Source organism: Lotus japonicus, chromosome 5 (assembly GCF_012489685.1).
Source record: "Lotus japonicus ecotype B-129 chromosome 5, LjGifu_v1.2".
NCBI classification, from domain to species: domain Eukaryota; kingdom Viridiplantae; phylum Streptophyta; class Magnoliopsida; order Fabales; family Fabaceae; genus Lotus; species Lotus japonicus.
In genome coordinates this window covers 18,366,054-18,510,232 of record NC_080045.1, presented here as the reverse complement: position 1 = coordinate 18,510,232, position 144,179 = coordinate 18,366,054, and the positions used below count along the sequence as shown (strand labels likewise).

Here is a 144,179-nt window from a genome sequence, read left to right as displayed (position 1 = left end):
CCTCCTTCAACTACTATTGATTATTATTTATTGAAAGTTTGAAACATAATTCACTTAGCATTAGCCAACTTAGCGATAAATTATTTAATATTGTGTTTAACTCTCATACATGAATGGTTGAACGTAAAAAGAATTAGGATTCTAAATTGATTGGAAAAAGAGTTAACAACATTTAATGATATCTCTTGATGTTATGTCCTTGAATGCAAATGTTTTGTATGTACAAATGATGATGCATGGCACGGGTATAAAATAATAACTCATATACACATGTATCATATGAACAAAAAGCGTGAGGTAGTTCTTGGTTGATCTGAACTTAAATATGCGAAAGATAAACTTTTGATGCATGCCAAAAAGGAAAACAAACTAAAGTTTCTTTTTAAGCCAAAGCATGTTGTCTACAAGACCATTACAAATGTTACATATCTACTTGTTTTATCCTTTGAGAACAAAGAGTTTTGATAGTAATTATTATACTTTGGTGATTGGTGATTGCTGATGATTGCTCTAATTTACATGGACTTTTTTTTAGTAAATAAGAGTGATTCCTTCAAAGCGTTTAAGAAATATGCTAAACTTGTTAAAAATGAAATGTATTTAAAAATTGCATCTATAAGGAGTGACCATTGTAGGGAATTCTAGAATAGTGATTTTGAAAACTCATTATTCAAATTTTCTGCTCTTACAAAATCACTATAAGAATTGGCTAGGATTATGCTTAATGAAACTAACATGCTTAAGTATTTTTGGTCGGATGCTATAAGTACTACTTGTGATGTGATTGTGTTCTAATAAGACATATTCTTAAGAATACCCCATATGGGTTGTATATAGAGGGATAAAATCTAATATTTCTCACTTGCATGTCTTTGATCGTCAATGCTTTGAGAGAGAAATAAGGATTCTGGTACCTAAGGTATGTCTCCTAAACGTGTATATATACATTATAGTGTAACAAACCTCGAAGGAATCATGCGAAGATATAATATAAAGATGTTAAAATATAACAAATACTGATTCGATCATAGTATATATCACCTCAGTTAAGAATCACTATTTTCACATGCATACGACACTTTAAGTATTGAGCCAAAGTATTTGGGTCACCACAATTTTTTTTAAACTTATTAAATTAAAAAGATTATGTGTATGTTGAATGTAAATCTAAAATGGGAACAAGAAAATAACACAAGGATATAAGATAATAGATATATATCATAAAAGTGAAGTTTCAAAATGAGTAGTATTGTAAATAAACAACTAACAAAACTATTTTCTGGGGCATATTAACACATTTAAGAGTATTCAAATAGACACATAATTTTTAAAATCACGTTTACCATAAAAACAAATCTTAAATAATAGGATGAAACTTAGGGTAAAACTTACATGGTGTACAATAAAAACTGATTTTGCAATTTGCAAATTATAATAAAACATGTGAACGATTGATTACACGTCATTATTATGACCATATAATTTTACTAAACTTCACATCGTCACTCTGTTGTTATTCTTTGAAACTTCATAGATGCAATGATGAGTTCAATGGTTATCTCTAAATATTACTTTAGGAAAATCAATTTTAATGTCGCCCCTATAGATATTGATGCAACCCAATTTACCGCACTCAGTATTTTAAGACTCGGCTCGGTCATCGACTCGGTGGGGTACTGAGTTAATGGGTCACTGGTCGGACCAGTGCGTCATTGGTTTGAATGCTTGACTCGGTCTATATTAAAAAATCATAAAAAAAATTAAATGCAGTATGAAATTAAACATATAAGCAATAAAAGTCGTGTATAATCACAAAGCAATTGGTGGTGCAGTGGTAAAACCTTCTCTTTCCTTGCCTCAGGTCCTGTGTTTGACTCTCCACTGCACCATTTTTTTAAAAAAGTTCACCATTTTATTTGAATTATCTCAAAAGGCTCCAGTCCATTCTGAAAGACAGACCCATTATATTTAATAATTGCTGGGCCCTTTCAATAATTGCATAACTGGTCCATTCTCAATGAAATAAAAAAAATTGAAATGGGTGACTCGCCGGTTCAACCAAAATCCGGCCGAGTCAACCGTTGAACCGGTTGAGTTAAAACGGTTCCGACCGAGCTGCATGCAAAACCGATCCGAAGTGAGGCTTGGGCCGGTCAGGTAACCGAGTCCCGGTCGGACCTGTAGGACTTGCCGGTCCGAGCCGAGTTTTAAAACACTGACCGCACTTATATATGCAAGAATTCAATTACACACATCACACTTATAAGTACAAAATGCAAATTATACATTTTACACTTTGCAAGTTTGAAAGGGGATGACATGTATACTTATAAGAATGACATTAAAATAAATTCTATTCTGAAGAATGAACCAAAAAGTTATATAATCTCTCATTTTACAAGGATACCGAGCAACGCCCTGATAAAAACAACAAATATATAAAGTTTGGTAGTTGTCATTCCCACCCCCCTCACATCTAGTTCCATCCCCTTAAAATGACGAAAAGACAAAAATGTCATTAATGAAATAGCGAAACTACTAAATGTCATTAATGGAAAAAAACCTATCAACTCTCCACCCCTTCCTCACATCCTCTCTCCTCTTTCTTCCCTTACCAACACCACACATCTTCATCCCATCTTCATCCTATCTTCACACCCATCTTCATCCTCAATCTCTAAATTCAATCTCCATCTTTTCTTCTCTCATTTTTCTATCGTCGCCCATACCCATTTGTCCATTGTCGCCACCACCGTCGCTGTTACAGTCGTCGTTTACAGATTTATTTATTTTGTGCAACTAAGCGCATTTTAAGATGCGTCACCTACACACTTTAAAGTGCATTTAGTTGCAAATTTTAATATAATTGATATCAGATGATTTTAAAAAATTATTTAACCACCACAATAAATCAAGATAGAATATTTGGAGATTTATGGTGGAATAATTTTTTTTTGAACTTCAAAATCAAATAGCAGATGAAGAAATTTGGGCCCGGGACACAGCTCATGTGGCGAAGTGACAACCGTGCAATTGCTTTATTTTTCTCTTTAACTTTGTAGTTCACTCCTTCTTAATCCGAGAATGAAAAAAATCAATTTTTTGGACCGAAACGCTAAAATTAGCAATTTTCGCACTTTAAAGTGTGAGCGAAAAAAATTTCAAAGACGTTTTCAGATTTCACATTTATAAGAAAGGTGAAACTAGATGTGAGCTTGGTGAAAATAACAATTACCATAAAGTAAGTTTTGACCTTAACAAGGAAAGAGCTTTGGCGCTGCATTCCATTCCATTCCATTCCAGCAGTAAAAAAAAAATAGAATGACCGAGTGGATATAAATAACGCTCACACAAGCATATGGTTTCCTTTGTCAGAAAGACAACGGTGTGTGATGTGCAGGTTCTCCACGTATACAGATAAAGAACCCTTGGTTCCACATCATCATTTCTTCTTTTTTTTCTTTCTTTCCTTTTCTGTTTCGAAAGAACACGCTACAACTACTACTACCTCTTCTCTTCAACTCTTTCACCGTTCTCTCTCTCAGTTTTTCAGTTGAGTTTCTCAGTTTTCTTCATACATGGCAGTGAAATTGCACAGCAACAACAACTTTCTACCGTTAAGGACAAGGTGATCATCGATTTCTCTTTGCTTATCATGTTCCGTTTCCTTTTCGCTCACCAAGTAATGGCGCTCTGCTAGGTTTTCCAGTTTGATAAATCATTGAAATCAATTTTTGTTTGTTATGTAGCATTCAGTTTCATTCATGGAGCAATTTCACAACTGAATTTGTAATTGTAATTCAACGAGTGTTTTGTTTGTGGATTTTTCTCAAACACTTGTGCTGCGTGGAAATGTTTGTTTTCAAATCAGTGGAAACGGTGTTCTCTTACTTTACTGGTGAAGAAAGATAGAAAATTGTTATGACTCACGGTTTTATTGCAAGATAGATAGTAATTGATATGAATATGTGGTGTTTTCGAGTTTGAGTGGCTACAATTGAATACTGGCATTTTTTATGATAAAATGATATATTTTGCAACTAGTTGGCTTGTTAAACTCATGAACTATTGCATTTCTTATAGCTTAGTTCTTGCATTTAATTCTCTGTTCATGTGTGTGCTGCGGCGGTTTCTAACTGAATTTCATTTGGCAGCTCTTCGAATTGTCGGATTGTTAAGGGTTCCCATAGTGCGGGGAGAAAGGTTCCGGACTTTCGTTGCGTGCTATTAAGTAAATGGGGTAGTTCGAGAAAGGGATGTCTCATACGGCGTGGTTTGTTGTCGAGCAGTGATCGTGGTTTGGTAGGCTGTAGAAAATTCTATCTAATATTTTCTAAGCCTAGAAGTAGGGTACACCTGTTTCCGTTTGCCTCCGGTGACGACGGTATGGCTGTCAATGGGAGCCCGGAAGCTGGCACGAGTACTGACCTTGAGAAACTGAGGTTGAAATTGAATAGGTCACTGGAAGATGAAGACTTCTGTGATGGACTAGTCCAAGCATTGTATGATGCAGCCAGGGTTTTTGAGCTTGCAGTTAAAGAGCATAAATCGCACTCACGAGGATCTTGGTTTTCAATGGCCTGGCTTGGAGTTGATCAAAATGCATGGGTGAAGGCACTGTCATGTCAGGTATCATGACTTCTGTTAGATAGTAATGTTTGGGTCAGTATCATATGTACTACAAGTATAACAAGATTTGTGAGTATGTAACTTAGACAGGGCAGCCTTTGCGATAGCATGTTTTTCTATTGTTTAACTCGTGTGAGCATAGATAAATTTGAAAAGGAAAAAGTGTGATTATAGTTTTATTTTGATGGCTTTGTTGGTCTTCTGACATAAAGTTTCACCCATGTTTGGAAATATTCAAGCATAGTTATTGTTAAGTAAAGAATTTTTCCATCACTTAAGCATGTACCTGGGACATAGAGATCAGTCTTAATAGAACTTATTGTCCTGAATTTCTTGTTTCCAGTCATAATTATTGAACTCCATCTGGTGTCACCGCGTGTCCTTAATTTCCAATTCCAACCATAACTATTGAGCTACATTTGGTGTCACTGTGTGTGAGTGTGCATGTTTGTCTGTCCACTTTCCATTCATAATACCCAGTCATTTTTGACAAGTTAAATTTTCCGTTTCACTCATCAGTAGAACAAACATACCTGGCATCAATATGACAAGAAACTAGTTACCTTTCTTTTCTGCCAACTAATAATAAAGATTAGTGTGATACAATTACAACTGTGTTTGTCATTGAAAGGCAGTGTCACAAAACTGCAGTTGTCTCCTCCTCCTATGCCATTTCAGTAATGATTGAATGGTATGACATGACTCTGTAAAGTGGTCACGTTATTCATAACTGTGGAAGTTATTATTATCAAGATATGGATTGTTTTTAGTAGTTCATTGACTTTTTTCCTTTCTCCTTTTGTATAAGTTCATAAGTAGTGGTTTTATGTTTCAATATTTTGAGGTAATGCTTTATCTTTTTTATCCTACAAATTTCCCTCATTGCTTCCTTTGTCAAATTTTGAGGGTTAAATTTAATTATGCGCAGTAATTTTTTTTTTGATATGGCTCCTTAAAGACCCTTTATTCTGACAAGCAATAAGTTAAATCTCCAGCTTTGGTTAAACTTGAAAGGTCTCAATAACAGTAATTTTATTTACTGATAACTTACAATGTAGAAACTCTGATATTTATGGTCTGTTGTACGTAATCCTACTTAATGAAAATCAGAAGAAATGGAAATACAAATCTGTCCTAATAATTACATGGTATCTCGGTGATTTTTACAGGAGAAAAAAAAGAATGAATGAAATATTATATCCTGCAACAGTGTCATTGATCCTGAAATAGTGTCATTTCCGTTACACATTGTGTATGATTAGACCTTTTCTTATTTTGGTTCTAGATTTACTTACTGAACATATCTAAGAGATGGCGCCACGGTGCATGCTTTTTGTGAATGATGTAGTCTTAGTTGGAGAGTTAAGAGAAGAAAATAAATGGTAAGTTAGAGATGTAGAGACAATCCTTAATAGCACATGGTTTCCACTTAAGCAAAAGCTAAACAAAGTATATGAGATGCAAGTTTAGCATGAGACACATCCTAACTTAGAGCAGAAAATCAGAGAACATATTATACAAGTCTGACGGTTTAAGTACCTTGGGTCAATCATACGAAACTATAGGAAGATGGATGGTGATGTAAACCATAGGATCGAAGTAGGGTGGATCAAATGGGGAAATGGTTATGCTGTTATCTGTGATGGAAAAGTATCACTCAAGCTTAAAGAAAAATTTCATCGTGCAACTGTAAGACCTAAAGTCTTATATGGGGATGAGTGCAATGTCGGTAGTAAAGAGCCAACAAGAAAATAAGGTCAATTTTGCAAAGATGAAAATTTTACAATGGATGGGTGGTTACACATGACATGATTGGATTAAAAATGAAACCAATAGAGAGAAAGTTGGGGTAAACCAGATTGAGAAGGCTTATAGAAACACTAGTAAGAAGGATATACCGGATTGAAGATAATCAAATAGTTAGAGGTTGAGGGATATCGAGCAAAACTATAGGTCAAACCATTTTGAGAGATTTAGATATAACCTGGTTGTCATTGGACTTAATTTGCATCTTTTGATTCATGAAGCTGAGCTCATCCACTGGGAACTGGGAAGAAGCTTTGATTCTTGTTGTTATCATGTTTTTAGACCAAGGAGCAGGATCATTTCCTTTACAACATTATTCGGCTTACTAAAAATATCATCGTGTGTGGTACGGATGTCATTTGTTTTGATGGAAGCAAATTATATGTTGCAGAAGCTTTAATGCTTCATCATAAATGACTCTGGATAATGTTTTATCTGTTACCTTTGCCCCAAGAACTATTACTATGCTGTTGATCATATTTCACTTTAACTAATTGTTTCCTAATTTTTAAAGTTCACAAAAACTGAGAAACAGTTTGCATCTCAGGCTGCTGTGTACTCCTTATTGCACGCTGCAAATGAAATTTCGGCCGAAAGCGATGGTAGGGACAGAAATGTCAATGTATTTGTTCAAAGGAGGTAGTGTGCTGCTTTATATTTTTGAGCTCATTTTTGTCCGTTTCTTTTGGATTAAACTTAGCAAACAAAAACATAATAACTCTTTTATCAGAAGGAAATAGAAATTCTCTGTTGAACTTGAGTGAAGAAGTGTTGTAATAGATGTACCAGAACTTTTCCATCACATAATTAGTTCAGTAACTTTACTTTTTATGTTTTCTACAGCTAGGGTACATGTTGATGTGAAACTTTGATGTTAATAGTCTTGTGAGAGGGTCTTTTTATGTGAGTGAGATGATTTTATGTCTAGCTTAAAATGTCACATGATTTTATGTTTTAGTTGTAACTATTTGTGGATAGATGTAAAGGTCAAAATTTTCTCCTCTCGCTGTCACATAAAAATAGCCGACCTCACTTAGTGGGAAAAGACTTTTGTTGTTTTTAGGCCCTCTGACTTAATATATATCATCCTTAGAAGTCTGAAATTTATTGAATCTTATGTGGACCACCTAAAAGTTTGAATTTATGTAATAGATGTATATGAAAATTTTGACCAGATAATTAGTTCAGTAAATTTATTTTTTATATAAGTAAAGGCTGTTTTTTACACCTATGTATCTTGTGAGAGGGTCCTTTTATGTGAGTGAGATGATTTTATGCATATTGAAAAAAGTCACATGAAATCTTAACCATTCTTAGATAGATGTAAGGTCAAGATTTTCTCCTGTCACTTTGACATAAAATCTCTGACTTAATATATTTCATCCCAATGAAATCTGAAATGTATTGAATCTTATGTGAACCTGCTTTGGGGCTAAAACTTGCGCACATGTTGCATTGGTCCAGTTTGCTGAGGCTATCTGCTCCCCTGGAGAGCTTAATTAGAGAAAAACTATCAGCCAAACAGCCTGAAGCGTATGAGTGGTTTTGGTCTGAGCAAGTTCCCGCTGTAGTGACATCCTTTGTTAATAAGTTTGAAGGGGATGGACGCTTTACTGCTGCTATCACCTTGTATGTTCTCTCTTAACATTTCTATATGTTGAGATATGAATTTTTACTGCTTGTTCTTGTTCCTTCATGTTACTGTATTTTTAGACAATGCACAATGACATTTGTGACTGCATTCGCAGGTCTGGAAAAAATAAGGGTTTAAGCAGTGCAAGTGACGTCTCACTTCTCCTGCTTGCACTTACATGCATTGCTGCAATTTCTAAACTTGGCCCAGCAAAAGTTTCTTGTTCACAATTCTTTTCCATGATCACGGAGATAACGGGTAGTTTAATGGACATGCTGGCTGGCTTAATTCCTGTAAGTCAAGCTTATAATTCTATAAAGGAAGTTGGTCTACACAGAGAATTTCTTGTACATTTTGGTCCTCGAGCTGCAGCTTGTAGAACAAAAGCTGAGTGGGGCTCAGAAGAGGTTTCTTTCTGGGTAAATCTTACCCAGAGTCAGCTGCAGCAAGCAATTGATAAGGAGAAAATATGGTCGAGACTGACAACATCCGAAAGTATTGAGGTCAGTTATGTTCAATTTTGAAGACGGCTTCTAGATAGATGATGTTGGATTCAATATCTAGGAATACATATTCAGTTGAAATGACTACACAGTTAAATTACCATGGTGCAACCTATACTTTTGTTGAAATGTTTTATATTAAATTTCTTATTGTATGGACTAAGGTGGTTATGGTCTTTTGTTTGTGATGTTATTTTAATTATATTGACATATGCAGTTCATGACTTTTCAAGTTCCTGCAATTTGTTTTGTTTCTGTGGGCTTTCAAACATAAGTATTTCATAATTTGTAGAAATATTTTCTTTCAATGTGATAGAAGTGTACCTAAAAATTGAGCTATGTTTACTTTCTACTTGAAATTTTCATTAGAACGAACTTGATGTAAATAAAAAATAAAGAATGAAGAGATGAATGGAATTGAGTATGGTAGAGTTAAATCCTTTCCAATCATTTATGCGCTTTGTTGTAACAAAATGCTTCAATTGAAAGTTAGCATAGTGCAGGTTTTGGAGAAGGATTTGGCTGTATTTGGGTTCTTTATTGCTTTAGGCAGAAGTACGCGGTCATTTCTTTTGGCAAGTGGTTTTGAAACTGTAGATGATCCAGTTGAAGATTTCATCCGGTAAGACTTCTGTTATAATTTATACGCTATTCCTTGTTAGAATATTAGGTTTTTAATTGCCTTAGGAGTCTTGTTATGAGTAGTTTTTGGATTGAGCTTGTGCTATGACCCAGTAATTAGCATAAAAGTTGTGGGTATCTCTTCTCTCCTTCCCCATCAAATTCATGTAACTCCACCATCTTTCTCTTTCTCTATTTTTTTTTTGCTTTCTCTGAACTGTTGTGCATCTGTTTATTTACATAACTATTGATTACAGGTATCTTATTGGGGGCAGTGTTTTATACTACCCACAGCTCTCATCCATTAGTTCATATCAGTTGTATGTGGAGGTTAGTATTTATGGTCATCAATTTGACTGATATGCCCATTGTTAACTATTTTAACTGGTAAAAGACCTTTAACTGCACAGGTTGTTTGTGAAGAATTGGACTGGCTTCCTTTTTATCCAGGAATCACCAGCGTTACAAAACAGATGCATATGCATAAAAGTAAACCAGAAGGTCCTCCAAATGCTGAAGCTATGGCCCAAGCATTTGATGTTTGCTCTCATTGGATGCAGAGCTTTATTAAATACAGTACATGGCTGGAGAGCCCCTCAAATGTAAAAGCAGCTGAGTTTCTGTCAACAGGGTAATTGGAACAAAATTTGCTTATGGTTAAATAGAATACCAGCTTCTCATTTAATAAATTCTTCTATGTGTATTCTGTTATGTTAGGTGTAACAAGTTGATGGAGTCCATGGAAGAGCTTGGGATGTTAAAGTAAGCTGTGAGGCAAAGTCTTCATTGACATTAGTTTTTGCATTCTAATAGTTGCATGTGCATATTCATTAACATCAACATTCAGGCATCAAAACTTTACACTTTCGGGGTAATTGTTGGGAAGTCCCACATTGACTAGAGATATGACCAAGATAACCCTTGCCTATTTGAAGGGAATCCTCACCTCTTGAGCTAGCTTCTGGGGTAGTGTTAGGTCTCCCAAATTCTTATATGGTATCAAAGCTTATCCTCGATCTGTTAAGTGGAGACTACCCATATATAGGGCACCCGCAGATGTTCATTCCTGCATATTCCATGCTCCAAATGTCCAGCCCTGGGCGTGAGAAGGTGTGTTGAGAAATCCCACATTGACTAGAGATATGGCGGGCCAAGATAGCCCTTATCTATTTGAAGGAAATCCTCACCGCTTGAGCTAGGTTTTGGGGTAGAGTTAAGTCTCCCAAATTCTAATAGTAATTATTTCAGAATAGTCATGTCAAAATTACTCGCAGAAAAAAGTTAAAATGGTTGTCGAATCTGCTTGGTTGTCTGTGTAACATGCTTTAACTCTTTAAGGAGAACAAATGTAGACATTTCCTCAACTTTGCTATAGCTTTCATAGTAGATATGTCATTTCTTCAACATGACTTTTGATATCCTACTGAGTTTGTCCTACAGCTGTTATTTTGATTGATAATATACCTTCATTGAGTAATCACAATCACATACAAGATAGTGAGGCATGTGCCTGATCTTTAAACAGGTGAATAATTGCACGTAGATTGTAGAGGAAAAACAAAATGGAAGACCAAGAGTTGAATAGTGGCTAGAATAACAGCCTTGAAGACAGGCACACTGATTATTAAATTTGTATATTTCTCATATCCCCTGGGACAATTAAATTATTTCTCTTACCCATATGTTCAATGCATTATGATATTCTGCATCTGTGCCTCTGGGGAAAAAAATCTTTTTAATGTATCTTGTCAAATTCTGAGACACCCTGTAGAAAATGAACGAAGAGGCTGGTCAGGAATCAGGATAGTGTTCCTTTATTTCTCCAATATGATGGCTCGATGTACATAGGGTTGTCAATTGTGGCGCTATAGCCCCATAGCGGTAGCCGCTCCTAGTTGTTGCATAGCGGTGCAGTTCAGTGTAGCGGCTGCTGCGGTCGCTAAAGCGTAGGAAATAGAAGCCGTAGCGTCGCTATTTGGCCGCTAGTTGGTGGAATTGATAAAAAACCAAAAACAATCCACAAAAAGTTCATGTTAGGGCTGTTTCCGACACATGCTGAAAAGTTCTAGTTTTAGGAAGATGAGGAGGAAGTCGTATCTAACTTTCATGTTTTTAGGCAATATTAGTTTGGGAACTAGAGACTTAAACTTCTTGGTTACCTTGGCTTTTATTGGTAATAGTATGTTTTGTTTATGACACCAATGACTTTTTAATGTAAATTATGGCTGCCATGAATTTTGAGTATTTTTTATCATTTATATGTATATAGTTATTGTAAACTATACTGAATTTAGCATAGCAGCCATCCCGCTATGCGTTATACCGCTATAGCATTTTTGGGGTCGGTCGCTATGCTCCGCTATCCGGGATTGACAACACTGCTTCATATATCACTGTCCTGTCATCAAGATTTGGTTGGTGAATATCTATTCAATTAGAGAAAGAAAAAGAAATAATGAAGAAAGAAAATCCTATATAATGGATGTGTTCAGTGGTCATCCTAGGTACAAGAACTTTCTTTTATAGCTGAGAACTTGGTTTGCATTTGAACCCTCACACAAACAGTACCTGTATCCCATGTGTAGTTTGCTGATTAAGATCTTTCAAACTATTTATAGATACATTACGTTTTTAGTATTTAGTGGAACACCAGAAGCTGTGAAGATGATTTTATTGCAGACTTTCTTATTCCGGAAGTTGTCACTTATTATCTTTATAAAATATAATGCAGGGATAAGAAATTGGAGAGTGATGCCAAGAAAACAGTTGACAGATATAGATCCACAGATCAGCCAATGATGAAAAAGTCAGATTCTTTTGATGAGGTATGATTCCCACATTCAAAATTGTAATTTGATCCAAGTTCTGCCTCCATGTTAAATTAGTAATATGCTAGGATTAGCGTCTAGCCCAATGTTGTTAATGGCGGATGGCGGAGAGCCAAAAACCCGGCATATTTGACTAGTAATGATATCAACCATGGCAGAGAGCATGAGATTCCGCCATGGTGGATATTTGGTTACACTGGTTTGGCCTGCAAATACTTTGCATAAGTGGGTTAGAAACTTATTTGAATTGATATCATTAAAAATTGCTCGATTCCAATTCAACAATATTTTTTGTTTTCCTGATAACAGTTTTCTCACATGGTTGTTTTTACTGGATATTTGGAGAGATATGGGAGTTCCTTTCTGTTGATGTTGTTTTCCTTTTGTATTTTTTTCCCTGTTTTGTCATACTTGGGTTGGAGGATATGCTATCCTGTTTTTTTACTTTTTTCTCAATCAAGAAACGAATTTTTACATTAGTTGCTGCCTTCAATGGTGTGAAATTAGGGAAAAGATGGATTTAGATTTTTTATTTGATCCATATAAAGGGACCTGAAGGAATCTGGAAATGTCCAACATAAAATAATAATACAGTAGTCAAAATGTGTAAAAAACATTACTGATTAAACAACAAACCCTGAGAGTTATTGAATGTTGCGGTGCTTAACTGTTCCCCGTGTGTAGCATACAGGGTGGGAAATGGGAATCCACTTGCTAAGGGAGTAAGTTTTGTTAAACTTATGCTGAAGTTAACCTTACACTGTTAACTAATTGTTTTAGAATATAAATAAAACAAATCTAACCATTGAATAATTTGATATTATCTTAATAATCATTAACACCAAATTTTAGAGAAATTAGACATTTAAATGGATGTAATCTTATAGTTGATATTATATTTAAAAAATCATATGGTACATTAAAATGAAGTTATCTGATGAACTATTAACTATTAAATTGCATGAAACGTGTACACTTGATGATAATTTTTAACTAATTGGTTGAATTAATAAATTTCCACATCAAACTCACTGCATCTGTTAGTACTAGTCCACATGTGCAACATCAACTGCTTTCAATTAGTTCCTGCCATTATCTATTAGGAAATTAAGAGCGTAAATCCGGTAGCCCAAAACCATGAACTAGAATAGAAGAGCTGGCCTTCATCATTAATGATTCGCTTGCCCCGAAATGACATGGTAGTCTGGTACAACGATTAGCAATCCGACGCTTTAGTCACTTAGCCATGTCTCCTCTAGTAAAATCAGGCCTCCTGCGAAGACATTTGTAAACTTCTCTACTGTAATTCTTAGCGCACTGTCAGTCTTCTCTAATATGCATGTATGTGGTATGCTTAGTCATGTTATACTAACAAGTTGTATGGTACTGGTAGCTTTCATCCTTCATGCTTCAGTGTTGTATAAATACAGTCTTGATAGCTTAATATATCAATATTCTTACTTCATACTCCCTCCGTTCCTGATCTTTTGTTGTTTAAGGTTATGCACATTGTTTAAGAGTGCAATCATTGATATATTTGTTGACATAAGCACCCCTATTTAATGTTCTCTTATAGTGAAGAGAGAGAATTATAGTTATTGGTTAAGAAATTTGTTATGATTTTGATTGGTGAAAATAAGAGGTGGTAGGTGAGAGGTATAGTATTAAATGAGGGTATATATGGAATAAATTGAGAAAAAATGCATTGGATTTGTAAAACAACAAAAGTTTTGGAATTTAGGCCAAAAGTTAAAACAACAAAAGATTAGGAACGGAGGGAGTACTTTAGATGGACCCCAAACCCTTTATTTTGATATACCATATTATTTTTTATGCCTTCTTTTTAACATTTAATTTCAGGCACTGAAAAGTGTTGAAGATGCTGTGGTCAGACTGGAAAAGTTGCTTCAGGAATTGCACGTATCAAGCTCTACCTCTGGAAAAGAGCATTTAAAAGCAGCCTGCTCTGACCTGGAAAAAATACGAAAACTTAAGAAAGAAGCTGAATTCCTGGAGGCATCTTTCAGAGCTAAAGCTGATTCTCTGCAAGAGGTACATCTGCATCTCCCCACTGACCGGTCTCCTTTGTCTATCCTTCTGCATCTGTCCCTAAGCATTGATCCTGCCTTCTGGAGCCTCTGTTTCCGTCTGTGTCTCCAAAATTGGATGCAATCATGCAACTTTAGTAGTATGCATGTATAATAATTCTGTTTACTTCTTGCCACGCATTTAAGGTGCCTTGGCAATACTCATTTCTGAAATAATGGAGTTCTATGGGCTGTACTCAATTTTATCGTTTCTTTGCACTGTACAGAAGTAAAGTATTATTTGCTTTTTGAGATTCAGTATTTCTGTTATTCTCATTCAGGGAGTTAATAGTGGTCGTACCTATGTACAAGATGACGGGTATGCAAAAGGGAAAAGCAGAAAGAATGACAATGTAAAGGTGGACAGGAGCAAAAGGTATGGATTTTTTATAATGCATATTGGCTTGCTTATTTTCAAATTCAGTGACGGGTTTCTGGAAAAAAAAAATACAATTACCAGCTGCTGCTTTCTTTTTGTTTTTGGTAAATGTTTTTTATCTTTAGAACGTCATAGTTATGCAGAAGGTATATGTGTCTTATTCAGGAATGTTGGAAAATCTAGTGGGTTCTGGAGCATCTTTATACGTCCTGTCACCAGAAAGCCTGACCTGGAATCTGATCTGGTAATTTGATGATGATGATTTATCTTTCGTATTTTTAATGAAATCACAACTGTCTATTTGGTTTTGCTTTTATTGCATTAAATAATGTATGAGCATAGGATATTTGTCGTAATCCTTTTTCACCATTCTTATATGCTCTTCCAATATTGTCTTGTGAATATAAGACTGTTGCATTTAGGTTTGAGAAGCAAATGCATCCATTGAGACAGGATTAATTTATCTGGTTAGTTATAAATTCGGCTCATGTGCTGCCGAATTGAAATTGACCTCAAAGAAGCCTATCTCAAGAATATATAAACCTCATTTTTAATTTGCTTTTGCTTATAACTTGCTCTTTTACTCCCTCCCCTTCTCACTCTCACACAACGACCAGAAAATTTGCTTTCTAACTTCCGTCAACATGATAAGAACCTTGGGAGAACCACACCATAAAAGCTAGCTGTTGTAGTTGGAGAGCCCAAGGCCTTATAAACCCCACATTAGAATCCCATACTTCCAATGTGGGACTCAAGTCCCATACCTTGCAATGGGGTCCTAACATCCCACCACGCTCCGCAGCCCCGGCGCCCACGCGGGCTGGCTGTGCACTAGCCCCACGACTAGTCCCGGGCGAACACTGCAATGCCGGCATCACCACCCGCGCCTTCCACCATGTCTCTGAGCTGCAAACGAGCGGCGCGGGTGGTGACGCCGGCATTGCAGTGTTCGCTCGGGACTAGTCGTGGGGCTAGTGCACAGCCAGCCCGCGTGGGCGCCGGGGCTGCGGAGCGTGGTGGGATGTTAGGACCCCATTGCAAGGTATGGGACTTGAGTCCCACGTTGGAAGTATGGGATTCTAATGTGGTTTATAAGGCCTTGGGCTCTTTAACTACAACAGCTAGATTTTGTGGTGTGGTTCTCCCAAGGTACTTATCACAACAGTTGTTGATTTCAAAATCAAATTTGCAATGTCAAAAGGTTATAGGAGCTTACAACATCATTTATTTTCTTGAAGTTGTATTACCTATGATCACTATTAACCTGGCACTATATTTCATTTGGTTTAGTTGTATATATAGTATGATCTAATTGGTTGGTGGATACTTCATTGAACTTTAAGTAATATGAACTTGCTATCTATTTTACAGGAAAACTATAATGAGCAGTCTACACCAAATGTAGGGGCTGTGGAGCAAGAATCCAATGAAATCTACCGCTTTGAGATTCTGAGAAATGAGCTACTAGAACTTGAGAAACGGGTTCAAAGAAGCGCCAATCAATCACAAAGTAATGAGGTACATCTGAAACATTTAACTTTGATGACTTCCCTATTACTATTACTGTACACCAAATGTCAATGCTGAGCCCCTATTTCTGTATCCTAGTACAGTGCGTACAGTACATATCCAAGATATGGTACCCCAGTGCGTACAGTACATATAAAGAATTGACAGTAAATCAATGAAAAGTTTGACTCATGGAACATATGGTTCTGCCCATGGTTGTCAAACTCGCGAGTCTAGGAGGAATCGTTTTGGGTCCGTAGACTACTAAGAGTCTACCAAAAAAAACGTAAGGAAACCTATCATGATGCAGAAAGGAAACATTATATCAACAATGGACCATCAAAGATACATTAACCAAATAAATTCAACATTCAAGCTTCATAATAAAGTCAAGTTCAACAAACCACAAACAAAACATATAATAGGACTAGACAAATAAAAAGGTGAAGAATAAAAACAAGTGAAAATTGAACAATTTGTGGGCCTAAGATAATAGCCGAAATACCCCATTAGTGGTTCTCTTAAAAAAAAAGAAACACCAGAGAATACAGAAACATCGTGGGTTTCATTTTCACGATTTACCATTGCGAGGAGAGCTTCTTGCCAAGAACTGCAACAGTTGCAGAGGAGCAGCACCAACAGACTTGGAGATAGCGATGGCAGATGGGTGCTTGAGGTAAGGCAACGGTGGGCAGGTTCGACACAAGTGAAGAGAAAGAGAGACGGGTTCTCTTTGACAATGACACAGGGAAAGAAAAGGGATGAGAAAAATACCCCACTAAACAAAAACTGTCGTTTTTTCTTAGAGTATGTTTGGTTAAATTTTGAAAGTGGGTTAAAAAGTGGTTAACACGCTTCCCCATGTATGTTTTTCCAAAGCACCATTTTGTCCCATCAACAAAAGGGACTTTCAGGTTTTTCTTAAAGCTTATACAAACATGCTCTTAGGGGTTGGAGTTTTTCTTCAGACTCTCCAATTCAGTGTTGACTCCCGAGTCCAAGCAGAATCGAGTTTGTGACCGAGTTGAATCGCTTTCCCTATGTAGAAACGCAGAGTTTGACAATACAGGTTCCGCCTTAGTAGAAGTAAAACATAGTATATGAAATGCAAGCTTTGCAGGTAAACACACAAGCACTATCTTGGATGTGAAAATTGGACAACTAACAATACCACAGATTTTATGCTTCTAAGCATCTCTGGTCAATTAACAATGATGGAAATATAAACCATAGGGTCCAAGCATGGTGGATGAAATGGGGCAATGCATTGTTGTAATTTGTAAAAATATGTATCATTCAAACTTAAAAGGAAATTTTACCGCATAGCTGTAAACCTACTGTTTAGTATGAGAATGAATGTTTGATGGTAAAAGCCAAAAAGATAGCGAGCTTAGTGTAGCAAATATCAGGGGTTGTTTGGTTTGAGAAAACATTTTCTATTTCATTTCTTGTTTTCATTTCTGAAAATAGTTTCATTTTTAAATTTTTAAGTTTTAGAAAACATGTTTGTGTTGATTTCTTATTTTCTGTTAAAAGGGTTTGGTTTAATCATTTTCAATAAAAAGTTCATAAAACTATTTTCAATAATAAGTTTTGATAAATAAAAATATATCTTAAAGTTACAACGTAATGAGCAATTTATGGGAATTTTCAGTCAATCATTATGTCAAACAAGTAATGTGTAACACTGTTAGAATTAAGTTACATCCACACATCACCACAAAACCCTACGCTTAAGGCAATGGATGTGTGTGTTCTTTGACTTATATACACATGTACACTTGCTAATGTTGACAATGTGGGACTTCTTTGATGCTGAACCGTTAGAAATTAATTGAACACTTTAAAGTCTGACAGAACAATAAACCACAACTAAACTGTTAAATGCCAATTAACGTTCCTAGAGGTATACTAATTGAGTTTAGAATGCATGAGCCTTCTTTTGGGGCAGGGGAGGAGTGAACGAAGTGCTATAATTTGTTGTTACCCCAGCAAAGCCTTATTCTTATTTTTTACCATGGTAAATCGCCTCACAATAAGAAATTTTGGGTGAGAAAGCAGCTTCACGCTCCCCAACCTTACGCTCACATTTGATGTAACTCCGCATTTCTCTGTCCTCCATGATCCAATCCTGTATGCCAACATTTAATATATGCTGCTCTGTGTGATGGTTATATTTTTTGTTTAATGTTACAAAACTGGAACTATCAGCTTAGGCCACACAAATCATTACGCTAGGACACTGACTAAGTGATGAACAGAACAAGGAATGAGTCGATGAAGCGGTGAACCGTTAGAAAAAAAAGATTGAATCTAATATGGTGGTTCAGTAATATTACAATAGTGCCACCACATTTTCAGTTTTTCTAATTACAATTGTTTTCAACTTTCATGAAAATGGAGAGATCAATGTTTTTTAATTTCCTGATTTGGAAATGTTTTCTTAAATCTAAGCAATTATATTTTCGTTACTATTTTCGATGTATGAGTGGTTACACAAGACATAGGATAAGAAATACAATCAATAGGGAGAAAGTTGGGGTAGCTCCGATAGTAGAAAAGATGATAGTCTCATCTTTAGGTGATTTGGGGATATTGAGAAAACCTATAGAAGTACCCATAAAAAGGTTTGAATATATGGACGAAATTCCATTAGTGAGGGGTAGAGGGGAGACCTGGAAAACCTAAAGCCGAATCAATAAGAGGGATTTGGAGGCAAATAATTTATCCATTGTTAATTTCCCTGCCTGAACTTCTGCCTCATCCAATGTCTGTTTCTATTCTAATATATTGCTTATTGACTTATGAGGCTGTGGCTTAAATTTTTTCTAGAAGGTTGAATGAGGCAGAAAACTTATTTACAACAGTAAATATAGATTTTTGAAACTCTGTTGCTTTGTCTGAGGATACATGTATTATTGTCTTCATCAACCTTTCTTTTTTATTTTATTTCATCTTTCTTGTGTTCTCCACTTTTCTCTTGATAGTCTTTGTTTAAACTCATGGTACAAAGACCATCCACCAACAATGCACAGTTACTCAGGGATATTGTACTTGAGATATTTTTATGCAGATGTTATTGGGGTTTCAAATTTTAATATGATGTCTTAGCTCTGTACCGACTGTTAATATGTATGGACTCTGGACTTCATTGGTATCACAAGTTCACAACTACTTTTTCATCTACATATCCTTCTCATTAAGTCTATTTTTCCTTTTCTGTTCTTTTAGATTGAGCATATATATTGCTTTTACAGGATTTGATGGTTAGCGATGATAGTGGCCGTTACAACAATGATGCTAGAGGTGTTCAGATTGTCAGGGTTCAGAAGAAAGAAAGTATGCTACAGAAATCTCTAGACAAACTAAAAGAAACGGGAACGGTATGATTTAGTTTGATTCTTTTCTTCCTTGGATTCTTTTCTTCCTTGGAATGATTATCTTGGTTTGTTTTGGTTTATGAACCCATCTGCACCAACTGCATTCATGAGATGAAACTGACTACTATTTATTCACCCTATGTCTTTCAAAGCTGAAAACGCAAATTGGCTGGCATAATAGATGATTTTGACGTTGACCCTGTTTCAAATAATAATAGAAACTTGAAGTTACGTCCTGCGTTATTTCTTGTCTAAATCTGAACTCTACTACTTGTTGATAAACAGGATGTCTGGCAAGGAACTCAACTTCTTGCTATTGATGTTGGTGCTGCCACAGGTTTTGTTAGAAGGGCCCTAATAGGGGATGAATTGACGGAGAAGGAGAAAAAAACGCTAAAAAGAACCTTGACGGACATGGCTTCAGTTGTTCCTATTGGTGTTTTAATGCTTCTTCCGGTGAGTTGAACACCTTTATTATATTGCTCTCATATGTGCCTAACATGTCCCGTTCAGTCTAGCGAAGCATGCTGTTTGTTCATAATAAAAATGACCCCATTAAGAGTAGGTTAGGGTTCTAAATCAGTTCTTGGTTAAATATGGAGATGGATCAGTTTCACCAGACCCATTTAAAACAAAATCATACCTTGGTTCTAAACCCACACTCCCAATTTAGCAATCAAAATAGAAAAAGAAAAATTTAAAACAAATCATCATCTTAAACCTGTAAGTTTATCATGTCATATTTGGTATTTTTTTAATTACCTTTTCTAGTTCTTAAGACTTTTCTTTAATCTATCCATTCATTCATGAGGCCGTTTAACCTACCAAAGATAAAGGGGGTGGGTGGCTTTGGCTACATGTCATCCTGTCCTGGCTCACTAAGAACCAATCTGGGTTCAGCTAGCGATGCTGGGTTGATTGAATATCCCATGCAACGATATAGAGTTATAGATTTTAGAAACACGGTCGCAGTCTTAGTGCATGTCTGCATGAGCTTCTCACCATTGTGGGGTCTAGAGAAGCGTCAGATTTTTTATGTGGTGGCATTGTTATTGAAATGATTAGAACCCATGACCACCAGATCATAAGGTCAGCAACCTTTTCCACTGTGCCAGCAGCATTTGGAACTTGGAAGAACACATGGACTCATCATTCCTATCAAGGATTAGTTGAATCCCAAATTTTAAACTATAGTTGAACACTTATGAAGATCTTTGTTGCATATCTAACATGTACTTTATGCAAGTACTCCTTGTTTGAAGCGTGGATGATGCACTAATCCCTTATTACCATGCGCTGAATGTCACCTTTGAATTAGCATGAGGGCGGCAAGAATCACTGTTGGCTACTTGGTTACCTTATCTATGACCAACGTACCTGAAAGCTTAAGCAATAAATGGAAGGTTTATGAATAGCTTTATTATATCGCCAACTTTTATTGATTTTTAATATTCAAAGTAAAGGGTTCTGCAAGTATTTAATTCTTGAGCACTCAGTCAAGGAGGCTGTAACACCATTTCAAGGACCAACTCTGCTGAATGCTTACGTTCTTAGTCAAAGACTCATGAACGGCTTTACCACATTCATAACATGCCCCTTGATGCAAGATTTAATGTGACAATGCCCAAACCCATTTTTAGATCAATGTCGGCACCACTTAATCATAAAGAATCTAATGCTATGTCAAGGACAGCCTGTTATTAGATGAAGGCTTATGAATGACTTAATTATTATATCTCCAACATTTTCTAACTTTTTTGATGATTTAATGGTCAATTTATTCAATTATTGATTCTGCATAACTGAGAGATTGTTGCTTTCTTCATTTTTCTCCTTTGTGAATCTGACTGCCTAACATGGCATGATCTAACTCTTTTATTCCCCTTTAACTCTTCTGTTTCTTTTTTTTTTTGCAAGCAAAACTTGAAGTTCATTTCATACTCCGCAATAGAACTTTGAAATTACAAAGTTGGTTGAACCCTTGGACGGCTCTAATAGCACGGGAAAACCCGAAGGATTCTCTAATACATCGCACTGATATAACATTAACATACTCTCTCAATAACAAAATAAATATAAACTCGCCACTACTAACTCAGGAACTGGCTTTGCAGTTTCTGAGATCTCACAAAACTAGTACTATAAATCTTGAAGCGGAAAGATAAGATAAGGAACTTTCTGCTTATAGAAAATGTAGACAAGAAAAGATGAATGAAATGAACTTAAATGATATTTCCAATACTTCTTATTTCTTAATGTGTTGTAAATTATCATATTCATTCCAATATTAGATGTAACCTACTAAGGACAATGCTTATGTTGCACAGGTTACTGCTGTTGGTCATGCAGCTATGTTGGCTGCTATTCAGAGATATGTACCAGCTCTGGTATGCACACCATGATTGGCTGCTGCTTCTCTCTTCTTTCCTTCCTGTTTTTTCCCTGATCTTCTGTTCAGATTTTAATCCTCCACTCACCATGTCATAAGAATCTAATATGCATTCTATCTTTGCAGATTCCGTCCACGTATGCACCAGAGAGGTTAGATCTGTTGAGGCAGCTTGAGAAAATGAAGCAAATGACAGCCAGTGATATGAACGCTGAAGAGGAAGGGGATGAAGTTAAATGATCAGGAGCATTGAAGATTTATGTATAGCTATCAAAACTTAACATTCTTTCTGGCCTGATCAAAATTGGATTGGCTTTGTTCTCCACTTTCTGGAAATTTGTCATCAGTGCCGAATTTCTTAGATAGAAGTTGGGCATATAGAAGTTCATTCCACGTGTCCGGAACGCCGGGCAAACACCAGTGGCTACAATCCTGAGGAGCATCAGGTGGAGTGCCCGGTTCCCGATATTTTGAAGGGTGACCATCTTTCCTCAATTCTGAAAGATATGTGATGTTCAAAAAGTGGACTTTCCAGCTCCCATATTGCATTTGTTCGACAACATCAGATATAAATGTGTTATAATATGGTTCAGTTGCAAGTTTTGTATGGTCCTTTTCTGGTTCCTTTTCCATGTCGCACTCTCCTCCTTCATTCCATGTGCCATTCCTGCAAATTCACTGTAAATACTCTTATGAGGGAGTTCAGTGCCTATCTCATCACAACCCCTCCCCTCATTACATTAACACAAAAGAAAATCCTGTCATAATGAAAAATGCATATTTCTGATTTATAGAAATTGTCATAAGCAGTGTTTCATCATCTAAATCATTTTTTCCTGTTTCTGCAATGCTCCCATTGTATTCTACAAAGCGACTAGGCATGCAAGAATGTGGAGATTTTTTTTTTTTTTTGGTCAATTAAGAATGTGGAGATTATTATTCCATACGGGCATTGGGCTTATTTTTCAGAAAAAATAATCTTACTTGTAATATGATCTATTTATTATTTGGAAATTGATCTTAAGTTTTAATTTTGGGATTTAATTAGAAAAGTTTTTTTTATAACTTTTTTGGGTTTCTATCAATCTTTTGCTTGAACCTAGTTAAAACTTAAATTAATTCTTTTTTGTGACACTGAAAAAATGTCAATTTTCTTGCCTGTAATGAACAGAGGAGTAGCCCCGGAAGAAGACGGAACTCTTTCTAGGATCTAGATTATGCAATGTCCATGACTTCCATGTCTCCAAGGATTTCCTGAATGCTTCTATCACGTTCATGGACATGTTTAACTTCCCTCCTTCCTGGAAGTAGATGCCCCTGCAAAAAGATAAAATAAAAGCTCCTTCAGATGCTTTATTATGGATTAAAAGATGCTTTTAGAAAGAAATGAAGCAATTTTTAAGGTTGAGGATGGTCCTCTACGTTTTCATTGTTTTGTCTCGGTTCCACCAGTGGCCCGAATTTAAAACTAGAACATCAGCACCAACCCACTTATTGGAATACCAGTGCAACTCGTCAAGCCTGATAGTCATTTTGACTTCATTAGATGAATTGAGTGGTGGGCGACCTATAATACACAAGAAGGGTGCTCTGTAGTATTCTACTGTCATGTTGTATTCTTGGAATCTCATGACCAGGTAGCCTTTGTGTTTGCTTATGGGATTTCCATTCACTTCATATATTTTAGACACGTTTGACACTCCTTTTGTCAGCATGCAGAGGAATGATTCCCATTGGTTTCTTCCCACTGAATCTCCTGCAAACACAATGCGTCCATTGCGACTCCTCTCTAGGAGATCACTGGCGTTGAACCTGAGAGTAATCATAAATGAATCAAGTGAAGTCTTCAACAGCTAAGTGAGCATGTTTGTTTTGGCGCTAGAGCCAACACAAACGTAATTTCACGTATCTCAAGACACAACGTCGAGTTCAACAAAAATACAAATACACATGCTTGTTTAGTTTTCAGTTGAAAATCACATTCAATGCATTCAAATTCGAGAACTCACGTTGCGAGACACCAAATGTGAAAGTAACTCAAGACCTCAGTTGGCTTTCAGTTGAACTCAGTTGGGTTCAACTGAAAACCAAACATAGAAGGAGAAAAGTGTAAAGGGTATTCAGTTACTTTCATTTAAGTTTGAATATTACACGCATGTCCAACCATTGCATCGAATAATACTTGCTTCTAGGATCTTTCAATTTAGGAAGGAGCTCTGTGTGACTTAGAAGCTAGCAATAATTTGATGCCTTTGACACAACACAGCCCCAACAGCTATATCACTTACATCATATATAATTTCAAAAGGTAGAGTCCAATCATGTGCAACAATAACAGGGATAGTTATAAGACTCTTTTAACACATTAAAAGCATTCAATTAAGCATCATCAAACACAAAAACAAAAGTAACTTCTTTTTCAAGCAAGTTTGTCAAACTTAGCAATTTTAAAAAAATCTTTAATAAATCGTTTATAAACACTTGCATGACCAAGAAAGCTTCTTACTCCTTTCACATTCACAAGAGGAGGTAACTTAGCAATCACTTCAATTTCAGCTTTATCCACTTTTGATGATTGTCTGTTTAATCTCACTCTTGTACTGAAAAGGTGTCAAGATACTAACCTTGTTCTAAATTGGGAGAAATCTCATTTTATGGTTAGAATGGAATTATTCTTGGTTACTGTGTGTCTGAATTGGGAATAGAGGTGGATAAAGCAACAATCAAAGTGACTGCTAAGTTACCTGCTCATGTGAATGTGAAAGGAGTATAAGAAGCTTTCTTGGTCATGCAGGTTCTTAGTGGTGACTTATTAAAGATTTTTTTAAAATTGCTAAGCCTATGACAAACTTGCTTGAAAAAGAAGCTCATTTTGTATTTGATGATGCTTGCTTGAATGCTTTTACTCTGTTAAAAGAGAGTCTTGTAACTGCCCATTATTGCTGCACCTGATTGGACTCTACCTTTTGTAATTATGTGTGATGCAAGTGATATAGCTATTGGTGTTGTGTTGTGTAATCAATGGAAATTCATACACACATGCATGTTTGGTTTTCAGTTGAAAATCATATTCAATGCATTGAAATTCAAGAATTCATGTTGCGGTACACCAAATGTGAAAGTAATTCAAGACCTCAGTTGACTTTCAGTTAAACTCATTTGGGTTCAACTAGAGACCAAACTTAAAAGGAAAAAAGTGTGAAGAGTAGCCAATTACTTTGATTTAAGTTTGAATATTACATGCATGTTCAACCATTGCATCGAATAATACTTGCATGAATATGATGTTTATTATACACAAGTAACACGACTAATTAAAGTTGAATATAATATTAAAATAACTTTATTATGTTATGGTGTCTTTTCTACCATTATTGTTAAATTCAACTCAATGTATTTTGAACTTTTGTTTGATTGTATCCACAAAGATTTGTGCTCACGCAAAATTACTCATAGTATTTCATTTGTATATCACTAATGACTTTAGAGTAATACTCCTGAATTGAATCTAGCAATAGGAGAGTCAAAAACACAAAAATTGATGAGACTCAATTCTCCCTACACTCCATCTTTTCTGATACATGGATGAATACTACTAATATAAATAGATTATAATCTGTTTCATTTAGTGGTATTTGGATTCACTAATTTGGATCATATGTAGCAGTTAGAAATTCTCTACAGCTTTCTCTTGCACAGTTATAAACAATTAAAATTTGCACAATAATAAACCATTAAATTTGTAAGTGATTTATTGGTGGCACATGATGCAGATGCTGCAGAGAATCTATACTCTTCTATTCATGTTGGACACTCACTTGAAGATTCTTAATTTATAAAGTTGAGTTATCTATATTTTTTTCTATTCATATAGGACACTAACTTGAAGCTTCTTAATTTATAAACATGAACTCAACTCTAACATATTGAGATAAAGAGTGAATTGATGTCTCAATATACACAAAGATCCCTGCACTTCTAAAGGTCCACAAGTGTTCCTATAAACTGGGCCTCACTCGTCCGTTTCGCTGCCTTTGATGACTTTTTCATACCAAATACCTTTTGATCTCAAAATACGGAAAAATAAGAGAGACCAAAAGGAACCAAAAACCATTGAAACCCACTTTGAAGCCATGGGTGCTGGAATTACAAATACCCTTTGTCAACGGTTGCTTTTACATTTGGCACCTTTTAACGTGAGTTCTCAAATTTCAATGAAGAATATGATTCAAACATCCACTAAAACATATCAAGAATACATAACAGGCACATACACATAGCCATGCATGCACACGAAGGGTCCATCACTTCATGAAATCAAACGTATAAGATAAACGTGCAATACGTACCGGGGAAGGTCACAGCCGTCCGGTTGCCATCTCCATTTGCGATAATCAACGTCTTTCCGACCATTTTGCCGGCATCGGAAGCCGGGATCTAGAAAGGGGCAGGTTTCATCGTACAATTGATTAGGGTAGGTTTCGTCCCACACCCACTGGCCTCTAGAATAATCACATGCTTCTTTTAGTGGTGGTTTTTGTGAATTGGTGGGGGTGATGTATGAAAAGAAATCAAAGCGAGAAAGAGAGTATCGATCAAAAGGGTTCACGAGATTGAAAAAGAACAAGGAAATTAGTATGAGAAGAAGAAAAGAGAGCGCGTAGGTTGATTCTCTATTCATTGTTTTTTGTTAGGAATTATGTGAGGCATGGATAGCAGGTGCATTTGTGTAGGGCTGCTAGGTGGTTCGGTTGATTCAAGGGTTGAAGAAGATCCATAACAAACATTGATTTATTCCTTTTTTTTTAAATATGTGAAGAAAATTAAATTTCATTGAATTTATATTTTTAATTTTGAATGGATAGAGATCATAATAACGAACCAAATATTTAGTCTATAATTAAATTTTTAATTATATTTTTTTTACATCGGAAAGATAAATTGCATGCGTCAGGAATTGATTCCTAAACCTCGCTCAACCAACTCATGTCCCTAACTCTTACCACTTTGAGAAGGCAGCACCCCCGCCACACCTCTCCTCTCATCCGCATATCTGACAGCATTGAAGTCTCCCAACAGACACCAAGAGAGTTCCTGACATTGTTGTCGACACTCAAGCAAACTAGACCACAAGATTCTCTTGTCCTCCAAACTGTTGGGAAATAATATGTGTTGGGGAAGATGCTGCAACTCTTGGATTGATGAAGTTGATGACGGAAGCACTTGAAGATTCAAAGCGTGCATAAGCACTAACCTTTAGGTTCAATTCGCCCCCACTAATTAATGTATATTGGATGCAATTGAGAAAAACGGCGAATTCCCTTCAGGATACTATGAATCCCTTGATGTGGTTTGCACTAACACACTGTTTACAGAAGTATGATTCTCACACTTCACTCATGCATTAGTGAAGTTAAGGATGATTTAGGATAAAGTAAATGAAAGAGAAATTGGCCAAAATGAAGTCCAATTTCGTGCATATGTTCTGTCTCAGTTTTCTGCCCAAATATCTCTTTATATAGAGATACTTACATCCCTTGGTGAAGAGATATATTTCTTTGAGAAACAACTTTCAGAAAACCGTTATATATTATTAATGTTCGAATTAATCCCAATAGACATGTTGGTTCATCTGGCAAACCGCAGCCAACACAAGATTCGAACCCACTACATGCAAGTAGTAGACTAGTCACACATCCACTAGACCACCATCAACATATTAATATAACTTGAACATTAATTATGATAACTATTAATAGAATGCATATTTCCAACTTCATATATTTTGAAAATATTACTCACACAAACCACAAGAAGAATAACTGTTAACTATTACACACTTGTGTTGATTCGCTGCTCAAACGCCAATCAAGCCAAGGAACCCACCTCCCTGCACAACCTCCTCCACAGAAAAAGCCAAATACAAAGCAAACCACCTACACTGCCCACAGTTGGAATTGCCCTCCAGTAGAGACTTTGGAACAAAGGAATGAGATGTCCATTCACTTATCTGAGATGTAAAGGTGTTGAAGAGACCATGGATCATGTTTTTCGCGATTGTTGGTGGATCAAAAGAGCTTGGTTTGTTTTTTTAAGTTCAAACATTTACAACCATTCAATCCCTTATTTTGATGATAACGAACGTAGAGTTATAAAAGTTGAAGCAAAACATATACTAAGAATATGATGTATTAAAATTTCAATATATAAAGTACAAACCCTTGTTGAATACCAAATTGAATTGCATTGACTACTACTCAATCAGAAGGCATTGTCTACCACATCTCTATTTGCATTGAGCACTTATCGTCTACAAAGAGCTAAGGCATCTATCTTCTGCAAGATACAAAGGCTCATATCGTCTATGATAAAACTAGTGCTTTTTTACCCGCGCGTTGCACGGGGAATATGTCTATTGTATTTGATACATCGATTCATATTTTAAATTATAAATATTTAAGATGCTAAGAATGTAAGAATAATCATAATAAAGATGTAGATATTTAAAGAGCACAAATTTTGAAAAACACAGAAGTTAATAAACCAAAAGCTTTAATTTTTGCATATGTGAGGTATAACTGAATTTTGTTTGTGAAGATGTATACTCGTGTTGCATAAAGGGTAATGCTTTTGTGTTTTAGATATATAACAATACATAAATATATAATTATTTTTTAAATTATTAAAAACACACTTAAGTTATAGAAAATGAATTTTTTTTTTTAACTCGTACAAATTTTCATTTTCATGTAAAATGTTTCTCCCCGTGAGATCTCGTAACTCTAATTTGTTAGCACTAATAAATTCATGTCATAATTTTATAGTACATATGTATTAATATTTTGTATTCCTCTTACTTTTCTTATTATCAAATTATTATAGTTATATACTTATATAAATATACACTCTTAAAATTTTTAAAATAATACTAAAGTTAATTATATTAAATTTATTCTATTAAAATAATATCAATTAATTAGTTTAGAATATAATGATTGTATAAAAAAAGTATAATGATACTTTTTATATAAAACAAAATCTCACGTAGATAGCATTATAGTACTTTAAAATTAAAACATGCAATTGAAAATTATACGCAAATACAAACAACAACCACTTTTAGGTTTCAGAGCAGACTTAAATGCAAATCATCTTACTCAATGGATTCTCATTTATCAGAGAAACAAAATCTTATAAATTTCATAAATCAATATAGAAGGGGAAATTCTAGTGTTTTTTTACCCGCGCGTTGCACAGGGAATATGTCTATCGTATTTGATACATCAATCAATTATTTGATTATTTAAAATATATTAAACAACATATGAAATAGAAGGGTCTCAAATGCTAAGCAAAGTGGACCAAAAGACTTGTCATCTAAGCCTGATTGAGATCAAGATGAAATCGTTTCACATTCTTCATGAACATGAAAATAATGACACAAATAATAGATATAAGGAATCACCAATAAAGCAAACGATAAACACATACTATGGAAAAAAAAGGATGTGATAGTAACGCTAATCAGGATTATAAAAGATAAATCATAAAGTATGACATCATTTTGTGTTTATACCAAGTCATCCAAGTTTGAGTCAATATTGCAAGGTACCTACAAAATTTATGAAATATATCGGAATTTTTTTTTTGGTTTGTTTGCTCTGTCATGTTTTCTTTCCGGCACTTTCTAGGTTTTCCTATCTTTCTGTCTTTGGGTTTCTTCTGTTTGGTTTTTGTCTGGCTCGATCTTTGGGTGTACTTTCGGGTTTTTTCCGCCGGTGTTGGTTGGTTTGTATTTCCTGCTTAAGAGTTTGCTCTCAAGCCTTTTGATATTATTTTTATATATATATATATATATATATATATATTTATCTTTAAAAAAAAAGTTTGACTTTTTTATTAGTAGTTTGTCAACACTACTTTAGTTGCATATAATAATAAAATGTGTAAGAAATATATATTGATTCATCTACTTGAAATTTGTCTTCTAAAGGAGAAGAGCCGAAATATATAGGGAGTTTATGATCTTTTATAGTATATCAAGTAACAATTTTGTGTCTAAGGGTGACGACTGTCCTATTACCACAACGTGATTCCACCCTTAGTACATTCATTAAAAAATTATTCTTTTTTTGAAAATGGAAGAAATAGCACGTGATTCTTTTTCAAAAAATTCAACGTGTCAATACATTAGATAACAACTGTGATTCTATTACATATTTAATTTAAAAAAAAAGTGATTATTAAACAATAGATGAAATAGAAGAGTCTGAAATGTTAAGGAAAGTGGACAAAAAAGAATCACCAATAAAGTAGATGATAAATACATATTAATCATGGAAAAAAAAAAGAACGTGATAGTAGCACAAATCTGAATTGTGAAAGATAAATCATAAAGTATGACCTCATTTTTTTATTTCAAGTCATCCATGTTTGAGCCAATATTGCAGGGTGCCTACAAAATTTAAGATATATATCAGACTTTGTACATACTTGTTTTAATCAATAAAAAATTATTTCATTGTAAGGGAAAATAGAACGAACCTTAAACCGACAATAATATTTTTGCATCAGATGTTCATCAACTTATAAGATGTCATAGACATCATGTTAACAATGAAATAAAGTTAGGTCACTTAGAAGTCAGTTTGTATTAAAAAAACTATTAAGATAAAAAATTAAACTAACCACTCATATGTTCTCAAAAACTTCTTGGTAGACAACATTGCGCTTGGAGTTTGAAACTACCCCTTGTTTATCCCCTAGTGTTTTTTACCCGTGCGTTGCACGACAAATTGATTGTTGGAGTTGACATTAATAAAAAATATAACAAAATGTGATGAGTATAGAGAAATACGTGTGGTATAGAGTAAATTATATAAGTTGTTTGTATGAGAGCTGTGATAGTAGAGAAAGAATGACGTAGATTCTCTCCCATCGTTGGGTTAAATAGAGAATAAGAGAGGGAATTAGTTTGCCATGAATCGACATTTAAATAAAAATAAAAATATCAAAATATAAAAACAACGATAGGCTTAATAAATTAATAAGATTACTCCCTCCCAATAACCAAAAAAATTAATAAGATTACAATTGGAAAGCTAAAAAAATTGATCAAACTTTGTTCTATGTCTACTCAAAATGAGAAGATTGAAAAAATACATTGGACCCACAAAATCTGCCCCTTTATCTCTCATCCCTTGCCAATCAAACACACTAACTCTTATCTCTCTCTCCTCTATTTCTCTCTTCTCTTTCACTACCATATCAAACAAAGCATTAGAGAACCTAGTTGAATAGTTTAGCAAGGCTATAACAAAATGGCATAGGAGTTCTTGGAAAATAATTTTAAAATTTCTTTAAATTATTTTTCAAATCTTATCCAATATAGCTTTTGTTTGAAAGTAACATATCCACTTCATTAGCATTCTTTGTGTGCAATCACCCTCCTCTCTCTTTCTGTCTCTCTATTCTCCTGCCTACAACTCATTTCCTTCTTCTAGCTTCTCATACCTTATTTCAAGTAGTGCCTTGATTTCTTTAAGGCATTTGATTCAAATTAGCCTAATTGAACCAACCAAAACACATAAAGAATAAATTAAAAACAGACACATAAGTAGCTTCAAACCAATACATTAATCTTATGAATCAAATGCTAGACATAAAGAACTTTTAACTAAAAGGATTCATTCTCCTACCTCATAAATTAAAAGCATTAAGCCACATGCTTTTCCTTCCCAAACTCTATCTCGAGCCTTTAATGTACTTCAACAATTCTTCTCTAATTTTTTTTTGAAATCCCCTGCATTCTTCATTCCTTAGCATAGTCTGAGAAAACAAATCATAATATGTCTTAGATCAAGAAAATCATTTCAACCTACAATATTATATCAAGAAACTGATTTTGGAGCAACACGCGTAGGTAGATTGGCGGAACCATCACCTATAACTCGAGTCAAAATAAGATTAGACATAAACAAAACTATGCAAAGAAGGAATTTGAAGAGGAAAAGGGAGAATGCTCACCACTTTTTCCGGCCAGCTCTCCAATTTAGTCATGGAACGTGACAAAGAGGGGAGTCGAAGCCATCATTATAAATTTAGTAAGGAGTAGTAGTAAATCTTCTTTCAAAATATAATTTATTTAAATCTTAGATAATTAGGGAAAATCTTTTAAAATTCAGGTTTCAAGATAAAATAGCACAACATAAGAGAGGCTATCTAACAAATTGACAATAAAAACAAAACAAAATCTTTAAAAAATATTTAATAAAAATACGATAAAAATTCGGATTTTTTTTAGAGTATTAATTAATTTAAGATAAAAATAAACAACCTAAACCCTAATTGATTTATACTCTAAAAATAACTCTAAAATAGAATAAAATATTTCATGTAGAATCACATACAAAGGAGAATAAAAAAACATAAAAAACAAATCAAAATATTGCAAAATTTCATATAGAATATAAAATGGACTCACCATCCATGGCTTCCAAAGAATCTCTTTTGGTGGAATATCTATAAAAAAAAACCTGAAGAAAAGAATTTGAAATTAGCATGGCAAGTGATGAACGAAATTGACCTTGAAGTCAAACATGAGTGAATGAAAGTTAAAGGTAAAGTAAAATAAAATTGAAAAAAACCATAACATATTATGCAAGCAAATGAAGAAAAAATTTGAAACCTCCATCTGCAACCTTCCCAATCAGTGCAAGGCAGCAAATCGGAGGGATGCGATTGCAAGTTGATGGCAAAGTGGTTCCGTTGAGAGATGAGACGATTTTGTGGGGGTGGTTCCGTTCAGTTGAGAGATGAGATGAAAATTGCATGGAGGAGATGAATTCCATGGAGGAGATAGTGGAGGTAGGCAGGGTTTTAAGAGGGTTTTTGCTGATGGGATGTATTATTGATTTAAATCACTTATCACAGATTTTATATTAAGATAAAATCATGAAATAAACAACATAAATCCTAATCAAATCTAAAATTAAAAAATGTACCAAATAAATATAGATAAAAACTATCAAAATCTAGCAAATCACAATAAAAACTCATAAAATCAGGAATTAATTAAAAATCCAAAAATTCAATAAAAATACCATAAAAAGTAAATAATAATATAAATTAAGATAAAATACAGAAATAAACAACATAAATCCTAATCAAATCTAAAATTTAAAAATGTACTAAATAAAAATAGATAAAAACTATCAAAATCTAGCAAATCACAATAAAAACTCATAAAATCCGAAATTAATTAAAAATCCGAAAATTCAATTTTTACCATAAAAATTAATTAATACTCTAAAAATAAATCAAAAATAAATTAAGATAAAATCAAGAAATAAAAAACCTAAATCCTAATCAAATCGTAAATTTAAAAATGTATTTTTTTATAAAGGAGAAATAAGGTAAGGAAAAATCAGGGCACATGTGGCAAGTGGGGCCAAGGAGAAAGAGCTTACATGTAAAATATTAACCCAAAATGAAAGTTAAACCCTAAAATTACCCTACTACTTCTTTTTCTCTCACCTTCATGTCTCGCCCCCATGCTCTGTGTCTGATATTTGATGTCTCTTCCCATCTCTAATTCTCTATACCCCCTGGTCCCTCCTTCATTCATATGCGAGACTACCACTCATCCCCTCAATGCATCAAGTCTCCTCCCACTGATCATTCCATGAAATCTCGCTGGATCTCCAATTTTTATCTCAAAGAGTCGTGAGTCATGAGCAGAAGGAGTATGCAGAATGAAATTTTCAAATAGAAAAAACGCAGACAGTGCTATTTTCATTGAACCGGTTCAAACCGGAAAACCACCAGTTTTGCCCGGTTTCACCGGTTTTGCCCAGTTTCTCCGGTTCACAACCGGTTCTCTGCATCACCGGTTATGCCCATGATTCGGACCGGTCAACACTCCGGTTCTCGGTCGAACCGGTTCAACCGGCCGGTCCGGTCCGGTTTTCAGAACATTGAAAAATACCATAAAAATTAATTAATACTCTAAAAATAAATCAAAAATAAATTAAGATAAAATCAAGAAATAAAAAACCTAAATCCTAATCAAATCTAAAATTTAAAAATGTATTTTTTTATTAAGGAGAAATAAGGTAACGAAAAATCAGGGCACATGTGGCAAGTGGGGCCAAGGAGAAATAGCTTACATGTAAAATATTAGGTGAGAATTAATCTGGGAGCGACACGTCATTAACTTGGCATGTGAGAGCGACACGTCATGCTAGAAGTTGTTCTTTTCTAATATATATAAAATTTAAAAATGTTCTAAATAAATATAGATAAAAACTATCAAAATCTAGCAAATCACAAAAAAAACTCATAAAATCCGAAATTAATTAAAAATCTGAAAATTCAATAAAAATACCATAAAAAATAATTAATACTCTAAAAATAAATAATAATATAAATTAAGATAAAATACAAAAATAAACAACATAAACCCTAATCAAATCTAAAATTTAAAAATGTACTAAATAAAAATAGATAAAAACTATCAAAATCTAGCAAATCACAATAAAAACTCATGAAATCCGGAATTAATTAAAAATCCAAAAATTCAATAAAAATACCATAAAAATTAATTAATACTCTAAAAATAAATTAAGATAAAATCAAGAAATAAAAAACCTAAATCCTAATCAAATCTAAAATTTAAAAATGTATTTTTTTATTAAGGAGAAATAAGGTAAGTAAAAATCAGGGCACATGTGGCAAGTGGGGCCAAGGAGAAAGAGCTTACATGTAAAATATTAGGTGAGAATTAATCTGGGAGCGACACGTCACTAACTTGGCATGTGAGAGCGACACGTCATGCTAGAAGTTTTCTTTTCTAATATATATAAAATTTAAAAATGTTCTAAATAAATATAGATAAAAACTATCAAAATCTAGCAAATCACAATAAAAACTCATAAAATCCGAAATTAATTAAAAATCCAAAAATTCAATAAAAATACCATAAAAAATAATTAATACTCTAAAAATAAATAATAATATAAATTAAGATAAAATACAAAAATAAACAACATAAACCCTAATCAAATCTAAAATTTAAAAATGTACTAAATAAAAATAGATAAAAACTATCAAAATCTAGCAAATCACAATAAAAACTCATAAAATCCGGAATTAATTAAAAATCCGAAAATTCAATAAAAATACCATAAAAATTAATTAATACTCTAAAAATAAATCAAAAATAAATTAAGATAAAATCAAGAAATAAAAAACCTAAATCCTAATCAAATCTAAAATTTAAAAATGTATTTTTTTATTAAGGAGAAATAAGGTAAGTAAAAATCAGGGCACATGTGGCAAGTGGGGCCAAGGAGAAAGAGCTTACATGTAAAATATTATGTGAGAATTAATCTGGGAGCGACACGTCACTAACTTGGCCTGTGAGAGCGACACGTCATGCTAGAAGTTGTTCTTTTCTAATATATATAGATACGAGCTCTTTATCATCCAATGATTCACACCAGGGCCGGCCCAACAATACATGAGGCCTAAAGCAATTTTTTTAAGTGAGGCCTTTTCAAATTAGTATTAACTATTAATGTTTGTTTTTTTGGGGCCTTTTTACTTAGTAATAAAAAAATTTGAGGCCTATTTTATTTAGTAAAAAATAAATTTTTTTTGGAGGCCTAAAGCCCTTACTTGGGTGGCTTCACCCTTAGGCCGGCCCTGATTCACACACTTATCAAGATCAAGTACTACATGGTCTTAGTTCAAAAAAAAAAGTATTACGTTGTCAAGGAAAGATACCCATCAAGGCGGAAGTCTAAAAAGCTATCGGGGGACAAAGAAGCTACATATATTACTCAAAAGTCAACATTAAACTTGCACCAAAATAGAAAATTGTTTTTACCATTAGCTAGCTACTTTGTGTAATCACCAATTTAGACAAACCTTGGAACAACTGTCATTAAATGCACAGCAACCAGCGTTGCAATCCTTTAAAGATACCAAAGTTGCCCAAGTCTCCTGCAATAATCAACTTTAGGGGCGTATTTATGGAGGGGCTGCTAGGGGCAATTGCCTCACAAAATTTTGAAATTTTCACTGACTATAGGTATTTTTATATAGATTTTTTTGTAGTCATAGTCACACCAAAAAAAAATTATTGTTGTTGTATAATTTTAGTCAAGTCTCTCAGTTATCACAAAACATTATTATTTAAAACAAAATCAATTCAAAATCTGAAATAATTAATGATTGATTAAATTTATCTTTTATTTTAAATTTTAAGAACTGACAAACAAATCTTATATTAATCTGATAAAAAGTCAATCAAATATATTTTTATATGACAAAAATATTCTTGAGATTTATCTCTAACTTAGAACGTAGACTTGTATTTAAATAATTTTTTATTATTTAAATTTTATATAATATTCAATGAAGAATTTTTTAGTTTTATATTTCGACCCTAACAAGAAAATTCTGGATACGTCCCTCATCAACCTTCAATCTTTCATGAGAATGAGTTCGGACAGTTAATTTTCCTTCTTGTATTCTTGCAAATAATGTTTCTAATATTCTGCTTAATTTATTTGATATAAGTTCCACTTGACTTTAAAAAATTCAATTGAAATATAATTCAAGATAATTACAAATAATGGATCAAATAACTTACGGAAATCATGCTCGGACATAGACATTTCAAGACCATGTACCAGACTACCCTTTACAGTTTTATGGCAGTTTCTAACCACTTTTAACATTTATCGTAGTTAAAAATCCTCACTAAAGTATATGTCTGTTGGATGTGGAGTGATAATATTAATTATTAAATGTCTATATCATTACTCAATAACTTTTCACCTGATAATCCAATTTGTTGATGACAAGTTCAATATTTGCAGTGCTCTTCCTTATCTTTTCCAAGTCGTTCTCCATGATCCTGAAAAAAAACACAAAACTAAGTGGATGAAATACAGATATGATAATAACAAGTCTATGCACTATGCAAATGAAATAAGGTCAAATAATCTGTTTGTTTCTTTGGTTGGCCGTTATGTGAATGCCAACGATAAGCACTAAGCACTGCACACCTGGGGAGTGGGGGGACCTTCCGTCTTTCCCAAGTAGTGGTTGATGGGCTTCATGTATAATTGTATAAATCTTTATTGCCCAGCAAATCTTTTTTTGTCTAATTTCATCACTCATAAAAGTGATGGGTGTTCGACCAAAAAGAGAGTGATGGGTGGTGAAGACAAAAACAAATATACACATTGACCAAAAAAAAAAAAAACAAATATACACATGTAGAGACACCATTATGGTAATTAGTAAATGCAACTGTTTTTTTACATTATTTTCAAAAATATTATTAAAAAAGGAAGGCTTAATAGCTCTTTTAGTCCTTCATTTATCACGATTTTGCACTTTTGATCCCCAATAAAAAAATTAGCACTTTTAGTCCTCCACATTGTTTAATTCTTTGCAAAAGTGATCCCTATTTGGGACTAAAACGACAAAAGTGTGTAATGTGAGGGACTAACTGATGCATTATTTAGTGATATATGTCTTAAGTAAAAATCAAACTATGTAAAGTATTTTGACAAATACATGTGCACCTAGTTATACTCTCATCTCCTTGTTTTACATTACTTGGGAGAACCCGAATAACATGCGGTTCCGCCACCAACCTGTTGTATCACTAGATTCTCTGCTGTGATGTGTTGTTGCTCTACGTTTCTTCTTTGGTGGCTGCTACTCCACTAGTCCGACATGCTTCTAGGAAGCTTCCTTTGGAATGAGCGCTACCTCCTCCAGTTGTGATGAAGGTTAATTTTGATGCTTATGTTACCTCGTACCGCTTAGCTTATTTTTGTCTGTCTTATAGCTTGGGATGCTTGTGGTGAGGTCCTTGCGATAGGGACTTCAATTTCCATTCCAGTTTTACTTCTTGCGCTTGTTTAGGCTTTGTGTTCTCGTTGGGCTCTTTCACTGTCCTCTGATCTTTGTTTTCATTGGGTCTATTTTAGGTCGGATTGCTTTCTCTTGTTTGAGACTTGTAAGAGACTTTCCAAGGACCCGCTTTATCTGCTATTATTCGCGACATGATTAGTTTCATCATATGATATTGTTGATTTATCTCTTGTTCGTAGAACCGGTAATTCTGTGGTGGGTGGTTTAATTAACCAATTTGGTGATTTTGTTTGGATTTAAAAAACTCCCCTAGAGCTTTATTTCCTTAATTCAGGATGATGTATTTATCTCTACGTCTAACATATCTTGTTAATGCATATATTTTTATCAGTTTAAACATGATAAATTTAATTATTTACAAAAAATTACTAAATATTGTAATTATAGAGCATTTACTAAATATTGGTCGTAACTCGTAAAAATATGAATTTTAAGTGTCCCAATTTTTGACATGGCCCCTATAAAATTATCCTAAAAATTACTTATTCCTAGCTAGAACGAGTTCATCCCCATTTCTCTCTTCCTCTCTAATCACCTGAGCCTGAGCTTTATCACTCTTCAATAAATACGGTGATCAAAAGTCAGATCAAGTGTGTTGCTTTTCTCATTTTCTTCTGATGGGAGTGACGGATGAGAATCTGTAGTGATTGGAGTTGGTAATTGTTCCGGTATAGAACCACAGACTAAGGCTAACCAATTTAGAGAGCAAAGGAAAGTAAACAAAGTGAGTAAAAATGCGTGAAATGATAGGTCCCTGCCGCTTGGGCGGTCCTCTTTTATTTATAGTTTGGGTTTTGATCCGGTTGGATCATGGGTTACCCGGCCCATTTAATACATGATTCGGTCAGCCCAATTGCTATACATATTGGTCAGTCCATACCAGACCAGTAATTGAGTGCGATTAATCATTAATCAAAATCACTTCATTGAAGAGTCACATCCTTATTCCCGCCCCTATAGTTGTCGTGTACAAAAATTAAAACTTGTTAGTCACTGAAAGTGTTGCTCTTCAAATGACAAATATTAACATCAATGTTATCTAATAGGTACCGTGTGTATGTTGTTGACTTAAAAAGAGGTTCAAAGGAGGAAACTTCAATCAATCAAGTTTTTGCATTATCACATGTATCATGTCAAAATTGCTCACTCAAGTGGTCCAAAACCCCTTTCACCCACTCAGCTAATCAGCCAAAAGCAAAACTGTGGTTACCGCAAATGCTTCATTGAATCAATAGATAACATCAAGTCAATTTTCAACGTATAGCATTAATGAATTACCTTGATTGACATGCTGTTTTGCTTGCTTTTGCTCCAAGCATATATCTTTATCTCTCCTTTTAGTTTTAGCCTTATTTTTTTCACTTTTTCCCGTTTACGTTTAAACATTTCACCCTGTTAGTGCTGTGGTTAACGTTTGGTCCTCTCTTCTTCCCTGATTTTAATTTCTTGCGTGTTGTTTATAGTATTGCAGAAGCTTACAACTTGGCCAAAACAAAAGATACCATATATGTAAAAGAAAACAGATATGGCAACAATAGTGGGGTAGGGGGCACCACCGCTAGTATTAAATTTCGTCTTTTGAGCATTTCCATCTACACTTGACTTCATCCACATGTACTTTGAAGTTTGAATGCTCATGACAAATTAAGATAGGCAAATAATCAACATCCTTATAATTTAGTTATGACTATCACCATCACCATCATCAACAACAGCAACAACAATAGTAACAAACAAACGTTTCCGTGGGTGTTTTGAATCTCAACACTTACTAACGCATTACTTTTTCATTTATACTTTAAAATATGGAAATCACGTTTATGTTATGCAAATGAAAAATAAAAATAAACACCTAATTCCACAAGTGAGATCAACTATATAGTTAATACTTTTAGGTGTTGAAATTTTGGGAGGGTAATAATAGGAGGATTAAAAAAAAAAAGATTACCTTATCCTAACACTTCTATTATTTATCATATCCTTGTCTATCGTCATTACGGCCTTGTTTATCTTATTAACGAGACTTCTTTCGATTATCTCTGTCGTTTACCAAGGGTGAGAGCTAGGTTCGAGAATCATTGTTCGTCTTCTTCATTACTGCAAATGAAGGTGCAACTTGGTTTTGCTAGGGTTTCTTCTTCCCTAGCAGGCTCGAGGTCGGATGCTGCCAATCATTAAAAACCATGCGCAGCTGAGCAATCTAAGCAAAGTGGAGGTGAGATTGATGGTGGGCAGCCAGAGAATGGAGGCGATGGGGATTTTCGTAGAGACAATGGCAAGCCTCAACCGCACACCACGCTTTTTATTGATGGGATTGCTGAATCAATGAGTTACATACAGAACAAAGAGCTTTTCACGTAGAAGGGGAAGATTGTTAATGTGTTTGTGCAGCGGATAAAAAATCTAGGGAGGAAGTTTTGTTTTGGATTCCTTCGGTTCTCGTCTAAGACTTAAGTTATTTCGACGATGAAGATCTCGATGGGGTTAAGGTGGGAGGTGTTTTCCTGCATGTTGTAGTGGTAAGGTTTCCTTTTAAAGATGGATTGAGTTCGGTTACACAGGTTGTTTCTCCTTTTGAAGGATCGCCCAAGAAGGCAGAGTTTGGTACGTTGCAGAATTTGGTGAATGAAATGGTCAGGGTTTGCTCTTCTACAAAGTCTTAGCATGACGTAGTATGGGGGAAGCCAAAGGTATGTTACGTGGTGTCATTTTTGTCACCAGATGAGATAAGTTATTGATTTCAGAATCTCTTAAGGTTTGCGAGTGGGGTTCACGATTGTCGATTGCTTTGTTGTTTCTAGAAATTTTTCATGGGCGTGGTAGACAAAAAGGAGAGGCTTTTTTGTTAGTGATTTGGATTAGGTACACGGAAAGAAGATGGAGGTATGTCATGTTTCTTTAAGCTTGGGTAGGAAAGGGTTCTTATGTCAAGATGTTCTTGAGGATGTAAAGTTTACTTCCTCCTTATCAGCTAGTTTTTAGGAAAGCTAAGGCAGTTATGGTAGCTTGTTTAGATGTCTATTATGATAATTTGTATTTTTCTTCTGTCTCTGCGTATGGCAATTGATATAGCCTAATGTGTGTCGATCTCTATACTATGATGTTTCTCTTGGGTTTGTTTTTCACCGGATGTTGCTATCCACGAGTTTTGGTAAGGGTAATTCCAGTTCAGTCTCTTCTGATTCTGTTGTTTCTGCTCCATTTATCGTTCTTGTTGTTGCGCCTAAGCATGATGATGTTGATTTTGTGGTGTCTGGTGCCGTGTTCATTGATTTCAAAGTCAATATGGTCTTTTGGGGTCTAGCAGTGATGATGGTTTGGAGAAGGTGTTTGAGGCTACTTCCTAGTGGGAAGAGGATGATGATCCACACTCCTTCCCTCAACGTCGTGAAGTAGCAGCTCCACTGCCTAGGGGAAGACACAAGAAAGTTGTGAAGATTGGCAGAAAGAAGAAAGGTGAAGGTGGGGTTTCCAGTGATTTTTTATTGGAGGATGCATTTGTAGAGGTGGCAAATGAACAAATTTAGGTGATGCTTTTGCTGACGGATTTCTAGGAACCACAGAATCTTATGAATAGGGCAAGGAGATCCCTTTTGATGGGGAAATATTTGGGAGTGGTGTATAGTTGTTCAGATGATATTGCTCTAAGTCAAATTGTGGCCCAAATTAAATTAATGCGCGCAGGTCTTTTTAGGGAAGGTGAAAAGAAGAGATCGAGTAGGGGGTTGAATAACTAGTTTGTTTTTAGCTATCTTGAGAGTTGCTCAGGGGGGGGGGGTTGTTGATCTCTTAGTATCGTAGGTATTTTGGGGGTTTGGTTTCTTTAGTCCTTTGTTTTTGTAAGGCTTGGTGTTTTTTTTTCTTTTAGGTTTTCCTTCCTGTTTGTAGGATTTCGCTATCCCTTTGAGAATGACCACGTATATTGTCTCCTCTCATCTATATACCTTTTCCTTTTTATTAAAAAATCACTACAACAACCATTCAAACTGAATTTGTTTTTTTTTTTAATTTCAATTAAAAGAAAAGACTATGTTAAATTTGTACATAGTCAAAATTTGAAGATTTGTTTTGAAGAAAAGTAACGTAGCAAACTGTTGTTTTTGTGGATGTCTTGCATTTTATCAAAAACAACCTGATGTCGAAGCAGTTGTTGTGAGATGTAAATAAATAACACAAGAAAGGGTGGTTTGAATTGTGTTCTAGAAAATTTCTTTTTAAAACTTTGGTTTGTGAAAAGAATATTAGTTCTTAAGAAAACGTTTAGTGTAAATTTTCGTAAACCGTTTAGTGCAGCGGAAATATAAGCAAGTAAGGCAGAACGATCAGCACGCAGAGATTTATACTGGTTCACCCTAAACGATTGGGCTACGTCCAGTAATTGGCCACAACCAATGTTTTCACTAGCAAGTATCAAGAACTTCTCCAATACAAGTATTCTCAAGGACTTCTCCTACAAGTATTATCACGGACTTCTCCAAGTATTCTACAGGACTCCTCCTACAAGTATTGTTCAGGACTTCTCCCACAATCTTAAAAGGATTATATCGCTCTACAAGGTTTCTCTTCGTTCAAGAGTAATGGTAGAGAATTTATGGCACTGGAACTCTAAGTGTTTGGGTTCAGATTTGACTTTGGTTCACTTAAGAGTTCTGAATCTAAGAGAGAAATGAATAAAAAGATTTGACTCTTTTAAGGTACGAGGTTCTCTCTTTCACTTGCAGAAATAAAAGCTTTGGTTTGACTCTTAGGAAATTTCTGCTTGAGCTTTGAATGCTTTGAAGAAGATTGGAATGAATACTTGAGTTCTTGTCTTTCAGAAGTTAATTCTCTTAGTCTTCAATCTTCAAGTGTGCCTTATATACTCGCTTGCTAGTGTTGTAGCCATTGTGAGACATAATCCAACCGTTGCTCTAGCCGATATGTAATAAGATCAAGCCGCTGATTCAAATGGCTTCGGTTGGTAGCTTCATTAAATGCAAGCTCAGAGGCAAGTCTATCATTTATCCGGAAATGTGATGTTTGTCAGCTAGTAGGTGGCAATAGACTTGGGCTACTTTTCAGACATGAGACAATTGAGAAATATGATGTTGACAGTTCGTCCTTTTCCCTTGTTGGTCAGCGTGCCTCTAGCTAAAGTAAATTGGTCTTCACATGATCAGATTTGAATGTAAGTCAATTGGTTGCCTTCTGATTTGAATGTAGGGCAATTGGTTGCAATCTGACTTTAACTTTAGCGCTCAAATTTTGTCTTCAATATTTCTGACTGATAACGTGGCATAGGACGGTCAGAGATTTGAGTCTTGACTTGAATGAGTTTGCTTGCCAAACAGTCTTGTGATTTCTGAAGTTTCTCTTTTTGTGATGATTGAACGTTGACGCATATAACATGAATTGAGTTTCTCCTGAAATTCAAGTGTTATAATCAGTTTAATTTTTAATAGGAATATTTCTATAAAAATTGTTATGATCAAAATAAGATTTTAAAAACGTTATGATAAGTTTGAACTTAACATGTTGTGCCATCTGCCCATGTGTAGCACAAGACATTAGTCCCCTACTTTGAGTGCTTATGTGTGCTGGAAAATCTTGAGAAGTTTGTTTTGTGGTTACTTGCAATTCAAGTAGCTGTACTGTGGTTGTATTTAATGTGGGCTGGTTTATTTGTTAAGACAATCTCTGATTGAAAATTTGTCTCTATTGTTTAATGGTAGATTGATTTGTAACACAATTAAATCTGTGTAGGATTGTGTTTGGATTTGTTGTTGTTGGACTATTTTCTTCAGCCTCTGCAAACCCTAGTGCCGTTGCTGAAGTATATATATATATATATATATATAACCTGGAGAACGACATAAGCTTTGAGAGGAAAGATCAAGTGTTTTAGGATTGTTATTTGTCTTAGTCAGTGTTTTGTTGTGAACAAACCTTGCTCACTAGTTCTATAAAACAAGGTTGTGTTCTGTGTTATTGAGTGTTAAAACTCTGATCGTTGTTTGTCTTTACCAATCATTGTGGCAGTGATTGAGAGAAAGTGAGAGAAGTTTTTCATACTAAGTAAAAATACACTAGGTAGATTAGGAAAAGAACTATGAGCTGAGGTGTCCATGAGTGTCTGTAGTTCCTATATCTTGAGATAGTGGATTTATTTTCTTTGGGTGAAAACCCTCCAGACGTAAGTGAAGTTTCACCGAACTGGGTTAACAACTCTTGTGTTGTGTTTCTTATATTTTTAAGTTTTGTTGTTTTTGTTGTTGATCGATTATTGGGTTCGTTGGTCTAGCATCACGTAGAACATCTGTCTTGAGGGAACACGAATTTAACAAACACAGAGAAAGCTTAAACCATCAAAAAAGAAAAGTAACGTAGCTACAAGAATGGGGGAGGAAATCAAGGGGAATAGTAATTAATTCCTTTAACTAGTCTTGAGGATAAAGGGCGATAAATCTGGACTACATTTCATGCTTGGTTGTCTTTATTTTGAGCTTGGTTACTTGATTCTTGGGTCGCTCATCCGGCTTGGAGGCACGCCCGGTGCAATCCAAATCCATGACGATCCACTAACATAACTTAGGAAGGTAAACACTTTTGTTGTTGTTACTGAAACAAAATCTTGCTTACTATCTATGCAAACAAAATTTACACAGACATTCAATTGAATCGGAAAAAATATTTTTATTTTAATTAAAATTAAAACAAATATAATAGTTCATCCCACATGATAAAGTGTATTTAAATGTCAATGTAAAACTGTTTTATACTTAAAAATCATTTGTTTTACTAAAAATACAAATTTAACACATTATTAATAATTCTAACTACATCACTCTATAAAAAACAACTTTTGGCTACTCCTTAATCAGTAATATAAGAGTAGCAAATGTTCTCATTCTCCTTAGAGCAACTCCAACGCTGGGCTCTTAGCACAGCACCAGCTGGAGTTGCTAAGAGTTGGCCCTTATTTTATGCACCCATTGGAGAGTGATGAGTTGGTAGGTTTGAGCCCTTAACAACAGTGCAAAGGTCCTTCTACAAGGAACTCTACTTTATGGTTCCTTAGTATAAAATATATTATTTTCTCTCACATCTTCATCAACTACTTTTGGAGGGAAGAAACAGAAGAAGAAGGAAGAACAACAGAATTGCATAAAGTAACACTAGAACAGAACCAAAATCAAAATTTTATTAAAAAAACTTCAAACTTTACATAAAATATCAAACTTTCTTATAGAAATTCAAGTTTTTACACTGCATATTGCTATTTACATGAAAATATAAAAAATTACATCTTCAAAGCCTTGCATGTCCGATCTGATTGAAAGGGAGATGATCCAGAAGGTAGATGATAGCAATTCCGTAAGTGTACGGATTGCCCGAAGTAATACAAAGATATCGAACAACAGAGAGAGTTGCTTATCAAATTGTTCAAGAATTTTAATGTTTAGAATTGTAAAAGGAAAAAGCAATATATGTTTGAAGTTTGGTTGTGTGCAAAAACACTTGTAATCAAAAGCTAGAATTATAATTCAGAAAAAGAAGTACCTTGGGAAAAGCTCCACTTAGTCCAATTATGTATCTCAAAATCAAGTCTTATATGAAGTTTAGAATCCTTATCCATAATGTTATAGCCTCTACCACTACTTGTTAATATCTTAATCAAGTAAATCATTCAATTTCATTTGCCAAACCTAATGTCTTAGTGCCTAGTCAATTCAATTGAAGAATGAAGTTTACAAATTCAGGCCAACACAATAGGTTTCTACCCTTATACCTAAGTGATAACAAACAAATCAATCTAATCTCAGGTCTCTTAATCCTCACCAACTACCGTTGTGCAAGAAGAAAGCAAAACACTTGTGTGCACTCAAGAAAATATTGATTCAGGGAAAAGATACATGGAAAAGAAACTTTATTTATATAAGAAACATAGAAGTTCAAACCATAATCAGAACTAAGGTTCACTTCACCCAAACTACAAAGAGAAACTAGCCAAGCATGGCTAGGGAATTCTTAATGCAATTCAAAAGAACAAAAACCTGAATTAAGAGTGCCAAGAAGCCTCCCACCAGCTCCAAGAAACTAAAACTCTAAGTTTTGTTCAAAAAGTTATAAGATCGTTAAAAGAAATAACAAAATCCTGATTTATAGACTTTTCAGCGGCCCGCCACGCATGTGCGTGGCCTCCGCCACGTACATGCGTGGATCATCATTTCAAAATCAGCCTTCAATTCAGCTTACCACGCATGTGCGTGGCCAAAGTGGTGCACATGCGTGGCCTTGGACGAGTCTCCCTTTTCTTTCACAGAACAGCCACGCATGTGCGTGACATAGCTGGTGTACATGCGTGGCTCAGCAGTTTCTTCATCAACTTTGTAACTCCCTCTTCAACAATCATCATTGTTTATTACTTGGCCTTCAACCATCATCATTAGCCATCAAAAACCCATCAAACCTGAAAAGAATCTTAAGAACCTATTAAAACAACAATGTAATTCTTGGAAACATCTCATTAATCATGATAATTCAACAATCCTTCATTCAATTCAGCAAATGAAACCCCCAAAAGACCATCAACAACCATATTCTCACAAGATTTCAGCTCAAAGCTGACCACAAGAATTAACCTCGAACTAAAACTAAAGAAAACAAATAAAAAGACCAAATAAATAAATTAAAAATACCTAAACTAATACAGATGAAATTATGAACTAAAAATGGACTTAACTTGACTTAAAACTCAATAAAGGACTCAAAAAGGAAAAGAAAGAAATAAAACAGAACTCGACAAATATAGAATAAACCTCGGGTTATCAGTAGAGGGGATTCAGTGAGTGCAAAAATGAAACGAAGAAAATGAAGTAAAAATATATTTTACATACCTCAGAGCCTTGCATGTCCGATCCAGGTGCTTCTTTACTCCAATTAGGTGAAAATAAATGTGTGCTTGGGGTGTTGGGGGAGGGTTGGGTCCAGATTGTAGCTTTTGGAGGGGTTGGTGGCGGTAGAGTTAGAAAGTAGTGGCGTTTGGGTAGGAGATGGTGGTGGTTGGGCCGGAGATGGTGGCAGCTGGGGGTTTTATGGTTGAGATGGAGAATACGACGAAATGGAAGGGAGAAGAAAGGGAGAGGAACAGAGGAAGAGAGAAGAAAGGAAGAAAAGGAAGAGGAAGGGAGGATGAGAGGGAGAAGACAGCGAAGTGGAAGGGAGAATATGAGAGGAAGAGAGAAGAAGAAAAGGAGAGGAACAGAGGAAGAGAGAAGAAGAAAGGGGGTGCGACAATGGTTCAATTGAGAGGAAAGGTTTGACTTATATATGGGGTGACCTTCTGAGCAGGTCATCGAGCCGTTGTGGACCGGTTTTGACCTCCTAGAGCCGATTGTTTACGTGTTTGGGCTGGGGTTGACCGGTTTTCAGACTGTTTCTCTCCCTTTTCCAGCTTGTATACATTATATATAGCGCACTGCATCATTTTACACACCATTTTTACTCCAACAATTTCTCTATTGTCCAAAGATTCAAACAAATTCAAAATGGATCCTTATCAACAATAATATGAAATGTTGGACAATCAAACACCTCCTATAAGTGAAAGTTCGCAACCTTCGTCCGTGTTACAACCTACGACGATGTATCAACCACATTCACCAATGTTTTGACCTACGCTGCCATTTCATCCTCAAAACCAACCTCCTCACAGCAGTGGCAATTTTCAAAATCCTTCATATCCAATGTTTCCACAATCATTTCATCCTCAAAACTAACCTCCTCATACCGGTGGAAATTTTTTAATTTCTCGGTATAAAGTGTTTCTATATCGATCACAAAGTACCCTTTCAAACCCAACCACTTCGCCCCGGTGAAAATTTTAGAAATCCTCAATATTCCATGTATCCACCAGAATATCAATTTCAAAACCAACCACTCCTACCGGTAGTAGCAGTTCAAAAGTCTCTTATACACAATGTGAGGCTACGCCTAATGAGCCTTAGTTTTCTACTCAACAAGGTCTAGAAGATATTGAGCTTGAAGAGGGAAATCCATCTTCCGGAAAGAAACGCACTGCGTGGCGTGATAAAGACAATATACTTCTTCTTCAATCATGGCTCAACGTTTCTAAGGATGTGATCATGGGAAATGATCAAAATGCAGCATTTTTTTAGGATAAGATCCGCAACAAATATGAGGGGTTTGCGACGTTGACACTCCTTCGAGGACACCTAAGATGTTGAAATCTCGTTTTTCTAAATTGAATTTAGATATTCAAGAATTTATCGGTTGCTAAAATAAAGTTACCAATCCTTGGAAAAGTGGATACTTAGAGAATGACATCATGGCTGAGACGCATTCCATGTTTCGCCTAGATAAGAAAAAAGATTTCAAGCATGAGAATGCATTGCGGATGGTGAAAGATGAACCAAAGTAGAAGGGACAATCAATGACAACCCATTCAATGAGACAAAATAAGTCAGGAGATGAAGCGTACGCAACATTGTCTGACCTGAGTGCATCAATTGATTGCGATGAAGATGAGGTAACACAACCAACAACCCGCCCAAAGGGAAAAAAGAATGTCAAAAGAAAGGCCAAATTAGAAGGGACTGTTTCAAGTACTCCATCTTATTTTCCTAACCTTGAATTGTTAGCCACGACGAATGCTAAATTGGAATTGATGTCGAGTTTTAAGGAGCTTAGGGCTAGGGAGCTAGATTTAAAATAGGATGAATTCAAAGTTAAGAAGGCAGAGAACTTTAAGGCATATAAAGATCTCCTTACGCAGAACACTTCTGAAATGAACGAGGCGCAATTAGCAACGCATAAGGTCCTACGTTATTTCTACTTGCGTGAACTAGGAATGTCTTAATTCTTGTTATGTTTCTTAATGTGTATCAATGTTGAAATTTTATAATTCTAACTTCTTAATGTGTACTGCATCAATGTTGTAATTTCATTATTATTGTAATTTCTTAATAAGTACTTCATTAATGTTGTAATTTCATTATTTTGATTTCTTAATAAGTACTCCATCAATGTTGTAGAATAAAGTCGTTGTGGAATATAGCCTTTGGGGAATATAAGCGTTGGGAAATATAAGCATTGGGGAATATAGTTGTTGTTGTTTCTCTTATTTATACATGTCATATTTCATTCATCTCGATATTCAAGCATTCTTTCGTTCTCTCATCGTGTCTTCCTCCTATCAAATTACACTGATATTTTCTCATTGTGTCATATAATGGATTCAAACAATTTACCCGACCGGGACACCCTTTTACAACGAATGTGTTGAGCATTTTATCAATGACACCACTCTAGAAGATATGATGCGGGAGGACATGGCGTGGCAACTATAACATGCCAACATTGTTAGGCCCAGGCGAAGAAGAAGAGTGATAAAGAGAGATGGTGAAGATGGGAACAATCGGTTGTTCAATGACTACTTCTCTGAAAATCCTGTATACACAAAAGAGCTTTTCCGACGAAGGTTTCAAATGCGAAATGATGTGTTCCTCAGAATTGTAGAGGCTCGTGGGCCTCATGACCTGTACTTTTTAATGATTGTTGATGCAGTTGAAAGAAAAAGTCTATCACCATTACAAAAGTGCATCGTCGTTATTCGTATGTTGGCGTATGGATCACCTACTGACAGTGTTAACGAGTACGTTCGAATTAGTGAAAGTATTGCAATTGAGTGCTTAAATAATTTTGTAGAAGATGTGTGTGTAGTATTTGGTGAAAGATACTTGAGACATCCGAACCAGGAAGCCACTACTCGCCTACTTCAATGCGGGGGAGTCTCATGGGATTCCATGTATGTTAGGTTTCATTGATTGTATGCATTGGGAATGGAAGAATTGTCCAGTTGTGTGGAAAGGTCAATACACCCGAGGTGATCATGGAAGGCCCACAATCATGCTTGAAACAGTGGCATCACAAGACTTGTGGATTTGACATGCATTTTTTGGCATTGCAGGTTCTAACAATTACATTAATGTGTTAAACCAATATCTTGTGTTTAATGAGGTTTTGAGTGGAGCTGCTCCCATGGTGAAATTTAGAGTTAATGGAACAATGTATCACATGGGATACTATCTAGCAGACGGTATCTATTTTGAGTGAGCTACACTAGTGAAGACCATCCCAATGACACAAGGAGAAAAAAAGCAAAAGTTTGCCAAAAGACAAGAAGCGGCAAGAAAGGACGTTAAACGTGCATTTGGAGTGCACCAAGCTCAGTTTGAGATTGTTTGTGGTCCATCACGCCTTTTGCATGCGAATGACATTAAGTATGCATTATATTGCATAACATAATCGTTGAAGATGAGCGCGACACGTACCAAGGTAATTTTGATTATGAACAGGTTAATAATGACATATTAGCTGCTGAAGTATTAAGTGGTCTCAATTCCCGCTTTTAGAACTATGTTGAAAAGAAGAGCACATCAAGTTGAAAGGTCAGTCTATCACTAACTTCAAGCAGATTTGGTGGAACATATCTAGGAGCTTCCCGAAAATGAGAATAATGAAAATTAATCTTCAGAGGTTATTATGTATTTCATTTAAAATTTATTGTTGTTTATTTTTCATTCTCATGTATTTCCTTTCATGTTTATTTATTTAATACAATGTATGAAGGGCTCTCTTAGGGATTGTGGTATTCTTTTTCCTTCACTAGATTGTTATCCCAATTGGGTTTATCCTAATAAGGTTTTAATCTCTCTCTCTCTCTCTCTCTCTCTCTCTCTCTCTCTCTCTCTCTCTCTCTCTCTCTCTCTCTCTCTCTCTCTCTCTCTCTCTCTAAAAAAGTTAATAATACAAGTACTTTTTTTTATGTTAACATGCTCAGTTGAAGTATTGATTTAGTATTAAATTTTAAACTTAAATTGGGTGAAAATAAATATTATAAATTAACGTGGTACGGTGGGACACAGGCGAGACTCTTGTAATAGTAATTTAAGAAACCATGAGTTTGAACAAAATCTGGTCTAATTCCTTAGGAGTTCCTTAAGTCGTATATAACAGTATAGACCCATAAAATAGTGCAAAATAATGCTGAATAGTGTTTAAAAAACCGGATAAGAAAGCTTTGCGTTGGAGTTGCTCTTATGGACTTTTTACCAAGATGGTGTAATTTGGAAGGTTTATTACCAAAATGGAGCAACTTTTTTTTATTTACAGCTTTAGTGTAAATCGTCAATCTCATTGGCGATATCACATTTTTTTTTCTTTTGTGTTTTATGAAATCGCCAGTGGTAGTGGCGACACCCTATATTTTTTTTTGACTTTATTTGTTAGTGTCGGAATCGTATCCGTCACAAAATCCTAATATATAATATACAAGGTATTAGTGACCGAATGTGAAGAGAGATAGCATCCGTCGCAAAATCTCAAGCGACAGAATCCTGTTTGCGACGAAGTATATTTCGTCTCAAAATCCTAGTGAATAATGAAAAAGCATTTAGTGATGGAAATTGAAGTGTGAATACTTCGTCGCAAAGGTTTTAGCAACGGAATTTGTGACGGACCCGTTTCCGTCACTAATAAACAAAGTCATAAAAAGAATATGGTGTCGCCACTGCTAGTGGCGATTTCATAAAAAAAAAATAAAAAAAAGGGTATCGCCACTTCAAGGGGTCATTTACACTATTCTTATAGTTAAAACAACAGTTACACTAATTTAGTAATTGTTTTTTAAAATTGCACTAGCCATATAAAAAAGTTGCTCTTATGCCTAAGATTTATGAATGAGCTTCAGCACATGCTTGCGACCTCAGCTAGTACACTGAATGGGAGATAGAGATGGAATGGTAACAAGTAGCATGTGGTTGTGTTAGCTAATTCTCGAGTGTGATCTATCTTATCAAGTCAGGTCCACCCACCCAACCCCATTCACCCACTAATTCCAAATAGCAGCTCACAAAGAAACCATACCTCCCAATCCCATCCCAATTCCCATGAAAATATTAATTACCATGAAACATTGTGAAAAATCTTCAGGCAGAATCTCAACAGTAGCAAATAGATTCCCCAATATTTCTCATTTTCAATGACTTCAATTCTCCATCTTGCACTTGCATGACGCCACACAGTTCCCTCAATGGGCCAGACGTTACCTCCCCATACCTTACTCTCTGTCTCTCTGACTCTCTCTGCTCATCTCTTTTCTTTTCTTTACCCACTGCTACTTACCTTTCTTTGCCTTCACTTAACAGTTAACAGACACAAATGTTAACAAATTAAATTCTTGCTTAACATATTATGAAAAATATTTATTAACATGATTTTAGTCTCAAGTAAAATTGGATTCATGAATTTTATTTATTCATTCAAAAATAATTCATAACTTTTTCCAACATTAATAAAATTGATGAAGTTTTTTTTTTCCGGTTAAAAACTGTAATTAATGTACAAAAACTACAGCAAAATGAACAATTGAGATCAATTTCACATATTATTTCATTCATGTTGGACTAAAAATTATGAAATTATTCAGAAGGACTAAATCAAGTTCTCTTCAATTTTATATGACTAAAAACTTATTTAATTCATTATTACAAGTCTAATTTATTTGATTAATTTCTGCATTCAATTTTACAATTTTAACAAACAACTTTATTTCTAAATATTTTAACCAGATCACCCTACAGTATTTACTCTATTTACTGTGAGCGTTTGGTATGAAAATCAGGGATATTGTTTCATTTTTCTCTCCTAACTCCTAAGAAATATTAAATGGTAATTTTTTTCTACTCTTTCTCTCTGCAGGCACGGTTTGAAGAGGGGAACTGACAGAGTGGGTTTAAATTGGGTCAATTCATAATGTCACATCAACATATCTTTATCCTCGGCGATTTCTCATCTGGTTGACATCCTGTTTCAATCACACACATCCACACATATTCTATTAATTATTACCTGACACTTTGTTTTGCGCAACAGGTGAGTCAAGAAACATATTTCTATCCACTCATCAACTTCAGCAAAGTTTAATGGGTAAATAGCCAAGTTCGTCCCTGAAAGTGTCCATCGTCTTCAACTTCGTCCCTAAACTTCTAAAATGTCTCTCACGGTCCCTGGAAGTGGCAAATCCCCTTCACGTTAGTCCCTGGGCTAAAAAAAGTTGACGGATGTTAACAGAAATGCTGAGTTATCACGTTAAGTGCCACTTGGACATTCTTTCCACCATCAGTATAGTCCCCACCGTTGAAAAAGTCAAAGTTCTCTCCCCTCACCCATTCTCTCCCTACACCCCTTTGGGTTACGGTTCCCTGAAACAGGTTATTGGTCAAGCTCAAATCCTCCAAGGAGCAGCCACACCTGGGTCAGCGAAGTCATGTTCTGCTAAAACATCAGGGAGCTGCAATGAAGCAAAGCTCGAAGGCAACACACCTTCAAGACCATTGAAGGCTAAATGCAAGTGGGTCAGGCCAGGAAATCTGGGATATTCCCAGTGATGTTGGCGGAGTTGGCGGAGAAGTTTTGCAGCGATGACGAGTCACGGAGGCTCTCTGGAATCTCCAACCATTGGAAGGGGTTGTTGCCGATCTCCACAGACTGAAGCTCCATGAGACCGCCGAAGAAATCGTTGGGGATGGAAGTGAAGCGGTTGTTGCTGAGAATGAGGACTTGCAGGGAGCTCAACCCGTTGAGGCTAGGAAGAGGACCTGAGATGTTGTTCAACTGGATCTCCAAGCATTCAAGCTCGGTTAGGGTTTGGAGAGTGGTGCTGTTTGGGAGGGTTCCATGGAGGCTCTAGCAACCGATTTGGATCGGGGTGACCCGTTTTTCCTCGGAGCAGACGACGCAGGTCCATGTACACGGGTCCGGGCCGGACCACCCGAGAGACTCCGACGGGTCGAGGGATGTTTGGAGGGTGAACGGTGAGGAAGAAGAGGGAGAGGAAAATGGGGAGAGGTTTGATGTTTGGGAAGCGGGTTGTCATCATGGTGGTGGTGGTGATTGGTGAGTGTGGGGAGAGTGAAGAAGAAGAAGAAGCGATGGAGATGGAGATGGGAGGAAGAGATGGCGATGGAGAGTGAAGAAGAAGAAGAAAAAGTCAATAATTTTTTACAGGTTTATCTATTTGGGAGGAGGAGAGGAGTGAGAGAAGGGTGCTGGTGGTGGTGGTGTTGGGGGAGGGAGGTTGGAGGAGGAAAAAGGGTGGTGGAGGTGTTGGTGGGTAAGGAGAAGGGTGGTGGGGGAGAGAGGGGGGGGGGAGAAGGGTGTTGTGCTGGTGGTGGAAGAGAGAGATGAGTGGGGGAAAGTCCGAGAGAGAAAGAAAAGGTGAGATAGAGAAAAGAAGTTGACTTTTCAACTGTTTGGGACTACATTGACATTAGGTTGATAATATCAGGGACTAAATTGATATCTAAGTGGCGCTTAATGTGACAACTCAGCATTTTCGTTAACGTCCGTCAACGTTTTTTAACTCAGGGACTAACGTGAAGGGGATTTGCCACTTCCAGGGACCGTGAGAGGCATTTTGGAAGTTTAGGGACGAAGTTGAAGGCGGTGGACACTTTCAGGGACGAACTTGGCTATTTACCCAAAGTTTAATGCTCTGCTCTGTCCAACAAGGTTTGGTTGGGATGTCTTCGTTAATCCATTTGGCACTTAACAATTCATAAAAACTTAAAAAAAATAGGGTTAACTATCAGATTGGTCCCTGTGTTTGTGTCGCCGTCTGAGGTGAGTCCCTCCCTGGAAAATATATGGTTTAAAGTCCTCGTGTTTGAAAAACATATGGAGCATGTCCTCGCCGGAGGGCGGAGCTCCGGCGAGCGCTGATTTGGATCGGTGACGAGGATAAAAATGCTTACGTGGATTATAAAAATTAAAAAAAAAATTACACATCAGAAAATTAAATAAAATTACAATCTAGATTACCAAAAATAAAAAATCATCATCATCATCATCCTTATTCATAAGTCAGTTTCCTGCAACCAAAAGCACAAACTTGGGTTGCTTCCAATCAAAATACCAAATCAGCAAAATAAAGGACAAAGCAAACCCTAAATCAAACACAATTCCAACCTAGAAACCCAGAAACTTCAACTTCTTCCTCATCTTCCTCCTTAATCTCCTTCCACATAGCAAATCATACCTACCTGCAACCCACCAAAATCAGTACCAGAATCCCCTTCTCAGCCTCCAAATCACCAAAAATACAGAGTCAGGCTCATTCAAACCACCACTGGATCTCCTAAATCGCATCTCCATCGCCGCATCTCCAGAGCCAGACCCATTCAAACCATCGCTGGATCGCATCTCCAAACCACCTCTGGATCTCCTAAATCGCATCTCCATCTCCATCCTCAGTAATCCTCCTTGTAACCTCCTAAATTGCATCTCCATTGCCGCTGGATCTCGACCACCACCATCGCCATTTCATGCGTAAGGCTCCATCGAACTCGCCCTGTTACAATCCTCTTCCTCTCTCTCCTCATCCTCTCCTTCCGCTCGAAAACGACACCTCTCATGTCACATCCTTCATCGACTTTGCACTTGATGCCTGATTCCTCTTCCTCACAGATCTGGTTGCAGGTGGGTGTGGGGGTGGAGTTGGGGCTCACAGATCTCTGGTTGCAGGTGGAGGAGGTTTGGGGTGAGGCTGTGAGGTTGACAGTGGTGCTTCCAGATCTAGCATCAAGAGCAGATTTGGGGGTTTTTTAATGCCCAGACTGAGGATGAAGTAGAACACGGTTTTGGTTGAAGCTTTTGTTTCCTATTTTACTGAGAAAGAACACGGTTTTGGTTTCTCTGGAACCAAGCAAGCAAGGTAGAGGGAAGGATTTCAGAGAGGGGATGGAAGATTATGGTTTTTTTTAGAGAGAGGAAGCAGATGAAGATTGTTTATTTGATTCAGATGGAGATGAACATGGGTTTAGTTTTGATGAAGATGATCTTGGAGAAATTGATTCTGTTAATTAATTTTTGGGTTAGATTTGTTGATTATTAGTTTTATTTTTGTTAATTAAATTAATATTTTGGAGAATTAATTTTTATTTTATTTTAATTTTCTTAATTTAATTTAATTTAATTTTATGATGTGTTATTTATTTTTTATTTTTTATTATTTATTATTTTTTAAATCCACGTAAGCATTTTTCTCCTCGTCACCGATCCAAATCAGCGCTCGCCGGAGCTCCGCCCTCCGGGGAGGACCCGCTTCATACGTTTTTCAAACACGAGGACTTTAAACCATATATTTTCCGGGGAGGGACTCACCTCAGACGGCGACTCAAATACAGGGACCAATCTGATAGTTAACCCAAAAAAATATTCTATTACACTTGCTCTGAAAGAGATAAAAAAATAAATGAAAAATAAGATAGATGATGTGGTAAAAATAAGATAAAGTTAGAAAAAGAAATTAGTAGAAATGAGATGGAAAAAAACTAAGGAGTATATGAATCAAAACTGAAACAAACAAAAATTATGCGTGTTTTTCCTAAATTTCGAGAGTCTTAAACTCCAAAATTTAAATTACAAAACTCCTTTTTGTAATCTTATATATTATTCCTCGAGTTATCGACCACTTTGCCATCATTGTGTGGTTTAGTACATAATAAGTGTGATAACGATTATCCTTAATCGCTTTGGGATTACAAGCGACTGATTATTACTGGTAATTATGATTTCCGGAGAGCTCCCACTTAATTGGTTAATTATTTATAGTATGGGTGGAGACTTGCGAGGCGTGAAGGGCACGCTCCTCACCTCGATTAGGTTATCACGGGTGATAACTCGGGGGGTACAAAATCCTTTAAACCCTTAAACATGTGTACTTATTTAGCTTGAAGATAAGTTCCTCCCCACAACTGGGTTATCGTTGGTGGTTACCTTGGAGGTTCAACGTGTGAACATCAATTTTTGAATGATATCTAACACTTGCAGTCTGGGTTGTTTTTATATCATCATAAATCGTTGAGTTTATTAAAAACAAATTACAATTTGTGGCAGTTGAAAACTGGTACAAGTTGCGGATGGTGACGGTGTCTGTCACAAAGTCGTGTGCACTAATGACAACTCAAACTTAAAAAGAGTGGAAAATTAGACCTGTGATAGAGTGGATGGTTTGAACCAATGTTAACTCATACATGTTCTTCTCAGAGTAAAACTAGGAAGTCCTCCTCAGTCTTTGCGGTAGAGTGTGGCTCAAAATGCAATGTGATGGTGTTGTCAATCCTCGGTGTGAGAGGGGTACCTGCAAATGTCACTCTAACGCTCATGTCAGTGAGAGAGCAAAAAGAGAGAATACCTAAGTCTTAGAAGAACTTAAAGGACTACTATAGAATGAATTGCATGTTATGTAAATGACCACATCTGTATTTACAGGCTCAAGATCTTTCTATAGATGTAAGGGAAGCCCTTAAATGGAACTTCCTAGCACATGGGCTTCGAACTTCCTTTCTACCCTTGTCTTATCTCAAGATGTTCCCTCATTAAGTCATTCAGTATGCCCTTGTGGTACTTCTTGTTTCCATTTCAATAGACTCATCTTCCATGGCACGTAAGAAGTAGAAGCATATCAGTTGCTTGATTCCTCAAGATTGATAGAGAGATCCTAGCCACAAGTTGCCGACACAAGATGTTAGTAACTTAATAGTGATCGAGACTAGAGGAAGGAAATTTATTAATGTTATCTTTCCTCCCCCAGAAAGGGACATAATCTTTTACAACCTTAAGTAAAATGAATTTGTCCTTATTCCACTTCTTACATGATTTGGTATAACCCTTAATAATATTCCTCTTCATATGACTATGGAGGGTAACAAAACCTCCATCTAGGTCAAAAACAGTGATGATAAAGAAGAAAAATAATTATGAGGCCGGGATGGAGAATTAATCAAACAAAACTTGATAGGCTCTAACAAGGACATGTGGGTCTAACTCCAGAACCGAGAGGGAGTACTTTTCACAAGGACATGTGTGTTTGACTCTAGAACCAAGTGGGGTTGTACTTTTCAAATGATTCTCCTTTAATATTTGCACCTATATTCTTCTTCACTATATCCTCATATTCGAGTGAAAAAGGTGCATTTGCTTCCGCAGACTTCCTAATCAGCCCGGACCTACTCCTTCATTGAAACAAGAATTTCAAGTATCTGGTCACCTTGTCTATGACAAATAAGATGGAAATCTACAAGAATATATTAAGAATCGAGATGAGAATAGTCTACAGGGGAGTCGCCACTCGAATCTCTACTTCAATCCTCTTCCTCGAAATCCCTGATTACTTCTAATACAACTTCACCTAAGTAAATGGAAGGTCTCACAAACTGTAAAAGGTTGTAGTGGCAACGATTGAGCATTCGAAGTTTGAATTTTCATCACTGCTTTCCTCACTCATGACTTCCCTCAATAAGCGGATAATAGGCATTTAAAATAGATTTAAAGGGAGTAAAATGGAAGGCATGTATATTGTTTTTTGATAAGCAATGAATTATATAAATAGAGGCACAAGGGGTGTCAACCCTTACAAGAAAAAAGAAGAGAAAGTACAACGAGTTGTGTAGAGGAAGTAAACTGCAGAAACAGGGCAAAACAAAAGGGATACAGTAGAAAGAAAGAAATAAGGAAAACAAAAACTGATTGCCCTTCTAAAGTAGTAAGGAACAAGCAACAATATCCAACAACTTTAAACACTAATTAAAGGCTTAAATATGTTGGAGGTCCCTCTAAAATAGGGGTCCTTTGGTTAAGGCCCCTACAAAATTTTTTGGGTGGAATAAGCCCCTAATGTGAAAATAATATATAGTAAAAAGCCCCTACCGTCAAGTTTCATTTAATTCTTGCTGATTGTGCAAACGGCGATGACGTAGATTTTCTTGCGTGTAAATAATTCAATTAAAGAGGGTACCACGTAAGTAAATGAGGGTTGAAAAAAAGGTAAAAAACCCAAAATTCCCAAATATACTGAACCCTAAAATCTCAATTCCAGTTTCACGACACGCAAACGAGCTAGAGGAAGAGCGCTTGCGACGGCGAGAGGGACAGCACAAGAAAATCCACGTCAGCGCCGTTTGCACACAAGAAAATCCACGTCAGTGTCGTTTGTACAATCAGCAAGAATTAAACGGAACCTGACGGTAGGGGCTTTTTACTATATATTATTTTCACATTAGGGGCTTATTCCACCCAAAAAATTTTGTAGGGGCCTTAACCAAAGGACCCCTATTTTAGAGGACCTCCAACATAGTTAAGCCCTAATTAAATCACCACATGAAAGACGAAGGAGCACAACCACCATGATCTGAATATCCAAAGATGCACTCTACCTAGATACTCCACAAGGTCCCAAGTTGACTAATTCACGCTGTCCATGATATGATCTTGAAATTGTGCAGAAAACCCAAAATGTCCAGCACGCTCCCAATCAGTTTAAACCAACACAAAACCAATGTCAACTAAGTTATACTTCTGATGCTGAGAAAAGGTTCTGATATCCATTCATAAAAGGAGAAATGGAATCCATTAACCTTCCCTTTAAGTGACAACCATGCTCGATGTTTAGCACTCTCCATCAAATCTGATCCTTCTTGTGTTGTTCTGTTTCTAAAAACCAATATGTTATGATAGGTCCAAAGGGTCCAGGCCACCGCGAACCATATGAAGCGAATCAGACAATTTTGCTTTGAAGTTAGGAAGGGATAATAGTGTTGTAACTGATGCGATCTGAAGCCCCCCGGGGCAATGTGATCCACCCCAGCCACCTATAGCAACGCGACCATACTTCTGCAGCTAGGGGAAAAAAATCAACAGGTGATCAAGCGATTCCTCCTCCTGAAGACATACTGGGCAGCACACTTCCTCTGCTGCAGTAACAACATTCCTCCTACGGAGATTGACCCTTGAAGGTAGGCGATCTAATGCCACTCTCCACATGAACAGAGATTTATTCGAAGGGACATTCGATCTCCAAACAATGCTAAATAAAGGGTTTGTTACCTCACCCGAAGAGCCTTGTAGGAACTTGTATGCCGAATGCACCGTGTATCGTCCTTCCGGGTTTGTTGTCCATATCCAAGAGTCATTGGAACCCTCTGTCACTGGTATGCTCTCGAGTATCCCACATAAATCTGCCACCAACAAGTTCTCCCGAGTGCTCAAATTCCTCCTCCATTTAAATGACCAAGTCCACATGCCTTCCACTCTCTTTCTCAGATTTATTATGAGTTCAATTTTCTGCACAGATAGGTGAAATAGTTTGCGAAAACTAACACTTAGTGGGGTCCCCCCACACCAAATGTCCTTCCAAAACCGAGTCGAGCCTCCATTCCCCACTCTCTGACGCACACCAACATCAAACCAACAAGTATTTGACTTATCCTCGAAGCACAATTTCACAATGTCGCGCCACCAAATTGAATCATTGGTAGTAAGTAGCATTCAGAACACCTGACGTCACTCGATTACGATACCGAGCCCAAAGAACCGTGCCACACAAATCATAGGCCCCATTCATTAATTTCCATCGCCATTTGCCCAGAAGTGCTCTGTTAAAAAGCTCCTAATCCTTTATGCTCAGGTCGCCTTCCACCTTTGGTTTACAAAACCTGCTCTGAATTAACCCAACAGATTTTCTGAGTCGATTCAGATCCACCCCACAAAAAGGTCCTCATGATTTTCTGGTGTTCTCAAGCTTTTGCCCATTCCAACAGCTCTTCAGGTTGCAGACATGTTCACTAAAGCTCTCCAGCCAAGATTCTTTCAAGGGTTTGTTTCTAAGCTTGGTCTGGTGAATATCTTTCCACCTCCAGCTTGTGGGAGGGTGTGAAAATACAGAATCTCTGAGGACCATTTACTGAACATAAGTGGACAGAAGTGAAGTATAGGGACTTAGTTGTAAACACTGGTAGTTAGTGCTCATAGCTGAGCTGGCAAGTAATTAGTGTTAGTTAAAACTGATTAGCAGTTAGTTACAAGTTTGTTATTCTGTTTTAGTATAAATAAGCTTTTGTCTTTCTTCTACATTGTAACGAAAATCACATTCAATCAATTAAAAACTCAGATTTCAACTTGTTCTTCAAGCTTCTTCTACAAGCTTGTTCTCTCTTTTCTTTGATGGTATCAGAGCCCTAACCAGGGTTCTGCCATCACCGATTTCCGCTGCTATGGTGCGACAAGCACATAACAACAACAACAACAATGGAGTTCCTCATGTGGTTCTTGATCCGTCGCAGAATCCAGGATCGCCGTACTACATTCACTCGAGTGATAATCCTTCGGCGACCATGGTGAATCCACCTTTGAATGGCAAGAACTACAATGCTTGGGCAAGATCGATGAAACGCGCGCTTGTGGCGAAAAACAAGTTCCGATTCGTCAATGGCGAAATTCCGGTGCCGGTAGCGACAGATATGAACTACGAAGCCTGGGATCGCTGCAATAGTTTGATCTATTCATGGATCCTTAATTCGGTAACTACTTCAATTGCAAATAGCATTGTTTTTCTTGAAAATGCCTGTGATGCATGGAGAGATCTGAGAGATCGTTTTTCTCAAGGTGATTTGGTTAGGATTTCAGAATTACATAATGAAATTAGTAATTTGAAACAAAATTCACACACTGTGGATGAATATTACACTGAGTTGAAGATTCTTTCGGAAGAATTGGAGCACTATCGCCCAATTCCACAATGTCGGTGTGCTGTTCCCTATAGATGTGATGCAATTGAGAATGTAAAATTGTTCAGGGAGCAAGATAACACAATCAGGTTTCTTTTAGGTCTGAATGATAATTTTGGAGTGATTAAGTCACAGATTTTGATGAGTTTTCCATTGCCATCAATTGCTAAGGTTGTGTCTTTAGCCATACAACATGAAAGGCAGATTGCTACTGAGGATAATGGAGATTCACTAGCAATAGTGAATGCAGCAGATGGAAGGAAGCCATATGGTAGAGGAAAATCTGGTAGTTCTAGTTACAAGACCACTGGAAAATTCTGCACTCATTGCAAGAAACCAGGTCACACGGTGGAGATTTGCTATAGACTACATGGATACCCTACCACTTTCAATTCCAGAAATGGTACAAGTCATGCTAATAACACAGCCAGAAATTATGACTCTACTGATGATCCAGAGGATGACAATTACTCACAAAAGGAGGTTGAAGAGCCTTTCACTGCCGATCAGTACAAAAGAATCATAGCCATGATCCAACAAGTTACTACAACATCAAAGAAAGCTCCAGATGAATCATGTGGTGAAGGCTGCAACTTATGAAGGAGATGCTTCAAGACATGGTAATCACATGGCTTTATCTTGTTTTCAGCATTATGATAGTAGAGATTGGATCATAGATTCAGGAGCAAGTGATCACATTTGTTTTGACAAATTGTCTTTTAACACACTTGCTGAAGTTAAACCTATTAGTGTTAAGCTTCCTAATGGTGCTATCATCAAAACATGCTATGTTGGGACAGTTAGAATAACACAGTCCATTCTACTAACACATGTTCTCTTTGTGCCTGAGTTTTCTTATAATTTAGTTTCAGTTCATAAGTTAGCAAAAGGACATGATGTTGATGTAGTTTTTGGTAAATTTCACTGTTTTGTTCAGGAGGTGCAAACCATGAGGAGGATTGGTTTGGGTAGTTTGCAAGCTGATGATCTCTATCACTTAGTAGTTAGTAGTCCTTCTAGTACATGTTTTTCTGTTCAGCATAGTTCATCTGAAATAAGTGGCTTAGGTCACACTATCCCACCTAGTGCTTTATGGCATTTTAGGTTAGGGCATTTATCTCATGATAGATTACTTGCTTTACACACTGTAGATAATTCCATTTCTGTTAGTAAGTCTCTTGTATGTGACATTTGTCACCTAGCCAAGCAGAAAAAGAAAATGTTTTCCATTAGTTACAGTAATGCACAAAAGTGTTTTGATTTGGTTCACATGGATATTTGGGGTCCTCTTGCTCAAGCTTCTGTCCATAATCACAAGTACTTCCTCACAGTTCTAGATGACTATAGTAGGTTTGTTTGGATTGTTCTCCTCAAGACCAAAGCAGAAGTACAACAACAAGTGAAGAACTTTGTTACTTTGGTGAAGACACAGTTTGGTCAGTCCATCAAAGCTATTAGAAGTGACAATGGGCCTGAATTCCTTCTACCTGATTACTATTCTGCTCATGGTATTATTCACCAGAGATCTTGTGTTCATACACCATAGCAGAATGGGAGGGTGGAAAGGAAGCATCAACATATTTTGAACGTTGCTAGAGCTTTACTTTTTCAGTCCAATTTGCCAAAGAAAATGTGGAGTTATGCTGTCTTGCATGCAGTCTTTCTTATGAATAGGATACCAAGCAAGGTCTTAAATAACAGGTCACCTTACCAATTGTTGTATCAAAAGAAAGCTGAACTAGATAATTTGAAGGTCTTTGGTTCACTGTGTTTTGCAAATACCATATCTGCAAATAGATCAAAGCTGGAACCAAGAGCCAGGAAGTGTGTTTTCTTGGGATTTAAGCAAGGGGTCAAGGGTTTCATTTTGATGGATATTTCTACTCATGAGATCCTAGTTTCCAGAGATGTATCTTTTCATGAGCTTATTTTACCTTACAAAAGCTCAGCTTCAGTTTCCTGGTAGTGCATAGACTTGCAAGCATATAACAGTGGATCTAGTAGTTCTGAAGTTACGGGGGCAACACAATCCACACCTGCAGTAGAGTTGCCAATTAATGAAGATAGAGTTGATATCATCCCAGAAGTACTTCCTAGTGATGTTCAGGCAGAAGAATCAATTCCAGAAGTAGCTCATAGTGATCCTCAGGTAGAGAAATCATTTTCTTCTCAGATTGAAAGTCCAAATTCACATCATGCCACTGATCATTCTGTGATTGAAGAAAATTATGACATTCCAAGGACATCTAGTAGACAAGTCAAGAGGCCATCATATCTACAAAATTTTCAATATGGATCTTTACCTACAAGAACTAGTACAGCACACAGTATTACACATTACTACTCCCATAACAAGCTTTCTCCTACACATCAGTCATATGTGCTTAACATTTCTACAGATAAAGAGCCAACTACATTTGCTGAGGCAAACAAATATCCATATTAGCAAGAAGCAATGAAGGCAGAGATATCAGCTTTGGAGAGAAATGGAACCTGGAAATTAATGGATTTACCACAAGGTGTCAAGCCCATAGGTTGCAAATGGGTCTATAGAGTAAAGAGAAATGCAGATGGTACCCTGGCTCGTTACAAAGCAAGATTAGTAGCTAAGGGCTACAATCAAGTAGAGGGACTAGATTATTTTGACACTTTCTCTCCCGTTGCCAAACTTACTACTGTCAGAGTTGTTTTAGCACTTGCTGCTGCAAAGAATTGGCATTTACACCAACTAGATGTAGATAATGCTTTTCTACATGGCTCTCTAAATGAAGATGTGTATATGAGTGTACCAGCAGGGGTCCCAACTGAGAAGCCTAATCAAGTGTGCAAACTTCAAAAATCACTTTATGGTTTGAAACAAGCAAGTAGGAAATGGTATGAAAAACTCTCTTCTCATCTCATAGATCTGGGCTACACACAAACAGCTTCAGATTATTCCTTGTTTGTCAAATTTGGTGATGATAAGTTCACAGGGTTATTAGTCTATGTAGATGATGTCATTTTATTTGGAGATAACCTGACTGAATTTCAAAAGGTTAAAGACTCTCTACATTGTGCTTTTGGTATTAAAGATCTGGGAATCTTAAAATACTTTCTTGGTCTTGAGGTGGCACATTCCACTACTGGAATTTCTCTTTGTCAGAGGAAATACTGTTTAGATTTACTTGAAGAAACAGGCAATCTTGGCAGCAAACCTGTCTCAACACCTTTAGATCCAGCAGCTAAATTGAGTCTTGATCAAGGTGAACCTTGTGCAGATGTTTCAGCATACAGAAGATTAGTGGGCAGATTGTTATATTTGACTCATACAAGGCCTGATATTACCTTTGCTACACAACAATTGAGTCAGTTCATGAGTAATCCTACTGATATGCATTACAAAGCAGCTCTCAGAGTTTTGAAGTTCTTAAAAGCCTCTCCAGGATTAGGCTTATTCTTTCCAAGAAACTCTTCCATTAATATTCAGGGTTACTCAGATGCAGATTGGGCTGGTTGTATGGATACAAGACGATCTATTTCAGGATACTGTTTCTATCTTGGCCATTCACTTATATCCTGGAAAGCTAAGAAGCAAGTTACAGTCTCAAGGTCATCTAGTGAGGCAGAATATCGAGCTTTAGCCTATGCAACTTGTGAGCTGCAGTGGCTTCTTTATTTGTTGCAGGATTTGAAGATTACTTGTTCTAAGACACCTGTTCTGTTTTGTGACAATCAAAGCGCTTTGCACATTGCTGCCAACCCAGTATTTCATGAGCGGACCAAGCACTTAGAGATTGATTGTCATGTAGTCCGAGAGAAGTTACAAGCTGGTGTTCTCAAGCTTTTGCCCATTCCAACAGCTCTTCAGGTTGCAGACATGTTCACTAAAGCTCTCCAGCCAAGATTCTTTCAAGGGTTTGTTTCTAAGCTTGGTCTGGTGAATATCTTTCCACCTCCAGCTTGTGGGAGGGTGTGAAAATACAGAATCTCTGAGGACCATTTACTGAACATAAGTGGACAGAAGTGAAGTATAGGGACTTAGTTGTAAACACTGATAGTTAGTGCTCATAGCTGAGCTGGCAAGTAATTAGTGTTAGTTAAAACTGATTAGCAGTTAGTTACAAGTTTGTTATTCTGTTTTAGTATAAATAAGCTTTTGTCTTTCTTCTACATTGTAACGAAAATCACATTCAATCAATTAAAAACTCAGATTTCAACTTGTTCTTCAAGCTTCTTCTACAAGCTTGTTCTCTCTTTTCTTTGAATGCGGAAGAAAGAGAGGAAGAAGAGTGGTAGCGCAACAAGTACGCTAATTATGAGACGAATTCTCCCCCCAAACGAAAGCATTTTCTACTTCCACAAGGAGAGCTTTCTCCGCATCTTAGCTAGAAAAGGTTGCCATAACAATGCACGCCTAGGGTTGCCTCTGATCGGGATACCCAAGTACACAAAAGGAAGGTTTTTCAACTTGCAATTCGACATAGAAGCATACATTATGAGGTCTTCATTAGGGACACAAATTCCTACAGCACAACTCATCGAGATGTTTACCTTTAAACCCGAAGCCAACTCGAAGCATCTCAAAATGCATTTCCAGGTTAAGACGTTCTGCAAGGATGAGAGAGACGAACTTTCATGTTTGAATGAAAATGATACACAAGGATCAGATCAGTAACAGACAAGTACTATAGTTCTCAAAACAAAGGGGAAAGAAATTGAACTTATAAATGATTGTGTAAGGAAATACTGCATTTTCAGTCACTGCTCACAAAGTCGGGAAATAGGGGAAAGTCTTCTAGAATTCTCTTTCCCCGTAAATTTTTAAAGTTTAAAATAATATTAAAAGAAGAATATGCGTATTGTTGTGAAACCAATATTAAAGCACAAAATTTGGAAAAGTGAGTCAAGCTCATGAATTGAGTCATAACTGCTATAGCATGGTTGTTCATTAATTAATCATGAGGTTTCAAATTAAATTATTGGCCCAGCGAAATCAAAAAACTTTAAAGATTAATTTCATTCTAAACTAGTTGATCACACCAACATAAAATGGTTGTCTTAAATTAGATTGTTGTAACATTTGCAAATAATTGCACTCTTTTGTTATTGCTTCATGTACTATTAATTAAGATTTAGCTAAATGTTATAATTTGACATTGCATTACATTATATGTCAAGCTGGAGTTTCTATTATAACTTATCTAAATGACCACAAAGCTTAATAGCATTTTAACTCAGTTCAAAAGTCTTACAACGAAATGAGTACTTTGTCGATATATCGGGATGTCTAAAGCAAGAAACATCTCATCTAGACACCATTGAGTGGACACTAGCATGATAATTTAGACATGATGTTGCGTTGAGATGGTAGTAATATGAACATGCACGAGGAATGCACCTAGCATAAAACTGCATCGGCAAAATGTCCCTACAGCCATTCGCGCAAGTTGAACATGCCTTTTTATAACACCAGGGCCATTAAAATAAACTATAACTGCATTTTCATGCTATCTGATTTCTAATTCAATTTTGCAGTTTTGTATAGTATTTATTACTTTCACTGCTAGTGCTGGCTTAAGACGGTTAGGAGTTGAAGTAATTTAATTCGGGTACATCTTAATTTATGAAGTTTTGCTGACCTCAGAAAAAATTGTACTACTGCTTTTTGATATAAAATGACAATAACAACTCCTTTGATGCATGTCAATGATAGATTGATTGATTCATTAATTAGCAGTAATTATAATAATTAACCAAGTCGATACATAGTTGTAAGCTGTAGACAAAACAATTGAGAATCCAATCTCCAACATCTAGTAGTAGTAGGATTGGTGAGGTACCATGTGAGGGTTGGAATTAGAATGAGAATTAGAAGAGTACTGATAAAAATGGTGATTGGTATCTGTGCCCTGGTTCATAGGCACAGTGTCACCATTGTAGGAGCATTCTGGTCCAGAATCATCATGTTCAGCTTGGCATTCCATGTTCACTCCAAAAAGCCTAAGTACCCTGCTTGAACTTGAACTAGGACTTGAAGAACTCATGTTCCCCATCGCTCTCGTCCTTTGCCTCTCACCTTGGGACCCTCTAGTACCTGTAACCACTGACACGTGCAGCATAGGTCAATTAATGTTTTAATCATGTGATTATTAGGCATAAATATGCAATGTTTCTGATTAGGATGAATAACAAGTGATGAATGCAACTTGGAAAAAAAAGAAATTAAACGGCACCGCCTAGTTTTCTGAACCTGCAAGTAAAAGGTTAAAATAAATAAATGTTCATTTAATAACTCCCCCACGTTCACTAAAGGAAAATGTATGAGCGCGCGTATGCTTCACCTTATTGCCAATCCCAACAGGAACCCACATTTCTCCCAATTAATTGGAAGGTAAACCTCACGCACTTCCATGAGAATGTAGTTATTTCACCAAATTGTCTCTTTTTGAAAAAGAGAATACACATAAAGACAATGTTTACTTCTCATGTGTTACAGAAAGGAGAATAATGTTTGGTTAAGACTCAAAACATAGTTAAAAAACAAAGTTGCAACATACTTACACATGACATTTAGTTACATAGTTAAAAAAGAGAAATGAATGATATAAGAGATTGAGATAGATTATGTAATAAAAATGGAAGAAATAAAATGAAAAATGAGAGTAAAATTGAGATGAAAAAAAACAAGTGTGGATAAATTAAAATTATTTTTAAAAAATTATTTCTTAAAATGATTTTTGCACACAGTTAAGGTGTAGACTAATTGAGTGATCTAGGCTGAGAAGAGAAAAAATAAGTTATAAATTTAATGCATAAGATGATCGGAATAGAGATAATTGGACAGAATAAAACAGCTAGTGTGTCGTCTCTATATGAGTGTTGTTACTGTTTTACTTTACTGTACATGAATTGGGACTCATTAATTTCACACCAACAATTTGAATTGCTTCTTATGGGATGGGAAGATGACTTGCAGTACTTCTATATGTTTCTATGGTAAGAGAAGAGAAACGCTAAACATCTATTTTCCATTCTTATTTGATAACAAATTTATAAATCTGTACCCCAATTAAAGATGTGTTAGAGAAAAAAGTAGTAAAAAAAGTACTATACCATAGCATTGCTAAAAAAAGAGTCCACAATCAAGATATGAGAAACAAAAAAGGGAAGATAATTAGAATGTGTGTAAATAGAAAGAGGATAACAAGACCTGCATGAAGACAGTCATGTTGATATGGCAAAGGATGATGATGCGCAGGATAAGGATGCGCAGAATAGAACCCTCTGGTCCACCCCACGCCCACACCACCACCACCAACCTCATTCCCATCACCACTGCTCTTGCCATGTCCCACCATCCTGCTAACGTGCGCCGCGGCGGCGGCACCACCACCCTGCCTGCGCCTCCTCCACCCAATGAAGAGCCGCTGCGCATCATCACGGTGGCGCTGGAACAAAACGACGTCGCCGGCGTCAAGACGCTTGTCCTTCACGTAACGGCTCCACCCCTTGGTGAGAACATAGCTCTGGCTGCTGTTCCAGTACGAGTAACGGAACCGCCAGCACTTCCCTGACTCGTCCTCGAAACTCAGTAACAGCCCCTTGCACTCGGCCGAGTCACCACCACCACCGCCGCCGCCGCTTAAGGGGAAGTACTTCTCCGCGTGCTGCTTTGGGATGACGAGGCGGTTCAGCTTGCCCACGTCACTCGGAGTTAACGGCTTCTCGAACATGGGTTCCTTAATGTCGTCGTCGTCGTTTTCTGTTTCTCCTTTCGGTGTGGCGGTTGTTGTTGTTGTGGTGGTGGTGGTTTCGTCGCCGTCGTCGTTTTCATCTTCTTCGTCGTTGTTTTGGTGGTTGTTGTTGAGGTTGAACCATGTGGGTTGCTGGTTTTGGTGGATGATTGAAGGTGGTGGTTCCATTTGTTGATGATGCTGATGAGGAGTCCAAAACAGTGTTGTTTCAGGAAGATCCATGGAGTAGTGGTTTATGGACATTTTTTCTTGTACGTTGGTGTTGTTTTCAGGAATTGAGTGTTTTGGAGAATGGGAGGAGAAAGGAGAGGGAATGAGGAAGAGGCGTGAGTGAGTGATGATGGTTATGGTTTGATGTGGAAACTGTGGGAACTATTAATTTGATGGAGCTTCTAAAGATATGACAAAGAGATCAGAGAGAGAGAGAGAGAAACAATGTGGGGGACAGAGTGAGAGTGAGCATGAGAGAGAGAGAGACACATATATGGAGAAGGGAAAAAAATCTAAAAATATAATTAAGACAAAAAAAATGTTGTTATTATTCAAACAACTTTTTTAGAATCTGACTTTTTTTTAATCTGATCTCCTATTTTTTTTCTTCCAATAATGTTTTGTTCACCAATCAATTTCACCTCCACTTTGGAAGATAGTGAAAGAATGAGAGAAAAATAAATGATATGATATGTGATGTGACAGGAAATGCAGAAAAGATAGAGGCTTAATTACAACTTTGGTCCCCGACGTTTACCAATGCCATGATTTTGGTCCCCTACCTAATTTAATTACATGGATGGTCCCCGACGTTGTAGGTCGTGAGCAACGTTAGTCCTACCGTTTATTTCTTAAGGGTCACGTGATACTCACGTGCTTCCCTCTCTCCTCATACCTCATTTCTCTCTCAAACTGGACGTCCACGTAAACCTCCTCCATTAAGAAATAAACGGTAGGACTAACGTTGCACACGGCCTACAACGTCGGGGACCATCCATGTAATTAAATTAGGCGGGGGACCAAAATCGTGGCATTGGTAAACGTCAGGGACCAAAGTTGCAATTAAGCCAAAGATAGAAAGAAAAAATGTGTAGAAATGAAATGAAAAAGAAGTGAGATGTGTATAAATCATTACTCTTTTTCTTCATTTATTTTTTCTCGTCACATTACTAATCATATATTTATTTCGCTTCTTTCTTTTTCTTCCTCTCCCACTCTAAGATGAAGGTCAATTTCGTCTCAATTTATTATTTACTTGACAAAGTATTTTATTCATATACCTCTTAAATGAGAAATTTAAAGAAGTGGATGGATGAGAGAAATAAAAAGAAAAAGATAGAGAAATTATAAGATGTGTTAACTAATTTACTTACAATTAAAAATTAATATTTCCTATAAAAAAATATAATAGGAAATGAGAAAAAAAATAGATATTAATTGTATGAAATAAAGTGAGAAAATAATGAGGTATATATGAGTCATTCAATGCTATTTTATTTATTCAAATGTAAGAGAATAATTGTTTGATTAGATCTCAATTTTTTATTACAAAACAGTAAATAATATGTAAGCAAGACAAATTAAAACCTTATTTACCACGAAAAGTGTGAATTAGTTGTTAGAGATTTGTCTTTCATAGAAATAGTATAATTTCTTTTTAATGTCAAGAAATAGTATCAAATTAAACACATGAAAATGACAACTTGGGTTAGTACAATAAATAGTTTCTGATTTAACTCACTTATTTATAGGTTTAGAGTTTGAATTATATGTTTAAAATCTCAGTTGATAAACAACTATTTTCTGCTGATTTATGTCTTACATGCCACTAACACTATACTCATTAGTTTAGATCGATATATTATCTCTCTCTTTTATATTTTTTTTTAAAAGCACACATGAGAATGATTGAATTAAATATTATATTGTTTTAGTTTATTAACACTTTTTCTTCTACTTTGCAAATAAGGAGAAATGAAATAAATAAGGAATATGACAGATGATGTGATAAAAATAAAGAGAGAGAATAATATAAAAATAATAAAAATGAGATATAAGATAATTAAAAAATTGCATATTTATAATTACGCATATTATATTACGGTTACGTGAGGAAGTGCGTTACTACATGTTAAGGTGTGGTAGTAAATTATAATCAGTAAATATAACAATGACAGGTGAATTAATGAATTCACAGAAAGGTGTACACTTGTGAGACATGGAGAGATTAAAAAAATGAATTATTACTGAATTGGACCGAACATGTATGTTTAATTTATGAATGTTGAGAAAGAAAGAAAGAGATTCTACAGGTGAGAAATTTCGTGTAATTAGAGACATCCCATGTTACTTAAGTGGCAAACAAATCAAGTGATGGGGCCCATTCCCTCTTTCAGAGACTCAGACTACAAGTAATCAACTCATCATAATCTGCTAGCTACTCTGTTTCACTCTCAGTCTCATCCATGGCCGTCCTAGTTACCATTTTACCAATGGAGTTTTTTCTTTGACGGGTGTCGACATCATCGTCTACTTAGCTACTTAGAAAGTAAAACCAATATCATTTAGAAAATTATGACATTCTCTCCCAACGTATAATACATAATTTTTCTACCGTTCAAATTTGTATATCACTCTTATGAATTGGAGTTTAACTTAATTACCACTAGATTAATAGTACCATTGTTGTTACTAGCTACTAGATCGACCAATGGTTTTGCACACCGAATACCATTTTTTCATTTTTTTACCTCAATTTCACCCAACAACCATTGACTTTAGGTGCTCTTGTTCCTTTAATTTTCTTCTTTCTTTTCTCAAACCAAAAAATCTCATAATTTCAACCCTTTTAGTTAAGATAAACTAAATAAACTAAATACCGTACACATGTACGAAATAGCTAGGTAAATTTGTAACCGGCTAATTCTCAGTTTAGTTTTCAAATCCAATCACTTTAATTATTTTTGTTCCTAAGATTGAGAGGTGGCCGGTCTTTAACAATGAAAGTTAACATGAGGCAAGGGATCGAGTGTGGTCCATGGCCTCTAGCTATCTGTTTTGAAACCGTATATGATGGACATACACACACAAACAAGTATGCATAGGTCTAATTCATTCAAGTATCGCCAAACTGTATTATCTTCAGGATGAAAAATAGTATTTATGTCACGTGCATGCCTGCATCTCATCACAGTTTGGCCATTCCTAGTTTTCAACAAGAGCAAATTATCAAATTGAATTTTGAAAAGCTTTTTTAAAGTGAAGGATTGAGAGAGTAAAATAAATAAAAATGATATCGATAGTGCACATTGTTTCCTGAAGACACCTCCATTAAATGAAGAACTAGCTCATAAAATATAAACTCCACAATTTATAACGGTCAGAAATCGACACAAATTGAAAGTCTAGCTGGGTGTCGACTAAAAACTGTGTCCACCAATGGGTACTCAAAAAATTAATATCCATACTGTTAGATGCCTTCCCTTCCCAATGAAGGGAGATGGGATAAGATTTGTCCAATTAGAGAAGACACAAAACCCTTCCTGAACACCCCGTGTTTGAATCCCCTCCTCACAATCTGCATCTCTCTTTCTTTGTTTACTTATCCGGTCCCCTTTGTTGTCTAACTCTACCCAATCTTTTAATTTTTATATAAAATGTTGCTGTATCTATCATATTTATTGGCTTCTTTAGTAACATTGCGTCTTTTCCATGACCTAAAGACAAAACTCACCTCAATTTCCAGGTAGATTCAGACACCCTTTTCTGCTCTACAAAAGGTTGAAAACTTTTTAGTTTAATTTTAGTTTTAACTACATGTTAGAGTCACACCCCCATAAGAGCTTGTTTGGCCTTTTGTTATTTTTTTCACAATATTAATCCTCTAATACAAACAACTATCCTATTGTGTGTCATCATGCTCCAGGTATTTACTATTCCATATATTCCCATCATGCAATGATGCAAGCAGGGGCATATTTATGAAAGTTAGTAGGAGTCACGACCCCCAAAAATTTTAATTTCTTTTCTAAAAAATTTAATAATTTTTTTCATAATTTTATTTCAGCTCCACGAATGAAAAAATTCTGAATTTTTTTTTAATAAGCCAATAATTTGTATTTAAATACACTTCTGCCATGGTGTCACAGCTCGTTTGATCGAGCGGCCAGTCAGGAAAGAATGCAGAGCCACAAAACACATGGGAGTGCAATTAATTTTCCCCGATAGAAAACTTGGAAAAAATCAGAGAGGCTCTGCAAATATGATGAGAGACTGACTCTGCTTACATGTAAATGCTGAAACCTGAAATTTTGTATTACTCGCACAAAGATGTTGCTTGGCCTAGTGCAGTAATCCTTGAATGTGAAGAAAGGCACAGGCTGGAGTACTATATAGTATACACTGGGTTAGGAATCTGCCATGCCATGCATGTTAATTAATTGGTTCTTTATGATATGTGGTGTTAATTTCGTGGTCTCTATATTGGGAAATATCGGTGTAGTTTATTCAGGCATAGAAGGGGAACAAGACAAGCAAGTGAGATATTTAAGGAATTAAGGTTAAAGATTAGACACTGCCAAAGGGAAAGGCAAAGAGAGGGTAACTAAGTAATATACTCGACATAATGCATACACGCAGTGTGACAGAATATTATCATGAATTTTAATATTTTTCAATTCCTGGCATTGCACATTCCCTAAGTAAAACCCCAATCACAAATGGGGTTTGCAAGATGTTTTGTGGTATACAACCTTCGGTTACATATATAAGCAAAAAAAATTGGATACATTCATTAATAATGACTGGATATATTTATTAATTGAATGAATCTAAAAAGATTTTTTTGTTCATATATGTGACCGGAGGATGTATATGTTTAGTAGCGGGGCCTATTTGTAAGACCCGGATTTTCGGAACAAGTTAATTTCCGACTCACGCGTGGAATCAGTGTAAGCGTGACAGGAGTTTAATATTTGAGGAAGATTAATGAAGAAGAAAGTTCAGGAATTGCTTGAGGAATGTTGCGTAGTTGTTTTCGGAGTTAGTGCGAGTCGTCTGCACACTTGCCTTAGGGCGAGCGTGTCCAGAATAGGCTATTTCGCTCTTAAAGCAACGTTTTGAGTAAGATTTCGAACTCTCGGAAAATTTAAAGATTCTCTTTATTTTTCCATCGACCAGCGTTTCATATCGGAACTCTGGACTGTACGCACGATAGGTTTCACTTTTCGGATGTCCGCCGACGCTAATTTCTTTGCTTCGAAACCCTATTTTCGAGCAATGGATGAAGACTTTTTCTATTCGGGACTTCTAACGAAGATTCCGTCCGCGTTGCCAGACTTGTTTCGACATTTCCAATCTTTCTTCTGTTGGAAGTTTTGTCTTTTGAGCATCACAGCAAAAAGTAGTTTTTCGGGACAGACTAACTTACACCGCTTTTGGCGTTTTGGATATCGTTTTTCCCAAATCCTAGATATTTGTTTTGAGTTCTGGAATTCTGACGCCAGAATCTCTCTTAGAATTCCACGGTGATCGTGCTGCAAAAATCGGAATCGCGAAATTTTCATTTTCCCGCGATTTCGCCCGCCTATAAATAGGCGAAAAAGCAAAAATCCTCTCATTTTCACCATTTGAGGCCGCGAGTTCTTGGGAGAGAAGGGAGGAGAAGATTTTCGCGAAACCTTGACCAATATTCGTGCAGTTCGTCCCTACTTCTAGGTATCGAGGTAACTAACACGATTCCTACCTCTGATTGTTGTTTCTGTTGCGTTTCTGAAGTCGTTTATGTGCTCTAAGTTTTGAGTTTTTCTAAAATCGTCCGATTTCTCTGATTTCTCGCTTGGGTTATGTTCCTTATGTTCCCCTGAGTCTAAAACCTCTGTCAGTAAACTCTGATTGCGATTCAGTTGTCCAGGATCTGAAAAATTGACTCAAAACTCTTTTTGTCTCACATTTCGAAACTTTATTGTCGAAAAGACTTAATCTGACTTCGTGCCTTTAGGATTTGTTGTCACGGATGTCATGAGGATCATTGCTGTCAAATTTGTTTTCAGAACTGATAACTTTGAAGTTTTGAGCCTTTATTTTGGACCAAAATGCCCCTGCGTAGTCGTATTTCGACGCGATTGTCCGAAAATTGTTCTGACAGTTTCTTTGCCTTAGTTTTACCCTAAAACTACCTTGTAAACTGATTTGATCGAAGAAAAAGAGCCGAAGCCCTTTTCTCCTTATGGCCGTGGGTTTTTCCTAAGGGGGGGGGGAGTTTTTCGTTTTCGAAAACTTGTCCTTTCGTACCCGTTTGTCGTATTCTGAAGCTTTAATGCTTTGTCTATCGTTTATGTATTGTTTTGCGATCGAACTAATCGATTTTGTTTGGATTCTGCTTTGTTTTTCTCCGAGGTTCAGTTGAGGGAACTTTGGAAGACTCAGAGCAATTGTTTGAGGAGAACTTTGTTTGCGAAGCTGGAACAGCTCGAGGTTAGGGAAACTTACTATATATTAGCTATGAATGCATGATAGGCGTCGATCAATTCGACTTATGCTTTACTTTGATGTTGATTATGTTGATGAACTGATGTTGTGATGTTGTGCTTTGTTGGATTGTGCGTTTTGACGCGACTTCGGAGTGGAGATTCATTGATCTGGTGATCTTTGATGTTTCGGGTTGGATGAGCAACCCTAGGCAAGTTCAAACGAGGGGTTTGGGACTTAGCCATTTGTTGGGATTCATTGGTTTACTTAGACTTTCCCTGGGAAACTTCTTTTGGGTGGTTGGTTTTCGGAAAACCTAGAATGAATAGAATTTTGTAAACTAAAGACTTGGGAAACCTAGATTTTGAGAAATAAACTCATAACCTGACTAATCTGAATTGAAATCATTTTTATTAACGTTTAAGTATAGGAAAACTGAAGGGGAAAATATTTACGAAAGACGGGGAAAAGTCGACCTTTGTTGTGAGTTATTGGAATTGGGGAAAGCCACTAAGGTGAGCTATGGTGATGATTGAAAGTCACCGAGTACTTTACGTACTCTTGTTGATGGGGTTGTGTTGTATTGACCGACACTAATCCCTTGGGTTCTCTTGTTGTTGGAGCGGTGTTGTATTGACCGACACTTAGCGCTCTTGTTGTTTGGGCTGTGTTGTATTGACCGACACTAGACCCTTGTGTATTCTTGTTGGTGGAGCTGTGTTGTATTGACCGACACTTACTCCGAGTTGTGTTGTATTGACCGACACTAACTCATGGGTTTGTTGAGATTGGGTTGTGAGCTAAACACTTTCGTGGTAAGGGCGATTCGTTGTTTGGCTAACCACGTTGCATTCAATCGGGTGAATAACGGGAATGGTTCACCTGTGCATATCATGGTGAATAACGGGAATGGTTCACCTTGCATAAATGATGAATAACGGGAATGGTTCATCATACGGTGAATAACGGGAATGGTTCACCAAGGATGAATAACGGGAATGGTTCATCCAGGATGGATTTCATCCAGGATGGATAACGGGAATGGTCCATCCATAGTGAAGAACGGGAATGCTTCACTTGTGGCGAACGGGAACGCGTCACAAATCCGGATTCATATTGTGCATTTCACGCATACATTCATGCTGACTGAGACTGTGTGCTGTTTGTTTATTGAAGCAATGTTAGAGCCATAACATGCTAGGATTACTTATATGCTTATATAACAACTTATATATATACCCTGTCACATGTTGAGTGTATATGTACTTATTGCTGTGAGTTGACCCTAGCGCCTTGGCTTTGTTTGTATGTTTGTGTTTGGGCGGTCGGCCTGCTGCCAGATGTCGATAGCCGACTGGTTCTCGGTGGTCTCTCCCTCGGGGGGGGATCAGATATGAGCTGCAGGATCGGGATGCCCCACCGCTTGGGTGATCGATGTTGCTGGTCACCGGGCGACGTATCGGGGAAGGGTCATGGAGGACCGGACTGACGAGCGTGGACGTCTGACGAAAGGAGTTCTATGGCGCATGGAGTTGAGCTTCAACTTGCCGACTTCAGATCGTTGTGGGTTTGGCACTGGGAGGTTAGGTTTGGGCAGGCGTCATGTTTTGTGTAGAGCTCTGATTCGTTTTGTTTTTGGGATCGGGTAGGTTTCCGACGCATGACTTTTCGTGTGGTTCTCTTACTGAGGGATCACAGTGAGTCAGTTGGACCATAGGGGTCTTTGCTTAGGCCATATTGAGGCCGACTTTCTCCTAGTGGTTTGTAATTTTAATTTTCTCACTTACACTTCTGGGTCTGTATATATTTGCCTACGGGCACACTGCTTTGGAGTCACTGCGAGTGCGCGTGACGTGGGAGTGCAGCTGAGGCTGTACATGTTTATATTTGATGTATGTTGGTTAGTTTAGTGGTTGGGTTTTGTCTTTACTTCCTTATCGTTTTGATTTAAAGGAAAGAAAACGAAAAAAAAATTACCTGTTTTCCGCGTAAAGATTATTTTGGTTACTAAAGTGACACCTGGAAATCGGGGTGTTACACTATTCATTATGTTTTATGGGGTCAGAATAAAATTAGGAAATTTTTTTTTAAGCAAAAGTTTTATTAGATGGAATGATTGATTGTACAAACAAATCTCAACAAAGTGAGCTTCATAACCTCCAATATTAAAATACACATGAATACCTAAAAATAAAATTGCTCTAGTGCACCAATAGTTATAACTCTAGAAATCCAGCACCTAATAAACATCTATACTACATAAATTGCAGGAAAAAAGCGACATTGACAAGGTCCAAACTCGGATCAAGCACTAAACGGCCAATGGAAGGAGCATTTGTTGAGGATCGAGATGTGGCAAAAAAAGCTACATAACCCAACAAAAACAGAGCTCATCTTGCTCTTAGAGGGGACGCGAATAAGCACAAAATACCAACCGAAAAGTGAAAGAATAAAAAATTTGGATCCATCAACTCTACCTCACACAGTTCCCAACAAACACAGCAGGCAATACAACATTATCCAACATTTCTTCATGAACAACAGTGAGAGTATGGTGGAGGGATGTTGAACAGTTGAACCTATCTATGGTGGCCTCAATAACCTCCAGCTGGCAATCAAAATTACATCCTTGCCACTAACATGAATCTTCGTGAAAGCTTTCCTCACTCTGTAAGGGACATGAAAACAACAGCCTAGCGGTTCCTGAATACATCAACTAGTACTTCTGAAATGACGTAAAAATCCTTCATATCACTTATAAACTCCTGATAGGTATTTTCCATATCAAACAAAACCTTCCCAACTGACTCATCAAGCTTAGTTTGCTCAACATCCTTATCTTTGTAGATCCTTGACGTGTATATCTTCACAAACTCGACGTGATGTAAGCACCGAAGACCGTCAAAATCGGGAGCACCGTCGTCCCTCACCCAGAACGAGCTGCCTAGGTCTACCGCCGCACGCTCCAAGAACCATCGCCGACACCCACGAACAAGCCAAATCCGAACGGACCCAACGAAGCCAGATCTGAACATAAAATAGTCCCATCTTAGCCAGATCCAAAAGGAACAACGACCCCAACAAAGAGACAGTATGTAGAGACTTTGGGAGGCGTGTATGAAGGAAAGGGAAAGGAAAAAAACGATGGGGGCGGCGCAAAGGAGGGACAGAGCCAGGTTAGAGAGAAAGGAGACCGGGGTGAGGAAAATAAGGGGTTAAAATGAGAGAGAGGGAGCAAAAGGGGTCGCCGCCGTGCCAGGAGGAGGAGCGGCACGACGGCCACCCACGCAGAGTCGTTTTGTAGAAAGAAAATTAGGAAAACTTAGACTAAGAATAAAAATAATCTATACAAAAATACATATACTCAAAAAGAAATTAAAATTTTTGGGGTTGTTGTCCTTTAGACATGCCTCTATTTTTTAGGAAGAAGAATAAAAGTGAGAGAAAAGAAAATAAAAAGAAAGAAATAGAGTAGAAAATGAGATGGTTTTAAAATTGTTTGGTTTGAAATAAACTGAAAAGAAAAGTGAGAGAAAACAACAAATGTATTTATAAAACGACATGAATATTATAGTTCTCTTTTTCTTTAAAAATATAATTTTCAAATGAAAAATAACTTTAGAAAAATAGTTCAAACTTATCTATTATTATTAAAAAAATATTATTATTAACAATTTTTCTAATTTTTCATTATTTAACAATAAAGGATAAAGGGATATTTTAGGTACACCTCCCTAGAGCATCTCCAATTGTAAGGTTCTTTGTGAGTTCCTTATCACTATTTTTGTAGGAACAATGTGTAAGCATAATGAAAATTTTGCTCCAATGGCAGTTTCTTATTTTTCCTTAATGGCAACGTCAGCAATTTCCTCAACACTTAACGTAAGAAGATGTGACAAGTCTTGTGGGATCAGGAACTCCTCAAGTTTATCGAAATCCACACAATATTGAATGGGAAGGAAGAAGAAGACTTTGGATTTTCTCGAATATTCTTGGTGGGAAGGCTCTTGTACCTTTTTTTTTATGGGGCTACTCTTGGGCGATTCCAATGGACCAACCTTAACATTAGAGATGGACGACTGAGAAGAAAGTCAAGATCGGTTGCGGGTAACAAGAGTGGCACCCTCGTCCTCCTCCTTACAAGGGATGAATGGCAGCGAGAAATTTCATCCGACCAGATAACATTCGGCTCAGATATAGGTTGGTGAAAGTGACCTTCCGAGGATCTGCATGCATCAGTGATATCGCGACAAAGCTGGAGGGTACTTAAGCCATGTTGTTCTTTCATTAAAAAAAGTCAAGAAAACAAAGGAAATGGCAATGCAGAAAATGTAAAAAAAAAAATGGTTTCATTCGGCTTAATGATGTCGTGGTAGATCTCTCATCGGAGTCAGGAGTAATGTTTGGCAACTGTTCAGGTCGACTTTAAAATCCATACTACCCGATAGTGTTGCGGCCAAATCACAAAACTTTTCTCTTGAGCAAACACCATAAGAGTGGCCAGCGTGACCTGGTTTAGGCAATATTTAGAAAACCAGGCCGGTCATCAAACTGGTTGAAGCATAGGATCAAGGTTCAAAGGTCGAACCGGAGTCAAATCGGGGTCCAACCGTGGTAATTTAAATAATGCATTACTACATATATATATATGTATATGTGTATATATATATATAGATAGTATATGCTATTTTTGTGAATAATGAATAACTTAACAATATAGTATGATTAAATTCTTTTTTACTAGTGTTCTTTTTACCCGTGCGTTGCACGGGGAATATGTTTATTGTATTTGATACATCGATCATATTTTAAATTATAAAAAAATTTAAGATACTAAAAATGTAAGAAAAATATTAATGAAGCAGATGATAAACACATATTAATCATGGAAAAAAAAAATGTGTCTATTGTATTTGATACATCGATCATATTTTAAATTATAAAAAATTTAACATACTAAGAATGTAAGAACAATTATAATAAAGCAAATGATAAACACATATTAATCATGGGAAAAAAGAATGTGATAGTAGCACAAATTAGGGTTGTGAAAGATAAATCATAAAATATGACATCATTTTGTTTATTTGAAGTCATAAAATAGCAATATATCAGATTTTGTACAAAATTTACCAACCTTAAACCGACAAAAATAATTTTGCATAGATTTCAAATTAGTCAACATAGATTTGTTTTGGCAATAAATTTTAGGTGCAGAAATTTCTCCTCTCCATTTATAACTGAATGCATTCAGTTGGTATCTCATTTGATTTTATTTGTAATTTAACACAATATCAATCAATTAGTTTAGAGTATAATGATTGTTTAAAAAAAATATAATGATACTTTTTATATAAAAATATATGTCACGTTACATATGCATAAAAAAAACTCTAAAGTTAAAAAGAAGATTTTAAAATTTTCAGTGTAACACATGTCAAAATAGGAGAAGGATTTACTTATACATAGGTGGCAACACCTTGAAACATCATTACAACAAACATTGATCTTTGCATGCTCTTTTTTGCCACCATTTATCAAGAAGTGTGGTCCTTTAGAGCTGTATAGTAGCCACCCACTGTATTTAGAATAACACATTTTATACTATTCTTGGTGTAGAACTCATGCTCCATTTCTTGCAAATTCATCACATATCATCAATCATCGTCATGCTTCTTTGGTAGTTGGGAGCATCAATGTCTTTCTTTTACTCTACAACATTGGGAATGTTCTTAAATTGTGCAAGATGATGCATCTGTTATAGAAAAAAAATACAAAACCAAATTGCAAACCAAGCAAGAGCTTACATTGCACATGTGAGATGGACAAAACAGATTGAGAGGAACAATGAAATAATGTTTAGGTAGTGGAAAACAATTGAATTACCAAAAAAAAAGGTGAGCAGCAGACATGCAAGTCCATAAAACCCGGATAAGAGTTAATAATCTTTTTATACTAAGCAATCAGAATGAGAAGTGATATCCATAGAGCTCAGCAAAGTCCCTATCCTCATTATATGAACCAAGAACTGTTCATTCTGCCACCAATCTTATGTCCTAACCCCATTCCACATCAAATCAAGAATTGTAGTAAAAAAATGGAGACGAAAAGTATAATGAACCACATGCTGGAAAAGTTACTTATTTGATCAGATTAATAATTCTAAGATCCAAAATCAACACAAATCAGTAGTTATAAATTTATCAGCAAGAAATGAGATAGCAAGAGCAAATGCCATAAATTGGTGAATGAAAATAAGGAAATTTTATATGATTCATTCTCCTTATCCACATTCCCTTTCCATTCAGCTCATTAACTGTGTTAAGGCTTACTTCCCACTAAGCAAAAGTTCAAATATCAATTATGAAGCCAAACTAAATGTAACTTATGAGTTATAAAGATGCAGCTATGAGTACAACTAATACCCATGGATGTGACAGGTATAAAGATGCAGTTCTCGGACCATAACCCCAAACATTCTTGAGCTAAATAGGAAACTGCCTGAAAATCAAATAGAATCAGACATTTAGTTAAGAAAATTTAGAATTTTAACACATGTACTAATTGAAAAAAAGCTTCCACTATTGAGATAGTAAAGCAAAATAAAAGAGACTATAGCTATGTCTAAAAGCGATTTACAATTGACAACAAAAAAAGCTATTAATTAATAAGAAAAATAGCAAAATCTGGAATTGAAAGCAATCATATGAATAAGTATCTTACCTAAATCTCATTTCTTTAACTGAGATCCTAGGTCAAATTTGTTGGACGTCCCTTCTTCTGAAAGAGTTTCTCTGCCTTCATGATGCTGACATTGTAGATGAAGTTTTGACAGCCAAAACTGGAAGACAATGATGCAATTAAATAAACTTGCAATGTGAAGGATAAAAGCATGTAAGTCTACTATCAATTGGCCGATTAAGAACATTCAGAATAAGGGTTGCATAAGAGAAAGCATCAAAACATTAGTTTATTTAAGAGATATGAAGCATCACAGAGACCACCAACAAATACTAAAGCATATATGAAATTAAACAAAACAATCACAAAATAGGGAACAATGAACAAATTGAGAGAAAATTAAAGGACATGGCTTTTAGGAATTGAATCAACACTACCAAATATAGTGCTCACTAATTAGGTCAATCAAATTCAGCAACAAAAAAACCTTTAGGAAGCGAAACATAAACATTTATGTCAAACACTTACACAATTATCAACTTACACAATTATCAACACCACATTAAGCAAGTTGCATACTCGAGTAATCTTCCTTATTTTTCCTCCATGTCAACCGGTTCACAGTAGAGACATGTAGGGGAGGAGATGACTGGTGCAGTATTAGTAAGGAGCAATTTAGGTAAATCTTAGATAATTAAGGCAAATCTTTTAAGATTTTAATATTTTATGAAAAAGTTTCTCAAATTTAAAATTAAATTTAAAAAATTGGTTTCAAGATTTGTTATGGAAATAAATTTTAGGTAAAAAAAAGTTTATTTTTAGAGCATTAATTAAATTTTATTTTATTTTTATTGAATTTTCGGATTTTTATTTAATTAAGGATTTTATGAGTTTTTATTGTGATTTGGTAGTTTTTATTAATTAATTTTTAAGGTATTTTTATTGAATTTTTAGTTTTTTAATCTTTTAAAATTTTATGAAAAAAAATTTCAGATATTAATAATCTATTTAAATCATGATGAAATAAATTTAGTAAGGAGTAATCTAGGTAAATCTTAGATAATTAGGACAAATCTTTTAAATCAAATCTAAAATTTAAAAAGCTACTAAATAAAGATAGATAAAAACTACAAAATCTAGAAATCACAATAAAAACTCATAAAATCTTGAATTAATTAAAAATACGAAAATTCAATAAAAATACCATAAAAATTAACTAATACTCTAAAAATAAATAATAAGATAAATTAAGATAAAATCCTGAAATAAACAACCTAAATCCTAATCAAATCTAAAATTTAAAAAGGTACTAAATAAATATAGATAAAAACTATCAAAATCTAGCAAATCACAATAAAAACTCATAAAATCTTGAATTAATTAAAAATCCGAAAATTCAATAAAAATACCATAAAAATTAATTAATACTCTAAAGATAAATCAAAAATAAATTAAGATAAAATCAAGAAATAAACAACCTAAATTCTAATCAAATCTAAAATTTATAAATGTATTTTTTTATGCAAATTAACCTGAAAATGACATGTGAAATTTTTTTTCTGAGAATTAACGTGAAAATGACACGTCACTAAGAATTAACGTGAGAATGACACGTCACTAAATCTGCCTGATAGAAGTTCTTCTTTTCTAATATATATTGATTGATATAAAATTTAAAAATGTACTAAATAAATATAGATAAAAACTATCAAAATCTAGCAAATCACAATAAAAACTCATATAATCCGGAATTAATTAAAAATCCGAAAATTCAATAAAAATACCATAAAAAACAATTAATACTCTAAAAATAAATAATAATATAAATTAAGATAAAATACAGAAATAAACAACATAAATCCTAATCAAATCTAAAATTTAAAAATGTACTAAATAAAAATAGATAAAAACTATCAAAATATAGCAAATCACAATAAAAACTCATAAAATCCGGAATTAATTAAAAATCCGAAAATTCAATAAAAATACCATAAAAATTAATTAATACTCTAAAAATAAATCAAAAATAAATTAAGATAAAATCAAGAAATAAAAAACCTAAATCCTAATCAAATCTAAAATTTAAAAATGTATTTTTTTATTAAGGAGAAATAAGGTAAGGAAAAATCAGGGCACATGTGGCAAGTGGGGCCAAGGAGAAAGAGCTTACATGTAAAATATTAGGTGAGAATTAATCTGGGAGCGACACGTCACTAACTTGGCCCGTGAGAGCGACACGTCATCCTAGAAGTTGTTCTTTTCTAATATATATTGATTAAATATAAAAATAAAGAATATAGTATTACATTTACACAAATTATTTCTTAGTTTATCCCTATATATATATATTAAAATAATACATACTTGTAAATTTATTTTTCTTCTATATAATAATAAAAAGAAATAATAAAATATATATTAATGTTAGATAAATTTAAAAAAATATGTGTTAAATAATATGCATAAATTATTAAAATGTTACTTAAGTAAAAAAAATTCCTTGAAAGACGATTTTCCTCAATCACTATGTACTTATAATATATATATAAAACTATACACAATTAAACACAAAAGACCTTGTGGCCTAGTGTCATACAATGCTTTTTGGAACTACAAGATCCAAGGTTCAAATCATAGTGGAGACAAATTAAATATATATTTTTTAAAAAACCGCTGAACGGCCGGTTCAGCGGTCCAATGTCCGGTTTATAATTTCACGGTTCAATTAACTGATCGAACCAGTCAATAGTCTGGTTTTCGGTTGAACCGATCCAATTTTCTTAACATGGGGTTCAAGAACATACCACATCGACTCAACTAGTAGAGTGCCCGAGCGGCTTGGCAAAGGGTCAAGATATAAGAATAACGACACCAAGCCAAGCTTGTGCTCGGAAGCTCCAGTTAACACTTCTCTCACACTAGTACCTACTCCGAACATATACATCGAGCCTATAAATATAGGTTCCTTCGTTCATTTATGTAACATGATATTCATTCTTAGCATTTTCTGATTTCTTCCGATACTCATGGATTCTCTCTTTTCTCCTTCACCGACATGTTCGTTGGAGTGGCTTCTGTAGACACTCCCCCTATACTCAAGGCTAGCACCACCATTATCTCAGGTCAAGCCACGACTGAGCTCCGCCACCGAGCATGGCAAGAGAAGCAATTCATAATCTGGGTAGAACAACAACGAAGCCAACCTTTGTTCCGGATAAAATTTAGGATAATCTCAAAGTACGCTCGATCGTTGGCGTCGAGATCACTTTCAGCCACCAGGTCATTAAGGATAATGTAAAAGTGTAAAAAGCTCCAACTCCGAGGGAAAAAGGTCAACTTCGTTGTTACCCTCCCTAAAAAGGAGGGTTGAACTTCAGAAGACGAATTTGTCTTTGAGCCATCTATCTTCAAAATGATCTTCCAAGATCTTTTTAAAGTCACGACTCTCAAAGAGAATGAAACTTTTCTTTTTTTGCTCGAATGATTGGTTAAGTTGAAAATGATGAAAGAATAAGGTTGTAGAGGTTGGAATCCTGAGGAGATCACACAATACTTCAAAAACATTAACAAGGCTCCAAGAAGTAGGATGGAGCTAAGGAGCAATGCATAAGGTAGACAAAAAGTGAGATTCAAATTTGAAAAAAGGACTTTGATGATCCCTCATTTTGAGAATAAAAAGCACACATAAAGAACTTGCTAGGTTCAGCAACGGAAAGCCGATCACCTCTACTCGAATGGAGAAAGTATATAGGACACAAAGGCTACTATTCTCATATACAACCAGGTCGCCAACATCGGAAGGGGAATTGAACTTGTAGCATGTGGTCAGGACATCTCTATCAATCCAGTTAGAACGACCTAAATCTTTCTTGTGAGCCATTAAAAAGGGATTTGCGAAAGAAAGAGCAATTACAAAATGAAAAGTGATTCAGAAGAGGATCTCAAATTCTCTTGGAACGTTTCCAAAGGGAAAGCTTGAGAGGGAGTCTAAACTAAGAGGGGTAGAATACAATCCTTTGTTAGGGACTAAAAGGAAAGTTGCATTAAGATCACCAGGTGATGTAGAAAAGATAGGAAGAAAGAAGGATAATGGTTGAGATTCTCCTCCACATACTCTCTTTCGTCAGAGGGAAAGGATAATGGTTGAGATTCTCCTCCACATATGGAGCGAAAATAAAAAAAGTCATATCTTGCTTTAAAAAGGTGATAATTAGTTATTACACCAATGGAAGAAATCGTGGAGGAGTGTATTTGATTACAAAACTCAGGTCAAGGAAAATGTGATCACTCACTTCGTAGTTCACACTTTTCTAACGACGCTTTGAAATGTAAAAAAATTATTCTTCTAGAATCAGTATATGGAACTACAGAAAACCCCAATAAAAGGGTAAAATGGAAATACAGATTAAGGGACGACCGTAAGCCATCTACCTGCTCAGAAACCTAGTTTAACGGGTCTCCCTCACACTTGTAGAGACAACTGCCATGAGCTTTGAGCCTATAAATTCAGATTCTATCGTTCATTTATTTAAGGTCAGTAACGAATTCAGAAAAAGGACAAACATGAAATATTAATATATAGACACTTTGTGGGGCAATTAGTGCATTTATATATAATATGCTTAATATATAATGTTCACTAAATATAAAACTCTTGCCTGTATTATTATATTTTATTCATAAATTGTTGAATAAATATAAAACACTTGTGGGAGAACAGCTGCCCCAAGAATTTGTGAATACATTTGTCCCTGCACTTAAACCTGATGAGTTCTAACTGAGTTTTTCCGATTCTTTCTCAACCTTTGCACTGACTTGAGCATCGTAACACTACTAAAAAAAGCTATTTAGCGACCTGCATCCGCCGTGCAAAAGGGCGTAGCTAAAAAATTAACGACGGAATATGATATCCGTCGCTATTAGCGACGGAAATATACCGCCGCAAACGTATTACTTTCCGTCGCTAATGGGTTTACATGACTAACGCATGTTTCCGTCGCTATTAGCGACGGATGGTTCCGTCGCTATTTACGACGGAATATATATGACGTCGCTATTTGCGACGGACCGTTCCGTCGCTATTTAAGACGGAAAGTAGATTTCCGTCGTTGTTTGTGACGGAATTTTCCGTCGCTAACTTCCTGTAAAGTTCCCTCTCTAATTTATAAATGTTAGAGAGGGACAAAATCCGTCGCTAATTTCCCAATGTGTAAATGACAAAAAAAAAATTTTAGCAGATTTTTTTTCCCCTGTGCAATAACAATTCAATTTGAATATTTTTCCCAAATAGAAGTAATACTAAATATACTATTGATTTGAAGTTTCATATTTAAGATCATGTTCATCAACATACATAACCATAGTAGTGAATCCATACATAGTCATGGTAAAATGTCAAGTATAATTAAAAACATAGTATCAAATACATATATTCATCTAAATCAAATGCCATCCAAATCATCCTCTAATTCTTCATCATCTATGTTATGCTGATTTGTAGGTGATTGTTCAACAGAGCGTGAAGCCATGCTTTGAGGAAAGCTCTCCAAGAATCTGTCCAAGTTTGCAAATTTTTCATCATATGTCTCCATTTTTCCCTTTAGCTTCTTCTTCTCCTTTGTTAAAGTAGAAACAAGATTTCTCATTGTCTCATACTCTGAGGGTGAGACGCCATGAGATGACGTGGCCTTAGAACGTTTGAACTTTACAGCCTCTGCACCTAATCCATAAATCCGCCCCTTCTTGTTCGCACCCCCAACAACCTCCAAGTAGATTTCATCATTTGATTTTTTGTGGGCACCATCTTCATTCTTCTGTGAGTCTCTTGCAGCAATTTGTGTTTCAAAATCAACCTTCACATAAGATTTAGATATTAGACATCATGAAAACTGAAAACTACAGCAGTAGGACAACTAGAAAAATCTCAGCCATGTTTAGATATTAACATCTCAGCCATGTTAATATCTGCCTGTCAAATACATGCAGCTATTTTTGCACCTATAAAAGGGCTGTGCAAAACTAACAGTAGCTAGACCAAAAACAGGCAGGGAACACAAAAATTGCAGCAACTTATAACATATAATTGCAGCCCACAAAATGTTAGATAAAGATGGCTAATTAAAGAACAAAGATATAGTAACTTACCGCAATCTTCTCTGCTACTGGGGAAACCCATTTTGTGGGATCATTTTTGAGTTTGTGAGTGATTTCAAATAATTCCCAATTATCAGGTTTCTTTTCACTCGATTTTTCCTGCATAAAAAATGTAAACTTGTAACTTATCGCACATATTCAAGAGACACTATTTGTCTCAAAAAAAAAATTAAGGTAAGAGTTACTTACTAATCTCCTAAAGTGCTCAGATGAAGGAATGGATCCTCCTGTATGTAGGGGACCACTAGATGACTTTCTATTATTAGCATTTATTACTGCTCTTCTCTTCCATTCGGCGTCTTCCTTCCATTTTTGTTCCATCACCTTACGGTTTTGCTCAGGAATCCAGGTTCCACTATCTCTCTTAATACGCACCCTATACAGTGAGTCCCCTAGCCCAGTAGATGCTTTGTGGTCAAAAGACTTCCGGATTTGGATGTCATGCTCAGGTAGCCATCTAAACTTCCTCTGCATAACAAATATTCCAAGAAGGAAATTTGGTAAAAAAAAATATGAAGGCAGATTGTGATCAAAATCCCTACTATGATATATTCATACCTTAAATTCATTAAACCACATGTTAGTCAAGTCTGGATCAAACTTATTTGCTGTTGCATAACTTGTCCAATTTCCTACAAACTTGCTTTTTATAATCGTCATGATCTCGCGGACAATACCGGACGGCTCAAACCTATGAAACAAAGTTAAACAACTTGTCAAATCTTAAACATAAAGATTATTACTAAAAATAAGGACAAAATTGTAACAAATTACTCGTTTGATGGATCTGGACAGATCAACATTCTTCCATCAGCGCTAAGATTACCAATATCCTCAGATGGAACATGACTAGCCGCTGAATGGGTAGTGGAAGGTGGTGTGGATTGCCCAACAAGTGGATCATGACTAGATGTGGAATCTGCGGTGGGTTGACAATGGGGAGGCGCTGCATGGGTAGTGGAAGGTAGTGTGGATTCCCCAGTAGAAGGTGGTGCTGCCGTAGTACTATTCCTTTTACCTCTCCCTCTTCCCCTACCTTTGCCAAGACTTCTATTAGTATTTCTTCCTCTACCAAAACCTCTACCACCATTGTCTTCCATCTACATACATATCAAATTATAACCAACTAGGAAAAATATAAGAAAATACACAAGATGTCACATTGTTAATAAAAATATACATAAGGAAAAACACACAAAAGAGAACATAAAGTTCATAAAAAAAATCACATAAAAGAGAAGACATAAAAGATGACATTGTTCATTAGAAATACATAAAAGAGAAGACATGAAAGACATAAAAACTTGGGACTACTCCATGTTAGAGTCGGAATTCCCATCTTCTTCTATAAGTTCTTCCTCTTCTTCACTACTTGTTGAGTATTCAATTTCTTCTTCATCTTCTTCTAAATCTTTCAAATCCATTTGGTTCCATGGTAATTCTTCTCCTTCATCAGCTATGCCAACAAGAATTTCCTCAAGATCGTCATTTGCAACCATTGTGGGCATTTCTTGTACATCATCATCTTGATAAGCATCATCAGGTTTATTTTTCCCCAAAAATTGAATGGCATTACGCGCCTTGGTTTTTATAACAGCTAGCCAGCTTTGTTGCCCTTCAGGATAGGATGAAAAATGCACTTGCTCTGCTTGTTGAGCTAGTATGAATGGATCATAACTTGGGTATCTCCTAGATTTTTTAATCTCAACATTTCCATAAGCATCAATCCTTGTTCCTTAAGGGCTAGGATCAAACCAATCACACTGAAATAAAACCACCTTCTTAGTAGGGCTACCAGTGTACTCCAACTCAACAATGTCAATTAACATCCCATAATAATCATTGTCCACTGAATCATTTTCCCCACATCTAACACATACACCATAATCTGTCGTACTCATTCCTTCATTTTGTGATTTTGTGACAAACTTGTATCCATTAATAATATAATTACGCCACTTCTTGACATTTTTAAGAGGACCCCATGCCAAACTCTTCAAAAGCACATCATCAATTTGATTTCTTGAGTCAAGCACCTAAAACATATATCATTTTGTTAATACAACCTAAGATATGCTAGACTAAACTTTTGAAGAGATTAGTAATAGTTTCACATACATATGATTTCAACCAAGTAGGAAACCTCATGGAAATTTGTTTGTCCAAGTCTTCATCATTTATCTCTAGATCTAGTTCTCGTAGAAGATCTGAGTATATGCTACATAAGCAACACACCAGTTAAACACAACTTCACATAAAAGTGATGTATCATAGTGTGTTTTGGAATGACTTACTTGATGTAAGGTACCACCTCAGGACAATTCAACAAAATATACAAATGTCCAGCTTCCATTTCCTTATCATTCAAGGTAGATGTGATGCATTTTCCATAACTACGACCTGGATGATTAAAAATAGACAATGGCGGATTCTCAGATGAGCCTTCTCCATCATTCCGTGGCACCCTTGTTCTCCTTGATGGAACATCAGAAGGATAATAATATGAAGCAAATGTAGACATCTCTTCCAGCAAATACGCTTTGGCAATTGAGCCTTCTACATGAGCCTTGTTTGTTACCTTTTGTTTTAATGTTCGTATAAACCTATTAAGAAAATTGAAGATCGATCTTAGAAAAAAAAATAAATAATGACTTTCAAAGAAATAAGATATGATTATGCACTAACCTCTCAAACGGATACATCCATCTGTACTGGACAGGACCTCTGACTCTTGCTTCATATGCCAAATGAATTGGGAGGTGTTCCATTGAGTCAAAGAAACTTGGGGGAAATATTTGCTCTAATTTGCACAGAATTATTGGAATGTTTTCCTCCATAATGTGCAATTTACTTTCCATCAACAATGATGAAGTAATTTCTCTCTAAAATTGGGAAAATTCAGTAAGTGTGTTCCAAATAGGCTTCGGTAAAGCTTTGAATGCTATTGGAAGCAACCGCTGCATGAATACATGGCAATCGTGACTCTTCATGCCAGACAACTTTGCTTCACTCCTATCAACACATCTGGCCAAATTGGAAACATAACCATCTGGAAGCTTAAGATCTGAAACCCATTCACAAACACTTAGTCTTTGTTGTTTGGTTAATGCATATTGTGCCTTTGGTTTCAAAAAGTTGCCATTCTCAGTTTGTTGTACTTCTAAACCTCCACGCATACAATATTCTTCCAAGTCCTTCCTAGACTTGAAGGTATCCTTTGTTTTCCCTTTGGTGTCCATTACAGTGTACAAAATATTGAGAAAAACATTTCTTTCAGTGTGCATTACATCAATATTATGTGGGAGTAGAAGAGTTTTCCAATATGGCAATTCCCAAAATATACTTCGTTTAGTCCAATGATGCTCTACCCCATATCCTTGTGAATGATCTTCCTTTGATTCCTCCACACTCGGTAAATGTCTAACTCTTTCCCACACTTCTTCACCCGTCAACCTTCGTGGAGTAGTTGAGGTCTCACCTTTACCTTTTGTAAATTTCTTCTTACATGTCCTGTATTCATGATCTTCTGGTAAAAATCGGCGATGACAGTCAAACCAAGAGACCTTCCGACTATATGCAAGAGAAAATGCCTTAGAGCGCTCCATACAAACCGGGCAAGCAAGTTTTCCCATTGTCATCCAACCACTTAACATACCATACGCAGGAAAGTCATTGATTGTCCACATCACAGCCGCCTTCATCAAAAAGTTTTGCTTCAAGGAGACATCATAAGTCATAACTCCATCCTCCCACAACATTTTCAGTTCATCTATAAGGGGGCGCAAATACACATCAATACTTTTTTTTGGAGCAGAAGGCCCAGGAATTATAATGGTTAGGAACATGAACTCTCTTTTCATACACATCCATGGTGGCAAATTATATGGAGTAATAATCACAGGCCAAGAAGAATATTTCTTTCCCGATATGTCAAATGGAGCAAAGCCATCAGAACATAAGCCTAATCTTACGTTTCAGGGTTCCTTAGCAAAAGAAAGGTTCTCCTTGACTTTATCAAAGTGAATCCAAGCTTCTGCATCTGATGGATGAGACAAGATATCTGGCTCCCTGTGATGCTCATGATGCCATCTCATTTGACTAGCTGTTTGTGTTGAAGAATACAATCGTTGTAGCCTTGGAACAAGCGGGAAGTACCACATATTTTTCAGCGGCACCAACTTTACCTTACCTTGTTTCTTTACCTCTTTATATCGCTTCTCCTTACAAAACTTACAACTTTGCAGCATCTCATCTTCTTGATAATACAACATACAACCCCCCGGACAACATTCAATCTTCACACATGCTAGCCCTAGTTCAACAACTGATTTCTTCGCATGGTATAAATTTTTAGGCATACAATTACCATCGGGCATTGCATCACCCATAAATTGCACCCATTCATTAAAGCACCCCTCAGATAAACCATAGTCTGCCTTCAAACTTAGGGCTTTTAGAGAAGCTGACAGCATATAATATTTATCACAACCATCCCACAGAGAAGAATTTGCAGCGTTCAGCAAATTAAAGAATTGAGATGCTTCAGGGTTAGGATCTTCGGTCATCATGTCCTCTTGCTCAAGATAGTTACCAACTACTGGTCCAGCAGCATCCATCACCAACTGCTCATAAGTATTATACATTTCCCTTGGCCCACTATTACCGTAGTAAGAGTGATCATCAACCATTGGGGGCATTTGAGGAATAGGTTCTCCATGATTTGTCCAATGGTAATAATTAGTCATGAAACCTTTCATACATAGATGGACTTTCACCGAGTCTGTTTCTTGAAATCTCATGCACTTGCATTTCTTACAAGGGCACCTGATTTTCTGACCTCCAGCAACAAATTGATCTTGTTCACAAGCATACTTAATAAAATCATTAATTCCTATAATGAATTCTGCAGTCACATGCCTATCACAATCCAATCTATTATCCATCCATCTCCTATTTTCAGGCACGTCCATGCTTCTAACACACAAACACAATAATCAATCAATACGTATTAATTCAGTCAATGAAACTCTATACTTTCTTTACTCAATGCAACACATCCTAACAATATGCCAACAAGTTCATATTCTGAAAATAGCATAGGCTTACACTTCTGTACTCTAATAATTATACAACATAGGCTTAATAACTATATTATAACAATACAACATACTGAATTGAGAATAACCTCATCACAGTTTTCACCATATTATACAGCATAGTTAAAACATATTATAACAATTGAGAATAACTATAATACAACATAGTTAAAACATATTATAACAATAACCTCATCACAGTTTTCACCATACTGAATTGAGAAGAAGACAGTTAGTGACAAATTGAGTAAAAAAAACCTTGATATTAAAAGCTGTACTGGTTCCTCTTGGCTTGGTATTCTGGTTATGACAACAGCAGCATCTACAAGAAGAACTAACCGGTAAGCCTTCACATCAATAAACTTAAGTGAAAAAATGAAAGCTAAAAGTTTATATGCCAATTCATATGAGAACATTTGCAATTGAAAACTATTTCTTGGGTTAGCCAATCCATAGCTGCTAAATGTTATTACTTTTCGTAAGCCAAACCATTGAATGATTTTTGCTAATTGATTTACTAAGATAACAAATTTGATTGTTTGGTTTGACATAACTGAAGTAATTCAATTTTGATTTGTCCCTTGAAACTGAGCCGTTGTTTCATAGCACATAAGGTTCTAGACAGGTTCAGAATGGCATGCTCTTGAATCAGAATGGCAAGATAAGAAGAGCAATACCATATGTTAACTTCTAAGCAAGCTATCTTGATTTAATGATCATATCATGCTTCTTTTTTAACCTTGTATAGCAATACCATATGTCAACTTCTATACATAATTTTTCTGATACCAAGTCATACATAATTTGTTAACCATAAAAGATTACCCAAGTTGCTGTAAGATTGAAGATCTATTCATAAGTCAACTGGTTAGATTATGCAGCTAAAAATAATAGTCTCTTGAATCATAAATATAAGTCATGCTTATGAAGGGACCAGGTTCAAAAAACAGATAAATGATTAGCAGTTCTTCACAGTGAAGCAATTTTGCAAGAACGTTCAGAAATGGTGGATGATTTATAAGATGAACTTTTCATAAATTCCAAATCATTCATACCTCTGTTCCTACTGCAAACTTATCAAACTCAAACACACCCATTGGTCCATTCCAAATGACGGTCTGAGTCTTGTCCAATGCTTCACCAAATGTTTTGATGGAATCAGGTCCAATATCCAACCCCATCCATCCGTCAGGGATGCTTGATGCTGGCACGGTCTGCAAAAATATAAAAAAATCTTAAAGTACATATCAACATTCTAAACACTAATATATGCGTATGGGATCATAAAGTTATGGAAATAACCAGTTCAAGCAACATTTCCTTAGTTTAAAAATGTAGAGAAGTTGTCATTGCACCATAGAATTCCTAATTGTCATTTATAATTGTACTGTATCCTCAATCCCCAGTTGACCATTTGTTTCAAAAAGAAGAGTCCTCACAAGTGGTACGTGGTAGTGAACCAGTGCAAATAATCTTGAAAGTGAAGACTTACGCAAGGAGTTCTTGTTCCAGGTAATAGAGAGTAATTTTAACATAAAATCAGCACCCAAATAAAAACCCTTAGAAACCCTATCACTCTCAAACACACAGTAGAAATGCATATATATTTGCTACAACCACCTCGCGTCAATCTTACAAGCATGTTTAGATTTCAATTGAGATCAACTTGAAAGCACTTTCAATCCAACAAAATCTAAGAGTCACTTTCACATTACATATTGAAATTCATGTTTTTCGGTTAAAACTACTGTCTTAGAACGTATATAAACTGAAAACCAAACACACAGTTATTCATTACCAATTCTCATTCTCATTTCACTTTTAGGGAAAATCCAATTTTATTAGCAATAAACATTTCACAACTAATCAACTCATCCTAAAATATCCCAAACAATTTTCTTGTGTAACTATTTGAAACTTCTTTTTCTCTCTTATATCTTTTTCACGCATATTTTCTTTCTATTTCTCTCCACATTTTCTATAACATAGATTTTACAGTATTTTTTCTCTAATTTCTCTTCTTATTTCACTTGAGTGGAAATGAAAAAGGAAAAGAGGAGGAAACAAAATATTGGTTTTTGTAAGATTGAATTCTACTTCAGAATAAAGATAGAGGATCACATGCTTCTTAATTAGTTTATGAAATAACTCTTTATTGATACATATCAAACTTCTACATTCACCTCAAGATCAAAGCCTTACATAAAACCCATACATAGACACAACATTAACAAACACAAGATATGCATTGTACTCAGTAGAAACTAAAGTGAAAAACCCTAAAAAATCAATCATACATTTTGTTGCTCCTTAAGCTCTGGCGATGGAGGATGACGGTTCAGAGTTTTCCCTTAAGCTTGTTAACTGGCGATGGAGGATGACAGTTTGCGAGCGACAAGCAGCGGAGAAGAAGGCGGCGGACACGCGAAGGGAAACCCATTCACCACCGCATACTGTGGATTCGACCACTGACTCCGGCGGAGGATCTAGCGAGCGTGAGGAACGGTGGTTATGGTGAAAGGGAACGACAACGGTGGAGCTAGCGAGCGTGAGGAACGGTGGTTTCAGTCGAGAGGTTTCAGTGTTTGGTAAAGTCTGTGCTAGCGAGAATGAGATTGGTAAAGTGTCTTTTAACCTATTAGTCTTTATCAAGTCAAATATATTTATTTCAAAGCATAACAAACAAAATATCAAGTAGTTCAAATGGCTAAGTAATTCCCTTTGACAAGCAAGACCCAGGTTCGAAACCTGGAGAAAATAATTTATTTTTAAAAACAATATATTTAGCGACGGAAATTATGTTATTATTCCGTCGCTAACTTCTTACAAACTTTACCGAGGGAAATAGCGACGGGAGGTAATCAGCGACGGTACAAAACCGTCGCTAATTTACAATATAAAATAATAAAATGAAATTAGCGAGGGAATTTGCGACGGAAAACCAGCGAGGGAAAAAATCCGTCGCTAAATTTTAAAATTGAATATTTATTTTCAAAACGTCTATCCATCGCTGATTCCGTCGCTATCTGTCACTAATGGCGACGGATTATTTTCCGTCGCTAAAATCCGTCGGTAATTCGCATTTTTTTAGTAGTGTAATGTCCTTTACAGGTACCCCATGATGGGGAATTTGGTAGCTCCAACGTGACCTCAGAGACAACAACCACACCTCAGACCACTATGATTGTTTATTACAACTAAGAGAGATTTCACCCGATTCTCAGGTTCGAACTCAACCGACATCTAAACATGCTCTTTCCATGTGACACTTGGATGATGACTATAGTCGATATCCTTCTTTTAGTAGTGAATTGCATAGGGACATATAAATCCATTAACTTGGCTTAGCTAGCCAGCATATTTTACTCGTTCCTATGAACAAAGCCAGCAAGCATTGTTTTGTCATAGAGAGTTTATGATTGGTTTAACTTAATATTGTCTTTTGTAAGAGATCAAAGATTGTAATTTGCAATAGTTCAATGTAACAGTGATATATTTCGAAAACAACTTGTTAACAAAAGGCCAAGAACGATGTACGCAATCTATTATCTTGATACGCATCCTGCACATGAGTTTATTCCAACACCGGAACTAATAAACAACAAAAGCTATACAATTAATATAAACATGTTCTTAAAGACCGATCTAGTGCTGAATTAGACTAAATAGATTAAATATCAGATTGTTGTTGACCAGTCTTATTTCTTCGGTGTTAATAAAAAACTATATCTATAACCAAAGTAGTGAAGCTAGCAAGCTCATTGCATCACTGTCTGCGTACTAAGCAGTAGGAGATTGACTGATAAAAAATTTCATCCACAAAAATTGGATATCAACCCCTAACCACTACGTTATTGATGACCAGTCTTGAATTTTTCATTTATTCGGATATGGTGAAGGTTGGAGATCTTTCCAATAGTGCCGCTAATAGCTAATGATCAAACTCTCAACCTATGAATTCAAACGACCATTATTTACTACTGCAACCGACACTTGTTGGGTTCACTAGTCTTAATTAATTAACACACCAGCATATATATACTATTAAAATTTCAAATTAATTAAAAAAAGTCGGACTTGGGATTCCTTTAAATAAACAATAGACACATATAGTTAATTAAAATGATTAAGTGGGCCAATTAATTAGTTGACTCGGTCTCATTTTGAAATCATTAATATTTATCATTATAAATATGGTAATATGTTTGCATGTGGCCTTTAAAAAGCGTACAAGGATCTCAGATGCATCAAATTATTTATGTGTTGTGTATTTGACCCAAAATCTGCAACAAAAGCAATAATGCAGGTGAAAGGTATAGTCCTAAACCAATCAAATAAGAACCTTAAATTTCATGCCAATTTTCAATAAAGTTCACCTCATGAAATTCAAATTTTCCATATGTATTAATTAGTGGGGACCGTAGTTCTTAGAGCATCTACATCCATCATACTCACTAAAATATCAACACTTCATTTTTTACAATTTTCTATAATGCCACATCATCTACACCACTTTACTAACTTTTTACTCCAACCCAACAACTCTTAAAAGTTTCTATAGTGGATCTCATCATCAACATCACATTTGTATATTTTATTATTTATCTCATTTTAATTAATTGTAAGTGCTTGTAATAAATACAAGCTCACTTTTCAAGTCTAGTATAGAGTATCTATTCCCACATACTCATCTTTGCCATGTTGGAATTGAATATGTACTCCAATGGTAATAGATACTCATATGAGTATGTATTTAACATTAGATACTACCATTGGAGATGCTCTTAACACTATACATGAGGCATGAAGTTGTCTTTGTTCATGGACCATTAACTTTGATACATCATAGTGCACAAATGCAAAGTTGCCGATAAGTTAGACTTTCATTTCATTGGTAGGGACCCAAGTGGTTTAATTTCTGACCTTTCCATTGTCTTTGGATAGTTATGATCAATCTTATCAGCATGATTTATTCCAGGAGGGTAGGGTTTAACTAACAAGCTAGATAGGTAGAATATGATCTATTGCAAGATTAGGAAGAAAGTTGGGGAGAACTGACTAATGGAGCAATGAATCAAATATAGTCCAAGCATTTGTAGTTTGACCAATAGCTTATTAGTAGTGAAAGTAAAATTAAATAGAAAACATAAAGTTAGAATGCAGTTTGCACGCCAAATGGCAGAGCAATTATGAACACAGGTAGACTTGATTAGGAAAGGGATGAATCCAGGGTTTGATAATGACCCATAATTAAGAAGATTTAATCAGGCGAACACTTGTCCGCTTGTGTCACAATGCACTTCATCATGCAAGATATGATCGATCTGACTCGGGCATAATGTGTGGTTCAACATTAATAATAATTATTCGGATGAAAACTGTTGAGAATTACTTCCTTGACCAAAAGATATCGTTATATAAGTTTTTAACAATCATTATTTTTAAGCTAGTTTTTTAGATAGGGTAGGCTTAACTTAATTTTAATATATTAAAGATTATCTTGAATCTGTTTATTGAGCCTTCCATAAATGAGTTACTTGCTGATGTTTAGTCTTACAACTTCACAATATTACAATTGTTTAGTCCTGGATGAGAAAATACTTGCACAACAAAAGTTGGTCCGAGCTATAGTTACACCAAGCCCTAATTAGGAAATACCAAAAAACCTAAAAATGGGATATCAAGATCTTATAACAATCACCCTTTTTTTTATGATGATGACAACCCTTTATGAAAAAGAGATAAGTTTATGTTGCCTTTAATGATAAATAATTAAAGAAATGACACAAGAAAGGGAGAGTTTAAATTGTGTCTATGAAAATAACCTTTTTAAAACCAATTTCAGATTTTATAAGTTTTTAAGGCTTTTCAAGAAAGAGTTAAGATGTAGCAGATTGATTTAAAGTATTTTAGTGATAGAGAACTTAAATCAAATACGACCCTTCTACGTCCAGACTTTGATATCCACCAAGATTTTCCACTAATAAGTATATATTTAACAGGACTTATCTCAACAAGTTTAAAAGTAACTTCCCTCAACACGTATTCGACAGGACTTCTCCCAACAAGTATTCTACATGTTTTTTCCAAAAAATATTCTACAAGTTTTATACATTAATATTGCATTATATTTACATAACTCATGTGTATTATTATTTATTTGCAATAACATGTCAAAAATGAGAAAAATTGAAATATGGGAAAAAAAAACAAGTAAAAATAGGGCAAAATGAGCATTTAGTGAATTGTGCAAGTTGTCAACTATGATTTCTCATCGTAGAATTGCTCATACTAATTCGTTCACCGTTGGACGGTATGAAATTTGAATATGTTCACAACTTTAAGATCTTCAATTTGATTAGTGGGATCATCAAGAAATTGTGTGTGCAAAGAGAACGAGTTTAAATAAGCAGCCACAACCATGCATGATTTAGCCACGGTCGTGGTTCTAGATTATAAATTAAGCACGGTGGTGCTTCTTAAGGGCCATGACCTTGGAGATGCCATAGCTCGTAAAATAGCATTTGAACATGCTCAAACGTGTTATATAAGGTGCCTAGGTCATTAGGACTTTATTCGGACTCATTCCAACACATTATAACCTAAGAAGGAAGACCTTGAAATGTTGAGGAGGCATAGGATCGAGAAAAAACACTTCGGAGGCAGATCGAAGACGGAGAAGATCGCATCATTGGTTTATTTCTTCTTCTTTTATCTGGGTTGCATGATTAGAATTTCTATATTTTCCATGTGCATTATGATTGGTAATTAAACACTTTTCTTAAAGTCGCAATGTTATTGATGATGTGAACCTTGCTTACATGTTTTATTGTAAGTTTTGTTTTCATGATTGGTATTTCTTCTTTGCGCTTAATATATATGAAGTAGCTAATTGTAATCTCTAGTGGCTAATTTGCTCTTTACAAGGGGGTTAATCTAGCTTAACAAAGAAGAAATCGAGCGTAGATAATTAATAATGAATCGCTCGTGATGAACATTTATTTATATGGTGAATAAATATTGGGTATCATCTATATGTTTTATTCAATACATTTGATCACGGCGGTTGCTTGTGGGAAGTAATTTCAATAGTGGGGTTAACAACAACTTAGCGGTGACTTAATTCCTTATGAGAATAGTTGGTTTTCATTTGAATCATAGCTAGAATAAAATTTTTTAGGACGGTTTTGGTAAATTAAATTCGTCACCCACAGTACAAGGTAAGGAAAGGCATGCGGGCTTGTGGGGCTAACCTTAACAGGGCCCACAAAATCAATGGATAAGTGTGTTTTTGGGATAGAGGCCCACCAGATAAGAAGCCCGAACAGGTACTATTTTACCCTTCTTCATTTATTCTTCACTGTTGTGTTCTTGTGTTGTTGTTGTTGGCATGCCTTCATCATCTCAATCTGTAGCTGCTGTACATGGCGCAACAAAAGAGTTGCAGAAAATGGTGATGGAATCGGGTAACCAGCACGTGGCACGTGGAACGTGATGGCTTTGGCTTTGTAGTACTACTATTGTGTGTTAGAGTAGGGGTGGATCTAGATTCTAGACAAGGGACCATTTTCATGTAGAGAGTTTCGCAGGAGGTCCAATAGTACGTGTGGTCCAATATAGGCCTTAACTAACCGATCAATATTATTTGCACAATTAGTAGATAGTTGGATTCTTTGAGTATTTAGTTGATGATTTAATTCCTAAGCTCTGTATATGAAAAATGATTGGTTAAAAAATATCTTTTCCTTTAGTGCGATCTTAGAGTCTCGAAAAAATTAGTTTAATTTCATCAATGTCACTTGAAGATACTTTGTGTGAAAAAATTATAGGCCCCATGCAAGTACCGACCAATTGCTCATTTTCCACATTACTACTCCTGAGAGAGGTGTGAATGAGAGAGAGCCACTTGGGTTGTAATTTCGTAACCAAGAACATCAAATTTGACTTGCCTTTTAGAGAAATGGTCATGCATGCGCGCCTTACAGGACATCAAGGAATCTGTTTATTTATCAATACAAAAACAAAAATGTAGGAGGACACATCAACCTAGTCTATTGGTTTGTCAAAAAGAATGAAAAATAAAGAAAACTGAAAAGAAGAAGAGGAAAAATTGATATGGTTTTTTAAGGTGTTTAGTATCAGAGGGGGTGAAAATAAATGTAGGAGGTAAAATATGTTTGTGAACTTATATAAATATAGAGGTCATTTGTCTATGCTTATTTTGTCAAATAATAATTTATTTATTTTTGAGAAAATCACTTACGTATTTTTTTAAACTGTTTGTATATTGTTTTTAATGAAAAGCAGAATGTGGAAAAAAATATGACTATTTCTTTAAACCATTTCAAATTAATAACTTTTAAAATAATCAATTATTTTTTAATCTCTTAAAGTGAAAAAGAAATTTTATATTTATTAATAAACATAAGTAAATTTTTGCTTTCTAAAATATATCTTTATGTAAAATCAATTTTTATTCAATTCTTAAATCACTTATTTTTTAAGCAAGACAAACTAGCCTATACTCAAGAAAAAATGAGACGGGGTAATTTATTTTGATAAATTATTACTTACCTTACATCTCGGATCTCATTTTCATTTAAAACCACCCAGACACCCACCAGGTAATTTTTTTTCTTCCTTCTTATCAAGCAACCAATTATCTCAATAGCTTAAGTTGTTGGTTAAGGGTTATATTAATAATTTTATATTATATTCTAATATGTGTTCTTATGCAAGAGTCATTTTTTCTCGAAACGGGATAATGCACAATTGCACCTATCATGTGGGTAAGTTCAACTTTTTATTAGAAGAATTGAGAGCGTCTGGGATCAAACTCTATACCACTTAGTCATAGAGGGTTGTTCCACTCCTATAAAGGCTTTCTATGTCATATATCTAGCCAATGTATGATTTCTTAACACATCCTCTCATGTCTTGGACGGGACATCAGAAGCGTGAAATTTGCAGACTAGACATTTGCCTGGTGCCTCAGATTGGTAGGTCTCCACCAAAAAAACAGATCTATAATAGACTCTGATGTCATATTAAGCAACTAATTATTCCAATAGGTTAAATTTTTTAATAATGGTTAGATAACATGAATAATTTTATACTATATTCTAACGCTTATTTTTTTTTTCACTAAAAATGTCTATTAAGTTTCAGTACTATACAGTTAGTTATACAGATATCTACAAATATTTTTTTTAGAGAATTTACGCGCACAGAGAGAAATAGACGTAGAAAGGAATAAGAATGTGATAAAATCCATCGAAAGAACGTGCCATGAGCAAAACTGAGTACTATGAAGATATGCTTAAATGGTTGATTAGGACATTATGTTGTGTTTTATAATGGCATGGACACGTAATGTTAAGATATTATAAAGAAAAAGACAGAGATATATGAGTCTACGACTATATATACACTGAACCAAAACAAGAGTCTACGCGACACATCCACATAATGATAGCATCTTTTACATTTCATAATTCTCTTACAATGATCACGCAAGTAGAAGAGGAAGAAATGCACTTAATTTCTTTAATTAGAATCTCTGGTGAAGTTAGGATTGACACAATCTGAACATATTAATGATGTTATATGTGATGGATTGATGAAATGGAGGATATCCATCGTATAACTATAAATAAATAGAGACAGAGACGGAATTAACCGTGTCACATGTATACATTAACTAACTTGAGAATTTTGTTTTTCATTTTATCTATAATATTTGTTACACGTTTATTACACGAAATTAAAAATTTATATTTGTAATTTGTTTTCAGATATTTTAGTTAATAATTAATTTTTTTTCTGTGTATTAATAATTAGGTCCCCAAATGATAGCTCAAGTAGTAAGAGTTATGAGACATATGAGTTTGGAGGGGATCCAATTATCAATTCCTAGGAAATTCAATTTATTTTTTGATGTAAAAAAAATTGTAATCTTAATTATTCTTTTAATTTAATGGCGAACAAATTTGAATGATGTATTGGACAAGGATATGTGCTATTAAGAGCGATTTTAAGAAATTGATTATTTCTCAGAGACTTTAAGAAAAGCATAATAGGATTTGTGTTGTCTACACTAATAAAAATCACTTTTTTATCTTCTCTCATCTATTATAATAGATTTTTCTAATAAACTAATTAATTAAAGTAACTTTTTCATATAATGTGTTTTCAATTTTTTTAAAGCTGAATCAAACATGTTAAAAAAATTAATTTTTTTTCATAAAAAACAATTAAGTTTTTTTCTAAAAAATTTGAAACAAACACACTCGAAAATTATCTTATTGTAAATTAATATCAACATCATATATATAACATAAATTTATTTGTTGTAATAAATATTTTTTGTTAATTATTCATAATTTTAAAATATATATATTCCATATAAAATTAATACTTAAAATATTATAAATTAACAAAGTAAGTTGCCTAGGGTGTCAATTCCATGAAATGTAGTTCATGCATTTGTTACGAGTATTAGAATAATATTTTTAGGAATGATGTTTTTCGTGAATTTCAATACTAAGAAAGACATTCTCGGAAAGTGTTAAAAAACTTGAACTGGGTATCGACTCGGTCAAGGTATTAGGTCAATGAGTTAATGGTTCAACCAATTCAAATTGAGTTTAATCATCAAATTTATAATCAGTATAGTATATACTTTTATGCACAACTATTCTCAAAAATATGTTTGATTTAGTGGTAGCCAATGCTACCTTGCATCAAGGAGTGTCAAGGTTTGATTCCCCTAGGTGCCACATTGCTTAATTAGTAGTGGATTTGATTTTAATTCATCCAATAGGACCCAATTGAACTATCTGATTTTTTTTTATTAAATCTGAGTTTGTCTAATTCATATCGAGTTATGATTGAATCAGCCGATTCGGTTCGAGTTTACTAATTATGTCCCAGGTAAAGTTAAAAACATATTTGGCTGTACATATTATTTCCAAGAATCTTTTTGACATTTTCTTAATTAAAAATAGAAAATGTGTAGTGGAATCAGGAATGAAGTATTAGTGGGAGATAACTATCATTCTCATTGAAATGTAAGATTCACCATCTCTGACATGAGAATAAATTATAGGAAGTTGTGTGTAAGTTACATGCATGAGAATACATAATATCCAGAAATAAAAAAATTTAAAACTTGTAAGAAACTTGAGCATGTTACATTTTTAACATCATATTCCCAAAAATGTTTTCTCGTGCAGGTTCTCTACAGACCGAAGGCTAAATTGGCAGGCCCATTGGTCCAATATTTTACATTTCAACTAAAAAAGAAAAAATGAGTCTTTTTTATAATTCATTTCTTGCTTAGGCAAAAAATACTTACTAAAAATTAAAATCAATAATATATAACATTCACATACAAATATTATCTAAGGTAAAATAATTATTTTCTATGTTTGAAAATAAAAAAGGACATGTTCCCTCAATAAAAAAAAAGGACATGAAAATAGAAATACAAAGTTGAAATAAATGATAAAAATATGCTGGATTTCTTTACTAAGCAAATGTTACTTGTTAATAAATAAGTACAAATTATTCCTCATCAGGGTTCAAACCCTGACCCTTCACCTGCAATTACTCCTAACTCAACCATGAGTCCATGAGAGCTACACACCCCACCCAAAAAAAATGCTGGGTAATCCATTCCGCATCAGATGGTTGATTTTTAGGTTAGACTAGGCCATACTAAAATTTGTGCATGCCAAAATTTTGTTAGTCCAGTCCATGATTTAGCTTGGGTTGTTATCGTAGTGGGCCTACTTGAACAGTGTAACAGTTGACCCAAATTTACAGCCATACTTAACAAGTAAAAAAAAATAAAAGTCCCAAATAATCCAAAAACCCAACATTGGAACTAATTTTTTAGCAGAGAGTAAAAAGAAATTTTTTTTATAGACAAATTTTAGTTGTTAGTAATGTTAGTAAATTAGTACTCTTTCGAATAAGTGGGTTGGTGTAGTGGTTCAGCACTTCATCTTTTAAGCAAGTGGTTGGGGGTTCGAATCTCAACTCTTGCGAATAGAAAAAAACTCCTTGGTCAGCCTCCTACCGCTTAGTGCGCTGACCGTGGGGTGAGGGATTAGTCTCACGGCTGTCGGCTGTGGGGATACCTTGGTCAAGACAAAAAAAAATTAGTACTCTTTCATGGTTTGAATCCTGGACACTTCACCCTTCATCTCACTAAACCCTTACGTTAAAAAATAATAATTTATTAAAACATATTTTTACTATTTTAGTCAAAATATATATTAAATTATTAAAGTACGTTTAGAGTACCAGAAACTTGGCTTCTCAACCAACGAAGAAAGAAAGACGATTTAAAATCATCAAGAATCTTCTCAGAATTCAATAGTGGATGAGAAAGAGAAGATGAATCAGCAAAAAAACTCAACTCCAATGTCATTCAAGGCAGCCTAGAGGATTCAAATTAAGTGGGCTCCATGTTGGCCAGTTGAGGCAATCAGAAGCGACTTTCATCTCGTTCAGCTTACAACTATGCGGACTTAAGTGAGCATGTTCATAATACAATTGCAAAGTTGCCTACAAGTAATTATCATCTCAGATGCCGAATATAAAGACTTCACCAAGGACCAACGCTTCAAGTATGACTTTTAGTGCACTTATAAATACATGTTTGATCGTTCAATTACACAACCATTACTTATTAATTATGTTATCGCATTGCTCTTTTATGACTTTGATCTTCTCTTTCAATACTCTCATACTAATTTGAGCGTCGGAGCAATTTTGCATGTACATCCCCGTCGTGTCAACATCTTACCACTGTGTCAGAAGATCCTCCAAAATTGTGCACCACCACAAAAATTCAACAAGATCCAGTAGCTCAGATTTTAGGAGATGTGTGATTCTCAATTATAATAAATACACAACTGGTAATCCTTTTAAGAAATTGATGGAAAAATGTATATCTTGAAAAGAAAATAAAACATGATAAATGGATTGATTTACAAGAAAATAATATAGTAATAATAAAATATTTGCATAAAGACACATTGTAGTCCCCAAAGTAGTATCTCATAGTAAATAACTTCAATTGGGCGCATCAAAGTTGTCATCTTTCAATCATAGAAAAACATAAATTCTGTCCCTATGATTCATACACGCAAGTAAATGAATGTTTACTCTATTAATATTTAGGTTTAATTGCATTTTTGGTCCTCCAACTTTGGCTTTCCTGTCAAAATCGTCCCTAAACTTTAAAATTAGCAAAAAATGTCCCTAATGTTTACACCCGGTTGCAAAATTGGTTTTCCGTCCAATTCCATCAAAAAACTAACGGAATATTCCTCAAAAAATTAATTAAAAAATTTAGTTTCTGAAACATTCATCATCTTCATATTAAAAATTCATCATCTTTATCATATTTTTCCTTCATCTTCATCATCTTAATTAACACCCTTTTCTTTTTCACCTTTCCACCATAACCTCTGCACTTCAACTGCAAGCCACCACCGTCGTACCAGCACCGCCGTACCATGGATCACTCCTCTCACTTCCCCAAATCACATCATCACCACCACTCGTTCTCGCTCTCCGATTTGAACCTCTACACACCGCCACGTTTGCCTGCAGCCGCTTCTCCTCAGATCTGCCATTTCCCGATCTGAACCTCTCCTTGCTGATTTTAGCGCCACCGTCGCTCACACTTTCCCGATCTGCCCATCACCTCCACTTGTTCATCACCTATCTCAGATCTGAACATCTGCACACCACCACGTTTTCGCGCAGCCGCTCTGTTCGCCGTCATCACCATCATCCTCTGGTTTTATATCGTCTCTGACTCTGCTGGCGGAGGAGGAGGCAGTGGTTTTTGGGTAGTGGCTATGGTGTTGGTGGTTGGGAGAGAGGGAGAGGTGTTAGTTACATTGTCTGAATGTTTTATCTCAAACCATGAAATGGGTCGTTGAGAGATTTGGACTTTGTACCTTCCATTTGATCACATTGTTCATCCACTGCAAATAATTAATTTTGTTTTCCTTCTGTTTGCTGGGTTTGTCACTGTGGATCAGGCAAGAAGTGCAGGTAATGGTGAGATGTTGGATCGTGTTGATGAAGGGGTGGGTGGGAAATTGAGCCATTTGAGTGAAGGAGTTGCAATTGATGTAGTAGCTGGTCCTAGCTTAGGTGACAGAGTTGCAATTGTTATTGGTGTGATTTGGGTTCTTCTTCTTCAACCTCTCTCTCTAACAATGAACCCAGAAAAAAAAAGGATTTCTAGTAAAAGGATGAATTTTAGGTTTTTGTTTTATTTTCTTATTTTTTTATTAATTTTTATTCCAGAATTCGTTAAATAGTGGATGGAATTGGACGGAAGACCAATTTTGCAACTGGGTGTAAATGTTAGGGATGATTTTTGCTAATTTTAAAGTTTTGGAACGATTTTCGCAGGAAGGTCAAAGTTGGGAGACAAAAATGCAATTAAGCCTAATATTTAAACATTCTTCACATGTTAAAGTACGAATTCACAAAATTTAAGTAACAAATACATACAACCGGAATACTCAAATTGACTTATCCTATATAAAATATTAAAATCTGGGTTAATTTCATCGTCAATATAACAAGGAAAACGAGAGTTATTGGAAAGATGATTGACAGTTTTTTTATTATTAGTAGTCTTTTAATAAACCAGAATAGGAGGGAACACCAGTTTTGATTTATGCCAAAACTTGACCCAACATGCTTTAGCTTTTACGTTGACTGAAACCAAACCATGAAACTTATTACTAATATATTAGATAAATTGACTTGATTCTCACGTGGATTGAAAAAACTATCACCAAGCTGTCAAAATGAGTAGAATACTAGGTGAGGTTGGCTTAACGTTTGGAGTTGGACTAGCTAGAGTGGCGTTCCTTCGTTCCTTCCACCAACCCCCTTCTACTAACAGCAACGCATGACTCACACAAACACTCTATAAATCCCACTCACTCTTCCATTCACATATCAGGAAATTCAAAGCTCCCTCAAATATTTCTACATTCAACACAAAACAATCTCTCCCACATAAGCCAGCTCCAATTTTGTTACAGATATTCAATCTTTCAAAGTGAAATATTAATCAGTTTGCATTATTAAGATGGCAGCAGCAACCCCCAATGGCCACAACCAAAGCCACAACGGTTCCTTTTTCTGAACTGCTAAAGGCGGTAGTGATCCATTGAATTGGGGTATGGCAGCAGAGTCAATGAAGGGGAGCCACCTTGACGAGGTCAAGCGCATGGTGGCAGAGTACCGGAAGCCGGTGGTCCGGCTGGGCGGAGAGACGCTGACCATAGCTCAGGTGGCTGCTGTTGCAGCACATGACCAGCACCATGGTGTGAGCGTTGAGCTGTGCGAGTCCGCTAGAGCTGGCGTTAAGGCGAGCAGTGACTGGGTGATGAATAGCATGAACAATGGAACTGACAGTTACGGCGTCACCACCGGTTTTGGCGCCACCTCCCATCGCAGAACCAATCAAGGCAATGCTTTGCAGCAAGAACTCATCAGGTACTAACTCAACTCCACACACGTAACTAACTACTAGCTAACTAGCTACCTGTTTAGTTTCCATCCACTTCCTATATTTGCTTAAATTGCTAAGTTTTATACATTCTTGTTATTCAGGTTTTTGAATGCCGGAATATTTGGCAATGGTACCGAGTCAAGCCACACGCTGCCACAACCTGCAACTAGAGCAGCAATGCTGGTGAGGATCAACACTCTTCTCCAAGGTTACTCAGGAATTAGATTTGAAATCCTAGAAGCCATCACCAAGCTGCTTAACAACAGCATCACACCATGTTTACCGCTTCGTGGTACCGTCACAGCTTCTGGTGATCTGGTCCCTCTTTCTTACATTGCTGGCTTGCTTACTGGCCGACAAAACTCCAAAGCCGTTGGACCTTCTGGAGAGGTACTTAATGCCAAGGAAGCTTTCCAATTGGCTAGCATCGACTCGGGGTTCTTTGAATTGCAGCCTAAGGAAGGGCTTGCCCTTGTTAATGGCACTGCTGTTGGTTCTGGGTTAGCTTCTATTGTTCTCTTTGAGGCTAACATATTGGCTATACTGGCTGAAGTTCTATCAGCTATTTTTGCCGAAGTGATGCAAGGGAAACCTGAATTTACCGACCATTTGACACATAAGCTAAAGCACCACCCTGGACAAATTGAGGCTGCTGCAATCATGGAGCACATTTTGGATGGAAGTTCCTACATGAAAGCAGCAAAGAAGTTGCACGAGGTGGATCCCTTGCAAAAGCCAAAACAAGATCGATATGCGCTTAGAACTTCACCTCAGTGGCTTGGTCCTCTTATCGAAGTGATTCGATTCTCAACAAAGTCAATTGAGAGAGAGATTAACTCTGTGAATGACAACCCTTTGATTGATGTTTCCAGAAACAAGGCCTTACATGGTGGTAATTTCCAAGGAACCCCAATAGGAGTTTCCATGGACAACACACGTCTAGCTCTTGCATCAATTGGCAAACTTATGTTTGCTCAGTTCACTGAGCTTGTGGATGATCATTACAACAATGGGTTGCCTTCAAATCTCACTGCTAGTAGAAATCCTAGTTTGGATTATGGTCTCAAGGGAGCAGAAATTGCCATGGCTTCTTATTGCTCTGAGCTCCAATATCTTGCCAATCCAGTCACAACCCATGTCCAAAGTGCTGAGCAGCACAACCAAGATGTAAACTCCTTGGGTTTGATTTCTTCTAGAAAAACATATGAAGCCATTGAGATCCTTAAGCTCATGTCTTCCACATTCTTGATTGCACTTTGCCAAGCAATTGACTTGAGGCATTTGGAGGAGAACTTGAAATACTCGGTGAAGAACACTGTAAGTCAGGTTGCCAAGAGGACTCTTACCACAGGTGTCAATGGAGAACTCCATCCTTCAAGGTTTTGTGAAAAAGATTTGCTGAAAGTGGTTGATAGAGAGACTGTATTTGCCTATATTGATGACCCCTGCAGTGCTACATATCCATTGATGCAAAAACTAAGGCAAGTGCTTGTGGATCATGCATTAGTAAATGAAGAAAACGAGAAGAACATGAACACGTCAATCTTTCAAAAGATTGCAACTTTTGAGGATGAGTTAAAGAGTCTCTTGCCAAAGGAGGTCGAAAGTGCAAGGGCTGCATATGAGAGTGGCAATCCAGCAATTCCAAACAAGATCAATGAATGTAGATCTTACCCGCTGTACAAGTTTGTGAGGGAGGGGTTGGGAACTGAGTTGCTAACCGGAGAAAAGGTCCGGTCACCGGGTGAGGAGTGTGACAAACTGTTCACAGCAATATGTGAGGGTAAAATCATTGATCCTCTTCTGGAATGCCTTGGGGAGTGGAACGGTGCCCCTCTTCCGATTTGTTAACTTAACCATTTATTTTTTTAAATGATATCTTTGTATTTATGCAAGTATAATGTTAATCATTAGCTTTATCAAGCCTTGAGCATAATAATATGGAAAACTCCATCTCACATTACATTACAACATTTGTACGATATAGTAAAGCTTGAAAACTGTTCCCATTAATGGTATTCATGCCAATGGTTACCAAAGTGTTTTATAATCATGGTTACAGACTTTAGATAACGACTTTGTAACCATTGTGTGTAGACCAAAATAGAAGCACAACGTTGTCATAAATCAATAACATTCTCATTATGCATATTATTCTGCCACACAAACAGTGCATCCGCTAACCAAAGAAAACTATGGCTTTAAGAATTATGTAGCATCTCCCTACTTCTACATGTCACACCACATCAGAATGTATGTATAAAAAAATTACCTGTTTCACCGACCATGTACTGTAGCTAAGGATAAGGCAGCAACCGTTGATCACATCATGGAGAAAAGCAATTCAAAGCAAAGAACCAGAAATTCGTAAAGGGAAATCAATGACTATTTATAGCTCTTTACAGTAACCTGTGCATGTCCACTGAAATAAACATAAATTAGATGAACTTAGAGCAACGATCAACAGAGATATATTGTGTTAAGTAAAAAAAAAACCTTCACTTAGTTAGTTAGTTAGTTAAGAGATAGTTAGAGAGTAAGAGGTGATAGACTATACAAAAATAGGGAGAAAAGGAAAGGAGTGGACTCTAATACCAGAGAATTTGTGTAGTTTATTTCTTGTTTTTCATTGCTGGTACCTACCATATTGTTGATAGAAGTATTTGACAAGTTTTGTATGGTCAATAGTGGTATTTTAAATCTATGCAATAGAAGAAAATTTTAACTGCTTATGTAGCTCAGTAGAGTGAAAACTGAAAAGGGACAAGAAAATAATTCTGATAAAATATAAGAAGTTTGAGGTTCAATTTCACAGTCAAGCTATTTTATTTCAAGCTCACACTATGTTTAAAATGTTTTGTGCATTTTAAGGTTTGGGCCACAGCATGTCATTGGCACCGTGTCAGTGTCTAGTAGTCTGGAGGTATTTTCTCTATATTATACCATTTTCTAAAAAAAAAAAACATCTTATATTTTCTTTCTCTTTTCAACATATCTCTCCACCTCTTTTAGTGTTAATAAAATGCTATGCTTGCTCAAATACTAGTACTTTGACCAATTGACCAATGTGTCAGCAATAGAAATGCATTTATGAGCAAAAATATGAGGAGGAACTATAGGTACCGCCATTTGCATTGCCCATAATTTGGTAAACAACTCAAAAATGTTGAAATCAGCCTGTAGCTAATTTCATTATACAGCAAGTGACATCTTCAAATGTTCTTAAAATTAAGGCTTAATACATCAGAAGGACCCTGAAATTGTAAAGGGAATCAATTTCAGGACCTGTAAAATTTTTGCATTAAATTGGGTCCCTAAGAAATTTTTTTTAATTCAATTAAGGCCAAAGTGTGTCAGCCGCCGATGTGTCTTAATTTTTTTTTCCACATGGCTTTTATAATTTTTTTAAAATACCAATTAATATTTTCATTTTATTTTATTTCCAACTCATTTCCTAAAAAATAAAACCTAAATCTAATTACCTTTCAATTCACCGAAATTGTAGAAAACCTACAACCCAGTTCCAACCTCTGCGGGATTTGGGTTTGGCACCCCACCCTTTAGGCTACGCGCCCCAGCATTTTTTTTTTATTCCAAAATTACCCATCGGTAAATGATTTGCCGATGTCAAAATATCAATCGGTAAATCATTTACCGTTATTGTTCCTCAGTATGAACACCTTTATCTCATTACCCAGAACACGAAGAACAATATCGGTTAATCATTAACCGATTCTTATATTGATATCGGTATATCATTTACCGATTGGTAATCTGGCAGTTTGATCACCTTTTCACCATTACTCCTCCCTCCACCAACCCCTCCACCATTACTCCTCCCTCCAACAACCCCCCACCAGCCCCCCATAACTCGCCCAAACTACCTTATTCTACCATTACTTCACTCCTCCCTCACATTTCACCTTCCCACCACCACCACCATCTCCACATTTCCACCACCACCACCACCAACACCACCACCACCAAGGGAAAGCTTTTAACTTCTGGTAAGTGTTGTTAGCTTTGGTACTTTATTTATAGTTAGTTTAAGTAGTTAGTTGTTAGTTTAAGTAGTTAGTTTAGTTAGTTAAGTTGGTAATTTAGGCTGCTGAATCGTGAACTGAATCGGTAAATGAATTGCCGTTAATGTATCAGATTATGATTTACCGTTATAATACCGTAATTTTATTTACCGTTATAGGGTCGGTTATTGATTTACCGGTTTTGTTCCAGGGATGACAGAGTCCTTTTTCTTTGGTGAATCACAATTGATACATGCTGCTGGATTGGAAAATGATAATCCAGAGGAGCAACCATCACTAGCTGAACCTCCGATTATATCTATAGATGTCTCTCATTTGTATCATACTGATCAGGTACTCATTGCACAAATTTTTGCATGCTTTGTTTGCTTTGTTTATGCCTTGTTTTATGCCTTATGCCTTGTTTATCCTGAAACAGCGTTTCCCTTTGAAAGATGATCTTATGAAATGGGTTCGCGACATTTCTATGGCAAATAATTTTGTTTTGGTGACAACAAAGTCTGATAGTGGTGCGAAGGGAAGAAAAGAATATGTCATTCTGGGGTGTGAGAAGCATGGTGCGTATATTCCCTACAGAGAACCGGATCTTGTTGAAGGAACGTCAACACAAAAGACAAGTTGTCCTTTTAGGCTAAAAGGACGACGTACGAAAGATGATAAAGGTTGGTGGTTGAAGGTGATGGACGGTAGACACATCCATCTCGCAGCTGAGTCACTAGTTGGCCACAATTACGCTGGTCGACTGAATAGTGAGGCGAAGGAGGACGTGATAAATCAGGCTAAGACTTGGGTTCCACCTAGAAAGATGTTGGCGTCCTTGAAGGAAAAAGATCCTTCAAACTTGACTACCATCCAACAAATTTATGGTGTTTGCAAGCGGTTCAGACAATCCGTTCGTGGGTCACTGACAGAGATACAATACTTGCTGAAGAAGTTGGACGGTGAGAAGTATGTTCACTTCGAACGAAATGAACCCGGATCGGAAGTGATTAGAGATATATTTTGGGCTCATCCGAATGCCGTCAAACTTTTCAACACATTCCCATATGTAGTGATCATGGATTGCACATACAAGACCAGCAAATACAAACTACCCTTGCTCGAGATTGTTGGCCTGACCTCCACGGATAAAACATACTCAATAGCATTCTGTTGCATTGGCAGTGAGACCACAGAGGACTACATTTGGGCATTGGAGTGTATGAAGTCTCTGATTTCCGACCAATCCAGGTTGCCTAGAGTGATTGTGACGGACAGAGATCTTGCCTTATTGAGTGCTGCTTCACAAAGCCTTCCCACCACCACCCATTTACTATGCTTGTGGCACATCAACAAGTGTGTTTTGGCAAAGTGCAAAGAGTATGTTGGCACGGATGATTTTGCTCAAGAGGTTATGGACAATTGGGCCGAATTGGTAGATGCTCCAACAGTTCCAGAATTTGAAGCTCATTGGATTGAATTGTTTAACATGTGCAAGCATAAACACAAGTTGAAATTTGCCACTTATTGTTCTACTACATGGTTGGTCCACAAGCAGAAATTTGCCAAGGCATGAACAAATCATGTGATGCATTTTGGAACAACAACAAGTAACAGGTACAAAAATTATGTTATGACTTGTTATATGTATTTCATTTCATAGATTATTACAGTATTAATTCTTACATGTGCGTTGTTGGTTTGCAGGGCTGAAGGTGCACATGCCAGCTTGAAGTTGATGTTGCGGAACAGTAAGGGTGACCTGGCCACATCATGGGATGCGTCGCATAGTTTGACCACCAATCGCCACACTGAGATAGTAGCATCGTTTGAGCGCAGTATGAATAAAATTGATCACCTTTTCAAGACCCCTTTCTACACAAATATTAGGGGATTTGTGTCAATCAAATGCCTGAAACTCATTGATGCTGAACTGACAAGAATGCGAGCCTGCGGCGGCAGATGCGATTGCTTATTGAGAGAGACTCATGGACTACCTTGCGGTTGTCAACTTGCAGGTTACCGGTCAACCACTCTCCTCTCAACTACTTCCAATTATTTATATTTGTGATTCAATGTAACATGTCTGTGAACTTGCAGATTATGAGAGGATTCCGTACGAGGCCATTCATCTATTCTGGAAGAGCCTAAGTTGGGAGCATGTACCTGTTGCAGATACTGGCAGCTCAGATATTTGCGGACTAAACCATGGAGAGATGCACCCAGAAGTTGAGGCACTGACACGTTATTTCCATTCTTTGGATACTGGAGGGCAGAGTATGGTAAGGAGGAAGCTTCAAGCGATATATTGTCCTGAAAGGAGTACACTATGTACTCCTGAGCTTCGGATAAAGTCCAACCGCACTCCTAAGTTGAAGGAGAGCAAACAACCCAAGGGTCGAGCAATAGGATCCTTGACTCGTGATCCTTCAGCGTTTGAACTTACTGACAAGAAGATTAAAGAGGAAAAGAAGTCTTCACAACCAGCAAAGAGGAAGAAGCGTGTGAAGAAGTCTGATACAAGCCATTTCATGTGTAACTTTCCAGCCTTTCTCCATCCATATATTGGCACAATTACAGATGTTGAGGATGATGGTAACTGTGGCTATAGATCCATTGCTGCATTAATGGGGCATTCCGCCGGTCAGGACGGTTGGCCTTGGGTTAGGGCTACATTGATGCAAGAACTTGAGACCAATGTGTTAATGTATAATAGGATGTGGGGCACAGATGTTGTTTATGGCTTACATAATCGTCTCACTCTTCCTATTGGTGACCCGGCCACCCCTGACAAATGGTTTCAACTGCCAGAGATGGGATACCTTGTTGCCACAAAGTACCAATTGGTTCTCGTATCCTTATCCTCTATGGGTTGTAACACATACTTTCCACTGATAGGAGCCGGCCCACGAGATGAGCATTCTGTTATAGCTATTGGACATGTGATAAATCACTGGGTACAGGTATATTTTGACCAAATACACTAATATTTTAGTTGCCTACTAGCTTGTCGATTAATTTTTGTATGTCGTTGAGAGGGTGGAGAATGTTGTTGCTATTATCAAATCTTGCACTCCCAATGAGTTTGGAGATGCGAAAGTTACCCTCAAGGTATGTCTTGTCCTTGCTTTTGTAAGGCCTTGTTTTTGGTCCCCCTTGACTAACCGTTCTAATTTACTTCTCAAACGATTTCAAAAATTTAGGACCCCACGGGTGCTGTTGATGCTAGCATCCACCGCAAGGCATTTACTCACAGTGAATTTGCGAATGACATAACTGTTGGATCTGTTCTCGTTCTCCAAAAGGTCTGAAACCTAAACATGAAACTTGCTTCATTTTTTGGACAGTTAAGCATGGTTTAATTAAAGTATACATTTCACTTGCAGGTTGCTGTGTTTGCACCTAGAGGAACTGTTTGTTATCTTAATATAACATTGCCCAACCTAGTGAAGGTATTCCCAAAAGATTGCGGACCCCATGACTTCATCGATATCACAGAGGAATAATTTTGTTTTCGGTGTTGCTTATGTTTAATTTGGTTGTGTAACCGTTTAACTTATTGTCATGGATTACTACATGCTTTGAATTATTTATATGTTGTCGTTGTTTCTGTTTTTTTCATTATAAGAGTCATAATATTAAGACTAAAAATATAACACATGTAAATAAAACGAGGCAAGAGTCATAACATAACATAAAAAGTCCTAACATATACATAATAATGGATCCCACATAACAAGTGTAATAAAATCACTCTCCCCGACCCCGCCCCCTGCGACCTCTGGGTCCACGAGCTCGACCTCCACGAACACCCTCTCCAGGATCACCCTCTCCACGAGCTCTGCCTCCACGAGCTCCGCCTCCACGGGGTCTGCCTCCACGAGCTCTGCCTCCACGAGCTCTGCCTCCCGCAGCTGCGGCTCCTCGAATAGCAGAAAAGGCAACTCTCTGGGTACCAACGAAGGAACTCCGTCGAAAGAGATCGAGCGCCCTCTCCGTGAGGATCCGGGGCTGTGTCCCTGGAGCAAGAGCACCTGGCACCTCCAGGGACTGCTCCAACAACTCCACACCCCTACGTATGGCAGACTGCATAAAAATAATATACAAAAATAATTTCATTAACAAAAATCACAATTGAATGAATAAAAATAATATACAAGTTTAGAATCCAAACTTACCACGGCACTAAGCTCCTCCCTCCTATCCTCAGGGATGATGAACACATGTGACACACTGCTATACCACCTCATGTAACCCTCCACCGCCTCTCCCGGATATGTAGCAGGTATCCCCTGAGGGCGGAGGTGCGGCTCAAACTCAGCATAGGCAGCATCTGTGGTCTCAGCAAGGGACCCCGTCGTCTGGATCTCAGAGGGGTGTCGAGGGATGTCCTGTATGAAGCCAAACTGGCGCATAACCCGCTCTGGTAGATGTCGGCTCACAGACCGGTCGTAAGGTGTCCTGATGTAGCCGGAATAGAGGGCCCTGGGATCCCGCAGTCGAACATCTCGATGGTCCTCAAAAGGGGCCCATGTGATATCATCCACTGTAAGCTCATCGAGCATGACTCGTCTCTCATCGAGTCCGGAATGCGCGATCCGAGACGTGGACCACCGCTGCGCCCTAGGCTGGTCCTGTGTGTAGCCGGGGACCTCCGTCCTGATAATGACGCTGCTGGATATGTACTCATACGCCCATGACAGCACGAGGGAGGTGAACCCACCGATCTGCGCTGTCTTCCTGCAGGAAGCACGACTCAGCTGTTCGTACAACGAAGCCAGCGCAATCGCACCCCACGCGTACTCCGACACGCGACCTAGGTCCTCAAGCATCCCGATCCAGTAGACAGTAGTGTGGTAACCACCACTCTTGCTGGCAAAGAGGGTGGCACCAAGCTGGTTCACCAGCCAGATCCTAGCAGCATCCTCATAGCGTCCCCCTACAATGAAATGAATTAAGTTAACAGTTATTAATAATACTCTAAAAATAAATACAACTTAATAAAGTAATTATTAAGACATACCATCCATAGCATACGTGTACATGGTCTTCAGAGTAATGAACCGAATGTTCTGGCCACCCGCCGCCTCCCAGGAGCTGGGCGCAGAGCGCTGCAACCTCGTCTCGCTCCCCTCTGCCCGGAGTGTAGAACCTCGACCCTGTGGGAAGATGGAGAATAGCCGACACATCGTCCAGGGTGATAGTCATCTCCCCGAACGGCATGTGGAAGCTACTCGTCTCCTCATGCCATCTCTCAACAAGGGCCAGTATGACAGCTGGGTCTGTCTCCGGTAACCCGCACCAAGGCAGGTGATACAAACCCGTCTGCTGCAGCAACTGTCGCACATGTGTGTGGGCCTCTGAATCGCCATCACAGGGGAGGTTCCATACCTTCCCCCCAACAGTGGCCACCCTCAATGTCCGACGGTCCACGTACCGCGGGTCTGTGCGAAGAAATGCCTGCCACGTCCAAGGAGCCTTGTGGTCAGGATAATGCGCAAGAAGCGACAGATCCTCAGGCCCCCCGGGAAACGGTGCCACCCTCTGGATGAGGTCGTCATCCGCACCGCCCTCTGGCACCTCATCTGGCACAACATCAGCAGCATCAATCTCCTCCTGCAGAATAAGAGGCTCCTCCTCCTCACCACTAAGCTCAGAAGAAGAAGAAGACTCCTCGCCACTAGGCTCAGAAGAAGATGTCTCCTGACGAGGTAACTCAGCCATCGGAGACAACGGAGTAGGGTCCAGCTCAGCCGCATCCCTAGTAGCAGACGGAGCGGGGGTAGCTGACGGAGCCCCGACCGGAGTAGCAGATGGAGCCGGGGTAGCTAACGGAGCCTCGACCGGAGTAGCAGATGGGGATGGAGACGGAGCTGAAGCCTCTACCGCCTGAGTGGCTGCAATATGGTCGCCGCGCCTGGTAGAAGCATGCAAGCGCTCGTGTCGATCCGCTGGATCCTCACTAGTAGAAGCATGTCGTGACCTCTTCCTCCCGCCCTTCATTCTCGCTATCTGTGCAAAACAAACAAATTTAACAATACTTGTCATAATAAGTAAAGCATTTTCACATATGAGCATATCATTTGAGTCATTTTTTTACTTAATCAGGAAATTTCCAATCAATCGTTTAGCAACTAACCATAGGAAAAGGAAAATATAGAGAATTAGTTGTTAGTTTGCATGTGAATGTGATTAAATTAAATTTCTAGCTGTGTTAAGGTCAAGCAACCATCATCACAAGCAAACAAAAACAATAAACAACTTTCCTAATTACAACACATGAAGCATATGATTTGAGCGCTTAATCTTTTCCAATAAACAATAAACAATAAACAACTTTCCTAATCACAACACATCAAATCTATCTTGATCTTTTCCAATTCTCAACAAATCAGCAAAGTAATCCTGGAAGCTAAATACATGCCATGGTTAAATATTGGAAATAAATTTTGGAAGTCTGCACTGTCATACTGTCATATCGGAAATTCATTTTCCATTACCATATCGGAAAATCATTTTCCATTATCATATCGGAAATTGATTTTCCGATATTACAGTGAACCCAGAAACAGACCCAAATGCACCCCACTCGTGCCCGTACTCATTTCATGGAATTTCAGGCAACAAAACACAACAAAACCTACCTCTAATCATCAATCAACTACCCTAGTGTTCAACCATTGACCTAATTCAAACTTGAAATGTGAAAATCATTGAAATCAAAACTTACCTTTTGAATGTAATGGAATGGGTCTTTGTGGGAGCTTTGATGATGATTAGAACCGACCTTTGAGATGATTGAAGTGGTGGAACCGAGCTTTGAGAGAGATTGAAGAGGGTGTGATTTGGGGAGGGAAATTTGGGTTTTGAAAATAATGGGTTTCAAAACCCAAACTGTCGAGTTTATATGTCACGATCGGTAAATGATTACCCGTTATAGTGTCGGGTAATCATTTACCGTTATTGTTCTGGGAATGAACATTGAGGAAAGGTATAGTACCTAAGGGTAGAGAGATTGTGCTAGAGAGAGAGAGTAAGAGAGAGAATGCTGAATTTCATGTGTTATTTTATCAAATGAGCCAAAAAGTCCCTTACAATTGGTATCTGCTACCTATTTATAGAGGTAGTGTTGGGCCCCCATATGCTAGTGTCCTTAATGGGCCGTGTGGGCCTGGCTGAACGAGGCCCAACCCTACTGGCTTGGGGACCCGCCACGGGCGGTGTGAACCCTGGGCGTTGCCCCTCTAGGGGCTCGCCCAGTCCACAAGTCCACAAGACACCGAGCTCGAAGCATGAGAGCTAAGTGTGTCTTTAAGAAAACTATAGCTGCCTAATGCTTATCCATCGTGTATGCAAAAAATCCAAGTCGCCAACATGGCGTGAAAAGATGAAAGGCGAGCGCCCTTGGTCCGCAAGTCCACAAGCTCGAAGCAGGAGAGCGAAGTGTGTCTTCAAAATGTGACCGCCAATCTCTGTCCCCCTGTGATTCCCCTAGCAGGTCGCCCGTTGCCACTTTCCACTTGGTACGGCGTTCCTCGGCTGGCGGTTTCGACCAACGCGCAGGAACTATTCCCAAGCTTCTAGTTGCAATAGCTTCCCTGCCTAGAAGATCACCTAACCACGCTACTTGGCGGGATCAACAAAGAATATATAAAGCGTGTAGGTCGCCGACATGGCGCAAATGAAACACAAACCGCTAATAGGCGCAAGGAAATACACAAATACATGAATCTCCGATTGACGCGGGACCTAGAAAGATGGTGTACAAACGCCTACAAGATTAAGGAGTCGTGGTGGCCCGCCACATATGACGTGACTCGCTGAATAGAAGCTGGCTCGCCTGGTGACGTGGTCTCCCGCCAATCTCTCCCGCATCCGCCCCTCGTAGCATCTTCACGGATCAAGTTGCTTCCGGGGGCGAGTCCCTTTGCTTCCGGGGGCGAGTCCCTTAATATGGTGAAAGGACTCAACCAGTCCACAAGACACCGAGCTTGAAGTATGAGAGCATAATGTGTCTTCAAGCCGAAGTCGCCGCCACATCGTCCTTAGGAGAAGATCCGCCCAACACGCATGCTCCTTCTCTCGCCAGAGTCCACAAGTCCACCAGACTCCGTCCAAGTCATGAGGAGTAGGAGTGTCCTCACTCGCCGCATCGCCATCTCCATCTTGCTTTAGCCTGTTTCCTAATCACCAAAGAAAAATCAACCACCAAAGATGTGCTCTTATAAATCTAAGTTAAAACCAATTTTGTCAAAGAATTTTGTGCCTTATAAGAAATTAGTTTGACTTGCTCGCCACTCTCAGCGTAAGGCCGCCACCATTTTGCGGTAGGTCGCTACCCTCATTTTTGGCGGTAGGTCGCGACCCTCTTGCGGTAGGTCGCGACCCTCTTGCGGTAGGACGCCACCATTTTGCGGTAGGTCGCTACCCTCATTTTTGGCGGTAGGTCGCGACCCTTTAGCGGTAGGTCGCCATCCTCTTGCGGTAGGTCGCGACCCTCTTGCGGTAGGTCGCCACCCTTAGCGTGAGGTCGCCACCCTTTTGGCGACTTTTGTGTGTCTAAAAACTGAGTCTTACAGGTCGCCACCCATAGCGTTTGGTCGCCACCCTTTGGCATGAGGTCACCACCCTAGCGGTAGGTCGCCACCCTTGGTGTGATCGTCCCATTTCGGGACTCAAAGTGCTTTGGGTTCCAATGGCCAGTTGGATTACCAAAGCGGTGCTCAGTAGAATGGGCAATTTGTACCCCACACATCGCCAATGAATCCGGTTGTTACGTGGGCTTTTCCGGGGCTAATTTAGTTCATCGTGAAACTTGTTTCACTTTGTAACTAAATCGCGCCATCAGGAGCTTGTCCCACCCAATAACAAACCGCTTATGGAAGAGTCTTCCAAGTTTCACAAAACTTTAATGGTGTGCCTCAATTCCCCACTCCTTCTCTTTGATCCGATTTGCTCCTCTCTGTCTGAATCAAAACCAGTGAAGACAATATAACTTCTAATATCAACTTCAAAATAAGAAAATTAGGAAATACAACAACTGAGAAGGGAATCAAATGAAAGATGGAGGAAAAGTTTGAAGGAATTGGAAAATTTGTTGGCCAGCGATCTTAACCATAGCAACGCTTTACTCGCCAAACTTCCATGGCCAAAACAAAACGTGCCCACCAGAATTCCGCCGCCGGAGTAAAACGTGCTTGCTAGATTCCAACGCCAACGACATTCCCTCGCCGCCGAACTCCATCGCCAACAACACTAGCCATCCGCCTACCTTCAAAACGTGCTCGCCAAAGCCAACACGTGCTCGCCAAAGCAAACGTGCTCGCCGGAATTTGCTCTCCGCCTAACTTCAACGCCGCCGACACTTGCTCGCCGAACTCCAACCGCCAAAGCAAAAGCGTGCCCGCCAGAATTCCAACGTCTCGGGATTGGCTCTGCTCCTCATGTATTGTGCTCTGGACAGATTCCTCGCCTTTGTTCTTTTCTTCGTCATTACCGATCTGCTCTCCCTTGCCTACATGCTTCCTCGATCTGAAGCTTCACCTCTGTTGACGTTCTTCATTGTCGGTCTGAACCGTGTTGCTCCGATCCGCCATCGCTGGATGCGCCTTGAAGAACTAACACACTTCTACACGCTGAATCTCGATCTGTCATTCTCTCGTGAACGCACCTTGTTCTTTCCCATCCGCATTGCCACCGATCTACTCCTCATCAGTCTCTTTGTTTTTCTCCCTTTTCGAAACCTGATCAGCTTTCTTGATCCGTCATTCTCCCGTCCACTATAGCCACTGAGTTTCATCGATTCCCTTCTTAGTCTCGAATTCGCTCCCACTCCGTCGATTGACAACAGCGATCAAGCTTCCACCACGCTCCGCCTGTGATGCCACAATAATCAACAGATCCGTCCACTCTAAATCGCGAATCCCCTCCTCCCAGTAGCACAGGCGGTTCCGCCTCAGAATGAGTGGCTTGTCTTCGATGCTTCTATTTCCGAACTTCCGCCGCCATTGTTGGCGAACCTTGTGGAAGAAGATGCTGCCGAGAGAACTGTAGTGACATGGATTCTTGAAGGTCAAGGTGCATTGTATTCCTTTTCCAATCCAGAGCCCAAAAAGATCATCCAAGATCCATTTCCGTAATCAAAATCCGTCCCGCGAAATCCACGAAAATCAACGAAAATCTCAAGCAAAATCAGTTGTGCAATCAATCCACGTGATCCGGGAATCAAAAGTTTATCGGTCCCCACAGACGGCGCCAAATGTTCTGGGAATGAACATTGAGGAAAGGTATAGTACCTAAGGGTAGAGAGATTGTGCTAGAGAGAGAGAGTAAGAGAGAGAATGCTGAATTTCATGTGTTATTTTATCAAATGAGCCAAAAAGTCCCTTACAATTGGTATCTGCTACCTATTTATAGAGGTAGTGTTGGGCCCCCATATGCTAGTGTCCTTAATGGGCCGTGTGGGCCTGGCTGAACGAGGCCCAACCCTACTGGCTTGGGGACCCGCCACGGGCGGTGTGAACCCTGGGCGTTGCCCCTCTAGGGGCTCGCCCAGTCCAGTTATTAATCCTGGTTTATATGTAATTTCGCCCCTTTAGGTGGGGCGTGGGGCCTAATGGGTGGGGTGTTAAACCCAAATTCCAACCTCTGCCTGGTTCAACCCTTCCATTCCCCTCTCTAGAACCTTCATTGCTTCGCTCTTCAACCGGTCGCCGCTCTCCCTCACCCACCAGAGCTCCTCGTCTACGGTGTCGATGCCGGCGAGGTCGTACTCTCGATTCCCATCGTGTCTGGTTCTCGCTCTCTCCCTCTTGATCCCTTCGTCCTCGTCTTGATCTGGGTTCGTAGTGGTGAGAATATCTCGATCTGTGTTCGCTTGGTCTTGATCTGACTTCTTCTGGTTTTGTTCCATATGCTTTCTTCTTCTTAACCTGTTTACATTGCTGGTGGTGGTGGTGATTTTCGAGTTGGTGGTGGTTCTTTCTTCCTTGCTTACGTTTCCTATGGTTGTTTTTGTTCTTGGGTAATATTTACTGCCGCTCTAATACTTTGTGCAGGTCCTTGCTTAGATAACAAATTTATGTAATTTACATCCTTTTATGGATTATAAGTTTGGTTTTCTCCAAGTACTGTCAAGATCGCAATCTTGTTATCCTTTTTTTTATGAATTATATGTGGATTGTTTAATTTGGTGATCTCTACTTTGATTATGAGTTCTTTTTGTCTAAAGCTTCGGAATGATCCTTTCTCGGTAAATTGTAGGGTTATTTGATTTTGATATTTAGCTTGGTGTTATGCTCTAGAAATTGGGTTGGGTTGTGTTGTTATGTTATTGTTGTTTTTTTTCTGTAAATTGATGTTCTTGGTTATGTTGGGGGTTGAGGGAGATGATTTATTTCCTGGGTTCAAGTTTAGTTGAAGATGCATATTTTCTGGGTTGAGTTTTTTCTTTATGATATGAGTTGGAAAAAAAAAAGAATAATAGTTAATTATATGACATGGAAGATGCATATTTCCTGGGTTCTTGTTTAAGTTTTTAAATTTATTTTTTTATGATTAAATTATTGACTAGGAATTAAAAATTATTTTTTTATAATTTTTTAATGAAAAAAAAATTATAAAAGCCACGTGTAATTGATGAATAGGACAAAATTGAGGTCTGACAGCATTTAGCCTTAATTGAATTAAAAAAAAATTCTTAGGGACCCAATTTGATGCGAAAATTTTTCAGGCCCTGAAACTGATTCCCTTTACAATTTCAGGGGCCTTCTGATATATTAAGCCTAAAATTAACACCATATACACACTTCAACTTCCTCAAAGAAATGTCGAAGGCAATGAATGGAGGGAGACTAAGATTGTGAATCACAATAATTTTTTTACTTGGAGTTGCTATTGGTGTTTAGGCACTACCAGAAAACAGTCATTTAGCGACGGACCAAATCGGTCGCTAAATGGGCTAAATCGGTCGCTAAAACCGTTAGCGACCAATTTTGCGACTGATTTTTGCTGGTTGGTATTTCACTCGTCGCTAAATGTTGCGACCGATTTAGCGACCGATATAGCGACGGACTTGTAGCAACCGATGTAGCGACGGAATTTAGCGACTGAATTAGCGACAGAATTTAGCGACTGCATTAGCGACGGAATTTAGCGACCGCATTAGTGACGGAATTTAGCGACGGAATTAGCGAAAGAATATAGCGACGGAATTAGCGAAAGAATATAGCGACGGAATTAGCGACGGAATATAGCTAGGTTTATAGCGACGGAATATACCTAGGTTTATTGATTAAATTGGCTCCCTATGGCAGACATGATGTCAAATATGTTATGAGGACACAATCAAAACTCTTATTTTGTGTAGTAGGTCATCCACCATCATGCTGAATCTCCCCAGCCAACAATACTGGGAATTTCTAAGGATGAAAATGTTAGGAAAATAATCAATAGCCCTAATTAAATACTTATGTGAGATTATTAAGAAATAAGTGGAACTAGTAAGCATACCTGACTCCATTGGATATGCGATAAAGCAGTGTGGGTTGATGATCTTCCACATACTAACCTCTTCATCTATAAGTTCTCTCACTATTGATGGGAATGGAGGAGAAGAGTTACTTGTGAGATTATATAGAAATCTAATTAGAGCTCCATTAACCCTAATTAGGTTTACTATTGGGGTGTTACACATTGCAAAGCTCATACCGACATAGGATGTAAATTGAGTTTCTTAATTAGATCACCCTATCAGCCCTATACTTATTATTAACTTAAACGTAAATGTCTTAATTTATAAACCCACATATTAGGTTAGGCTTAATCCTCAAATTAGTCTCTGTCTTTGTCTCGCCGTCTGATCTAAGTCCCTCACCGGAAAAATTTGTGGAAAACATCCTCATTTTTTCAAAACGTGTGGAGCCAGTCCTCGCCGCAAGGGAAAGCTTACGTGGCTTTATCCATGTCATTTTTAATTAAATTTTAAATGACATGTATTTAATTATTAATTAAATTAAAATTATTAATTAATAAAAAATCTGAAAACTCTAATTCTTAACCATTCATCTGGATCTTGTTCATCTTCATCTTCTTCTTTATCATCTTCATCTTCATCTTCATCATCCACCATTAACGTTTCAAAAAAAAATCATCCACCATTAAAATAAAAATACTAAATCATCATTCAATCCCACCTTCATCTTCATCTACACATCTAAAAAATTCAGAACCACACCAACACATGGCCTTACCAACAAATCCCTATCACTCAAAAGTTGAAATCAAAAGCATTACCAACCCAACTGAAACTCGTTTCCACTACTCCACGAGCACAAAACAAGCCAAAACCAAAATTGAACTCTGAATTCCATTGTCACTTTACCATAGAACCCACAAAGCTACAACCACTCTGAATTCTCAACAGCTTTTGGGGTTCTTTCAATCACTCCCCAAAAGATTGGAACTTGGCTGGGTTTCTGGCCGCTCTGATCCTTCCTCCTCTTTCGATCTGGATGCTCTGATTATGGATCTTGACTGGAGAGAGAACCAAGATCTAGATCTGAATCTAGAACCCAAACCAAGTACCGCCCTCACATCTTCTTCCCCAGAACCAGCACCAGTGCCCGTAACATTTTGACCCAATCAGATCCAGAGATAAAGTTGGGGTTCGCGTTTGGTTGCAGGTGGTGGTGTGGTTGGGGTTCCGGTTGCAGGTTTTTATGGGTATGATGAAGAAGAAGATGAAGGAAAGGAGATGATGTGATGAATTTTTGGGTTCTACAGAGGAAGGAGCATCTCAATTGCACTTTCTACAGGATCAGCATTAGCGTTCACATATGCAGTTCTTGATTTCGGAGGTCAGATAATGAAACATGTCGCTGGAAAAGAGTACGCTGCATACACCACAAAGAAAGACCCAGCTCTGATGCATAACTATTAATTTATGCACCTTTATGGATCATTACTCGTTAAGCCAATTGTTTGTTTTGAGTTGGAATTACATACTCGGTTGTCTTTCCATATTTTCCTGTTGAATTTGCTGAACTTGTTATACTTCAATGAATGTTTTGTAATTTGTTCTTCCAAAAACAATTATTTGGGAAATTAGGTTTTTTTGATTAATTTTGGGTTTTTTAATTATTTTGTTTTTCAGGTGTGTAAATTTTTTATGTTTTTTAAAATTCCACGTATGATTCATTAATACAGTCATCATGCCATTTCATCACTCGTCGGAGCTCCAGACTCCGGCGAGGACTGGCTCCACACATTTTGCAAAAATGAAGACGTTTTCCACAAATTTTTCCGGTAAGGAACTTAGATCAGACGGCGAGACAAAGATAGGGACTAATTTGAGGATTAAGGTTATTAAAAATAACCAAAAAATCTCCCACTTGGGTTACAAATTAATTCCAATGACAATTACACTTGACAACCTTAGGTGCGCATCAAACTTGCTAATAAAAAAATCAGCTTTAATCAATCTTGTCCATCTCTTATACCAATATGAGACCAAAGCGACCCTCGTTACATTTATCGTAACTAGATCCATCAATGATCACCATATCAAATATATTCAATTACATAGATGAGGTATGGATGTGTAACTATAAATCAATGTGATCTTAATCATGCCTATTTCCAATTGGTCCTTTATTCTTGAGTGAGGTCAAACCTTAGTCTTTCAAACTTGATGTCAAACCACAATTGAAAGATAAAACATTCAAAGTAATACACATAATAAAACCATAAACTTTACTCTGTAGAAAATTGATCATGCATAAAGTAATACAATAGTGTCAATGAAAATAATCAATCATAGAAACAAACTCCCACTAAAATTGCATATCATCAATTAAGACAACACCCATATGAGTAGTATGCTCATGAAAGACCTTGGGTGTCAACACAACCAGAAGTGGATCATTTATTCATTGGCAACCTGTAAGATCAGAGTTAGAATACCTAATGATCTCCAAATTTTCTAACTTTTGATATGTGCTCATGTAATCTTTTGTCTTTTGTAAGTACCTCATGTTTGGTCTGCCCAACATGCCTACTATGCACGCTAAATCTGAATGCGTACACACATGTTCGTACATGAGACTCCCAACAACGGAAGCATAAGAAATATTGCGTCTTCCTTATCTCAATTTCATTCTTGGGTGATTTGATTGAGAATAAACTTGTCGCCTTTAGAAGCAAGAGTATCTCCTTGTGCGCAATATTTCACGTTGAATCTAGCAGTACCTTTTTGATATAACTTGTTTGTGATAACCAAGAGCACTCAGCGTATGTTAATTTTCAATACAAAAGAGGTGTTACCAAGATCTTTAATTTCAAAAACTTTGTTAGAAAACCTCTTGGTTATGTGCAACAAGTTTATATCGCTACTAGTAAGTCATCAACATAGAGCACTAGGAATCATCAATTCACTCCCACTGAACTTGTTTAACACAATCATCAACTACATTGACCTCAAAACCTAAAGAGACAATGATTTGATAAAACTTGTGATACCATTGATGGGAAACCCTTAGTAACAAGATGCACTATATATCTTTCTAGTTAATCGTCTAAGCAAAACTTCCTCTTGAGGTTGTTGAGTTTTCTCTTTCGGAGGAACTTATTTATCTCCACCCTCAAACACAACATCCTCAAGAAATCTCATGTTTCCCATCTCAAAAGAAAAGGACTTAGTTAAGGGATCACAACTTGAATTTTGTACCTTTTGATATTGTTTGCAAGGTTTCATTAGATGAAACAATTGTTTTTCAGAATATATAATTTATCAATTAAGGAACTGACGCTACTAAAGTAGAATTAAGAGAAAAAATAAAATTTAACACTTCCAAAAGAATAAGGATAACCACACTTGTCCAATGCATAAATAGAAGCCAAATTATGTCTAAATGACAGGAAAAAAACATAAGTCTCTCTTATTTCAATAAAGCGACCAGGTTCAAAATAAGCTAAATATGCTAATTGCTTCTACCGCAACTGCTTTACCATCGCCCATATGGATGAATCTTTCAGCATCACTCGGCGGTCGGCTTCAAATGCAACCCTGCATAGAAACACTTGTGAGTAGTAGTACCAAAATCTACCCACCAAGTATTACTAGGTACATAAGTCAAATTAACTTCAGAAACAAATAAAGGTGAAAAATCTATATTTCTTAACACGCCATGTGACGTATTTGAGACATTCCTTCTTCATATGCCCAGATTTCTTGCAAAAGAAGAATGTAACCACATTCTCCTTGTCCTTTTGTTTCTTGGGCTGTGAAGTTTCCACCGTAGTATCCTTATGCTCAGTCCTTTTCCACTTGAGACTATTTGAGGTAGTTGCAACATGAGCACTTTCTGTCGTGTCACGCTTCAATCTATCCTCTTCTTGCACACAATGTGAAATGAGCTCATTAAGAGTCCATTTATCCTTTTGAGTATTATAACTAACTATAAACTGCCCATAGTGTGCGGGAAGGGATATAAGTACCAAATGCACAAGCAAATCATCAGACAGACCAAGCTTTAGTTCCTTTAAGTTTTGAAGCGATGTTAGACATCTCCATAATGTACTCCCTTATGTTTCATTTTCCTTTGTACCTCATCTGGACAACGTCAGCTAAAAGCTTGCTTGTCTCAGCGTTTTCGTTCTTTTCAAAACGGTTTTCAATTTCACCAAGTAAACCTTTTGCAGATACTTCATCAGATATACCACCCCTGAATGCTTCTGGAACGTTGTGCTTTAGCATTAATAAACTTATGTGATTAGAACGATCCTACTTCTCAAAGTTTGCCTTTTCATCAGCAGAACTTTTCTCCGTAAGAGAAGCAGGTTGTTCTTTCCTTATTGCATAGTCTAAATCCATGCAGCCGAGAACCAACAAAATGTTCTCTTTCCAACTCTTAAAGTTTGTGCCGTTAAGCACAGGAAGTCCATTAATGTTGGCAGTGATATTAGCAGCATAATTATTAACTGACAAATTTAAAACAAACAGATTACATAAGCTCTCTAAAGAGAAATTCGTGTCATAAAATATAAATTATTAAATACAATATAAAAATCATGTATGACATAAATTTCAATTAATTGTAGAGTGGTGGGCCTATTTAAACAAGATACATTGATATTTAAGTCTTTGGACAAAAAATTAATTTGCAAGTGGTACTCTCCATGCATAAATCAAATGCTGACAATAAATCCTGTCAAACGCCAACCTTCCTTTAGGCCAGTATGTTGTCCACAAGGAAACTTTATAATTATCATACATCATTCCCGCATGTGTAAGTAAAGGATCACATAAACAAGAAACACACACATCCTTCTATCTCAAAATAAATAAAATTTCGCAAAAGAGGTTACTTTGGCAACATTTTGTATCATTTAATTTATTTCAAAATAAAGGACAATAGAATTAAAAAAAAATCTATTTCTCAAAATAGTGTAAATTGAAAATATTCACACCTCAAAAATTAACCAATTAAATACATTCCATATAATTGTTAGGTTATTTTTAATAACCTAATATGTGAGTTTATAAATTAAGACATTTACGCTTAAGCTAATAATAAGTATTGGAATGATAGGGTGATCTAATTAAGAAGCCTAATTTACATCCTATGTCGGTAAGGGCTTTGCAATGTGTAACACCCCAATAGTAAACCTTATTAAGGTTAAAGGGGCTCTAACTAGATTACTATATAAAGATCATAGGGTTTGGTTATTAAGCCTTGGGACCAAACCCTATGATCTTTATATAGAAATCTAATAGATTCTCATTAACCATAATTAGGTTTACTATTGGGGTGTTACACATTGCAAAGCCCATACCGATATAGGATGTAAATTGGACTTCTTAATTAGATCACCCTATCAGCCCAATACTTATTATTAGCTTAAGTGTAAATGTCTTAATTTGTAAACCCACATATTAGGTTATGGGTAAATAGCCAAGTTCGTCCCTGAATGTGTCCACCGCCTTCAACTTAGTCCCTAAACTTTAAAAATGCCGCCTGCGGTCCTTGGATGTAGCAAAACTCATTCACGTTAGTCCGTGGGTTAAAAAAAGTTGACGGACATTAACAGAAGTAGTGATGTGGATTTTTTTTCTATTCTGGAGCGCTGACATGGAAATTACTTTTTTTTTTCCGCAAAACTGAAACTCTCAGGGCTCAAATGGTAGTCAAATTGGTCCTTCCCCAACCTTCATCTTATTCCTCCCAACCCAACCTTCAAAAATCAGAAACTCAACACCATTGAAGCCACACCAACAACCACCACCACCACCAAATCCCCCTCTCACCCAACACCACCACCACCACTGAAACCCTCTTCCACCAACACCAACCTCCCTCAGCCTTCTTCTTCTTCCACCATATCTGAGAATCTGTAAACATCCTCTATAATGGCAATTTGAGCTTAACAAGTTTTAACAATAATGGAAATTTTGCTCTGTGCCAACACTCCAAACACAAGGCTCAAGAATGTGTTGCAATCACAAAATAGGGACAAAAAAAAAATAGAAAAGAAAAGTTAAGACGCAAAACAAAGAAAACGAGAGTCAGATTGCTGGGTTATGCATTCCTAGCCAATATCTTTATGTTAACACAAACGAATTGCAAACTCCTTAAGTCATACCATAAGCAGCAAAAATCCCATATATCAAGCAATGATACAATGCTCAAGAAATTTTGCCAGGGATCAAATCAAAAGCAAGAGGAAATTAGCATAAATGAGGGGATTTAACACAGTGCAAAGGAGCTTCACGAACACCCTCCTTCTTTTTGTCTTCTTCCACCATCAAAAGGCATGACAGTACCATTCCTCACCTTCAAACCACCATGAAACTTCTCCATTTCCCTCCATAGCCATGACCAAACACCACCTTCACTAACACATAAAAAACAACACCACCACCATCTCCTTCCTCCGTTAAATGACAGCTTCCATGAACCCATAAAGAAACAATACTGAGCCAATTTCTTCACACCATAATACGCTTCCTACAAGCCCCACACTCTCAACCATAGCCACTGTGAAATCAATCTTTCTCCTCAACCTATGACCTCAACCCTGTCACTGAACTGAACCACCAAAGCCTTCCACCCTCACAACAAGCCATCACAATTTACAACACCAAATCTCAGCCAGGGGAAAAGATGTAAGAGAGCCCAAACCTCCATCGGCCAACAACTACCTTCACCGGAACCCAACCCTCACCGTTGTCACCTTCAAACCTCCGCACCAGAGCCCTTGCTCCATCGCCAGGGCCCACACGCTCATCACCTTCATTCCTCGCCGGTACGTAGTCGCTCTCCTTCTATCTCCGTCTCCCTGTTCCTCACCTTCGATTGCTTCCTCTCTCAGATTTCACGATCTCTCTTCCCTCTGCAAGTGTGTCATGGATCCTTTGGCCCAATCGGTTGATGTGGGTATTTTGTGGGTTTTTCTAGAGCAAAAACTATCTTTCTTATTAATGCTAGCCCAATGGTAAAGGGAATGGTATGCTGTAAATATTTTGCAGGCAAATAAGCAATTAACATCTTCCACCAAGTTCGCCAACGACAATACCCTTAACCTGCGAATCTGAGATCTGATTTGGTGGAAGAGGGTTTCGGTGGTGGTGGTGAAAATGGTGGTTGGTGGGGCTTCAATGGTGTTGGGTTTCTGATTTTCAAGGTTGGGTTGGGAGGAAGAAGATGAAGGTTGAGAAGGGACCAATTTGACCACTATTTGAACCAATCAGCATATGACATGTGTCCTGAGAGTTTCATTTTTGGGGGGGAAAGTAAGTAATTTCCACGTCAGCACTTCAGAATGGAAAAAAAAAATCCACATCACTACTTCCGTTAACGTCCGTCAACTTTTTTTTAACCCAGGGACTAACGTGAATGAGTTTTGCCACATCCAGGGACCGCAAGTGACATTTTTAAAATTTAGGGACTAAGTTGAAGGCGGTGGACACATTCAGGGACGAACTTGACTATTTACCCATTAGGTTATTAAAAACAAACCCAACAGAAAAATCCAAATTTAAGTCTCCAGCTTTGGAAATTTAAGCAAATGAGCTATCTGCTAAGTGATAATCATGAAGTACAAAATGCAAAAATCTCAGCTTTTCCAGAACTATGAAATTTAGCTATATTGAAGGAATTCTCCATCATACTTTGTGTGATAGTTTTCCCGGACCCTAGTTTATAATCGGATCGGTATATAAGAAGCCTAATAAGTGTGCATCTTTAAATGAGAACTCCAAAAGGAGAAGGAAGGTTTACTTGTGTGGAAGTTATAACTCATAACTGTGGTTTTATTTAAATGGTGCATGACTTGCATAACAAATCAACAGCAAAGAATAAAAGGAAAAATAGGTAGGACCAAACCCTAGTTAAATGGGAGTGGTAGGAATGAGTTTTGGTAAAGTCTGTCTGAGGAGTGAAATTCTGATTCTCATGGTCAAAAAGGAAAGTAGAGAAGGAAAGAATAGAAATATAAAATTCAGGTAAGGTAGATGTATAATATGGGTGGTTGTACAATTATGTCCAAATGTCATGTATGACAGTGAAAATTTACTTGCATCATAAAGTTTTCAGCACAGCAATGGATGTTATTAGCTACGACTCCTCTGCTTTCAGTTTTCATCTCGAAACAAGAGCGCACTAATGTTCCTTATCCGGAGTATTTTTTTTACTTAGGGCTCGTTTGGCACGCCGTATTAGGCATGATAGTATAAGCTTATACAATACATTATGAGTTTATCCATTGTTTGGTGATGACATTGTATTGTATAAGCTTATCCATTAAAGTCCCCTTATACATTAAAATGACGTATTATTTAATCCATCATGTGAGTGATGGATAAGGCATGATAAGGTTGTGATGTATAAGTCACCATCACCACCACCCTCTATTGCTGCCAACTTACACCATCATTGGCACCACCACCGCCACCACCCGATCACCGTCGCCGCCGCCACCACCACCGCCGCCGCCCTACCGCCACCACCACCATAATCACCGCCACCACAACCCTATCGCCACCACCACCATAATCGCCGCCACCACTTTATTGCCACTACCGACACCACAACCACCACCCTATCGCCACCACCACCACCATTGCCTCCACCCTCCACCGTCGCCGCCACCTTACTAAGCCGCCACAGCCTTACCACCACCACCATACTCTATCGTCGCCAACACCACAACCACCATTGCTGCCACCACCGCCACCACCCGATCACCACCACTGCCACCACCGCCACCGCCGCCGCCGCCGCCCTACCGCCACCACCGACACCACAACCACCACCCTATCGCCACCACCACCATAATCGTCGTCACCACTCTATTGCCACCACCGCCACTACCGACACCACAACCACCACCCTATCGCCACCACCACCACCATTGCCTCCACCACCGCCTTACCACCACCACCACCACCCTATCATCGCCACCACCACAACCACCATCGCTGCCACCACCACCACCAACCTATCTCCACTGTCACCACCACCGCCACCACCACCAACACCAACCTACCACCATTGCCACCACCACCACCAACCTACCACTACTTCCATCACCACCGCCACCACCGTTATAATCACCTCCATATTTGATTTTTATTATATACCATTATTCAATACTTCATTAAACATAAAATTGCATTAATTTAAACGATATGGTAAATTATACAGAGTATGTCCAAACGCTGGATAGTATAAGAAAGTTATCAGGGCTTATACTATCAGGCCTAATACTATCAGGTCTTATACTATCAGGCCTTATACTATACGTCGCACCAAACGAGCCCTTAGAGTTGCTATTGGTGTTTAGGTTTATCGACCAAGTTGGCTCCATATGGTAGACATCATGTCAAGTATGCAATGAGGACACAAATCAAAGCTATTATTTTTGTTAGAGATAAATATGTGTAATATCCTACCGGATAAATATGTGAATCTGAGTACCGAGTTATGGCAAATACTGCTTCTGAGCTCGTTTGGTTGCTTAATCTTCTTCATGAGCTTCGTGTTCGCTTATCAGCGACTCCTCTTCTTCTTAGTGACAACCAGAGTGCTTTGTTTATGGCTCAAAATCCGGTTGCTCATAAACATGCCAAACACATTGACTTGGATTGTCACTTCGTCCGTGAGCTGGTTTCCTCTGGTCGATTAGTTGTTCGCCATGTGTCCACTTCTCTCCAGCTTGCTGATATTTTCACTAAGGCGTTATCTCGTCCGTTGTTTGAACTCTTTAGATCCAAGCTTCGCGTTGGTGTTAATCCAAAGCTAAGCTTGACGGGGGGTGTTAGAGATAAATATGTGTAATATCCTACGGGATATTCTCTTTCTTATTATTTATATATTTTGTACTATGTCTCATAATATTCCTTAGAATATTCTGTAATTTCTTTATTATAAATAATATTGTCTACCTCACACAATTTGTGGTGAGAGTATCCAATCTTACAATTTTGTGTTGTAGTCATCCACCATGATGCTAAATCACCAAGCTAACATTACTGGGAATTTCGAAGGATGGAAAATTCAAATTCAAAGTCTCCAACTTTGGAAATTAAGGTCATGCAATCACCTAGGGACAGGGACTAAGCAAAGGAGCTACCTGCTGCTAAGTGATAGTGTCAAGTAACCACTTATCTCAAAAGCTTAAACTGTTGGGTAAGGGCTACATGAATGGTTTTATATTATATTCTAACACACCCTCTCACGCAAGAGCTCTTTGGGCTTAAAGCGTGGATAAATGCACAGGCACACATATCATGTGCTTAATTAAATCCCACTTTTTAATTAGAAAAAAAGGGGAGTAAGGAGCGAACTCTAGACCTCCCAGTCATAGAGACTCTGATACCATGTCAAATTGTTTTCTGGCTTGATGCCTTTCTCATCTTATTCCACACAAATATATAATACAACACATTTACAATTCTTAATGACAAATAAATGTAATTCCTAATTTGTGCAACTTAAAATAGGAATATAAATAACCTAAAATAAACCTATTGATTCTATTCCTAAATTATACAGTTTATAATATGAAACACAACTAATAGCAGATCATTTGGCTTCGTGGCTTGTTGGCTGAACTTGGATTCCCTCAGCATGATGCAACCCGTCTTTATGCTGACAACACTAGTGCTATTCCAATTGCTGCAAATCCAGTTTTTATGAGGGTACTAAACATATTGAGGTGGACTGTCATTCTATTCGTGAGGCTTTTGATGATCGTGTTATCTCTCTTCCTCATGTCACCTCTCAGCTTCAGCTTGCTGATTTCTTCACGAAAGTTGTTCTTCAACCTCGCCATCAATTTCTGCTTAGCAAATTGATGCTTTTTGACCAACCGCATCAATTTGAGGGGGGATGTTAAGGCAAATAATCTGCTATTAGTTGTGTTTCCTATCATAAACTTGTATTATTTAGGAATAGAATCAATAGGTTTATTGTAGGTTATTTATATTCCTATTTTAGGTTGCACAAATTAGGAATTACATTTATTTGACATTAAGAATTGTAAATGTGTTGTATTATATATATATATATATGTGTGTGTGTGTGGAATAAGATGAGAAAGGCATCAAGCCAGAAAACAATTTGGCAGATAGTCCTGAAAGACAAAATGCCAAAATCTCAGATTTTCCAGAACTATGCAGTTTAGTTACATTGGATGAATTTTCCGTCATACTTTGTTTGACAATTTCCCCTGACCCCAGTTTTAAATCGGATTTGAATCTAAGAAGACTAAGACGTGAGCATCTTTTTATGACAACTCAAAATGGAGCAGAAAGGGAAGGACCAAACCCAAGTTAAAATGAGAGTGTCAGCCTGTCAGGCATGATTTTTTGTAAAGTCTGTCTGAGTGAAATTCTGATTCTCATGGTCATAAAGGAAAGTAGAGAAGTAAAAAATAGAAATACAAAATTCAGGTCAGGTGGATGTATAATATGGATGGTTGTACAATTATGTCCAAATATCATGTATGACAGTAAAAATTTACTTGCATCATTTAAGTTTTCAGCAATAGATGCTATTACCTATCACAATTCAGTTTTCAGTTTTCAGTTTTCATCTTGACCAATATATATCACATGCTGAATCACACGGAAAAGTGTAACAAAGGAAGATAATGAGCATCAGAACAACAAACAAGCTTGACAGAAGCAACATAAATTATACTAGTGCAGTAGTGCCAGCAAGAAATTGGATTTGAAAAGATCTTTATGAAAAGTAGGAAGTGACATAATATGATCAGAACACCACAGCATCTCTTTCTCATCATTTAAGTTTAAATGAATAATTACTTCATTACTTGTACTGTTCAGCATACAAAAACATAGCCACGATAGTAACATATCCACTAGAGATCCTAAATTTGACTAAAACATATACCATACACAAAATAGATTGATAGAGCAATCTTTCACGGAAGAGTTAACCAAAGTGATATACTTGAGTACACAAATCTACTATTCTCTTCAGTTAGATTCTCACAACTTCTTTTCAAGTATTCACAATCCATTTCAGTCTGCTTCAGCCTAGTCCTGCATTAGTTGAACCAAATTCATTCGAGTTCTAAAACAACACAGATAAAAAGAGAACCATATCCTACATTGTTTTATCGACATATGAGTGCCTCCAATTGATTTAAGAAGAAATTATTTAATTCAGCACACTTAAATTAAAATGGTCTACCTGTATAATTGTAAAGAGCATTTGCAACACTTCTGAAAATAGGATAGCAATCAGCATTATTAACTCTATTGTTGTCTTCTATTTCAGATGTAGGTGATCTAAAACATGGGGTCTTGATAACATTGGATTTGGCAGGAAGAAAACTACTCTTTAGCACTTAGCTGTAGCAGCTGGAACTTCCCTCCCACACTCTTACATAGAAATTTTAGTGGTAAAGAGTGCTATAGTAATCAGAATAACTGATGATTTCTTTGCCATGGAAGTGTCTCATTGAATTGGAAGGCCTCACAGATACAATCAGAAAACAACAAAATTCTCTTAATTTTTCTCCCCCTCAAAAGAAGACAATATCCAATACCCTTTCTTCTTAGACTCTTATAAATCACAAAACAACTTTACAGGATTAAGTGACCACAAGGTAACCATGTCACAACGAAGACGCATACGATTTCGTTAAAATACTACCTTATGACTAGCATGAACTCCATTGCCACTAATAACTTGGTGCTCCTAGCTTTGTAAGAATAGCTTACCAAATGAGAAACTCGTACCTACCCGATATAAAATCCAAATATATGCCGGTGCTACAATCATCATATGATCAAATAAAGTAAAATGCAGAAATATCACAAACAATGTCACTCAATATCATCCAAAATTTCTCCATTTTTATCTTTTACTTTAGTAAAGTACAATAACATAGAAACCTAAAAGATGCTTGCAAATTAAATTCACAACAGAACTGAAACCATTTTCACATAAAACAACCCCTTAACAAGACAAAAGAGAAACCCCAAAAGGTAAACTAAAATGCCACCAAAAAACGATACCACATATAGAATTCAATTGACTATGAAATGAAATATCACCAACCTTATAAGAGAATCATCTACAGCGGTGTCAGTCACCGAATTTCTTCCTGATATAATTTCTGAAAGCTTCGCGGCGAGCTTGTGCGCGAGCCTGCTGAGGAGCAACGTTCACGTACGACAAGTAAGCTCCCACGCTGAGGAGCGAAGCGCCAATGACAAAGACGCCACCGGTGACGGCCAATTGCCTTGCCGTCGGCGGGTACGACCACACCACCATTCACAGTTACAATGAGATTTCTCACAACCCTCTTTTCTTGTCACAAGGTAGTAGGGGGTGTACAAGACCCGGCCCTACCCGCCAACCCGTCCCGACCCAAGTCTTTCGGGCCGAGTTTAACCCGGTCCGATCATTAAAAGATGCCGGGTTAGGGTTGATCATTGAGTTATCTGGCTTCGGGTCGGGTCGGATTCGGGTTGACATACGGGCCACCCGGCCCGTCCCACGTATATATTTTATAAAATTTTAATTTGTTATAATGGTCAAATGATAGATGGTGCTCAAGTTTATCTTACCATGTGGATGATATGAAAATGTTTAACATCTATCTTACTAATTAAATAAACGTTGGTTAAAAGATGAACACGTTCATGCTTTAACAAGAGAAAATCATGTAATGCACATGTGAGACAAGTGAAGAGAGATCAAACAAAATGAGTGACACGTGCATATAGATCAAATAAAATGTAAACCTCTCAAGTGCAATAGATTATGATATAGATTATGCAAGAATTGGATCATTTCAAGCTCTTTCTTCTAAAAATAGTTCTCACTTGTAACCCTTTTAGTATGTTATTGTCTTTAAATTTTATAATTAGTATTAAATAGTTTTAGATTTATTGTCCCTCGAGTCAACCCGGTTCCGTTCTACATAGACCCGTCAGAAATTAGACCTGCATATTGTCGGGTTTCTTCGGGTCTAAGGACGGGTTAGGGTATAAGAATTGGCCCGGTCAATATTTAGGGCCGGGTTAGGGTTAACCAAAACCCGTCCCTTGTACACCCCTACAAGGTAGTGTTGCAAATATTTATTAACTATTTTATTATTAAAATTAAAATCTATCTATAATCTATCTATCTATAATCTATAATCTATCTATAATCTATATATATATGAAAATAATGTTTCCTTCTAGAAGCCTATGCCACATGGCACCCCCAAATTCTTCCAATTTCCCTCCAAGAAAAAAAAAGACATCCCACTTTTTTGTTACAACATATTTCATCTCTCACCTATTTAATTTCATTTATTATTAATAATTCCTTATCCTATATGATACACTTGAATGTATATTTTTAAATATTATATTTTTGAAAGTTTGTGACAATTCAAGTAATATTACGAAATCTATTTCAAAAAAACAAATGATTATTTCGAAATCTTTTTCTCACTTTTTAAATTTTAAATATAAAAATTACTTGAAATTATTTTAAAAATAAATCTAACATTAGTTTTTTTTATTACAAATTAAAAAATATAATACACAACAAAAATTGGAATCCTTTGTTTGTTCAACTCCAACAGCAATGTTGATAATAAATATTGAAACTTTTAATTTAAACTATCATTATTTCCTAACCTATAATTTATGTCTTTAACATGTTTTTAAAAAATATATTTAAATTTTTTAAAAAATATATTGGAAGGAAATATTATATTAATTTTACATTTGAAATTTAACTTTCTTCATTATAATAATTGTTGAAAATCTAATTAATATTATTGGTTGTTGGTTTACTTAGATGAGAAAATGAATGTTTTCAAATCAAATAAATATTTTTTTTTCCAGCATCATGATTTTTTTGGTAAATTGGAAAATAAGCATCATGTTTTTATTAAGTTTGATTTATTCTTCCGAAATTTTAATCTATATTAAACATTTTATCCTTATAATTGTTATTAATGACTCTAATTAATAACTAAAGTCAATGGATATAATTAATTACCTTTTTAAATTCAAAAATGAAAAAAAATCAATTTTTTAAAAATTTTGCTTTTTTTTTGGCTAAAACTTCTACAAATCAAACAAATAATTTATATGTGAGACACACATCATTAATAAACATTTCATTACTAAACAAATTTCCAAGGTTTTTTCCATTAGCGGACCTTATTATCCTATTTGATCCAAAAAGCTAGAGCATATTCTGGAATTTTTTCTCCAAGAAATGGAATATTCCAAAAATCTATATATATATATATATATATATATATGTGAAAATAAGGTTTATTCTAGAAGATCTATGACACATGACACCTCCATATTCATCCATTTTCTCTCCAAGAAAAAAAATATTCATTCTACTTTTTTGTCACAACATACAATCATGACTCACCCTATTTAATATCATTTAATGTAATTCCAATTTTTATGTAACCTTTATTTAAAAGTTCAAAAATATTTTAAATCCTTTTTAATTGAATTATCACAACAATTAATGTTTTAATTTTTTAATATTTAATATTTAATTTCGATTTTTTATATAAACTTTACTTGGAATTATATTTGAAAACATTACAAATATGATAAGAAAAATTAAATTCGAAAATAAAAAATAATAATCACAAATCGGAAAAAATACTTCTTAATTTAATTTTCAACGTAATTATAATTTTAATTTTTCATCTGTTTCAAAAGTACAGATTTTCAATATTTAATATTGATTTTAATTTCAATTTTTTATGTAACCTTTACTAGGAATTTTATTTGAAAATATATCTAATATAATAAAAAAAAAATGAATTCGAAAATAGAACAAAAATAATAAAAAATCAGAAAATAAAATTAATTTAAATCCTTTTTAATTTAATTTTCAACGTAAATGTTATTTTAATTTTTCAATCTATATCTATATATATATGAAAAGAAGGTTTTCTTCTAGAAGACCTATGCCACATGTCTCCTCTTAAGTAATTCATTTTCCTTCCAAAACAAAAAAGAATATTTCCACTTTTTTTTGTCACATTAATTGCTAAGTTTAATATAGGTAAAATCTTTATTAAGAATAAAACATAAGTAATACTTATAAAAACTATCAAAGTAAGGATATAATTCCAAATAATATTATTTTCTGCCCGTCCATATTTTCGAAAACATGATACAATACATGAACATCTCTAAACCTATTTCATTTCATCCATTATTAAAAATTCATAATTAGATTTAAACTTTTTGAAAATAATCAATTCTTATTAAAAAAAATTAATTTTTTATTTCCCCTGAAATTATTTTTTAAGATAAATCAAATATTTTAAAAAAATATTACAAATTTGAAAATACGATTCATAAAAATAATTGCAATCCCTTTATTTTAATTAACAATATTCTAAATAGTTATAATAAATATTCGTGATTATTTCAAATAGAAATAAATATTGGATATTTTTATTTTTATTTTTCTAAAATTCATTTATTTTTTTTTCTTTAATATTATGGTTAAAATGATTTTAAAATATAAATTAATTTTTTTGAAATTTGAATTTCCTTTACTATAGTAATCGTTTAAAATCTAATTATTACTAGATTAGTTGTAAAATGAGTGTGATGAGCAAATAATTTTTTGAAAATAAAATAAATATATTTTTTAAAAATTTTTATCATCATTTTTTTTTTAAATTTTTCGAAAATTTTGCAATTGAATAAATATTCCTATTTTAGATACCACAATTTTGATTTCTTATAATTGAAATTAATGGCTCTAATTAATTCCTACAATTAATGAGTATAATTAATTGTCTTTTGAAATTCAATTTTTAAAAACCTTGATGCTCAAGAATTGATAATTTATTGGAACAATGAAATAATTTAATTAAATTAGACAAGATTAATTAAATAATTGAAATTTCAAAAATGAAATAATCCACATTTTCGAAATTAAATTGATATAATTTAATTAATGAATCCTTAGAACATTTAATACAAATAATTTTGTTGATATGTTTAATTTCTGATTAATTTTTCACTGACCAATAATGAATATTTTATTTTAGGAAAAAATTAAGCATAAATAAATCAAAATATTTCAGCATCATTTTGTGCATACCTCCTCGAAAACAAGGTAAGGACTTTCATTTTCCTCCATTTCCTATTCAACTTATACTTCTTCCTCCCATCTTTGGAATTTCTTATGAAAAAAACCCATCATGTTTTTCTCTCCGTTCGTCTGCTCCATGGTAAGTATTTTCAACTTTCTTCCATATTTTTCATACTCCTCTCTTTCCTCCCTTTCATTTTTCTGTTTCTCAATTATTTATTCAATTTCATGTTAAGCAACTTTCACCTTCAATTTTTCTTTCATTTGAAACAATTATAGAGAAAAATAATTTATCAATCATGTGCTAGGTAATGCTTTAATTTTATCTTAATGCAAAAATAATTAATTTTGCTATACATGTGCATTGGTTAGAGAATTCATTTGCTCTTTTGAGACATTTCTCACATTATTTATTTAATTTATAACATTTTGATATAATTTAATTAATGAATCCTTAGAACATTTAATACAAATAATTTTGTTGATATGTTTAATTTCTGATTAATTTTTCATTGACCAATAATGAGTATTTTATTTTAGGAAAAAATTAAACATTAATAAATCAAAATATTTCAGCATCCTTTTGTGCATACCTCCTCGAAAACAAGGCAAGGACTTTCATTTTTCTCCATTTCATATTCATCTTATACTTCTTCCTCCCATCTTTGAAATTTCTTATGAAAAAAACCCATCCTGTTTTTTTCTCCGTTCGTCTACTCCATGGTAAGTATTTTCAACTTTCTTCCATATTTTTCATACTCCTCTATTTCCTCCCTTTCATTTTTCTGTTTCTCAATTCTTTATTCAATTTCATGATAAGGAACTTTCACCTTCAATTTTTCTTTCATTTGAAACAATTATAGAGAAAAATAATTTATCAATCGTTTTGGTTTTATAATTTAACTACCCAATTTTTTTTTTCAAATCCGATCCAATTTTTATCGGTTTGGATTGGATTGGATTTCAGTTTTTCAAAGAAAGTAAAAATCTTGAAATACATAACAAAATAGAAAATAAAATCATAAAACAAGAAGCACTGTAAAAGTTACAGAGACAAGATATCATGCTTAACACTAACATCAATACTGTAAGAAATGAATTATGTACGCACTGATATGTTTCACTTTCGCTGAATGAAAAGAAGACATATGTCTCATAACTTGGAAAATGTTAAACACATTACTGTAAATGTTTGGGTATACATGGAATACAATATTATAAGTATGGTTAAATGGGTAATTATGTATGTCAAAATTTAAATAAATAAATACTTTCGGTTTGGTTTGGATCGGTACGATTTAGAACATGGGAACTGAAAACCAATCCGATCCATTAGCGTAAATATTGGTTTTTGCTATTTTCGGTTTTTCAGTTTTTGGTTTTTTTGGATCGATTTGAGCGGTTTTAATTGGTTTGGTTCGGTTATGAACACCCCTATTTCATGATCCTATTATTTACTTATTCATCCATTTTTTATTCACCATCATATATTGTTTCACCCCTTTTTTAAATC

At 36.4% G+C, this 144,179-nt stretch overlaps 9 protein-coding genes and 1 long non-coding RNA gene across 13 annotated transcripts; 3 read left to right on the top strand and 7 right to left on the bottom strand.

The window, feature by feature from the left end:
• Positions 1–3,398: 3,398 nt before the first annotated feature.
• LOC130720438 (uncharacterized) lies at positions 3,399–22,561 on the top strand. 2 transcript variants are annotated; one of them, XM_057571083.1, is made up of 18 exons: positions 3,399–3,628; positions 4,155–4,629; positions 6,950–7,074; positions 7,900–8,064; positions 8,184–8,571; positions 9,075–9,193; positions 9,450–9,522; positions 9,603–9,823; positions 9,910–9,954; positions 11,924–12,017; positions 13,881–14,072; positions 14,389–14,483; positions 14,652–14,730; positions 15,858–16,004; positions 19,253–19,378; positions 19,661–19,831; positions 21,703–21,762; positions 21,891–22,561. In XM_057571083.1, the coding sequence occupies exons 1-18, from the start codon at positions 3,579–3,581 to the stop codon at positions 22,002–22,004; spliced, it is 2,739 nt and encodes a 912-aa protein (XP_057427066.1). In that variant the 5' UTR covers positions 3,399–3,578; the 3' UTR covers positions 22,005–22,561. The 2 variants fall into 2 exon arrangements, with proteins under 2 accessions (XP_057427066.1, XP_057427067.1); XM_057571084.1 differs by having other exon boundaries at positions 3,401–3,628; positions 6,983–7,074.
• LOC130720439 (protein trichome birefringence-like 9) lies at positions 22,035–26,460 on the bottom strand. Its single transcript, XM_057571085.1, has 4 exons — positions 26,114–26,460; positions 23,187–23,576; positions 22,923–23,081; positions 22,035–22,431 (listed from the first exon to the last, which is right to left on the bottom strand). Exons 1-4 carry the CDS (start codon positions 26,443–26,445, stop codon positions 22,035–22,037), a joined length of 1,278 nt encoding a protein of 425 aa, XP_057427068.1. The 5' UTR covers positions 26,446–26,460.
• A 40,579-nt stretch (positions 26,461–67,039) lies between these two features.
• Positions 67,040–69,515, bottom strand: LOC130721203 (B3 domain-containing protein At5g06250-like). Its single transcript, XM_057571960.1, has 2 exons — positions 68,532–69,515; positions 67,040–67,415 (listed from the first exon to the last, which is right to left on the bottom strand). The coding sequence occupies exons 1-2, from the start codon at positions 69,316–69,318 to the stop codon at positions 67,135–67,137; spliced, it is 1,068 nt and encodes a 355-aa protein (XP_057427943.1). The 5' UTR covers positions 69,319–69,515; the 3' UTR covers positions 67,040–67,134.
• Positions 69,516–87,656: 18,141 nt separating this feature from the next.
• LOC130719228 (uncharacterized) lies at positions 87,657–89,468 on the bottom strand. The gene is made up of 5 exons (XM_057569860.1): positions 89,143–89,468; positions 88,927–89,059; positions 88,558–88,836; positions 88,360–88,467; positions 87,657–88,067 (listed from the first exon to the last, which is right to left on the bottom strand). The coding sequence occupies exons 1-5, from the start codon at positions 89,466–89,468 to the stop codon at positions 87,657–87,659; spliced, it is 1,257 nt and encodes a 418-aa protein (XP_057425843.1).
• Positions 89,469–89,678: 210 nt separating this feature from the next.
• On the bottom strand, positions 89,679–92,234 carry LOC130719227 (uncharacterized). Its single transcript, XM_057569859.1, has 6 exons — positions 91,338–92,234; positions 91,054–91,250; positions 90,663–90,971; positions 90,487–90,586; positions 90,124–90,404; positions 89,679–90,057 (listed from the first exon to the last, which is right to left on the bottom strand). The coding sequence occupies exons 1-6, from the start codon at positions 92,232–92,234 to the stop codon at positions 89,679–89,681; spliced, it is 2,163 nt and encodes a 720-aa protein (XP_057425842.1).
• A 108-nt stretch (positions 92,235–92,342) lies between these two features.
• LOC130719226 (uncharacterized) lies at positions 92,343–94,781 on the bottom strand. The gene is made up of 4 exons (XM_057569858.1): positions 94,767–94,781; positions 94,520–94,678; positions 93,723–93,811; positions 92,343–93,342 (listed from the first exon to the last, which is right to left on the bottom strand). The coding sequence occupies exons 1-4, from the start codon at positions 94,779–94,781 to the stop codon at positions 92,343–92,345; spliced, it is 1,263 nt and encodes a 420-aa protein (XP_057425841.1).
• Positions 94,782–108,454: 13,673 nt separating this feature from the next.
• LOC130720363 (phenylalanine ammonia-lyase 1) lies at positions 108,455–111,045 on the top strand. The gene is made up of 2 exons (XM_057570988.1): positions 108,455–109,007; positions 109,125–111,045. Exons 1-2 carry the CDS (start codon positions 108,691–108,693, stop codon positions 110,872–110,874), a joined length of 2,067 nt encoding a protein of 688 aa, XP_057426971.1. The 5' UTR covers positions 108,455–108,690; the 3' UTR covers positions 110,875–111,045.
• Positions 111,046–116,128: 5,083 nt separating this feature from the next.
• LOC130720286 (uncharacterized) lies at positions 116,129–116,567 on the top strand. Its single transcript, XR_009013029.1, has 3 exons — positions 116,129–116,156; positions 116,249–116,350; positions 116,432–116,567. It is a non-coding gene; the product is annotated as an uncharacterized LOC130720286 (long non-coding RNA).
• Positions 116,568–116,683: 116 nt separating this feature from the next.
• LOC130720285 (uncharacterized) lies at positions 116,684–117,610 on the bottom strand. The gene is made up of 2 exons (XM_057570913.1): positions 117,224–117,610; positions 116,684–117,131 (listed from the first exon to the last, which is right to left on the bottom strand). The coding sequence occupies exons 1-2, from the start codon at positions 117,608–117,610 to the stop codon at positions 116,796–116,798; spliced, it is 723 nt and encodes a 240-aa protein (XP_057426896.1). The 3' UTR covers positions 116,684–116,795.
• Positions 117,611–128,837: 11,227 nt separating this feature from the next.
• On the bottom strand, positions 128,838–138,895 carry LOC130721241 (uncharacterized). Of its 3 annotated transcripts, none has more exons than XM_057572002.1 (2): positions 138,635–138,894; positions 128,838–129,108 (listed from the first exon to the last, which is right to left on the bottom strand). In XM_057572002.1, the coding sequence occupies exon 1, from the start codon at positions 138,848–138,850 to the stop codon at positions 138,662–138,664; it is 189 nt and encodes a 62-aa protein (XP_057427985.1). In that variant the 5' UTR covers positions 138,851–138,894; the 3' UTR covers positions 128,838–129,108; positions 138,635–138,661. The 3 variants fall into 3 exon arrangements, with proteins under 3 accessions (XP_057427985.1, XP_057427986.1, XP_057427984.1); XM_057572003.1 differs by lacking the exon at positions 128,838–129,108 and adding an exon at positions 135,908–136,400 and having other exon boundaries at positions 138,635–138,895; XM_057572001.1 differs by lacking the exon at positions 128,838–129,108 and adding an exon at positions 137,315–137,610 and having other exon boundaries at positions 138,635–138,890.
• Positions 138,896–144,179: the final 5,284 nt, after the last annotated feature.

Bases quoted from the DNA above. Each gene is read 5' to 3' on its own strand.
- LOC130720438 (XM_057571083.1), top strand. From the start codon at position 3,579: ATGGCAGTGAAATTGCACAGCAACAACAACTTTCTACCGTTAAGGACA. The intron at 12,018-13,880 runs GTATGATTCCCA...ATTTAATTTCAG, and splicing joins AGTCAGATTCTTTTGATGAG to GCACTGAAAAGTGTTGAAGA. The intron at 14,073-14,388 runs GTACATCTGCAT...ATTCTCATTCAG, and splicing joins AAGCTGATTCTCTGCAAGAG to GGAGTTAATAGTGGTCGTAC.
- LOC130720439 (XM_057571085.1), bottom strand. From the start codon at position 26,445: ATGAATAGAGAATCAACCTACGCGCTCTCTTTTCTTCTTCTCATACTA. The intron at 23,577-26,113 runs GTACGTATTGCA...GATTACTCTCAG, and splicing joins GACGGCTGTGACCTTCCCCG to GTTCAACGCCAGTGATCTCC. The intron at 22,432-22,922 runs GCAAGAAAATTG...GTGAATTTGCAG, and splicing joins TACTCCTCTGTTCATTACAG to GAATGGCACATGGAATGAAG.
- LOC130721203 (XM_057571960.1), bottom strand. From the start codon at position 69,318: ATGTCCATAAACCACTACTCCATGGATCTTCCTGAAACAACACTGTTT. The intron at 67,416-68,531 runs GTCTTGTTATCC...CAGTGGTTACAG, and splicing joins ACATGACTGTCTTCATGCAG to GTACTAGAGGGTCCCAAGGT.
- LOC130719228 (XM_057569860.1), bottom strand. From the start codon at position 89,468: ATGGAAGACAATGGTGGTAGAGGTTTTGGTAGAGGAAGAAATACTAAT. The intron at 88,837-88,926 runs GTATGAATATAT...TTTGTTATGCAG, and splicing joins TGTGGTTTAATGAATTTAAG to AGGAAGTTTAGATGGCTACC. The intron at 88,468-88,557 runs GTAAGTAACTCT...TTTTTTATGCAG, and splicing joins CTGAGCACTTTAGGAGATTA to GAAAAATCGAGTGAAAAGAA.
- LOC130719227 (XM_057569859.1), bottom strand. From the start codon at position 92,234: ATGTGTATGAAAAGAGAGTTCATGTTCCTAACCATTATAATTCCTGGG. The intron at 90,405-90,486 runs GTATGTGAAACT...TATATGTTTTAG, and splicing joins CTACTTGGTTGAAATCATAT to GTGCTTGACTCAAGAAATCA. The intron at 90,058-90,123 runs GTTTGATCCTAG...TAAAAAATCTAG, and splicing joins GTTTTATTTCAGTGTGATTG to GAGATACCCAAGTTATGATC.
- LOC130719226 (XM_057569858.1), bottom strand. The intron at 93,812-94,519 runs GTATGAATGATT...ATTGATGTGAAG, and splicing joins AGTTTGCAGTAGGAACAGAG to GCTTACCGGTTAGTTCTTCT. The intron at 93,343-93,722 runs GTTTTTTTTACT...TTTGTGTGTTAG, and splicing joins GTACAGCTTTTAATATCAAG to AAGCATGGACGTGCCTGAAA.
- LOC130720363 (XM_057570988.1), top strand. From the start codon at position 108,691: ATGGCAGCAGAGTCAATGAAGGGGAGCCACCTTGACGAGGTCAAGCGC. The intron at 109,008-109,124 runs GTACTAACTCAA...CTTGTTATTCAG, and splicing joins TTGCAGCAAGAACTCATCAG to GTTTTTGAATGCCGGAATAT.
- LOC130720285 (XM_057570913.1), bottom strand. From the start codon at position 117,610: ATGCTCGATGAGCTTACAGTGGATGATATCACATGGGCCCCTTTTGAG. The intron at 117,132-117,223 runs GTAAGTTTGGAT...ATTTTTATGCAG, and splicing joins GGGAGGAGCTTAGTGCCGTG to TCTGCCATACGTAGGGGTGT.
- LOC130721241 (XM_057572003.1), bottom strand. From the start codon at position 138,850: ATGGTGGTGTGGTCGTACCCGCCGACGGCAAGGCAATTGGCCGTCACC.